The sequence below is a fragment of the Protomyctophum bolini genome, assembly GCF_963924005.1.
Source record: "Protomyctophum bolini genome assembly, chromosome: 15".
Taxonomy (NCBI): domain Eukaryota; kingdom Metazoa; phylum Chordata; class Actinopteri; order Myctophiformes; family Myctophidae; genus Protomyctophum; species Protomyctophum bolini.
Window position 1 is genome coordinate 21,583,752 of NC_137876.1, and position 144,179 is coordinate 21,727,930.

Below are 144,179 nucleotides of genomic sequence, written 5' to 3' on the forward strand. Positions count from 1 at the left end.
AGAGGCCATCTATAGTGGCAGCTTCGGCGCAGGGTCCCAGTCTCCCCAGACTCTTCTCCGGGTCTTCTCCTGTTCCGAGTGTACGTATGCCTTCACGTCTCAGCTCCTATTCCAAAAGCACATGAAGAGGAGCCACAACCTCTACTGCCCGATGACGGACAGACACAAGCTTGTCCACGCCGAACAGAAGAAACCCTACTACTGCAAACAGTGCGGCAAGAGCTTCAGGCTGTCAAGCCACCTGAAGAACCACCAGCGGCTTCACACCGGAGACAAACCGTTCCAGTGCATACACTGTGACAAGAGTTTCACCGAGACGGGTGGACTGCGGCGGCACCAGCGGGTCCACACTGGAGAACGACCCTTCCGGTGTACGCAGTGTGACAAGGGTTTCAACGATTTGGGGAACATGAAGAGACATCAACGCATCCACACTGGAGAAAAACCTTTCCACTGTCTACACTGTGACAAGAGCTGCAACAGCTCGTCTAACCTCAAGAAACACCAGCGCCTCCACACGGGAGAGAAGCCCTTTCACTGTCAACACTGTGACAAGTATTTCAATGAGTTGGCTCACATGAGGAGACACCAGCGTCTCTGTAGGAGCCATTAGGATGGTGACTTATTTTGTTGGCATATTATTTTTTGGTGGCGGGGCTTTGGATTGACAGCACTGGGTGTGTATTTAGAGGGTGACTCGGGTGCAGTAATCAGCCACAGGACTATAGGACACAGAGAATGGGAGCACACTATTTCTGTAACAGCAGCAGCCAGAAGCATGAAGACAAAATAACATTGCTATTATCACTGGTATGTTCATCTCATCTGTCAATAAACACAGAAACTGAGCTCTATGACTGGACATCCATCCGTCTATTATGTTTCTGTGTGCATTGCTGTGTACGATCGCTCCTACCACCTGTGAAGTAACGTGCAACAAAGATTGGAAGGTGAACGATTGCCGTTACAGTCTCCATACTGGAGAAAAGTCCTCTTTGTAGTTCTGAATGTTGAGAGTTAATAAGTAATGTCATCTCTTTTGCTTTCTTTACTGTTTGCACCACCTTTGTTGTGTCCAAAGGAGATTTGGTCTGTGGGGCTAAATCTTGTGAACCACTGGACCGATCAGCGCCAAATGTGTTCAACCCTGTCTGTTTGTCTGTCAGGGGATAAACCGTTCTCAAAGTTCTTGTGCAGTTTGTGCACGTTGTCAATAGGGTGTAACAATATAGTAACTGCATCGAAAAATAGATTTTAATTTAAAATATCAAAGTATATTGATATGCAAATACCGTATTGTATCATTTGACTTTGTGTCGTATCGTTTTGCAATGGAAATAATCTGTATCGGATCATTTTGTAATGATTTTGTAAATAATCAATTTAAGTGCATTGTATTTAGCAATTTTAATTGCTATTTTTTTAAATAAAAATAAAAATAATTAGATTTACTTTTCCATTCCATATAACTTGGTCTATCAATACATGTGTGTGTTCTCTGTGTTCATGTCAAGGCGTGGGTTTGTCAATGTGTTCAAATACATGTGTACAATATGTCCATCTATTTGCCAGAGAATCACTGTGTTTACTTATTTATATCCATAATAAATCGTTCCCTTAAAAAACCTGCACTATCCACAAGTTTCAAACATATTTAATGTATTTGCTAAATAGTTACTGTATCGATTTCAAATCATTGAATCATATTGTATCGCCATAATGAACCAATATCGTCCATGTATCGTATCGTCAACCATGTATATTGTGATACATCAATTAATCGCTGTTAAAATGTATCGTTACACCCCTAGTGTGTATACTACTGTATCATGTAACGATGATGTGCAGACGAACCAACACCAACTCCTGGAGTGCTGCCCTCCCCATCCTCTCTTTATACTGTGTCATGGAATCTCTGTGTGTCCGTCACACAAAAGTCACCCTGTGTCTGGGTATAACTCATCATCCGGAACGGTGTGTCTCACAGAGCTGTGCAGAGCCAAACTGTAATCCAGACAGAAAGAATGCAAAGAACCACGAATATCTCATCTGTACGTGGGAGATTGAATTAATCCGCTTCTACGATTGGCCTTAACCCAAACCATCGGGTTTGCGGACTGGCAAAGTAATACGTCAAAATAAGTATCCGATTGGTTAGCCGGCCTGTCTATATTAAACCAAATTGGTCAGTTGTCCCATATAATCCTTCCTCATTATGGACGCTAACGTGAACCTGGTTATGGTGTCAAATTGTCAATCCACTCTGTCGCCTGTTCAGCATCCATATATGCGATTGGTATCTCGGTACAACGTCAGCAAGGGCAAGGGTCGGTCGCAATGGGTGCCTGACGCCAAATCAAATGGGTTCAGATCTGCATCAGGTCTCCCGAGGAGGCGAGTCTGAAGCCGCCAGACGTAAAAACGGATGATGGTATATCTCGCTATTTGGTTGAGTGTTTGCGACCCGGGGGTAATCTGCTGATCTGTCTACAGTACTTGCCTTTGTGATCTGAGTTAATTGCAAACTGCTGGAAAGATCGATGCTTGCTGCCAGTACGTAAAACTCGAATTTTACTAGGGCAATAATTCTCACACATGTTGCCCTTTGGTTATTTAATACCCGTCAGTGTACAGTGCAGTACCCACTAGAGTACTGTATGACGCAAGTATACTATGATTTATATTAATGATGACATCAGGGATCTCCATATATGGGAATAAAAGGATACAGACACACAGATACAGTATGTTGTTTTTTCCAATTTAAATTTTGTATGAATGCATTATTGATTTGTATATTTCTGCTAAACACATGAAACTTTGTCAGCCAAAATGAAACAAGAACTATTTAAATACAACAAATATTACAAGAGCTTTCTCCAAATTCATTACAAAATGGAGGGGTTAGGGTTATGATGTCAAAAACATGGTGTATTTCAATTGGGCCTTTTGACTCAATGGCTTTCAGCTTTCAGGAAGAAACATGAAAATAAATGTGAGTATTATAACCACACCTTGTCTATTAAGCAATGTTAACTCCATAGACGCATACAAAACAGAAAAAGTACAAACATCACGGAACTCCATCTTTAAATACACCCATGGGGTCCTTATCAGTCCATCAGCCAATGCTGATCTGGGATGTTTTAATTGTGCAACTTCAATGACATAATTGACCCGAGTAGTGCCCTGGAAAGATGTTTTGAGTACACCAAAAGTCCTTGTGACTCCCTATAGATGAATGCATGGAGGGGTGCCTGGGCGCAAGCATAGCTGCAGTGTCACATTAAGCACAACTTGACACCGCAGCATTGATTGCCTACCGCCCGGCCTGCAGGGCACCCCTCTGTGGATTTGTCTATAATACACAGTAGGGAGTAAAGTGTAGTGAACTCCAATTGTACTGTCAACGAGTTAGACAGACCCTAAAGGGTCAATTTGGTTCGTATCAGCAATTTAGCTTGGGTCCCCCTGGGACCCTTCCACCTTGAGAACCACAGTGATTCAGAGGGGTGAGTCACTGGCTCTCCTTGGCCAGGTACTCCAGGTCAGGGGCATCCAACCTCTGCTCCTGGTTCCGGTTCTTTGTGAACTCCTTCAGCAACTCCATGAGCTCTCCTTGGTACACATCAGGAGTGGGCTGGGCCTCCGTGGCCCAGTAGTAGATGTCCCAGTCGTTGCTAGGCTCGTTGATCAACCTGTCATATTGCAGCAGCTGGGTCTCTGTCATTGTGTCCAAGTAGCGTTCTGCAAAAAGGCTGAGCAGAATGCAGTTCTCCAACATGCCCCTCTTGCGACTCTCATAGAGCAAGCGGCGTCTCTTGATGTCAATGGACTCTCCTTTCTTTTCCTCCCATGGGGGAAAAGAGACCTGACTCAGGTTGACCTTGGTTCCCCTGGGTGTCTCTCTGTGATGTGCATGATGACATAATTGCCCGGAAAACATCCTCTCAGTCACTGTTGGCCTCCATGGTGCCCAACATACCATTTTAAGAACCCTATTCGCTAAGAGAGCCGACAGCATCTTAAAAACCTCTCTTGTAAATGTAACCGTTTTGTTTTGCCGCACCGCATTTCTCCCCTTATTACATGTCTCTCCTTATTCGTATATTGGTGACATCATTGCTGATGTCACTGGATGAAGGCAATTTCATTTGCGGATATCTGCCGATCGGCAAACCACGCTAATAAAGAACACTGTTATTGTGCCCTCATATGATTGGACAATATACGGTGACAATATACAGTGACATCACAATATGTGTATATGTCCTGCCCTTTTCTGATTGGACAATATTCTGGTAGAGATGGTTTATTAGTTATTGGTCAAGGACATTTCCATCTACAGGAGATAACTAACTTAATTTAATTAATCTTTGACTGGAAAATTAAAGGAATTTTTTTCCTGCTGTTTTTCTCGGTAGCTCAGCCCCGTAGTCAACCCTGCTTGCGTGGAGATAACTGACTGCGTGCGTGAGTGGAGTCGTCGTGATTTTCGCAGGTTTTCTCCCAGCAACCATGTCTGTATCGATGATCATTAAGTGGTGCGGTCAAGAGTATTCCATCAGCTCTCTGTCGGAGGAGGACACCGTCATGGATCTCAAACAGTCCATTAAGAGCGTGACCGGAGTGCTGCCCGAGAGACAGAAGCTGTTGGGACTAAAGGTCCACGGGAAGCTAGCGGAGGACGAGGTGAAGCTGGGCTCCCTGAAGCTGAAGCCCAACACCAAGATCATGATGATGGGAACCAGAGAGGAGAGCCTGGGAGACATTTTGGCCCCACCGCCGGAGGACACGGACGCGGCGGTGGTGAACGACTTCGATATCGAGGAGGAGGTCATGGACATAGAGAAGAGAGAGGAGAACCTGGCTAAAATCACACGCAGAGTGAAGGACTACAAGGTGGATGAGAAGAACCCGCCCAGAGAGGGCAAGAGACTGCTGGTACTGGACGTGGACTACACGCTGTTCGATCACAAGTCGTGCGCAGAGACGGGCCAGGAACTGATGAGGCCGTTCCTCCACGAGTTTCTGACCTCGGCCTACGAGGACTATGACATCGTCATCTGGTCCGCAACGGGTATGAAGTGGATTGATGCCAAAATGAAGGAGCTGGGAGTGACGGCCAACCCCAACTACAAGATCGCGTTCATGCTGGACAGTGCGGCCATGATCACTGTACACACTCCAAAGAAAGGGGTATTGGACGTGAAACCTCTGGGGGTGATCTGGGGCAAGTACGGCGAGTTCTACAGCAGGAGGAACACCATCATGTTTGACGACATCAGACGCAACTTCCTCATGAACCCACAGAACGGCCTGAAGATCCGTCCCTTTATGAATGCTCATGTGAACAGAGAGAAGGACAGCGAGTTGTTTAACCTGGCCCAATACCTCAAAGAGATAGCCAAACTGGACGACTTCACTGGTCTCAACCACAAACACTGGGAGAAGTTCTTATCTAAGAAGCACCATCATTAAGGGAGGTTTATTTTCGAAGGCCTATGCCCGGCCAGCTTTGTGTGTTTGTGTTACCAAATTTGTGATGATTTGATTGGCTGAGCACAGAATGTGATGTATGATGATAAGAGCATCACGAGTGTGATTTTTGAGGGTCGCCAGCCCCTCCTATGTCCAGCTTTTAGTGCATGTTCACAAACTTTGTCCTAAACAAACAATTTTACGTCATAGCGTAAAAGCATATTTGTATTAGGCTGTAATTGTAGTTTCGGAAAACAAAAGTTGTCTTACCTACTGTAGGCCCAGATTAACGCTCAGTCTTTAGGGGCTGGAGACGAGAGAATTAAGGCTCATACAGTACATACTGTACTCCAGTTTTTGGTGATCGCTTATCACCGCGGTGTAGTTTTTAAAGGGTTGGAAAACTACACCATTACGTCAGTCGCGGTGATGATCAGCTATCACCGGACACAGACCCATCTCTCTGTTTTTACTATCAGACAAGTCACTCTGTAGCTATCACCCCGTTCACTGATTGGTCTAGAAGTTGGGTAAACCACAGGTAGGCGGGGTCAATCCTTAAGGACATCACCGCGAGTAAGATGGCCTCAACTCTTATCACCAAAAAAGTATGTATGAGCATTTAGGGGCTCTAGAAGTGAGGGGGTGGACTAAACGCCTGCCCATAAAGGCGATTTCAGCATTTCATCTGTGCCACAAATATTCAGATTTCAGACAAACAGCCTTCGGCCGTCTGCCCCGGTGGAGATAATAATGCTAGAAACATTATTTTTTTTAACTCGATTTTAGTTCTCAATTTTTGTCGCACGCATGCACCTTAACATACCTGGCCTACATTAGGTCAACACTATCCTTTCCCCCCCCCCCATAATTTAATTTCTGTAACACAACTTATTCCTCCTTTCTGACTGTTTAGTGGCTACCACTGAGAATGGGCCTTGGGGGGCACTCCTCAGCTGGGGAGGGAGTTATCTGTTTCTTTGGCATGGGGGCTCTATAGCTGTTCCTGAAACTGAGGCCAGTGTGGCGCCCTGGCGGGATCCTGCAGTGGCCTCTTTGGGACTGTGAACTCCTCCGGAGCCGGTTCTGCCAGGGCGAAGGACCGGCTGCTGAGGCACACTACTAGAGATGCACAGTGCCAGTGTAACGCCCAGGATTCGAACTCGGGTCGGGTTAAAGTCCAACATCAACTAGACCAAAGGGTCTAGTTTATGTTGGACTGGGGGATATATTAGACCTCAGGCTGAGGCTCTGAGACACTCTGCTACACCAGTGCCACACCATCCTTCTCTGTGCAGTGTCTGGCCCAATACATCAAAGAGATAGCCAAACTGGACGACTTCACTGGTCTCAACCACAAACACTGGGAGAAGTTCTTATCTAAGAAGGGAGGTTTATTTTTGAAGGCCTATGCCCAGCTTTGTGTGTTTGTGTTACTGTACCAAATTTGTGATGATTTGATTGGCTGAGCACGGAATGTGATGTATGATGATAAGAGCACAAGTGTGGTTTTTGTGTCTATATCTAGTCAGGGGGATCAGCAGATTTCTTCTGACAGGCGCCAGGGGGTGGTTATCTTACTCGTAATTATTTAATTTACCATTTGCCGGCATTAAACTAGAAGTTTCTGAGCTTTCCTTGCTAGCGTGGGTGAGGGTACAGCCTCTCATCGGAGGCTGCCAGCTGGCTGGCAAGTACTGGCTATACATGGTGAGCCATGGTGGTGGGCTTCCACTGAGGTGGAGTATGAAGAGTCTTCAGACTACAGAGGAAGATTGGGAGTGAGTCTGGGGAGTTCATTCTATAGTTGCCAGAGAGCCAGAAGGGAGAAAAGGGCTGCTCTCACATATACAAAGCAGAAGGGAGAAAGGGCTGCTCTCACATTATACAAAGCAGAAGGGAGAAAGTGCTGCTCTCACATATACAAAGCAGAAGGGAGAAAGGGCTGCTCTCACATATACAAAGCGGAATGGAGAAAGTGCTGCTCTCACATATACAAAGCAGAAGGGAGAAAGGGCTGCTCTCACATATACAAAGCAGAAGGGAGAAAGGGCTGCTCTCACATATACAAAGCAGAAGGGAGAAAGGGCTGCTCTCACATATACAAAGCAGAAGGGAGAAAGGGCTGCTCTCACATATACAAAGCAGAAGGGAGAAAGGGCTGCTCTCACATATACAAAGCAGAAGGGAGAAAAGGGCTGCTCTCACATATACAAAACACGTGTCTCGTGTCTGTGCCGTGTCTGTATATTGGCCACATGACATCACAAGTCGTCTTTTAGTGCTATAAACAAACATTAAGTCCATAGACTTGGCTGGCAAACGGTTTACGTAATAAGTACCCTATAGACAAACATTACAAGTCCATAGACTTGGCTGCCATATGTCATATTCTTCAAAGCCATGCATTGGAGGGGCTAGCACCCCTTAAAAGAAAACACTTACCCCCCCCAAAATAAATAAATAAAATATAATAAATAAACACACCCGTGTGAAGTGAGCCATTCTTATTATAATACATCACATTCCATGCTCAGCCAATGAGCGCACGCACGCACACGCACACACCCTTCAAGGGGAGCCTTCAGAGAGGCAGCTTAAACACCCCAGTACAATGTTACACCTTGCATGTGCTTTGTTACTAATTATGTTTCATGTATTGTTTGTTACGCCATGCAGTGATGGGTAAGTGCAGGAGGGAGCACGCACTGAGCGCTTTCCTGTTGCATGAGACTATGGCTTCCTGTCACATGATAGAGCTGAAGAGAAAAAAGAAGGTGTGAGGACTGTCTGCTTTTCTCGATCACCGACGGTAAAACAAGCGTCATCTATTCTACTCTATATGCAGAAACAATCGGGGGAACCCACTGGAATCTGTCTTAAGAGATTAACGTGACTGCAGAGGTCTCTCAACTCTCTCCGTTCTGATCGGGAGTCCAAAATTACTCAGTCCAGATGACCTCTGTTAACGGTAAAGTAACTTACCAAAAGTTTCCATTGATAGGGTGTTGTTGTGGTGGTGTGTATGTGCAATCGAATATGTATACCTTTGGGAGCATTCACATCTAGTTCTTGGTATATTGAATGACATTAGATGTTTTCAAGTTTTATTCCCTTTAGCCCAAGTGTGTCCTATGCGAACATAACCTGAGGGTATAGCATTAGACAGAAAATCAACTTACCAGTTACGAATATGTATATCAGACATTATCATACAGTGTACACCTCTAAATGTTTGACTTTCAGAGTTCCAGATTCGTCTGTTGGTGCTTCTGATATGGACCTTGAATTTTAAGGTATCTCTCTCTCTCTCTCTCTGTGTGTGTGCATAGCAAAACACGAATGACTCAGTCATAATTGCCAGCTGCAGCATGCTCTCGTTTATACGATACAATACGATATAACTTTATTGTCAGCTTGCACTGACATTTGTTTTGCGTCAATGACATCACCGTTCAAGATACAGACAAGACCATAGAACACAAAATGGTTGACATTACAGGACAAAAATCACAGAAACAATCAGGAACAAGAACATATCCACTAACCAGTGGATATGTTCTTGTTCCTAACGATTTTGGTTTAAAAGCAAGACAGACTGTCTAAAGAGTTCTTTAGTCTGTTTTTCTTAAATGTAGGGACTCTAAACCGCCTCATGGAGGGCAAAAGTTGATATGCATAATTCCTTGTGCACATTGCTGGCAATGGAAATCTGAAGCTAGCCCTGTGTTTCAGCAGTGGCTTATAGTCTTGGGCAATGTGTTAGTTACACATGGAGAGAATTCGTTATGCAACAAATAAAAAAGGTCACGTCTTCTTGAAAATATGACAGTCCTTGCTGGATAGGTGGTCAGTCTCCTGTGGTGGAACACGTGCCCCAAGTGGCCCCTCAAGTGCTTGAGAGCGGTTTTGGTTAAGATTACTCTATTATAATATGTTGTACCTACAAGTGTAACTATCACATGCCGTCATCTCCGATACATTTCTGGCTGGTGTTTTCTTTTCTTTCTTTTTCTTCTTCCCTACTTATCACTGTCTTTTTACTTTGTTGGGGTTAGGGGGTTGGGCGGGTGGGTTTGTGTTTGTCTTGTGAGTTTGTTTTTTTGTTTTCCAGAAAACTTGAAGGGTTTCTACTAGCCTACTGATATTTATCTTCCTGGGACATTCCTTCAATAAAAAACATGTTAGGATTAAGGATACAACTATTGTTGTCTATTGTAAAAGAAAATCGCAAAGAAGTACCACACAAAGTAGTCAATATCTAATTTGTTGAAACATCTGCTTGACGTTGCAGACCTCATCTCAGGAGAATGCCAACACTCTGGAGAATGCCACCACCCAGGCAAACACCACTGAGAATAATACCACCACTCAGGACTATTGTGATTACTCTATGGATTCTGACATGAACACTACGAATTGTGTGAAAGCCAAAGCATCCAACTGCAAATTTCGATCCTGGTTCATCCCCACCTTCTGTTACATAATCTGCTCCCTGGGACTCACAGGGAACATACTTGCTATCCTATATTGTATATATTCTCGTATATTCCACCACGAAAAGAGGAGGATGTATGCAGTGCATGGACTCAACATGTCCTTGGCAGACTTTCTCTTTTCCATGTGTCTCCCCTTTTGGGCAGTCAACTCCGTGTCAGACTGGCCATTTGGCCAGGAAGTGTGCAAAGCCATGTACACCATTTACACGGTAAGCTTCTATAGCAGCATACTGTGGATGTCCTTCATCAGCATGTATAAATCTATCCTCTTTAAATATGTCAAAATCAGTTTCAAAATCAATTTATACAAGTCCCCGGGCTGCAAGGCGTTACCCGTTGTCATATGGATCATGGCACTCGTCCTCTCTGCACCGGAGATAATGTACACCGGCGTCAACAACCAGACTTGCTCGCCTTACGCTGGCAGCTCTGAACCACTTCATGCAGCATTCAGCGTGCAGATGAGTCAGTTCGTCGTGGGTTTCGCCATACCGCTCCTGGTCATGGGCTTCTACTACTTTACCATTTCAAAAGCAGCTTACAGATATAGGTTCAACGTTCCTGTATTTAAACTCGGGCAAAAGTTAGCGTTGGCTGAGGTGGCAGTCTTTCTTCTCAGCCAGGCGCCCTACAACGTGGTCCTGCTTTTGGCCACGCTGGACATTGGCGGAATCGTGGACTACAAACAGAAAAGTAACCTATTTTGTGCCACCGACATCACCCAGTGCGTGGCCTTCTTGAGGTGCTGCCTGAACCCCGTCGTGTACATCTTCATTAGACAGACGTTCCGTAATGATCTACGGAGGTTACGGAGGGCCTGGGGGGGCTGCTGCGGTAAGAGACGGAGCTCAGCAGAGGCCAGGGTCTGGAACCGGAACCGGATGCAGTACAAAGACACCCGTGGCACGAGGCAGACCGCAGAAGAGGCCACTAGTCTGTACAAGGACACCTGCAGTATGACTCGTACTACCGTCTCGTACGGTGCGAGGCAGAACCCAGAGGAATCCTGGGTCTGCATGAATCAGGAGCAGCTCAAGGATACCCGTGTTACGAGACGGAACGCAGCAGGAGCCCGGGTCTGCATGAACCAGAAGCAGTTGGACATCTATGGTAGGAAACGGAGCTCGGTGGCCACACTGAGACCACCACTACTTTCTCTCCCTAAAACTAATAAAGGACCACTTCACCTATCTTCATATAATAATAGGTCCTCACTAATAATCATGATACAATGGTACAATTTTTTTCTACTCAGTCTGTGTCTCATATAGGGCTGTGTGGGCAGTTATAAGGCCGTTCAGAACCTCATTTACAGTTATTGTTCGGCTTTTTTCCTGAACATTATGACATGCCCGAATAGGGACACCAGTAGGTTTCACATGGTTAAATGCCCAAACCTACATTTTGTGGCTATATGTATGTATAGTTTTTTCTCCTTCTGCCAGTTTAGTGAAACGTCCACGCACTCTGATGCAAAACAACTGTTGTAAATTGTAATTGTAAATAAATACAATAAAATAAATGCAAAAAAAGAAAAAGGTCTCTGCCAGGTCAGGTAGCCTACCCAGGGCCAGCAAACTTTAGAAGGCAGTTATAGTAAATGGTGTATTTATATAGCGCTTGTATCCAAAGCGGCACTATAGTAAATTGCAACGGAATATTTAAAAAAAATGTGATTCAGTGATTCATTGTGATCACATGACTTCTGTGTATGGATGCGTGTGAATATTGGACAGAATTAGTTGGAGTTGCAGACAAGATTACATTTTTTTCTACATTTTTCCAATTGTCTTTTATTTGCCAGGGCCGGAATTTCTTCCTGACTGCCCTCTATCTGATGCTGATTGGAGGGAGATGAAAGAGGCATCATCTAATCCTCAGTGCTTTAATGATCAGATGATGTCATCACTGTTCAAATACAGGGCAGACCTGGATATTGCCAAGTAAGCAGATCTGTCTGTCTGTCTGTCTGTGTGCAAGAAAGGGTACATGTTAATGTGTGCGTAGATAAGTGTCTTCATCTCCTTTTGTGAGATTCCATATAAATGCACCTAAAAACAACAGAAAAAAACCCTTTTTGCAGATAATTCTGAAGACCTCCCCGTGTAATTCTCAGGTCCCTGCTGACGTTTGTCGTCAGCGAGACGGACACCCTGTCCTACGAGTTGTTGCTGAGCTACCTGAAGGCCTGCGTGGCGGGCGGCCATGACACCGAGGTGTCGGACGTGTACGAGATGATGTGCGCACGTTTTCCGTCGCTGGAAACGGCTGCCTCCTCCCTGTTCATCAAGTCCTTCAGCAAGACAGAGAGGTGGAGGGAGGCCCTCAACATCCTGCAGGATATTAACAAGGTTGACTGACTGATCATATTATTATATTATTTATCTCAGTCATTGGAGAAGAACTGTACTCCAGTGTTGTACTACAGTAGGTCTGGGCAATATAATCACAATTTCATATCCCAAATGTGATGTTTTCTTTAAATCGCGTAATGCAATTGTTATTTCCAATTTAATTCAAAGTGATGCATTTTACTTTTTAATACTGCCCCGAGTGTTTTAATTAACTTTATTAGAGATTTGAGCGGTGGCAATCTCATCCAAATAAAACTGGGGCTGGTCTCCATCTATTGTGGACTTGAATGAAAGAGTCACACAGGTGCAGGGTCTCAGTTAAGCTAAAAACATGTTACATAGCAGCAGCACCTGCTGATGATAGAGTGGAATTCTGCACAAACGTAATAATATACAGTATTATAGTGGGGGTCACTGTAAAAATCCATACCTTTGCATGGATATGAATGATGATATGAATGATATACACATACCATTTGATCTCTGAGCTATGTTTGCAACCGGTTTGTCACCGTTTGTGGCAACCATTTTGCTTCCCTCGCCAGGAAGGAAGCATTTGGTTGGAATCCGGTTGGGGAAGCAAAAATGGCACAATTGGGAGAGAAACCCAAAACACGTGCCTTGTCATATGCTGCTCCCAGTTTTAATGTCAACACCCAAACACAGGTCTCCCTCCCCTCGCCTCGCAACTACAGCCAAGTCATCAGTGGAGCCGTCATGCACGGCGATTCAGCCACGGCGTGGGCACTCTACGACGAGCTCACCGACAAGGGAAGCGGTCCACACCAGGACGCCTGGGAAGTGTTGTTCAGAGGAGGACAGAGGGAGGCGGGACAGGCAGGGAGTGAGCAACCAGGGAGCGGTCCTCAGTCGGAGCAGCAGGAGAGGCTTCTGGGCATTCTGCGCAACATGAGAGACAACCAGGTGTATCCACAGCAGAGACTGGTCGGCACCGTCAAAACCTGGTTTGAAAGGTACGACTGCCGAGAATGGATGCCCGAGCAGAACACATACGATTTACTCAACTACAGTGTTATAAATGGAACCGAATGAATGAACGAACGAACGAACGAACGAACGAACGAACGAACGAACGAACGAACGAACGAACAAATGAACAAACGAACGAACGAACGAACGAACGAACGAACGAACGAACGAAAGAAAGAACGGACTGACGAACGAACGAACAAATTATTTCCCATATGGGATTATATGACACATTATACAAAATAAAATGACATTAACAATCCTTCCTGTTCATATTACGTCTTATTTTAACAGTAAGGGTGTAATTAATTATCTTGTAGTAATGCTTGAATTAACTTAGGCTACCATGATTTCTCATAAACCCTCCCCACCATCTCCCACACTATTCTTTACCTGCGGTCTTTCTCATTTTCTCTCTCCAGTCTTCCTGGGCAGAAATGGAAAGGAAGGTGGCCCACCATCACCACTAAGTAAATATATATTCACTCTTCGTTTGTGTGTATTATCCCAAGCCCTAAAAGAATATATTGTTTGCAAAATAGTCTTTGGGATCATCAAGCTGTTCATTGTCATTCTGTGTGGATTTAGGGGTGTGTGCAGATGTTGTGGGTTTGTGCTAGAGTCCATTCAACTAACTACCGAGGAGTACCAACAACTGAAAGATGTAGTAATGACTAACATCCAAGGAAAAGATGTCTTCAAGAAAACTACAGCCAAGGTGCACACCCTAGACTGTATGCACACACAGATTTGGACTAATGGTGCAAAATGTGTGTGTGTGCGTGCGTGTGTGTGTGTGTGTGTGTGTGTGTGTGTGTGTGTGTGTGTGTGTGTGTGTGTGTGTGTGTGTGTGTGTGTGTGTGTGTGTGTGTGTGTGTGTGTGTGTGTGTGTGTGTGTGTGTGTAGAAATAGAAGTTAAGAACAAGAAATGAGGTCCGATATTCAAATATTGCAGTGAAATATAATAAAATGCGATCCAGCAGGCTTGAAAACATCGGAATCAGAAGCACAAAATACTGAAACAACTCTTCCACAACCGTTAGCCTGTAACTTGTCATGTCCATTTATACAAATTTACATATATTAAAGTATTAAAAAGCACATGTTGTATATGTATATTGTATATGTATATATATATATACACACAGTATAATGTAACGTTTAGCACGCTGAGCTGGAGTCGAACGCCAATCTTTTGCAGGGTCGTTACAGTATTTTAGAATTTCCATTTCTGCTAATTAGCATTAGCTAATTAACATCTATAGGCTTTGACAAAATTGGTTTCCATAGCCGTAGCACTTGGTATTTTCACTACAGCAAAAGCTGAAGGTGGGGAGGCGGATAAGATCGGGGAAATTTAGTCTGTGTCTACCATATTTGATTGATTGACTTCCCATTCGTATAAGAGGTACTTTCATTTAATGTATTAAATCTATTGTACCCATATTCTAATTAGGGGTTCTGATTTCTTCGGACACCTGAGATTTTTTTTTTAACGCGTTTTCACATCCTCCCATCATTCTCTCTTTCTCTCGCTCTCTTTCTCTCTAGGAGTTTACTAGGTTCAAGGAATTTGTGAAGCAGAAGCCGGCATTTCATGTGGTCGTAGATGGACTGAACGTGGCCAATAATATCACAACCAAAGGCAAGCAGTCGGAGACGGTGAGAAAACCAGACATGCAGACAGATATATACTGTACAGTACATGAAGTGTGATTGGAAGCTATAAGCCATAGATGCCATCCATTAGGTTCCACATACTGTATAGGCACATACACACTGTAGATTAGAGATATGCCGGGTACTAAATCATCTACAAAAGTGGTTTGATGTATATGGATATAGCATCACCGTGGTTTTAAAGGACTTGTAGTGATGGATGGTTGCGGTCCCATGGTAAAGCGGGTATGGGCTATTTGGGTCCTATATGCGACGCATTTTGCGTTGTCTCGCATCGGATGGTGCATGTGTTGTGATCCAGGACAAATCAAAATGGACACCCCCAAATGTTTGTCTTTTTGGGTCTTCTTTTAACAAGCTCAAGTCAAAAGTGTGCTAATTAAGTATTATTAACAAGTTCAAAATGGTGCTACCTATAGAGTAAAAAGTTATATTCAAAGAGTGATTATATAAGTCTGTCAACATGTGATGTATGCAATATTTTTGTTTTCATATATAACTTTGATTTTGTATATTTATCTCTTCTGTAATGTCCACGCCCACAATCTGGTGATGTCACCAATTAGTAATGCACAGCACCTGAGCTGTATTATTTGGAAGCTGTTTAAAAGCAAGTTCTTTGTCTGTAAAAAACCATAGCACTGACGAAGGTCTGAGGACCGAAAACGTTTTGCTTTTTAATCTCACCATGAGCACAGAGCACCATGAGCACAGCATCTTAAAATAAAAGAAAATATATTTTTCTAAGTCTCAAGTCTAAGGAGTTTTACTTCTTTGTTTATACGGTGAGCGAGTCTTTTCCTGTCCAAGTTCAAAATGGCAAATTTGCAGGCCTGTCTGTCACATTGATTCACACAGTACTGGTCAGCAGACTGTGGACCTGCGTCACATTGCACTGGAAACACTCAGAACACATACAGTAGAACAGCCAAAATTGTTTCAAATTGGCCTCATGCCTTCATGTTTGACTTGAACCGTAGGTCGGTACAATGAAAATCCTTGTTCTACTTCTCCCTCACACATATGGATACACATCTCTGGGGTGGTATATATGCATGCCTTGCACATTTTGGGAGCCCAGGGTAGGCAACCCAGCCTTGCATTTTACTGTATGCATTTGTTTTACCCTACCTGTGATCTCTCTCTCTCTCTCTCCATCCCAGGTGTTAGCGGTGGTGTCGGAGTTGGAGCGTCAGGGTCAGGTTGTGTTGGTTCTGGGCAGGGAACACATGCTTGAGCCATCCAGGTCCTGGGACCAACACCATATGAGCCTTATCCAGCAGAAGGCACACTGCTTCTTCACTGACAACGTGTAAGTCCCTCTGAGAATATAATATACAAACACATTATTATGATCATTGGTGATTCCTATTATGTAACACCCGGGAATCGAACGCGAGTCTCCCGCGTGAAAGTCCAATATCTTAACCACTAGACCAAAGGGACAATCCCCATGGACTGGGGGAGATATTAGACTTTTGAGGCCATCAGGCTGAGGCGCTCTGCTAAACATAGTCCGTAACATTAAATAAAAAGCGGCCAATACTCCTTTCCCGCCAGTGCAAATGTTTGAGATACAGTATACAACCACTGGTCCCCTCTGTTTTAAGAAAACATCCTCATTCCTCAAATGTTACCGATGTCAATGCAGTGTTATCACCAGTCAGCCGTCATAAAAGAGTGATTTTAACAGCCATTTTAACTCTTAACCTACAGTAAACTGAACCGAATTCTGATTTTAACCCTATAAGCATGTAGATATGCAGTATAATTCAGTAGATATATCCATCTTCTTGCTGACCTACCCATCTCTTTCTGCCAGTCTGTACTTTACATAACCTCAATCTGCATCTATTGATCCACCTGCCACTATATATATTTTTTAAGTGGTGCAACCACTTCTACTTTTATCAGTTCAGAGGACTCCTCCTTCCTCCTGTATGCCGCGTTGCATTCTGGGAAACACTGTCGGTTCCTGAGCAGCGCCCTGATGAGGGACCTGCATGTGAAGGCGTACCTGCCAGACGGAGGCTCCAGACGCCTGTTCTTCAAATGGCAGCGAGGACAACGGCTGGCGGTGGACGGACGCATCGCAGCCAACGGGAGTGTCTGTTTCCAGGTGAGAGGAGGAGGAGGAGGAGCGGGGAGGAGACAGGGAAAATGTAGCCAGTTTACAGTCTTTCAAATGGCTGTGGGGGCATATGATTATACCAACTATATTATTACTGTACGTCCACAATTTCTGCTTCCCTGCTGTGTGTGTGTGTGTGTGTGTGTGTGTGTGTGTGTGTGTTTCAGAGTATCCCTGGTTATGACACCATAGTACAGAGTGGAGACAACACTTGGCATATTCCTTTTGACGACTCGGACGAGGAGAGGACCGGCTGTGAAGTACCACAACGATGGCTGTGTCTCACCAAGACAAACCAAACTGTTCATGTGGGACGAACTGTTCATTCGTAACAGCCGGGCTCACCCATTTCTACACCCAACCCCATCTACAACAACTCTACTGCAAATCTCGTCGCCACAATAATAGCCGATCTACAAGCTCACGGAATTCCCAGAATAGGGGATGTGGAGGTGGTTGATTTAACTCTTACGCAACCAATTGGACCCACAATTAACTCATTAATCCACTCACATCAAACTCTCATACAGTATGGTGTCATCATTCAACTGTGGAGCTGCAAATTAAATTCTCTAATAAATGTAATGCAACAGAAGGACTCTTTCAAACGTATTATTATCTTTATCATCCGTTTATCATGTGTTTTGTAGAGTGGGTAGAGTAACCAAGATTATGTCCTGAAGTAAACAAAGGATGACTTTAAAAGTCATGACTCAAGTAGAAGTAAAGGTAGTCATCCAAATAATCCGGTAAGGGTAACTGCCTTCTAACCTATATTAAATGGTCTAATAATGGGTGGGTGGATCAGTCACTCGGTGGGACTTCGATGCCTCATGGCAAATGCACATATGGAGATCAACATACACGGACGTCAGACAGTACATACTGTATATACAGTAGTACCTCAAAGTACCCCTTGGAGGACCCTTATCTAAACAAGTCTTGGTGCTTTTTCTGGCTTTATTCCTCTGTATAGTGTATACCCTGCAAACTGTAAATAAAATGTAAATAATTGATCAATAGGGGTACTATACTATAATAACAGTCGGGTAACCTTATGACACTTTTAGGGCCTTTTTTCGTTTCACTGAGTGACAGGCTGCGTGCATTGTTGCTGCAGTCAAGATTCACCACATGTATAATTATTAACTAAAATGTGACGGAGTGACTTTGGACAGCGGATTTCACTTGCACATTCTTGGCCAGGAGGCAGGAGCTTAAAGGCGTGTACAGGCGCACTGTTAACTGTTGGGACAATGGACGGCAGTAAGTCGGAGAAGCTTCAACTGAAGCGCGAGGTGGGGGTGGTCGGAGCCGTGTCCCTCATCGCGGGGACGATGATCGGCTCGGGCATCTTCATGTCTCCCCAGTCCGTGCTGTCGAACATCGGCAGCCCCGGCGCCAGCCTGGTGATCTGGGCGTGCTGCGGCGCGCTGGCCATCATGGGCTCGCTCTGCTACGCGGAGCTGGGCACCGTCATCCGAGAGTCGGGCGGAGAATACGTCTACATCCTCAGGACGTCGGGCCCGGTCCTCGCCTTCATGCTGATCTTCACCTCCGTGGTGTTCGTGCGGCCCGCGAGCGTCGCCGGCATCGCGCTGAGCTTCGCCCAGTACGCGGTGGCCCCGTTCTACTCGGGCTGCGCCCCGCCGGTGCAGGTGGTGAAGTGCGTGGCCGCGGCTGCGATCGTCGTGCTGGCCGCGGTGAACTGCCTGAATGTGCGCTTCGCGATGTCGGTCCAGGTGTTTTTCATGACGGCCAAGGTCCTGGCCCTCGTGCTGATCGTCATAGGAGGCGTGGTGATGCTTATCAAGGGCCACGCGGACAGCTTTGACGACTCCTTCGCCGACACAAACTTGGGCATCAGTCCAATCGGGGTCGCTTTCTACCAGGGACTGTGGTCCTATGACGGATGGAACAATCTGAACTATGTGACGGAAGAGCTGAAACGCCCAGAGGTAAATAGAAAGACAGGTCACAGGAGGTTGTGTTATAGGTGATCTGATGCTCACCTATAACATCTAGCTATAGCCTACTACATACAGTAATACATCCATGCATTCACATAAGACTGGGCTGTGTGTGTTTTTGCTATAGGTCAATGGAGAACCCAAACGGAAGAAAATGATCAAAAACAAACGATCAGTGTAGTTCCCTAGCTTTGTATGAACATTAACCCATTCTGACCTGAGATCAGATTAAAAAAAATGTCTTCTACATCATGACAGTTTTCTGAAAAAGCTATGTTTCCATGTCAGTCGTTCAAAAATAGCAGACCTACAAGCTCGTATGCAATAGCATAACATAATGCTAACACCAAAACACCTAAAATGGGTTAAATTATAGACTTATGGCTTGCCACTAGACTGTGGTTTAACCAAATCTTGTTCTCCAAATCTAGTAGTCATAAACATCACACACACACACATCTGGAAATGGGAAGAACCGATTGAGACAAAGCTACATTTGTTTATGGTCTCCACCAGGCCGAAGGCATGGGGAGAGAGTATGTTTTGCACTATCTGTCCGTCCGTCCGTCCGTGTGGCTGTCCGTCCGTCCATCTGTGGACAGCTAATCTCTGGCGCCGTTGGCTTGATCGCAGCCACACTCTGCACACACACTCCCTGAATGCCACAGCTGAACCTCCGGTTTTCACATTGGCCTCTTATAGCGCCACCAGGAGGCCGCTTTGTGCACAACAATTCTTTGGACAGTACACCTACAGATTTTGTCCAAACTTCACGCAAATTGGTACACAGTCTCTCTAGAGCCAGTCAACGAAACAGGTCTTTCAGATTTTTCAGACTCCATCCTGATTGGCTAAGATTGGCTTCCAAAATTTGCAGGAGTGCTCAGTTTCAAACAAAATGCCGCAAATCATGAACACATCGTGTGATTTCCATGAAATTGTGCACGCACATTCCCACTAGGCCGAGGAAGAAATGCCACTGGAACATTTTCAACTCAGCCTCATGGTGGCGCTATAACTGGCTGATTAGTGTTTTTACCTAAAACCTTTTATGCACACTCCCTAGAGGCCAAGGAGACACCTTTGCATGCAATGTTTCACATCTGCTCTTTATAGCGGCACCAGGAGGCCGACATATTTAAAACACATTTTCTAATATTACTCCAAATTTCACACAAATCGGTACACATGCGCTCCATAGTCATGTTATCAAGACTGGTTTGTTTGATTGCTCATAATCCAACCTGATTGGCTACGATTGGCTTCTAAAGTTTTCAGGAGTATAACCCTCTTTGTACACATCGCCACAACTCCTCAACGCAATGCCACTTGACAGTTTTCAAATCAGCGCTACAACAGGCCAAGTCGCCACAGCCACACACACACACACAGACACACACACACACACACACACACACACACACACACACACACACACACACACACACACAAACACACACACACACACTTGATTTGTCTTGATTGGAGTTTTGAAATGCGTATACCGTATAGGCTGACATAACTGGATGCACTATTGCAATCTCAATGAGCAACACAGCTTGTAATTTATGTCCTCCTTTCTGCTAAATCATCTGTGGTATCTGGAACCACAATTCACATTATTATAGCATATATAACTGTTCATAGTATAGTGTGACATTACATTGCCTCGTGCCTCATAACATCTTTAGAGTAAACAAAGTATTAGGAGTCAATCGCATTTCATTGGACTTTGGATAATACATTTGTTTTCACAGCATTACAATCTGGCCTAACCATAAAAGACAAGACAAGAGGGAGGCTTGTGTTCAAGGGTCACTTGGACAGCTGCTCAAGGCTGAACCCTGTTTAATTCTATTTTTTTATCCCCTTGTGTTGCACCTTGAAGGAATCTACACTAAAGTCTCTTCACTGAGACTGAAGGGATTCTGAAGTATTTAACAACAGCCGCATGGTCTGCACGTCCTTGTACCCAAGTGTCAATACTGCAATAATTAACAGGCTCACTAGATACTCCTTGTCATCGTACACACTGGATCACAGGTGTGTAGAAATAGAATAGAACAGTTGCAGAATGGACCATGGCACACAGAAACTCAACCTTAAGAGAGAAGTGGGGATTATTGGAGCCGTGTCGTTCATTGCCGGCACCATGATGGGATCGGGAATCTTCATATCCCCCCAGACGGTGCTGTCGACCATCGGCAGCCCCGGGGCCAGCCTTGTGATCTGGGCCTGCTGTGGACTGATAGCCATAGGGGGTGCCCTCTGCTACGTCGAGCTAGGCACCGTCATCCCCGAATCCGGAGGGGATTACATCTACATACTGCGCACTTCAGGGAAAGTGGTCGCCTTCATGTTCGTGCTGAGCTTCATCATTGTCATGAGGCCCGCCAGTGCCACGGGAATAGCACTGAGCTTTGCCGAATACGTCGTGGCACCGTTTTATGGCGGGTGCCCTCCCTCTGAGCTGGTGGTGAAGTGTGTGGCTGCAGGAACCATCATGTTGCTGACCATCATCAACTGTCTGAACGTCCGTTTGGCAACGTTCATCCAGGTGTTTTGCATGGGCATCAAGCTGCTGTCACTGGCGGGGATTATACTGGGAGGCATAGTGATGCTTTTCAAAGGCCACACGGAGAACTTTGAGGATTCCTTTGAGGGAACGAATGTTGGTGTCAGTACTATTGGGATCGCCTTTTACCAGGGCCTGTGGTCCTATGATGGATGGAATACTCTGTTTTATGTTACAGAAGAGCTGAAAAATCCAGAGGTGGGAAATTCAGCATTTGCTATTTATTGCGAACGCAGTGATTGCGAATGCAGTGAGCACTTACTATGAGACCTAGCAGATCATGTCTGTGCGTGCGTCTGTCTGTCTGTCCGTGTGTCTGTCCCGCTATCCAAATATGGAGTGTGTTGCATCAGCAATCACTCAGCTCCATATATGGCCACAAAAGGGGCCAGGTCCACTCAGCTCCATATATGGGCACAAAAGGGGCCAGTGATTTGTTTGTTGTGGACCTGGGCCCTTTTGTGCCCATATATGGAGCTGAGTGCGTTCGCTTCCCGCGTTCGCGCGTCTTACTCGTAATGTAGTAGTAGTAGTAGTAGTAGATATACTAGATTCAATCACAATAACTCATACGATATATTAGTAGTTAATGACCAGCTTAAGACACTGAATACTTATGCTAGTTCTGAACTGTAAAATAAACTTGCATGGTGCGCCCAAATAAAGGGAGTAAAATAATGGAATACAAAACAACTGCTGCAGTCAGATGACAGAATGACACCGTCTGTCATGCTATGCGCAGTACTGTATATGTATCAATCTTTAACTAACAATACAACAAACAATTGTGTAAAAGTTAATATTTACTCACACCTTAGTGACAGATTGACACAAATTATCTTTGTTTCATCTTTCGCCAATGCCATATCTGATCTGCCAGCCACACACACACACAAGTCTGATTTCTTTGAGTGATTCGATCGCTCTTGCAAACCATCGGTGCCACTGGAAAACGAGTGCTTTCGGGCCACCATGGCTGACAATAAAGAACCCGAACGACTGAGAATGAAGCGGTCATTGGGGTTGCCTGGCGGTATCTCTCTGGTTGCAGGAACCATGATAGGATCTGGTATATTCATGTCTCCACAGTTTGTGCTGTCGAATGTAGGAAGCCCCGGAGCAAGCTTAGTGATCTGGGCTCTCTCTGGCCTTGTAGCTATGTTTGCAGCGCTCTCTTACGCAGAGATCGGGACAATCATCTCCGAATCCGGTGGGGATTTCATCTACATATTGCGGATCTACGGCCCGTGTCCTGCTTTCTTCTCGGCATTCACCTTCCTGCTGGTTGTGAGGCCGGCGGGCATTGCCGCGATATCACTAAGCTTTGCAGAATATGTCATAGCACCCTTTTACCCGGGCTGCCAGCCCCCTGAAATGATAGTGAAGTGCACCGCAGTCGGAGCAATACTGCTTGTATCCACAGTCAACGTTTTGAACGTGCGCGTCGCCATCAGAATCCAAGTGGTGTTCTTGGTGGCCAAAGTGTTTGGCTTGATCCTAATTGTGGTCGGAGGGATTGTCAGCCTCGCGCAGAGTTCGGACACGATAGCACAAAATTTGAACTTTGGAAATGCTTTCGACGGCACTCAGTTGGGTGTAAGCACATTAGGGATGGCTTTCTATCAGGGACTCTGGTCCTATGCTGGCTGGTACAACTTGAACTATGTGGTGGAAGAGTTGAAGAGACCAGAGGTAAGCCTATAAACCAGAAATAACCAGTGGTGTAAAGTAACCATTTACTCAAGTACTGTACTTGGGTACAGTTTGATTACTTCCAATTTATAACCACTTCAGCCCTACAGTATATACATAGCAGATCTACAAGCTCATAGCGCGCCACCGAGTGGTGCGCTACGAGCTTGTAGGTCTGCTATTTTTGAAAAATCGAAGAAGGACTGACATAGAAACATAGCTTTTTCAAACAGACATTTTTAGAATCTGATCTCAGGTCAGAATGGGAAACAAATGCGAGTACCGTACTACTTCTTCCATCACTGAGAATAGCCAGAGCATGATGCTGATCCAGACTTTGAATAGTCCTAGACCACGATTACTATAATGCTTTGACCGAGATTTTGTAAAAGAAAAAATATTTAAATCAAAATTTGTAAAACCACCGATTTCATCTATTTAGCACAGATACATGTAGATGTTTATAAGTTAGGAGTAAAGATCTGGTTTGCACACAGTACCTCCCAAGCACTCTAGGAACAAAGGTCAAAATGTCTTGATACGTGCTGCTATTCTTTGATTCTCTGATTATTATTTTTTTGTGTGTCATTTCCTTGTTGTTCTAATATATGTTAATTATTAAATGTTATTACTGCTACAGTACAATGTCTAGGGAAATCCAGAACAAAACAATTGTGCCCGTGTGTACGCAAGATGTAACAATAAATAAACCTTGAACTTTGAACTTCGGTTTTGATTAATGGTTTGTGAACTTGTGAACTCGCACACACAACAATAACATTTAACTTGTGGACACGCACACAACAAAAACATTTAACTAAAAAGATAAACAAACATTTAACTACTACACAATAGTGATTTATTCCATGTTATCCATCTAAAAAGGGGCGTGCTGCGTACTGAGCACAGTAAACTAACTACAGTTGTGACTTTCTTTTCTGCATGGATCAGGTGAACCTTCCCAGAGCCGTTCTAATAGCCGTGCCCATGGTGACGGTGTTATATCTCCTGGTGAATGTGAGCTACCTGACGGTGCTGACGCCCAAGGAGCTGATGTCGTCCAGTGCAGTAGCGGTTACCTGGGGGTAAGACACAACTCCCCTTTCTCCTGGACACCGCAGGAACATCTGTAAATGTACAAATAGAGCCTGTTTAATAAGCGTATACTTATACCTCCATCAGTTTTATAATACTACAAAAAGCCAGAATAGCAACCCAATTCTAGTCCATGGGATCCGTCTTTTCTTTTTTTTTTATAATATTTGTTTTATTTGGAAAGTGCAATACAATACATATAGCATTTTTACATATGACACAAGAGCAGTTCCCAAGATTTCTTCTTTTTTTTTTCCCCACCCCTCTTCCCTCCCTCATCCCCCCTCCATGTGGCACCATCTCCAATGTCTCTGTATAGTCCTTTTTCTACATATGACATCAAGTCCACACTCAAACAGGGACAGACAAGGCAATATCACTTCAGGTTGTACATTTCAGGAGGACAAAAGTAAAAGAGTGGGCGGAAAAAGACAAAGGAAACAAAAACAACAACAACCGAAAAAGAAAAAAAACGAAAGTATATACATTTATGCTGAGGGGGACAAAAACAATATAGCTTTGGTCTTCGACCACGAGAGGAGGAGAGGTGTCTTGTACATTTTATACAATCATACAGCAGGCAATGAACCAGTGAGATCACACGAAGTCCGCTCTCAGGGAGGCAATGTGCACTATCCAGTTGTTCCAAATTTCTACACTTCAGTTTTCAACCCTAAATATAATAACTATCTTCAATATAAATGTCCTTCAAACGTGTATTCACCTACAAGACCAAATATCAGTGTATCCATCTCCCAGACCACTTCAAATGGTACTTCCAGGCAAATTCCAGTTTTCAGACCCTAGAGGCAGACCAGCTGCATGTCCCAATGGCAGTTCTCCGTCAAATATAAAAAGTGTCCCCATGTGGAATACCCATTTACAGCATATAGTAGTGGCTACCACATCCTCTCTATCTACCTATGCAATAAGTTTAATAAATAGATTAAACACCCAAGGGGGTAATTATAGCTATAGGAATTAATACATAATAACATTGTCACTTTATGGATAATCTTTTCAATTTTTAGAGTAGTACTATAGCAGTCTTTGCTTTGTCTAAAACAATCTTCAGTTTGTGCTTTCTGCCCAGTAATAATATGTACTTTTATAATTGTTTTGTCCCATTTGTTGATGTTGCACATTATTTTTACTAACTTGGAGCTGCACTTTAACATGTATTAATGGAACTTATTTATTGCTAGATCAGTGGTTCTCAAAACATTTAAATTTCATAAATAATTCTGGGCGTGTTCCATTTGTACACTCAAGAGTTAGAGACCTGTAAGGGTCCATTTGGAACCCCTTCAAGGAACCCCGATGGTCCCTGGACCCCGCTTTGAGAACCGATGGCCCTTTGAGGGCCTCCTATATTCAACAATTAGTGTAGATTTTCGTCTTACACAAATATTAAAGTGCCATTGACAATGGAAAATTTACGTCATACAGTATGTGGACGAGCAAATCGGCCATTATCTCCCTACATAAACATTACATTCCCATTGACGATGAATGGACAATTTGACGTCATAGTGTCTGAGCAAATCGACATGTTACGTCATGATGATGTACGGGTGTGCTTTTTGAGGGGTGCTAGCCCCTCCTATAATACAGCTTTTGTCCACACACACGTCTCAATATTTACCATTGACAATGAAAGGACAAATATGACGTCAATTTGTGGCAACAGAAACATTAAATTCCATCAACAATGTATGTAGACGAGCAAATCGGCTAGCCAATCACATACATTCATTTCATGAGACGATGTATGATGATATATAATGATAAGAGCGCCCCTCACTTCACACGGGGGTGATCGTTAAATGACACACTGGTATCAGATCGGTACTCTGTATTGACTTGACGGTTATGGATAACCATCGAAATCAATATCGGCAAGGATAAAATGGTATCGGTATACAGCTCAACGTTTTCCCATCACTTGTTCTTTTTTTTAACAGGAACAAAGTTCTAGGGAGCTGGGGTTGGATCATGTCAGTGGCTGCAGCGCTATCTGCGTTTGGGTCTCTGAACGGGACATTCTTCAGTGGCGGTCGTGTGTGCTTTGTCGCAGCGAGGGAAGGACACATGGTCAGACTTAAACATTCATTCTCTGCTTCTGGCGACATTTTACCACTGGGGGGTATAGCAGCTTCTGACAAATGTTTTAAGTCATAGTAGGCCATTTAACATAGCAATGTATACATTTTATTAAATTGTATCGATCATTTCCCTCTATATCCGCAGTCAGAAAGTAGTAGTAGTAGTAGTATCCGCAGTAGTTCAAAAATGGCCTTGCATGTCTACCAAAACAAAACACTCAAATAATACAGTAAATTTTTATGTATTTTTTTTTCTTTGTTATTGTGGTAGGGCAGTAGGCCACAATATCGTTATTGTCAGTGTATACAGTATATGTTTCTAGAGTAACTTCTGACGTCAGGTGGGTCTATGGAGTTTTCCATTTTTATGTCATGCTGATGCCATAATATTCTAAGGGATTAAGTGCATAAATTAACTGCAACTACTATATAAAAAAATGTATAGTTCACTAACTTTACTTTTTGCCTTTCCTCAAAGCCAGGTATACTGGCCATGGCCAATGTCCATAGACTGACTCCTTCTCCAGCACTCATCTTTACCACGACGGTTTCCCTTCTAGTATTGATCCCTGGGGACTTCCAGAGTATTGTCAACTTCTTCAGGTAAGGATAGGAAATGGTTCTTCATGCTGCTTTCACGTGGAATCAGCCAAGCGGTATACGGCATGTCATTTTAGTGGACGGGAGCAGGACGGTAAACGGAACAGGACGGCACGGCAGCACCGGCAGCCAGAACCGGCGACGGTAACGGTACAGACGGCATCAATGTTAAAATATTTAATCTTTTTACCGTTGCGTGCCGTCCAGCAGGTTTTGCCGTTTACCTGATTCCATGTGAATGCAGCATTAGGCTTTGGATTATTTGACAAAATGGTGTATATTTATATATTTTACTTTGTATATCTTATGTCACAGTATGTTTTGTCTTTGTCTAACGGCCATTTGTATTGATATTTTCAGTTTCACTGCCTGGTTTTTCTATGCAATCACATTGTCTGGACTCCTGTATCTCAAGATCAAGAAACCAGAGCTCCCCAGACCATACAGGGTGAGTCCAACAAATGCAAAGAGCACGGGCTACAGTCATGAGTCTCATGACAGCATAAACTATCATTTACAACTGTGTGAAAAATTAAACACTTGTGGGTCATCAATATTACACAAAATGACATAAATAGCTGTGAAAGCAATTCACTTTTAATTATTTAATTTAATGTATGTTTAATGTGTGTACTTGTCTGTACTGCCTTCCAATCCTTTCAGCAGATTATTTTGCCAGGGAGCAAGTAAACACAATGAGCTCTGGACAAAGCCCAGAGTTTTCTTATCTAAATTAAGAAAACTAAATCGTTTTTGTGTAGTCGATTGTAAATTATATTATTATTGTATTATTGTACATTGGAGCCAAATGTGAACACACAACGCAGAGAAGTAAGGAAATAGTACAGATTGCAGATTGGTATAGCCTGTGTGTTATTATTTATCCTTTTCTCTTTGCAGGTGCCAATTGTACTCCCCATACTGGTGGTCATTGCGGCGGTTTTTCTCGTGCTGGCACCCATCATAGACGACCCCCAAATAGAATACCTGTATGTGACCTTATTCATTTTTAGTGGAGTACTGGTCTACGTGCCTTTCATCCATTATAAGCTGTGCCCTGGTGTGTTGGAGAAGCTCACAGTGTTTCTGCAGCTTTTATTAGAGGTTTCGCCAGCAGACAAAAACCTTTGATTTTCACTGATTGCCTCTGTTTCACTGAAACATTAATTGTTAGACCTCTCAATGCTGAATCAGCATGGTTAAGTAAAACTAGTAGACCTCATAACAAGTGATGTGAGTGGGTGACTTCATCATCATGTAATATAACAATAACTTTTGTATTTAAGTTTATTTATTTTTACCATTTTTGACTCTGTCTCGAAGCAATTTGGACTCGGGACTCCTCCCCCACCGAGTCCACTCGAGTCACTACAATAATGCAATGAAATAATATTGTATTATAGCCTACAAATGGGGAGCCCATTCACATGAACATTATAAGAGATTATGCATACGTTTTGAAGAGTTCATTGTAGTAGGCCAGGCATAACGTAGAACTGACCAGCCTGCAGTATCCGCAAGTTTGAGCTTTTCCAAAGTCAGTAAAATTTAATTGCAGTGTTTCAGATCAAGATTGTCTTCTATATACCTATCAAATAACAAAAAAATAACAATAATTCATGCCTAGCCTCGGTCTTGGTGTCGACTCAGACACGACCCCTCCCACACTCGGTCTTGACTGGCTTTAGGTGGACTCGACTACAACACTACCATTTAAGTAGGCCTATACTAATGTTTCTTGAAACCTGAATCATGGTTTACAGCTGAAATGCCAGACTGTCCATAAGACAAACAAATACAAAAGCTTGAACAAACAAATACCAATTTGAATAAATAAGTAAATTGTACCAAAAACCCACAACATATGCATGGCCCATTGACGTTTTGTTTTGACTGGCCTCACAAACAAGAAAACAATAATTAATTGTGATGGCTACAGTGCAGACAGAGCTAAATATTTCCACTTCATTTTGGTAGCTGTGAACCTAGTAAGTTTTCCTCCCCGTGGGCCGTGATGACCATGGTCGTTTCCTAAATAAATGTACGTTTTCTTGACTTCTAGACGAATGTGCATTAGTTGGCAAGTTAGCCGAGTCAGCTTCAAGAACACATGGCATACTCGGTCCCGGAAGTTATGTGGGAACGCCTACTGAGTGGCAAAGAACTACTTTCTGGCCTTGACAGCCCATACCATAGATATGTCTATGGCCCATACTGTACATCCAAACAGAAATCTGATTGCATTAAACGACGTAAACAATGTTAAACTCACTTTGCCACTCAATTTATGCATGCACATACCTTCTATTGTGCAGTTATTTTCTCAAAACAGACTTTCTCACAGTGCATTATCCCTTACATAGAGATCCTTCTATTGTTTTTTGAGTAGGCGGGCCGCCTACTGTAATTCTTTGGGAATCCTTGCAAAATACAGTACTTGCATAGCAACTGCATGGGTTCATAACCAAAGGTAACGGTTTACATTTTTGAAAGCCTGCTGGATAATATATTGATAATATATAAACCTACATTTCTCGTGGGATGACCTTTGTTTTTGGTCCAGCCATGATTTATTCTATGACGCACACTTACCATTAATTTGTGTATCTCTATCTTTTAACATCCCTTTTTTTCTTTATTTTGTAAGCTTGTCTGCTTGGTTGTCCGTTTTGTCCATGTCATGAACATTGATGTTGTAAAATCAATAAAAAATAAAATGAAAGTAGGACACTGGTTTCAGTTTTCAGTTGAAAAATGTTATATTTTCAAACATTTTCCAAAGAATAGTGGAATTAGCCGATCTACGAGCTTGTATAGATTGGCTTACTTCAACCATTATTAATGTTTTAGTATTAAGTTATTAAATTATGCAAGTTATTTGTCATCTGTGCTGCTGCGCAGCTTTTGTTTACGAAGCCGAAAAAAGCCAGACTTTGTAGATTTTGTCTTTCACAAACATTCAATTTCCATTCACAATGTGTCTGAACAAATCTCTATGTCTGTACACAAACATAGAGAATTTACATCATATGTGTCTGAGCAAAGTGGCTATTTTTGTCCTACATACAAACATTAAATTCCCATTGACAATGAATGGAGGATTTACGTCATATGTGTCTGAGCAAATCGACATGTTGTACTCATGATGATGTACGATGTAAGATTAATCTCATCATAATAATAGGTTCATAATAATTTCTAAAATTAATTAACTTATAATTATATCGGTCGGCCTCGAGGTGGCGCTATAACAGCCCACTTCACGTATTGGCTTATAACTCTTGAACCATAATTAGGTTCAATTAATTTTTTCCTGGATTCCTGACGCATATCTCACCGTATAGGCCACGCCCATTTCCATCAGGATAGATTTTCCGCCATTTAGAATTTTCTCCAAAACACACTTGTTGCTCCTCCTCCTACAGATTTTGTCCAAATATCACAGAAATTGGTACACATGATCTGTCTGGACATATCCGATTAAAACACCACAGGCAGACTTTTGGTAGTCACACGTCTAAATCAAGGAAGCGCAGGCACGACTGCAATTTAAATGTCTCTGATTTTTATCGGGTGCACGGTCTGGGAAGAACCTGTTAAACAAGAGAATACCAGCACTCACGGAACCTTATTGTTTCTATATTGTAATCTGAGCATCTGAGCAGTATAATTTTTCAGTGTTCCTTGTAGATATTGTTTTCCCTTCCTTGTCTGGTTAAATTTGGTAATGTGTAAAAAGGTCTGAGCGACTGAGTCACACTTGTTGTTCACCATTGATATATGAAATATTCAGACTGTACATGACCAAGACATCTCCCTTCAGGAAGGGTATGGGTATTTGTGACATGGGGTGCCGGAGCTAAAGGAAACCCTATTACTAAAGTATGACTTTCCCGGTGGATTGTGGAGGCCATCCAACTGGCTTATGCCAGTACAGGGTTTCAGCCTCCTGAAGGCCTGAGGACCCAGGATGTTGCCATACCCTGCATAGAGCAGGGTTAGCCCCTCTCGGAACCCTACATAAAGCTTTTATGAAATTTGATGTCGCTTTAGGTAGGGTCCCTGGTCATGCTAAGATTTTCCAATGCGATTGTTGGAACGCGGATATACACAAACTCATCGTTTAGTCGATCGGCGCGGTATTACCACGCTTTTTCTTGTGTTCGTTTACGAATGTGCGAACTATAAGTACCTTACATACCTCTGATAAAATCTCCTGTGTCGCGGAAGCCGTTAAGTATTTTTAATCCATGTTTGATTAAAAATGCGCTTTGATTTCTTCTTGTTTATTTACCGTTTATTGTACCGCCTCCCGATGTGCGGTTGGCTTTGCGGGCTAAGTCCCTGCCTCTGATCTGCTCCGTCATAGCTGTAGCACCACTAGCTAGCCAGATAGGCGGTACAATGAGGTGTCAATAAACAAGGTAGGAAGAAGCGACATTTTTAATCAATCATGGATTAAAAATACTTAACGGCTTCCGCGACACAGGAGATGTGTCGGTATGGTATGTAAGGTACTTATAGTTCGCACATTCGTAAGTCAATACATGAATAAACATGGTAAAAGCGCGCAGAAGTCCGTCTCATGGCGTGTTTACATTGTATTTGTGTGTGCGTAACTGGCGACAGCCCAGCGTGGAGCAGGACCCAATGGGTAAAGTAAACAAAGTGTCAGAAACTTTACTACATTCGGGTTCTGCTTGCGGGGCTAAGAGCAGGGTATGCTTTGCTGTGGGCCTCTGCTGGTAGAATCTATTCTAAAGCAGCAGCATCAAATATTTGCAAGAAAAACTAAATAGGTCAAAATGGGCATATTGTTTTACAGCCCAATAAATCGTCTTCCATTGGCCTTCATTGAGTGGAGTGATTGACAGCTGACATGACAAGCCTCTGTTACGGTTCTCAGGGCTGCTGAGTACCTCATTAACAAAACTGAACCTGAATAAAGAAATATTTTACTTGTTGCTTTTCTTTCCAGAATGTAACTGAGGGGAACCGGAAGCTGCGCTCGTTATATTAGGACCCCAGAGAACCTGGGCTAGAACAAACGTTCCGTCCTCACTGCATGTTACACTTTGTTAGTGCAATTCATTCACAGTATTAATTGTAAACCTTCATAAAACCAAATAATTAAATAATTAAACAGACTCTTAAAACACATTAAGTTGGGTCACACTCTCCTGGCGGTGCCACACCTCCGTCGATTTACTCAACATTGGGGCTAATCAATAATCAGCCCTGGCCCCGTGAGGTGTACTGGCTTTTGACCAATGACAGGTGTGCAGTATACTTCATATTAGGTTATTGCAGATGGCCTTTCAGAGGACAGTGTTACTTGGGGACATGAGGAGACAGGAAGTTCTACAAGCTAAACTAGTTTTGTGTTGATGAGAAAACGATGCAATGAAAACATACCTGAGATTCAAAACAGATAATTAAGTACATGATGAGTGATTCATAACCATGTCAGGATTTAAAGGAATGCAGTGTCACAATATAGTAGTTTGATTAGGGTGCCCAACCTTGATCAGAGCTGAGGAGGAGGTCTGTGGATCAAGGGTTTCCATGAATTATGCTTCTTGAGTGTTATTATGATTTAGTTGTTATTGTAATTTGACACTTTGAAACACTTTCTCTCAACTGACAAAAAATATAACTATTTACCATGCCATGTTCTTTTCCACTGTGGTCATACAGTTGACTTGACTCACACATAGCCTACCATGACAAAATGTGGTACCGATATCGCATACAATACCACAAATCTCCTGCAACATATTAATGAGCATGTCATCCTGAAACTATATATATTTAAAATTGTGAATATTTAAAAAAAAAATGTATACGGACATACGAACAACGTTCACTGGAGCTCACTGTGTTGTTGTGGAGCATTTGCTATAACAAAGTAGATAGACTAGACCCCATAGTGTCATGGCTGTAACTTGGTATAATCTGCAATGTGTTCTGTTGCTGCAGGGTGAACTATCACTATGGGTAGCAATGAGCATTATTATAGTATAATTGATGCCTTACAGGGGGGCTGTTGCGAGACCCTGTCGTCTTGGCATTTTATCCCCTCTATTGTTCACAAAGCTCTACTGTCAAAGCCATCAATTCTGGCAGCCATGGTCTTATTCAGAGGCCAGGTTTCTGCTCCATAGAGAAGGATGGAGAGGACTGGGGAGTTGTAGATCCTTAGTTTTGTAGATATGGAGTGAGTGGTGGTACGTGTCTCCACAGCGGCTTCCATAGTGTTTTCATGGCGCAAATTAGGAAATACTCCAGTAAAGTAAAAGCTCCTATTTGAGCAGCCTAGGCCTACTTTAGCCTGTCTCAACATATCAAGACAATAATAGTATAATACATACAACATTCTGTCAACACCAATTCATCCTGTAGTTGTTGCTTTACCAAAGGACGTACACAAGTCCTTCAATTCCTTAATGCTAAAGTAAGCAGCTAATTAGCCAATATAATAACACCTGCAGAAACTCACGTGTTTCATGGTAGGATGGAGATAATTCTTGTTTTTCTTTTTCTTTCACCACCCTTAAACACTGACAAGTTACTACTCTCTACTCATGTCGACGTCGAGTATATTTTGAGTCGTTTGACTTTTTTTTTACTTCCAAACAAAAGCAGAGCTATATAAACAAACACAAAACAGTGTGTGTTTGTGTAGCCTATAGCCTGGTGACGCAAGTTTGTGTGAGAGGGGGAGGGGCGAGGGCGCGGCAATTGGACGACCTAGCCTCCCGATCCTTGAGCCCTCTTGGTCATCTAGCACGGTAGCACCTGTCGCCTTTGCAGGTGTGCAATATACAGTATATACCGTAAGGCCACAGGCGATTTTAGTTATCGATCTACTGTGAACCCAGAGCCAGCTCTCAACGCCTCGCTGGCTATTTATCCCAGAATAGGAATGCTCAGGTTCAAGCTGGTTATTTTAATTCCAATATACATAAGGAAACTGATATTCTCTCAAGTTGTCCATGTCCAGGCCCATATATGCCCTTTGATAACATCAGGGATCTCCATATATGGGCATAAAAGGGACAATTGGTCAGTGTGATTTTTTTTAATTCCATATAAACTTTTTAAATTCAGTGTAAACTTTATTTTTACTATATAGTCATGGTCTAAACTGTGATGTCATGTGGGTCAAGACATCATCATACACTTGAGAAACACCTGCGCAGATTTGACAGAAAGTAGATCATGTCTAATGTTACTGTACATCACTCATAACCTCTATTTAGTATACCAAATTACATTTTATTATTTCAGAAATCGTAGCTACTAGTACTTGAGATGCATACTACTAAATTCAGGTGCCAATATCGCACAGACACTATAATACCATTTAGTAGGCTATACCATTTCTTTGTCAGTAGGTCTGAACTCTGAAGTGAAACCCTATTGCTTAGAAAATAGTCGTCTGGAAATAGCATACTGTGTAGTAGTACGTTAGTGTGTGGTTTCGGGACACAAACAGGCAATTTCTTAGTATTCAACAGTGGACACTATATGCAGTGTTTAAATGACAATTTAAACACTGGAATAAAAATTGTGAAATCTGAATCTTTATTAACATAATAATACAAATGTCTTTGTAGGTAAAAAAAAAAATTAAGACAAAAAAAACAGCAGCAAAACATAAACACTGCAAACAGGTTCGACCACATGGACCCTAGTATGCCCTATTCTGGGCATCATGACAGATGAACACGGGGCCGTGTCGGACTAACGACACCCTATTCTGATAGTACTCATTACTATAGACTTCTCTAAAGGTTGACCTCAAAGGCTGTGCAGGTAGAACACATCACACCCCCCTAAAAATTATAAAATATCCTGGTGACTTGACTTGACTTTTAAAGTAGGCAAAACCCCACTGGAAGCTAGTGTTGTGTGCATTTGTGCAAGCATCAGTAGCATTACAAAGTTATATAAAAATGTGCGAGGCAAATAACCCGAAAACCTACCAATCCCATACAGAATGGGAGGAAGATACATATTGTTTTATGTATTTTTCAGCAATTATTTCTTTGGTGGGTAAATCTTGTCAAGCTCTTCATTTTAAAAGTCAAAATAAGTGTGGGCACCCCTGACTTACACCCTATATACTTGTTGTACATCAAATAGCAAAAATGGCTATAAGCTCATGTTGGGGGTTTGTGGATGTGCCATTTCCGTCGAATGTTCACAAGAGATGCCCTGAATAGGGGGACGCTAGGGTACAAGTGGTTAACCCATTTAGACATGATACCAATTCTAAAAATGCCTTTTAAATCCTCCTGACCCAAGTTTTCTGAAAAAACAATGTCAGGGAATCCCTGGCCTACACTAGTGATTCTAAAAGGCCCCCTTTTTTCCACCAAAATAATGTAATGGTGGTTTACAGTATATCACATCTGCATCTTCCAACCTGAATAGTGCCACGTCCACTTTGGTTCCTACTTCAGAGCAAGAAGAAGTATTTTTTTTGGTTCCAGTTCCAAACCAACTTTTTAGGGATCTGAACCAATTCATTTCGTTCAAAATTAGACGGGAAACTAAATAGTGAAACCGGTTCAACCTCGGTGGCCAAAGTGGGACCCAGGGACTGTCACGGTTCCCTGAAGGGGTTCTAATGTAACTCTCTGCCTGTAAAGAAATGGAACCAAATGGACTTCAATTTGTATACTGTCAGAGTTAAGGTGGGGGGGGGGGGTCAAGAACATGGTTTAAGAACCACTGCCCTACACCACGGCCTCTGTTCAACTGGTCCCTTGATTATTATGAAAGCCATCGTGGAAGCCAGGTCAGGAAGCCTTGTCCTTCTCGCCCGTAACGAACAGGTGCACCGTCTTGTTGGAGTGCAGCATCTGCCCGGCCCTCTGGCCGCCGGTGATGGCAGCCAGCTTGTGGACGTCGTAGCGGGAGTAGAGGGCCGTGCAGGTCCAGCTGGCCTCCCCTCCCTGGCTGCCCCCGGCCGCCAGCATGTTGCACACCTCGCTGTAGAAGTGGGGGTAGGTGGGCAGTCCATAGAAGACCAGGTTCTGGATCCCCCTGATGGTGTATCTTGAGAGAGGACAGAGGTAGAAATCTGGTGTTATGATGATGGCAAAGGTTGATCATGGATTTTAGGATGAATGTAGTTGGGCATCAAAAATAGCAGATCTACAAGCTCGAAACGTTTTTTTGCTATGTTTGAATTTGAATACTGAAAAGTAACAGTTTGGTTTGCACCGGACAGGCGATATTTTAAAAGAAGAATGTCCACTATAATTAAATAGTTGTTTTCCGTTTCAGGTTCAAATCTACAGATGTCGTGCAAGCATGCAGGCTGACCTTAGTACAGCGTGATGTACAGTAAGCAATGCGGCTGCATCCATGGGTGTGTTAGATTTTATAGGTGTGCCAGTGAGCAAGCATTGACAATACCGTAGGCGTAGCATAGAGTACTCTATGTCTATCTATCTTTAACCTGTTACCTGTACACTGTCACCTGTAAGAGCAATATAACTAGAAAATGTTAGTATGTTTTTTTCTTCTTCCTCATTGAAGATCCAAATGCAAATAAGGCTGAAGAACACAACACAAACAACCAGTGAAATGGTTGAAGAACTGACCTCTTATAGAAGTGGAATCGTTCGGTGAAGAGCAAGAACTGCTTCTCTCCCTTCTGGAAGAAATGCCTGGCTCTGGACACCTCGGCTTTACTGGAGTACTCGCACGTGCTGGTGAAGTTCATGTCCAGTTTCTTCATGTAGTTGCGCAGCCGAACATAGTCAAAGTAGGAGGGGATGTAGATGAGGGTGTGGGACATGACCGAGTCCCTGTACTGGGGCAGAACTTTGTCCACAAAAAACTGGAACCTTCATGGGAGAGAGAGAGAGAGGGGGGGTAACCACAGAGAATCAATTTAAAGAAACAGCCAGTGGCCTTGTGGTTAGAGTGTCCTCCCTGGGCAGACACACTTGACCTGACACTGGGAGGTTGGGGTTCGATCCCTGGTCGGCTCATACCAAAGACTGTAAAAATGGGACCCAATGCCTCCCTGCTTGGCACTCGGCATCAATCAATCAAGGGTTGGATTGGGGGGTCAGATCAACTACCAATGATTCCCGAGCGCGGCACGGCTGCGGCTCACCGCTCCAAGCGATGGGTGAAATTCAGAACAAATTTCACCGCGGTAAGTAACGTTTGTGTGACAAATTGTAGGACTCACACTTGAAAGTTCTCCTATAAAGTTATCTTGATTCTGATTGGCCGAGTTGTGAAATGCTCGATAAACAAGCATGTACAACCAGTATTACCGGCTTGTTTACAATATTCATTGTATTGTTCCATGGATGTATTGTCGTAAGCCATTTTGTTTTCCTTTTCATCCTGCACATATGCACGGTTTTACAAAACACTTAAAATCATGACATTTATTCTATGTATAATTGTAATGTGTTGGGATTGGAGTAGAGGACTTGTCTTGTAGCATACTGTAGGTCCAGCAGATGTTCCAGGTAACTGACACACGACGGATAAATGTCACCAAGCTGATTTTATTTAGCAGCCAACTAAATCTGAACATCGACCATATGAAGCCAGGTATTATGGCGCTAACATAATAAATCAAAAAGGGAACATAACGTACAGTAGTGTGTCTACTCTGCGCCAACACACTACAAAGTGTGAGTTGAGTGAGAAAAATGGAAGTGATAGATATATTATTGTCCACACTGAAGATCAACCAAAAAGGAAGCAGTGCACCACCTTGTGGTACCAACTGGCATTGCATATGTCAACTGACTGTTACAATGTGTTAGCAGAAGACAAGTCAATGCTCCGGCTCCAGCAAGCCTTGCAGGCTGATGGCAACTAGAAAGGAAGCAGACGGGAGGCATCAGGCTGCGTTACCTGGCATCGTGGTCCACGCAGCTGTCAGAGGAGAACATCTGGAACACGTGAGGCAGCTGCACCAGAACCTGGCAGATGGAACCAGTACTGGGAACATTCTTAGTGACAATCTAGGAAAGAAAGCACATGACATGTTGGCCCCAGAGGTAACATCATCAAACCATGCATTTCATGTATCATTTTATTTTCATCAATTTGCGAATTTTAGCACTTTTCTCGCTCTACATACAGTAGGCCCTATATCGTTGCAGCCAGGCAGAAACCTCTTATCTCTGTATTTTAACGTAAATGAATGCCTTACTTGATCATACTACAGCATCACACAAAAGTATCAAACACACAGACGGGATGAGTGATACAAGTGGACTGTTTATTTTCTGACTGATGTGCCGTTGTGTAGAAGAAGGCCGGCTACAGGATGCATTGAGGGACATTAACGACAGCAGGTACAGGGGGAAAAAAATGCAAAGCAACAACAATGTATAGAACATGACAACCAAAATTGACGATTTGATCATTTGACGCTCCCAGTGTGAATACCTGACCTGTGTCAATGACACTTTCAGTATGTCATGGCTTTGACAATAAATCCCTTGAACCAGTTTCTTTTTCAAATATCGTCTATCATATTCCCAAAACCGTTACTTTTCCGGACCCACCGTGTGAAATGAGGGGCGCTCTTGTCATCGTACATCAATTTATGTTAGCGGACATTTGACATTGCTACATAAGGTACATACGGTGGTCCCTAATTGGCCAAGCGCTCCCACCAACACGTGATTGGTTAGAATATGCCATGGTGTCATATGCTCGCTTACATATGACACCCTTCAATGTCAATGGCGTTTAATGTTTAATTTACGTCATATTTAGTGGAATTTAGTAATTTCTCTGTTCATTGTCAATGGCAAATGTTGAGACGTGTGGGGACAAAAGCAGTTTATAGAAGGGGCTAGGCGCCCCTTAAAAATAGCAAAAGATACAAGCTCAAAACACGTTGCGTGTGGATCTGCAACTTTTGAGTCACGCTGTAGTACGATCAAGTAGAGCAGTGGTGTTCAACCTTTTTCATAGCAAAGCTCATTAGTCTGCATTTGACCACCATTAGATGAGATTTTGCCTCTCAGAACCAAAACTTTGAATATTTTGTTGTTGGATACAATTCTGTCCACCATTCCATGCTGTATTGATGTGGTGCAATTCTTCTACATTCTCCAATTGTGTACTGTAGACTTCTTGTGAGTTAAGTAATACAAATGTTTAACAATAATTTTTACTCTTGAGAGGGAGAAAATGAAACCAAATGGTTCCATTTTACGCCGTCAAGAGTTAAAGATCTGTAAAGGCTCATACATAGTCTGGATTTTCGGTGGTTAGGTGACCATGCACCGAACTACAACATGACGTCACGAGCCGCGGTGAAGAGCAAACCACCGCCACCGCTCCAGCCCTTCTCTCTGTTTTTACTCACCACCGCTCAACGTTATTTCAGCTCCGGTGGTCAGCTCACCAACGGAGCGGTGGTCACCTCACCACCGAAAATCCAGACTATGAATAGGCCTTAAGGGTCCATTTGGCTACGAACTCTCCATCATTTAGCTGGGGACCACCTGGAACCCACTCAAGGACCACTGGTTGAAAAACCATTGAAATAGGGCATTAATGTACAGCAAAAAAAAAAAAAAAAAAATCTGGAGACGAGAGGTTTCTGCCCGACAGCGCCGATATCCTAATACAGACTGTGGGGTGGGGTAGCAGTAGTTCCTACCTGTCCATGGTAGTTGGCACAGTGTTTGGACAGAAGGTTGTTGATCTGCGGGTCCTGGATGGAGCTGAACACCATGTTCTGTCTGTAGTGTCTGGCCCAGTTGTTGAGGTTCCACATCCTCACCCTGGTGAAGTCCACCCCATGGGAGGCCTGTGGCTGCAGGTTCAGGTGGTTCATCACGTGCTGTGTGGGCAGAGAAGGTGATCACACAACATCCACCCACCACAACACCAGCAGTGGCTCAGGAGGTAGGACTTCATTGGGAATGGGACGTCTCGCAAGACAAATTCTGGTTCATCTTGGCGTCAATGTGAGGCATGCGTTTTTAATTTTTTTTTAAACGTGACAGTGACGGTAAAAGCACTATGCAATGAATGCATAGTAGCTGCTGACCAGAATGTGAAACAAATCACCAAATGTCATGCATGTTAGTAGGTTAGAAAATCTGAAGAACAAGCTACTTTTGTGCACAGAACGCCTGAAATGTTCTTCCAGTGTAGAAGATGGTGGGTTTTTTTCTTCCTGCAATGTAGTTTATTCTATAAAAGGCATTATTTGTTCCAAAGTCTTATGTGTGTATAATGTGGGTAAGACATTCATACAGTATGAATTGTGGTTTAGACATTTCCACAGTGAGAAGGATAGGGCGCCCATCGTCACTGCCAAATAAACATCTGGACTAACTGTAGGCCTTACACTAAATACATTAGACGTGTGCCATGTTTCTCACCAACACATGCTCCCAGTTCTGCATGAGGAAGACGTCTGCCTGGTCTACTACCAGCAGCTCTATGGAGGACAGGAAGTCCACGTCTCTCTTGCTCTCTCCCTCGGCCCCCAGCACGGTGCGGAGGCCCAGCGGCGACGCGATGATGATGTCCGACGAGTAGAAGGGAGCGAAGAGACGGACGCTTCTCTTCAGGATGGACATGCCTGGTGGAGACAGACAACAAGACAGTAAGAGGGCTTCACATGGTAGATGAAGAGTGGAATAGAAGTCAAAAAGAAAGAAAAACGTATTTATTTAACCAGTAAAGTACTAGCATGATTACGATTACAAATAATTGCGATTAACAATTGAATTGTGATTTTGGCATTTAACTTTGGAACTTTGATATGAATTGAAATGAAATGAAATTTCAGATCGTCTTTAAGGCTTCGTAATACAACATTGCACAGGTTAGATCATATACAAAGAAAGTAATGACATATGGAATCATTTTATCCTTTAAAGAAATCGACAAGCTTGTAGATCTGCTATTCCCCGCTCCCTCAGATCCAGTGAAGCCAACCTCCTGAAGGTCCGCAAGGCCAAGTACCGCATCTGGGGGGACAGGGCCTTCTATGTTTCGGCCCCCAAACTCTGGAATGAACTCCCTAACCATCTCAGAGTTGCTCCCTCTCTCCACTCTTTCAAAACCTCACTCAAAACCCACCTCTTCAGGATAGCTTTCCCCAGCTGAGGTCTCGTTTATCCTTTTAACCCTGTATCTGTTATGTTTTGCTTTGTTTTTTCTTCTTAATAAAGTCTGTTCCTAGTGTTCCCATGTAAAGCGCTTTGGGTATTTAGAAAAGCGCTATATAAATTTGAGCTATTATTATTATTTTGGCTTTCTTTTTTTTATTTGACGATGATTATGATATAATAGTGTAACAGTTCAGTATATTGAACCTATTTTGAAGTGGTCGTCCACATTGCCGGAGAAGATGGCATGGTAGTCGTCTGGCCTGTGCAGGTTGGCCGGCTTGTCCCCTTCGTCATCTCCAAACTCATCCTTGAACCTCTTCTTGTTGCTGATGTCCATCTTCTTGCCCGGCGTCTCCAGTAAGCTAATCAACGTCTGCACCACCCGCAGCGCCCCGTCGCGGAACGGGACCAGAATCAGCACCTGTCACCAACACGAAGCATTAGAATTAGTCTCACGACACTCTCTTTGCCTATAATGACATGCCCAAAATCAGAGCACCTTCATTTTAGGTCGTACTCACACCTCTAATTCGGTAGACTCGATGTGAATGGGCGGAGAAGTTGCATATTTTATTTGCTGCATTTTCCTTCATGTCATCCGCAGGAATTGGAAACGTAGCAGGGACCTTTATCAATGTGTTCCATTCATAAACTACACAGTGAAATCTATGGTGCATGTTAAAAATATAGGATGTACAGTGACGGTACGTGCAAGGATGCAGCAGTGTGTTGTCGGGGAGACAGGGACTGGACTGTGTGTGTGTGGGCGCACACGCACGCACAGTCGCACCCACACACACACACACACACAGTTCTTTTGGGCACATTGCAGAGGCACAGTGGAGAAAGGAGTGCAAAATGAATTATCCAACATTTATCCTCATTCAAACACGTCTATCCACGGTAACGTGACATCTTTGCACTGCGTAAAATATGCCCTCTCCGTCTCCAACTGTGTCTACTCCTCATGCTCCTCACGTCATATTTCCTTCACGGCCAAGCTACACCAGGCAATTTTGCGCGCGTGCGTATGCGTTTACTGCGCGCGTCTACTGCACAGCGTACAGTGCGTTTGGATTGGACATTGGGGAGATGATTGTGTAGTTATACCTTGGGGCGGGTCAGCCCTTGGTCCCTGGGCTCGTCCTGTGGCGCGGCTCCGGGTTTAGCAGCCTGCCCCTTTTTCAGCTGGGCGTTGTGAGACAGGACGCGGGAGTTTGCCTTCAGCACGTGGTTGAGAGCATGCAGGCAGTAGGCACTGCGGACCTGAGGGCCCTGGACGAGGGGGGAGCACTCTGAGAAGTAGAGATCTTTATAGGAGCCCATGAGAGCCAGCAGCTCCAGCTGGAGAGGGCTGACCTCCTCTGACACCGACGCCGCTGCCTGGTTCAGAGACTTCCAGCGGCCATTCAGGACCTTGTGGAACACAGGGGGGCGTGCGTCCTTCCGCTGGCCGACGGAGCCGTACTTCTCCAGGGGACTGGAGCATAGAAGAGTGCCCAGTTTGGGCCACTGCGGGCAATGGGAAGGAAGACCGGTTTAAAGCTGCAACCTGGAACGTTACTTTGTTTACATTTTTATCCCACGATTTTGTAACCCATTTTTCACCCCTGTGTCAATTATCTAATGTGATCCTGGGCTCTACACACCCTCCGCCAACCTGGGGAGAGCAACGGACGTTAATGAGCACCAGTATGACTGAGTACCAGTAGGGGCGCTGTTATGCCAGAAACAGAGAGAGAGAGACAGTGCTGCACTGTTGCCTGCTAATATCTAATATATGAGAGAGAGAGAGAGAGAGAGAGAGAGAGAGAGAGAGAGAGAGAGGGGGGTTGCACCAGTCAGTTCACACGGGTGTGATTTTTTTATTTGCATTGGAATCTCCATAGGGGTATTTTAGATCGCTTCATATAAGAAATGTGTTTGAAACATAAACCGACCACCCCGGCCTTTCTGTCAAGGGAGGCTGTGCGTCGTTAATGATGTCCATTCATATTTGATTCAGCCAGTTTCTGGAGAAAATGGAATTAGTAGCCTTGAAAGTACATATGAAGGCAATGTCGCTGCTAATATACGTCACGCCCAGCTGTCAACACATTGTGTTCCTGAGATTCCACGTTGACGTAAGCTCAGCTGGTGGTGACTCAAATCGAAACATTAAATATCAATCAAATAAAAATAAAAATAAACTTAATTAACATTCAGTTTCTGTTATGCAGCCACCCGCCTACCCGGAAATGTAGGTTGTTTGGCTCGTTTCTAATGCTTATTTTGTTACTCTTTGGGTATATTTGTACATTTCCACCTTCAGTCGATGCTGATGGTGATCGGTTTATTTTTCAAACACAGTTCTTATATGAGGCGATCTAAAATCCCCCTATGGAGATTACAATGCAAATAAAAAGTACACGAACCTGGGGACTGATGCCCTCTACCGACAGTGACGTCAGGACTTCGGTGCTCTATACCAAAAATATTAATGGCAGGTATAAGATTACATTTTACCCATACAGTCCTTCCATCCCCTACAAATGAGCTTTTTAATGGTTTTGTGAGACAATTCTTAACATTACAGTTTCATGATGTTACAGGTGTTACAGAAATACTGTTTTTTGTAATAATACCTTACCTTGACCTGAGTCTTGGCTTTAGTGCCAGAGGTAATCTTCACCACATCATCTTCACCAAGTTCAGTATCCACATGCTGCAGCCAAGTGTCTATACACACACACACACACACACACACACACACACACACACACACACACACACACACACACACACACACACACACACACACACACACACACTAAATAACATGCATCTAGGCAAACAATCGTTTTATATCGCTGTTGTCGGGCAGAAACCTCCCATCTCCACATTCTAACTTTTTGTGTTTTTTGGGGGTAAATTAACACCCAACTATCATACTACTTTCACTATTTTGGAATTTGAATCCTGTAAGGTTTGGAATCCTGAAAGGTTTCTGTGGACACTTTCGAGACGATATTCTGTTCTAATAAATTGCATTCAAACTGTCAGAAGATGTGAACTTTTACCTGTACTGTGGTCTGGCTCAGCAGTGCACTGGTCTTCCTCCTGATCTCCCTCAGCAGTGACGTTGGTCTCCAGACAGAACTGAGCCTCGTTCTCCTTGTCGATGAACTCCTCGTCTCCTTCTGCCACCTCCTTCCCCACTCCCTCCTCCCCTCCAGCTTCGTCATCAAGTTCTTCCTCATCTTCACCTCCATCCCCCTCTCCTGGCGGCAAGCAGTGATTTCAACAGGAACATTAGTATTATTGCTGTTATGCATTATATATGTATTATGTCTAATTTAGGCTTTTAGCGACTTACAGTAAGCACATACGTCAATTCATCGCAGTACATAAACGGATTGTCGACGAGAAAAGAAAAGAAAAGAATGGTCTGCGTTTTCCAAGATGTCCTGGAAAATAACCTGCCTTCCTCAAGAAGTTCTTCGTCTTCGTCATCTGTGCTCTCCTCCTCCTCCTCCTCCTCACTGTGGTCATGGTTGGCGGGGTCGTCGAGAGTTGAAAGCAGCCTCTGATAGGCCGTCTTCTCATCGGGTTCGTCTTCCTCGTCCTCTCTGCCGTTGCCAGAACGCTCAGGGCTAGCTGGCTACAGCACAGAGGATGACATGACGTTGCTTTGTACACACCCTTTGCTGATAAGTACTGCATGTTATAAAGTATTTGACAATGATGATCTGGTAAAACATTCCATGCATATGATGTTAAATATACAGTTGGAAAATGCTATATAATTAAAGTTAAAAGTGTTACAAAATGGGCTATAACATGATGGACTAATGCATTTACACTTTTTGGCTCTATGTTTATTTCCATTCAAGTGATCTTTCCATTTAAAATTAGGTCTGTCACTGAGCAGTGCACATTTCTGATTATGGTGTACTGTACTGTACACATGTACATACAAGGAATGTGCTGTGACAGTGACACATGACATGGTGTAGTGACCCACCCCCAACCCATACAACACCCTATTAGTATTAAATTGTACTCTTCTGTGCTTTTAAACTATTAATAAAGTATTCAATCAAACCATTACACCAGCTCAGTGGCCTTGTGGTTAGAGTGTCCGATCCCCGGCCGGGTCATACCAAAGGACCCATTGCAGTGCCTCCCTGCTTGGCACTCAGCATCAAGGGTTGGATTTGGGGGTAAGTCCCTGCGACATACTAGTGGGGTGTCAAGCTGCCTCACGCTACAGAAACAGGAGATGGGCTCCTGCCCTATGGGCCTCATGGCTCGGCAAGGCTACTTACTTACTACTTAAGAAATATGGAACAAATATGGAAACTGGATCTACAAGATCAAAAGTGTATTTTATTTTCACAATTTGTCCAAAGAAAGTGGTTAATGGAGTAGGAGTAGCCGCAATTTGCAACTCTAGATCTTTTTATAATGGGATGAATCTAGAGTTGCAATACCCTCCATTGACTCCCCACTTATCTTTTTTGGTTTGCGATCTGCTTGTCTTAAACGACGTTAAACTCGCCAACATAGCAGCTGTAGTACAAGCTTGAATTATCCTCTTTCAATCTGCCGAGCTTGTTTTTCATAAAAATCCACCGTAGACATGTTATGAGCTACTTTCTGTCAAGACATCCTCTGCAAGTGATTATTTTTTTAAGTGCTGGAGTTTGGAAGCACTCGTCGTACGTCACTCAACGGCCCTGCGTTCCACCTGTTTCGAATTTGCACATAATGCAGGAGGCAGCAGCGCGACCTGTTAATAAAAACGAGTGCTTTCAAACTGCAACACTTGGAAAAAGAATCACTTGCAGAGGATGTCTTGACAGAAAGTAGCTCATAACATCTCTACGGTGGATTTTTATGAAAAACAAGCTCAGCAGATTGAAAGAGGATAATTCAAGCTTGTACTACAGCCGCAATGTTGGTGAGTTTAACGTCGTTTAAGACAAGCAGATCGCAAACCAAAAAAGATGAGTGGGGAGTCAATGGAGGGTATTGCAACTCTAGATTCATCCCATTATAAAAAAATCTAGAGTTGCAAATTGCGGCTAGAGTAGGAGTAGAGGTTGATCAGTAGAGTACTCACCAGGTCTATTATTTGAGTCCTTTCAGGCCTTTCTTTCACACTGTGAAAACATAAATGTCAGAATTCAGTTATGGTACATTGTTGCCTGGCAATAATGTACTCTATTGGACTCTCAGTCAATGCATGCATAATTTTAACCCACACTGATCAAAGCCTGACTGGTCCATAGTGTCGAGAACATCGAACACTATGGACCGGAGCTGATCGAAACCCTAGCCCTAGAATTGATTGATTGAAATATTTATTAACAGTTTGCAGAATTACAGTACATTTCAAGCACAAACTCAATACAAAGACTGTTAACTGTGAGTGGACGACCCAATTAAGCCTTACACTTGTTTACAACAGGGTCCACATTGTTCAATTCATCAAAACATTTAGAGACAAACAAATAGACACTTCTATGTAGTTAAAGAACAGAACAGGAATTCATCATATAGGAAGCAAAAAGGGAAAAAATACATATACAGTGAGGGGAAAAGGGGGGTAAAAGAAAATGAAAGACAGAGTGTAGGGCGCCTGCACACAACACCATGCGGCATGCGTTGATGCCATGTGTGCACATGTGCAGGCACCCATCACGACGTCCATACAAAAACATAGTACAACAGATAAAAGAAGGACAAAGTGCAGGGCGCCTGCACACAACACCATGCGTTGATGCCATGTGTGCATATGTGCAGGCACCCAACACCACGTCCATACAAAAACATAGTACAATACAGATAAAAATTCAGCTTTTACAGAGGCCAGTTTCGAATTGCAGCCATCCGTAGGTGCCCTTTGAGAGCAGTTTTGAAGGAGTCAAGGGATTAACATGTCTTAATGACTGTTGGTAGGGCGTTCCACATTTTGGTGGCATAGGATCGAAAATAATTTAGTCCCTTGTTTGTGCCGAATCTGGGTTGTACATGGTTTGTTGCACTCCCTCTGGTGTTGTATGTATTAACAGTTTGCAGAATGGGTACATTTCACATGAAAGCACAACTCAATACAATTAAGACTAACTGTCTGTGGACGACACACTGAAGATCACAGACATTCTAGGGCTAATCTAGCCCCGCAAGCAGAACCCAAATGTAGTAAAGTTTCTGACACTTTGATTAAAGCGACAATCAAATTTCATAAAAGCTTCATGTAGGGTTCCGAGAGGGGCTAGGGGCCTAGGGCTAATCGAAACCCTAGCCCCATATGTGCCCTCTCCCTACGCTCATTCTGTAGCTCTCGGAGCTACAGAATGAGCGTATACGGATCGAGAGGGCACATATTGGGCTAATCGAAACCCCTGGTTCGCACTGTTCTAGTAGAGGCTACTGTCTGGATGGCTAGCATTGACATTAATTGTGTATGCACCAATGTGAGACGTCCGATCAGATCGATTCTGACATTTGTGTATGCACAAACAAAATAATGTCGGAATCAGTCATTCTTAATCCAAGGCTACTTGGCTGGCTAGCACATCGAGCTACCAATAATAATAGTGTATTCTAGTCACAGGTCCACGTGCACTATACTTACACGTCATGGAACGGATGCTCTTCTCCAAATTCTTTCAGGTGCTTCTTCTGCTTTTTGGACAGACTTGTGAAAATGGATTTATTCTGTTTTCTCTTACCCATGATGTTGACATTTAGCTGCTGTTGATCAGCTCTGTCTGTGGATTGCACGTGTGTTTATGTGGCTGTCTTCTTCTGGCGTTGGCAGTAATATATCGCAGGCGTGTTGTATCATTGTTGCCATCTTCAGTGCAGATGTGGGATTGCAGCATCGACTACAGAAGAGAATGGCAAAAGATAGAAACTATCAAACTAATATAATAATAGCCTACAACTACAACTATTAACTGACAGTGACAACACGCTCCATATATATATGGCCGTGACGGCCGTCTCCATTATGAGGAAACTAGAATGATCACTGACCTCATCAAATATATGGATAGCCATATATGGAGAAGACACCTAGATCTGTATACTGTATATTATGGAGCCAGGGCAGGCCAGCAAACAACTCTACATCTGATCTGACCTCAAACCCTTAGATCTCCATATGGAGCTGAGTTGTCTCCGTCACTGCATATACTCAATATACGGAATAAAAATACCGTTAAAAAAAACAAAAAAAACAAACACCTCACAATAATAATTTAAAAAAAAAATCCCTCCATGAATGGCCATGGAGTTACGAACCTAAACTAATAGCATACTTTAATTTCACATGTCAGGGGAGTGCACCGTTCCTGGAGATACTGCAATACCAGGTCGATGCGTGGAGTGGACGGAGCAAGCCCCTATTCCATCTCCCAGTTCCAAAAATCAATTTAATATATGGTCCCCGGGTAGGGGACGTATCAGATATTAAACTGATAAGAACAGATACTACACTTGATCTTAGCCAAAAGGCCGAGAAGCGATACCGCAACGCCACTAGAGAGAGCCAGCTCATTCTGGAACATACCACAGAGTTTCATGGTGTGTTTGTCATAAAAATACAAACAAACTCAAAGCCACATAAAAACCTTTTAGACTCTAATGAAGTGTGCAACGTGTGCCTTAACTCTTAACGCACCAATAACTAAATATTTAACTCTATTATGATTCAACCTCCATTACTTCCTGGTTTACACTGATGACGTATTTCACCATGCTCCAATAAGAAATTGGAAAGAGCGGTGAAAAGGAAATTTCCTTTACAGTGATGAAAACACAGTCCTATTCACTAAATGTAATGGTGAAATACGTAATTATACCATATCATGTTGAATAATAACGGCGAATTGTTCGATTTACATACATAATGATATATACATGAGGCGTTTCGATCCCCCCCCCCCCAATAATATTGAGTTCCGGCGCTCTCTGGTGGTCAACACAAATACATACGACGATATCAGGAGTTTGGTCTTGGTCTTCTACTCGCTACTAAAATATAAATGCATTCTTCTAAGTGTTTGTAAAACGTGCGTGGAGTGTCAATTCACTCAATGTCAGTGGTTCCCAAAGTGGGGTCCTTGAGGGAGTTCCAGGGGGTCCCCAGCTAAATGAGTTAGGAACCAAATGGACCCTTATGGGTCTGTAACTCAGAGAGTGTATACATTTTGTTCCATTTGTACACTCTCAGAGTTAAATTAACTTTGATTTTACAAAATAAATTGGGGGTCCCAGAGATAGAAATTCCATTAAATGGGGGTCTGTAGACTATTAATGCATGTCAAACTGGGGGTCCTTGAAATTAAAAGGGTTGAGAATCACTGCTAGAGCCGTAAAAATATTCTCTTATGGCATATTTTCAAATCGGGGTCCGTGGGTTAATTAGTGTCAATTTGGGGGGCCTTTGACATTAAAAAGCTTGGGAACCACTGCTCTATGTCACACGGTGGCAGTAGTGTTTTCTTTATGAGTAATTGCTCTAAGTATTAAACGCAAAGAAGAAGAGAAACTTGAGGAGGAAGAAGAAGAAGAAGAAGAAGAAGAAGAAGAAGAGCTACACAACAAATAAACAGCAAGCTAAATCAGTCTGTGAGTCTTTCTTAACCGTCAGTAACAAAACTGCAGTTCCCTCATCCTGGTGCTTAAATGATTTTCAATAACGTGATATGCGACAGCGACACGGAACATTTATTGGTGTGACTTTAGGGGTGACACCCTACTGGGTGACAGTACTGACTGACACAGCCTGCTGGAGCGTTTCACCCGGACTGGAGATCCGTGCTGACTGACATGCGGCATCTGAAGGCTGCGAAGCCCGCAACAAGCAGCCCCTCGCCGGGCTCCACGGAGCCGTGATGCCGCTTGGCAGAAGCCTGTCTGACCTCCGCGCACGACTCAAAGGTATATGGATCGAGCCTGTTAATATAGCATGGCTCAGCCTCAGCCCCTCACTTAGTTGCCACTGGATAACAATAAATAGCCTAAATTACATTATTATTACAATATATAACCTATGTACATTACATTGTTATTACCATGCATTCATGCAGTGGCTCTCAATCATGTTCAAGGACTGCTAAATTGATATATATGTATTATTCTCATACATTTTGTGTTTTTAATGTTTGTAAACTACTGTACCTTATACAAAATGTGTATTTGTTTTGTCAAACTGAAGTAGAAAACACTGTAAGGTTAAAGTTTGCCCTGAAACATGTCATAATCATGACAGTACAAGCGTCATTAGCCCTAGAACGGCTCTTGTTGTTTCATACAGAACGTACAGTATTTCACATGAAAATTAAGTATAATTAAATGATCACAGGCATTCTAGGTCTAGAGCGTCATGTACAACCATGTCTGTCTAGGTCAAAGTAAGTCATGGCTAGGTTAAAGTAAGTCATGATCTATCATCTTTATAACACGTTTTCCTGGTGTACTGGGACCACAGGTCAAGGACCCCATTTGTAGTCTGCAATTACCGGTAAACACTACATGATCCTGAGCTGAACCCCTGCTTGTCCGGCAGCCAACAGGCTTTTGTTTAAAGTGGGACATTTGGTATATAGTCTTTTTTATTGGCCTAAAATATTGTCTATATACATACATTCATGAATCCACTTGCTGAATCCACTTGCTCAGTATTGAGCAATTTTTCTATAGGGGTTTCTTGTGACCCTACCATTAACTTTCTATAGGCCTATAAGGCAAAAATGTCAAACTTTCCTTTAAGTAGACAGTGAAAATAGGGGGTTTCCATGATTCTGAATCCATTCCAAGCATTAGTTTTGCACAAAAAAACGTCTTTGGGCTAAAAACGTAGCGTCTATGGCCGTTTTCTTTTAGCCATAACGGCTACGGCATAGCCAACATATGATGAGGTCACTTAATGGGATGAGGGCAGCACATTTTGGGCACATTTGGGCAAGTGGCTATGGCTGTTTTTTGTGCAAAACTAAAGCTTGGAATGGATTCAGAATCATGAAAACCCCCTAGTTTGACATGTCACATGCTACTTAAAGCATAAGGAAAGTTGGACATTTTTGCCTTAGAATGTTAATGGTAGGGTCACAAGAAACCCCTATAAAAAATGCTCAATACTGACAGCTGACGGTCAGCAAGGGGATTCATGAATGTATGTATATAGACAATATTTTAGGCCATAAAAAAAGACTACCGTATACCAAATTTCCCACTCCACAACCCAGACAATCTGCCAGACTATGCAGCTTCCCCATTAAGAAGAGTGGAAGTAAAAGTCTCAAAAACAAGCTGTACTGATATTTACGGATATGATACTGATGATACATTCCAGACACAAGGAGGAACAGAAAAAAGAAAATCAATGTGAAAATACAGTATATCTGATGTGAAATATATTTATGTATACATTGTATGTCTCTCACCCCGGTCACCTGATGACTTTATATGCAGCTGGGTAGCCTAAAATCCAAATTAATTCGTTGATTTATAATTTGTGGTAATAATCAAAATCTACCTAAATGTTCCAAATAAATGTAATTGAGTAAAGAACACAATGTTAACCTCTGAAATGTTAGTGAGTAGAGGTCTAGTACAATTCTTCAGTTTAGTTCCAACAGTGTGACTCCCAAAGTGAATTTGAAAGTACAAAAGCCGGATCTCAATACTCAGATTTCTCGGTTCCCCCAGCATGGTGGTGTTACGGTGAAATTGGTGACTGACCTGCTACAATATGTGACCCACTTACGGACTTCGCATAACGTCCTTGTATCAACAGATCACGTATTGCACGACCTCAATGTGCTACGGTATGGTATGTGTTAGTACTCCACAAGATGGTCCCATACTTAAAGGTCACCAATTTCACTCCATTGCCATGGAGGGCAGAGGAGGCGAGGTTGCAGTAATTTGTAACACTTTATTTTTATCGATGCAGCAATGAATAAACATATGTGTACATTTTGCTGTATGTAAATATCCCCCCTCCCCCCCCAATCAAGGTCAGAACAAGACAAATGAAACAAACAAAGACAGACAGTACAAGACAGTAAAAGTAATTAGTAAACTAGTATTGAAAGTACTAATGAAGTAATTTGAGTATTTGGATGTGTAACTCTTTAGTTACCACAAAGTAAAAGACATGTCCCGTTCATCCAGTCATGTAAGCCAGAGGATCTTGAAGCACCAGACCACACCCTGAGCTAATTAGTTAAGCAGCCAAGGCAGCGGATTAGGAGCTGTCCAGGGTGCTGTTACACTTTCAAACACTGATTCCTTAGCCTGACCGGTTGACAGCGTCTAGTATAACTCTACACACGGAGAGCTTCGAGATACGCCTTGCGTCAAGGCTTATCGAATGTCTTGGCTGGATATTCTATCAGTGTGTTTGGGTTGTTTCTTATTAGTCGAATAATCGATAAGCTCGCTTTCCCTCTGCGTTTTGCCGCGTTGTAAAGCTTGTAGATGGGGTATTTCGACTATCTTTATGTATTTATTATTTTACGATTATCGGTTAATTGATCTGTTACTTGGATTATCCACTGCTTATCGTCTATACAGGACAACTCACTTAATCCATGTATCTATTCTCGCTTGAAGAGGGTGTTGACTGTAGCCCAGGCAAATGGAGAGAAAAGGAGTGGTAGACACAGAGAGTACAGTAATGGCCATTAGGATCATAGACAATCATGCATGAAGGAGTGTCTACATGTTTCCTGAATGGACAGTCCTTCGCCACAAGGTTACTGTATTATAGTTTTTTTTTTTACTTATGTTTTTACTTGTGTTTATCCATTGAATTTAGTTTTTAAAGCTGCTTTGATACTTGGTACTATCATTTAATTTTGTGAACATTGTGACATGTTTAATAATTTGTCACTTGTCAGGGGCGAGATTCACAAATGCCAGAAAAGGTATTGTGTAATAATAAAATAAACCATACAAAAAAGGTGTTCACAATTAAAACTGCCACAGTTAAAGATATATTTCATACACAATTTGTGTATGGGATAAAGACTAAAACTAACGACATTTTGTCCGACTTTAATTAGTTTTAGTTTGTAAACACACAATACAGTTTCAGTTAGTTATCATCTTTTTTTTCTGTGTTTGTTCTCAATTCCAGTTTGAGTTATTTATTTATAATAATAACCAATAACCTTGCTTCCCGTTTGTAGGATATGAGAGGACAGAGGATGCGGCCGCATCCACGGATGACTCGCCGTCACAGAGCGAAGACGACGTCAGGCTCATCCTCTTCAGCCAGCCTCAATGCACCAAGTTCTGCACTAATACAGTTAGGTAAGTAATAAAGAACAGCTGTTACAATGATTGTCCCTGATTGGCCTGGTCATGTTGTTGTTATTTCTGATAATCATCTCCTGTATCCCATTAAGACCTGAGACTTACCGGTATTCTACAAATGCCTTCTAAATCAGTAGTTCTCAAACGTTTTCGTGACAAGGTTCCCAAACAAATCTATTTGGCACACCACGACCGGCACAGACGGTTTTAATGGGATATGGGTTGAAGTCCAGACTGATTTTGTGGGGAACATTTCAGGATTTCAGGCTCCAAAATAGGGACTTCTAGTTTGAAAGTGGAAACTGTGCTATTGGACATCGCTATCCATTTACGTTGTATTTCACTGTATTAAAGAGAGAGTGGGGAAATAAAAAGAAATAATACCCCAAATCAAGTATTTTCTTAAAGCAAATTACTTTTTATAATAAATTGATCAAAACTATTGATTCATTGCACCCCTAGTGACATGATGTGTGTGTGGTTCTGTGGTGTCCTCCTCCTCCACGCCTACGTAGCACTGCAAAGTACAACGTCCTCACCTTCCTGCCTCGATTCCTGTTCGCTCAGTTCCGGAGAGCCGCCAACTCCTTCTTCCTGTTCATCGCTCTGTTGCAGGTAAGACTGGTAGTATTATACTAACAATATAATATACCACTCGGTTCATATTGTGTAGCATGCACGCATGTGTGCGTGCGTGTGTGCGTGCGGCTACTGCCTTCCTCCCCCCTGTGAGTGAGCTGCTCAGTTGACTGAACATACCAGTGTTTTTTTATTGATTGATTGAATACTTTATTAGTGTGTAATGTAATCAGCACGAGGTACAGTCAGACATTATTAAGGCTAAAAGCATAACAGGAAAAAGTCCTGGGTACTTTTAAGTACAATGGCGAAAAAGGAAAAAACATCTGAATTTACATTTACCTCCCCTTGTGATCTCCTGATAGATGTTTTTTCCAGGCCAATTTGGAAAATAACCAGTGATATATGTATTACCTTTTTGGGAGAGGGCATGTTAAATGGTCATCATTTCATTTCATTTCATGCCTGAAATAGTTGGGACTCCCATAAAAGCTACCATGGCCCCTTGCCATATCGATCATCAAAAGACAATGTACTGTGGTGGACACTAGATAGAGATGTCTCACCTCAGAATAGACACTGGTGGTTGGTCCTAGAATGGACACTGGTGGTTGGTTATGGGTGCATAGGGGAAGTGATATAAGGAAGTACCGTTACCTGTGTGTTTTGTTCAACATTCACAGAAGGGACCAGTCTGGAGGAGGCTACTGAGGTCATCACTGACTACATTCTTTTTTGTGAAGACATGATTATTCCAAAAAAGACAGTTAAAGTATTCTCAAACAATAAACCCTGGATCACAAAGAAGCTAAAACACACACTCAATCAGAAAAAAATTGCATTTACCTCTGGTAACAGGATTGAGGCTAAATTGATTCAGGCAAGGTTAAATAAAGAGATTAAAGAGGCCAAAAGGGAATACAAGGAGAAAATGGAAAGGCTCTTTGAGGAGGGCAAAGCCAGAGATGCCTGGAAAGGTGTCAAGACACTCGCTGGCCTGCAAAACAACAGACCCTCATCCCATCTAAGAGCAGAGGAATGTGTGGAGTTTGCAGAGAACCTGAACAGCTTCTACTGCAGGTTTGATACACAAACCTTCACTCAGGAGAGGGAGGAGCTGACCACCAAACTCCTGTGTAACGCAGCGACCGACACCAACCTAGAGCTCAACCCAAGGGAGGTGGAAAGGGTGTTCAAGAGAACAAACCCCCATAAGGCTCCGGGCCCTGACAACATTAGTGGGCGCCTACTGAAGGTCTGTCATGAACAACTGGCCGAGGTCTTCTGCAATCTCTTTAACCGCTCCCTGTCTGAACACTCCATACCAACCATATGGAAGTCCTCCACCATCTGCCCAGTCCCTAAGAAAACTAACCCCACCTGCAATAATGACTACCGCCCTGTAGCTTTAACATCTCTGGTGATGAAGAGCTTTGAGAGGCTCATTCTACCCCAGCTACAGAGGGAGGTTAGTGGGTTCACAGACCCACTCCAGTTTGCATACAAGCAGCAGAGAGGCACGGATGATGCAGTGATAACTTTGCTGCATCACACCTACGCACAGCTGGAGAAGCCCAAGTCCTTTGTCAGGATGGTATTTGTGGACTTCTCGAGTGCATTTAACACAGTGCAGCCTCACCTGATAGGACAGAAACTCCTCCGGATGAATGTCAACTCCCACCTCATACTGCTCATTCTGTCTTTCCTCACAGACAGACACCAGACCGTCAGATTCAATGGCAACTACAGCTCTAACAGGACTGTGTCCACCGGGGCACCACAAGGATCTGTCATCTCACCAGTCCTGTTTACCCTGTACACAGATGACTGCAGCAGCCCAGACCCTGACATGCTATTCATCAAATATTCAGATGACACGGTTATTGTCGATACCACCAACACCAATAACCGCATCATTGGGGTAATGGACTATTTTGCTGAGTGGTGCAATAACAACTTCCTGGACCTAAACCCCAGCAAAACTAAGGAGTTGCTGGTGGACTTTAGGCAGGGCCCGCCCACTCCACCTCCGGCCCTAGAGATAAATGGCCAGGCAATAGAACGTGTCGAAGAGTATAAATACCTCGGCACCACCATCGACCATAAGCTCACATTCAAGACCAACGCAGAGAACATTCACTCCAAGTGTCAACAAAGGCTGTTCTTCCTCAGGAAGATGAGGAAGCTTCAGGTCCGACCATCGATCCTGCAGGCCTTCTACAAGTCCTTTGTAGAATCCATAATGACCTTTAACATCACATCATGGTTTGGTGTGATGCGTGCCATCAACCGGAACCCTCTCGACAGGGTGGTTAGGATCAGCGGCAAGATCATTGGGAGGAACCAGGAGTCACTCAGCAGCATCCATAAAAAACGGACAATAAAGAAGGCCTCTCAAATAGTTGAGGACAACACACACACCCTCCATAACCACTACGAACTAATGCCCTCAGGCCGGCGATACAGAGCATCAAAACTCACAAAAAGGGGCTCAGCTAGCTTTGTGCCCACCTCCATCAGACTCTTGAACACCTAGGCTGAACCCCCCCCCCCCCCCCCCTCGTTGGAATCCCTAACAACAACCCCCCCCCCCTTCCACCTGATGGACTATAGTGAACGCATAGGTTGCATACAGTAAATATTTAGATTTTTAATTATTAGTACTTATAGAACAGATTTTTAATATATTATGCTTTTAAGTAGTTCCTCTTAAAAAGCCGTTTTTATGATCTTTTATATAGTATCTGTGTTTGTGTATATTGTGATCTCTGTTGTTGTCTTTACCACTGCACAAAAGAAGTTTCCGAAAGGAAAAATAAAGTTCTTTGAAGTTGAAGTTGAAGTTCTTATGTCCATGGTGTGTGTTTTGGTTTTCGTGTCTCCCGTTTGGCAGCAAATCCCAGACGTGTCTCCGACGGGGCGATGGACCACCCTGGTTCCTCTGGTGCTCATCCTCCTGGTGGCGGCTCTCAAGGAGATCATTGAAGACCTGGTGAGTGACTGTGACACAGTTAGAGGCGGAGCAACTTCCTAACATTTAAGACACAAGAACTCAACTCAGAGCTCAAAATGAGAAGGTTTTCGGCAATTGGGATAATGAATGGGGTCATTATTGAGAAATAAACCCCGGCCGGGTGATTAGACCCCGATGCAATAAAAAAAAAAATACCCAGAAGTAACACAACAAATAATTGAATTGCTTACAGTAATGAAAGTAGTCCAGTCATTTATGCCAGGTGCGTCCAGTGCTACACAACAGGAAGTGTTGATAAAATAGAATCAATATTCTGTTCTACCAGACAGACTACCACCACAGTATAGGCGAGATGTCAGCTGTGGTAGCCTATACAGCAAGAGACAATTGTGTTTTCACCTCAGTGAATATGTAATCCATGATCACATGCCACAGTGCACTTTGATTCCACAGAGTTTCCACAGTTTGTTTGATTCGTTTTGAGTGAGTGTGCTCTGCTCTCGACTCACTTGACTAACGCGGATATATGTTCCCCCATATATGACTGGTGCACATATATTGTGCTGCAGTAATCTGATCCCTGGTCAGTCAGTCTATCATAGCAGCACTTCATTCACACCCACAGCCAGCATACACAGTTGACTGAGTTACGTAGCCACGTACTGTATGATGTCTAGTTGCAGCAGTAATTGGACTATACGTCATCTGTTTGTTTTGTGTACAGAAGCGGCACAAAGCCGACAGAGTGGTGAACCAGAAAGAAGCCAAAGGTCAGGCACGCTTTATTATTTTTACATTTACGATGTCCAGAAAGCTTACCTGTCTCTAGTGTCTCCTTATCGTTGCTGTCGGGGCAGGAACCTTGCATCTCTACATCATGGGTCATCAACAGGGGCCCCCAGATTTACGCCCCCACTAGGGGGACGTCAAAATCTCTGTGTGAAAGGAACTTTGACAGCACTGATGATAGTGCTGTCAGACAAGTCTACGAAGCTATCTATGAAATCTTCAAAAAAGTTTAACCTGCAACACAATCTTATACAATACTCGACCCCGCTCTGTGGTGAATATTGAACCAATGAAAAGGTTGTCTTTACCATTTCCCGAACGGGAACTGTTTTGTCGACATGCAAGGTGTCCACCTGACGGGGAGGAAATTGTACCCACTGAACACGGCAGGCACTCACTGCATTCTAAAGGCATGATTATTATTATTTATTTATTTTAAACACTTTTTTTGATGCCGCAATGAATAAACATGTGTACTTTTTGTTGTATCCGACATGTAAATATCCCCCCCTCCCCCCCAATCAAGGTCAGAACAAGACAAATACAACAAAGACAGACAGTACAAGACAGTAAAAGTAATCAGTAAACTAGTATTGAAAGTACTAATGAATATAGTAAGAAGAAAATAATAATAATAAATAAAAATAAACAGCATTTTCCATCAGGGTATGGTATCTAGTTTACATACATTGTATCCTTCATTCAGTTTAGATAGTAAATTGCTCTATATCCAACTGTCTACTTACTGAGGGCCTCGAACCAGAGGTCGCCCAATGTCAGATTTGGTGTGTGAGGTAACAGATTGTACAGGGGAATATGGGTTTAAGTGAAAGGTATACTTTCCACAAACTCTCTGAAAGGTGTCCAAGTCATAATGTATCTATCTTTAGAACCACTACGGTTGTACCTTAGTTTCTCTAGGGGAATCATGGAGAGAACCTCTTTGACCCACTGTTTGAACGAGGGAGGTTTCCCCCGACTTCCATTGTCGAAGTATCAATCTATGAGCCAAAAGCGTTGTGAATGCCACAGCGTTTGGCATGATTTCTTTTTTAAAGATCAAAGACCATCCTATTTTGATGAAGTCATTGATTGATAAAATGATTAAATGTTAAAATGTCCTTTCCTCCTCCAGTTCTGCGCAGTGGGACATGGGAGAGTGTTGACTGGGCCAAGGTAGGTCTTGGAAATCTAATACTGTTCTTAATTGGGGTTCAACAAGCTCCACATATACTACAAGCTCATTATTCTACAATCTATAAGCTTGCAAAAAGTCATGATTTTGTAGATCTGCTATTTAAAAAACAAACAAAACTCTGTGTGTGAGGTCCAGGACCTAGTTTACAAAAATCACACCCTTGGAAGTGAGGGGCGCTCTTATCATAGTGCATCATCAACATGTGTGTTTGCTCAGACACATAATTATGACGTTAATTCTCTTCTCTTATGCTCGTCCACATATGAAGTAAATTCTCCATTCATTGTCAATGGGTTTGTCTAAGACGGAAATCTACACTAATAGCTGAATATAGGAGGAGAGGCCCTCAAAAATAGCCGATCAAGTAGCATGCTTGCATCATGCTATTATTTTGAAGCATGTAGCTTTCCTTACATGCTTGTAAGTGAAACACTTTTTTTTTCCATTTGTACACAGTTTTGGAAGGTCAATGAAATGTCTGTGTGTGTGTTGTCTCCCCCTGCTGGTGTGCTGTGTGCTCTGCAGGTGACTGTGGGGGATGTAGTGAGAGCAGCCGATGGGGACCCACTTCCTGCCGACCTCGTGCTGCTGTCGTCCAGGTCAGGGACCACTCCCCAGTCCCCACGCACCCACTTGTTGTTATACTCTACAGTATATAGGCTCCACGCATCGCTGTGGTCCCAGGTTTTCACTTCAGAAGGTGGCATACCTTTTCCCGGCCAAAGCCAGTCAAACAAGGCTATGGGGGAAACGAACGCCTGGGGACTACAGTCACGCACAGAGCCTGTTGATGTGGTCACTAACGAGCGCTGTGTTGTTGTTGTCACCGACAGCGAGCCACATGCCATGTGCTACATCGAGACCTCCAACCTGGATGGAGAGACCAACCTGAAGATACGACAGGCAAGACACCGTTCGACATTCCTTTTAGTTCATCTGTCTTCAGTGCTATGAACTATAAGTATCTTTACTGAAGTACAATTTTGAGGTAGCTTTTCGTACTTTATACTTCGTACTCCATGACATCTCAAACACAAATTGTGTACTTTATATTCTGCTATAATAATTGCTACGTTTTATTTTCAAGTTACTTTGTGGATTTAGATTATTAGAAAACACTAATTATCAATTTAAGCCCTAATTTATGCCTCAAAGTTTAGCAAACTGTTCCACAAACCACACATTAGGACTACGTACACACACCACACACAATGTTTCAGCCGGGAGGTTTTATTGAGCTTCATTCGGTGCGTAACGACGGTGGCCTCGGCCCCCCCCACAGGGTCTCCAGGTGACCGCCCGGCTGAAGGACGCCGCCAGCCTGACGCAGCTCAGTGGTCAGCTGGAGTGTGAGAGCCCCAACCGTCACCTCTACGACTTTGTGGGACGTGTCCGGCTGGACGGACACAGGTGATCATTTTTATCACTCTATTACTGCGGGTGGTTCTCAAGGTATCGCCCCGCGCCGACCGCTCGGTGCTGCCGTTCTTCTAATTCTTCATTTTGTTTTTTTACTGAGTTAGAAATAAGTTTAGGGTTAGGCATAGTTTTACAATTTACAAAAATGTAATGAATGTTATTTTCAATCTGCACTAATATAAACTGATATTCTCTCAAGTTTTCCTCATGGTGTATACTGTATCTTGTTAAGGGGGACAGATTCAATGGGTTAATGGCGGAAAAAAGAAAGACTTTAAAAAAAAGCTGTCTAAAATGAACACATTCCCTTGGGGTAACAAGACAACTCACCCCTTTTTCATCTTTTTGGTGAGTTGTCCGGACAACTCACCAAAAAGTGCAGACAACTCACCAAAAAGTGATATTCCTTCTTGGCACCCCGTCCCACCCCCCACCCCACCCTATAGTCCCGTGCCGGTGGGCTCGGAGCAGATCCTGCTGCGCGGCGCCACGCTCCGGAACACCCAGTGGGTGCACGGCCTGGCGGTGTACACGGGCCACGACACCAAGCTCATGCAGAACTCGCGGCGGCCGCCGCTCAAGCTGTCCAGCGTGGAGCGCCTGACCAACTGGCTCATCCTCTTCCTGGTGGGCTGCCTGCTGGCCATCTCGCTGGCCTGCTCCGTGGGGCAGAGCCTGTGGAAGAGGCGCGTGGGAGACGCCGCCTGGTACATGGACCTCAACTGTGAGTGCGACTGTTCGTCGACTGTGCAAAACGACGCGCTGTTGTGCTGCCACAGCCGCCGTTTGTTTTTAAACCCATTCTGACCTGAGATCAGATTCTAAGAATGTCTTCTGCATCCTGACGGTTTTCTGAAAAAGCCATGTTTCTATATGTCGGTCGTCAGTCATTTTTCAAAAATAGCAGACCTACAAGCTCGTGGCGCGCTATGAGCTTGTAGTAGTACTGTACCAAATGTCATGCGTGCTTTCAGTGAGGATCAGTGAAAGATGAATATATGCACACGTAATGTACACAGTGGTACTGTATTACAAGTACAGGTCATGTTTATCTTTAGCTGTGATGTGTAATGTGTGTTTTTGTATGTTCTCTGCCATTGCTGTGTCACCACCAGCTCCAGGTAAAAACAAATGGGGGAACCCTGACCCTAACCCTAAAAAGGCCCTCCTTGCTTTAGACGAGTTTTCATTCCCCAGACATTCTGAACCCGTTTGCACCAACTAGTCTTTACAGCTTACACCCTAGTCCCTAACCGATAATGGCTCTTTACGACTACAAGAACTAACGTGAACCGTGCCGTGAACCGTATTTCATGATTTCTATACTGTACGCTATAATAGCCACATTAGCCAGGTTTCAGAAAAGCTTATTTCGGGCCCTGTTCAGGAGGTGGTACTAACCCTGAGTTCTAGGAATCTAGAACTTGCTTGTAGATCAACTATTTTAGCTTTTTTTAAATGAGTACGTTTTTTTCTGACATACCACCGTCTTCTAGGGTTGGTGCAGTTTAACCCATTAAGACCTGAGGCCAAATGCCTACTTAAATCAGTAGTGGCCTTCATTGTTTTGGACTGTTACACGCATTAACAGCAAAGTGGGACATAGAGATCACACCAAGGACCGTGCTGAACTACAGTGCATTTATTAGTGGCACACTGTAACACAAACTCATACTGAATTGGCTCATGTAACTCTTTCGGTCTTAATTGAACAGGGGTGAAGATGTTCACACTCGCAGTTAATGTTATTCAATGCACGGGAGAAGACCAGAATGAACTTGACCACAATAAATATTACATCAAAACATCGCTGTTTCTGTGTAGGGCAGGCCGAGCTTGCAACATGGCTACCCAGATGTTCCTGACTAGGCCTAAGACTGACACCCAGAAGTAGTGAGAAGAAGACTTTAAGGCTAGTTGGTGCAACTGGTGTATTGGAAACTATTAGGTCGATTTTGAAACACCAGGATATGACTGATGTAGCTTAAGACCAGACGTAAACCCAGTTTGTGAAAACCCAAGCCACCTCCGATCACTGATGTGTCCTTTCTAGCAAATAGAGAATATATTGCTCAGAGTCTGTGTGTGTGTGTGTGTGTGTGTGTGTGTGTGTGTGTGTGTGTGTGTGTGTGTGTGTGTGTGTGTGTGTGTGTGTGTGTGTGTGTGTGTGTGTGTGTGTGTGTGTGTGTGTGTGTGTGTGTGTGTGTGTGTGTGTGTGTGTGTGTGTGTGTGTGTGTGTGTGAGAGAGTTACATGTTTAACCCATTCTGACCTGAGATCAGATTCATACGAGGTTTCCACGGGACACACACTGGTCTGATTAACCCATTCTGACCTGAGATCAGATTCTAAAAATGTCAGTCGTTCTTCGATTTTTCAAAAATAGCAGACCTACAAGCTCGTAGCGCGCCACTCGGTGGCGCGCTATGAGCTTGTAGATCTGCTATTTTTCAATAGCTAAAGCATAACATGATGCCAACACCAAAACGGGTTCCCGGTCAGAATGGGTTAATAGAGTTTACTTGTTATAGATGCTGATATAGATGCTGATAGAATCCCTTTCAGTGAGTGTCACTTTAGACAAATAAACATTTCCTTGCTCTTGGTAGCAGCGTAGCACGGTGGCATTCCACTTTGGTGGAATTGCTCCCGGTCTCCCGTGTGGGAAGGGACTCTAAATCCAAACATCTTAACCACTAGCCTAAGAGCGAATCCCCTTGGCTCTGGGAAATATTAAGCTTTTGGTCTTCAGGAATTATTCTATTCTGACATTGTTGTAACCGGTGGGCGGTTTGTTCATGTTTGATCATGAGATGGATGGAAGCGTTGTGATTGGTTTGTGTTGATCACGTGACAGTCAGATGGAAGCATTGTGATTGGTTTCTGTTGATCATGTGACAGATGGAAGCGCCGCCAACTTTGGCCTGAACTTTCTGACCTTCATCATTCTGTTCAACAACCTGATCCCCATCAGTCTCCTGGTCACCCTCGAGGTCATCAAGTTCATCCAAGCCTACTTCATCAACTGGGTACACGCACACACGCACACGCACACACACACACACACACACACACACACACACACACCTGCCACTATCACAGTAGATGTGATTTGTGCGCAATATTAGAGCCATGTAAAATACAAATATAATATTCTTTGTACCAGTCTGAAGTCTGTTCTTAAAAGAGCATTTACTATGTTTTTTTATACATCTGCCTCATTTCAGAGCCCAATAAGACATGAATTGCTGATGAATGTTTGTGCTTTGTGTCTTCAGGATGTAGACATGCACCACGAGCCCACTGACACGTCCGCCATGGCAAGAACATCCAGCCTCAATGAGGAACTTGGACAGGTACTTTTTCCCCACTGTTTCCCACAGGGGGACCCAGGTTTGGGTCGTATACAAGCAGTAGTTCTGCCATTTCCCCCAAATGTTCCCCGCACAAAGATTTTGCAGGGCCCCCCACCTGGAGTAACTCTGAGGACCCCCCTAGGTCCTGTAGTCCAGCCTGTTCGAGTCTAGCGGTCAGCAGTCAGAGACATTCGCTGCTCTTCTTTCAGGTCAAACACATCTTCTCTGACAAGACGGGGACGCTGACGTGTAACGTGATGCAGTTTAAGAAGTGCACCATCGCTGGGATCACATACGGGTGAGACATGCGTCCTCCATACAGACACGAGCTGTGTTCTTTCCCCCCACCCACTCTCCTGGTTGGTTTAATAGAGCTTCTGTCTGAATAGGTTCTAATAGACGGACTCTACGCAATAGTTAATTAACCACTTACAACCCTACAGTATATATATACACACCGTATGTATTCTTTGTTAAATGGAATTGCACCACCTGCTGTAGGAAGAACCTACAGATTTCTGAACGGCTTCCGTCACACAGTTAAACAAACCTGATGCACCCATATGATGGACCCATATATAGACACTGTTACTCTGACATGACCATAAACGAACCTGTCTGCGTCCATATATAGACATGTAACTATGACTCAGACATGGCCATGAACAAACCCGCTATGCCCATGTACTGTGTGGACATACCCGACCCTCACATCTACTGTACAAGCTACGGCGCACTGCCGCATCCGGCCAATGTGTCTCATAGTCATGTACAGTTAGTGTCAGAGTATACCTGTTGTACCCGTCTGTCTGTGTCCCTTCCGTGCCCATATATGGAGATCTATGTATCTCGTCTACTACCTGTGTTCCCATTATGCCCATATATGGAGATACCTGATGTCATTAGCATACTATTGGCATGCCCATATATGGGCATATCGGTCAGATCTGGGGGTTCCGAACAGCCCGCGTACTGTTATATATGAAGGACTCGGCGGCAGGCACCGCATTCACCTCCAGCCCTCGCTCGTGTGCGCGCCAAGTTTGACCGCCATTGAAGACATACGACATGGCAATACGCTACCCTATGGCCGTAGGCCTCAGCAAAGGCCACCCCGTCACCAGGAATGTGACCGCGCCAAAGCACAGCCGCAGGCGCGGTCGTCTCGCAAAACATTCCAAGTTTGTGCGCGACATGATCCGCGAAGTCTGTGGATTTGCTCCGTACGAGCGGCGAGCCATGGAGCTGCTCAAGGTGTCCAAGGACAAGAGAGCCTTGAAGTTCATCAAGAAGAGGATTGGCACTCACGTCCGCGCCAAGAGAAAGCGCGAAGAGCTCGGCAACGTCCTGGCCGCAATGAGAAAGGCTGCTGCCAAAAAGGACTGATCTCTGGCTCATTTGAAATCATTTAAAATGTTTCATTAAAATGTTTGTTAAAAGTTATTAAAAAAAAATCAGATCAGTCTGAAGCGAGTGGTGCAACAGCACCCCCTATTGGTACTCTAAACATAGTCATATTTGGTACTCCAAACATAGTCCCATAGGGACAAAGATGTTCCTTGGAGTGGTTGCACCACTAAAAAAAAAAAGGTCCGTCGGTATATGCACATCCGTCCAGATGTGGACATAGTGGTCGGATCTGGGGCTTTTTAGTCCAGTAAATAAAGTTAAAAAATCCTCTCAGGTTGGACAAAATTGGATTATTTTGTTTCTCAACTGATTCTGACAGGACAGTAGGTCTACTAGCCAGGATAAAAAATCTACCCTAATCTGCTCACTGCTAATACCCTAAATTGATAACCTATTATAAGGCAATATTTTCTAAATTTAATAATGCGTAAGTGTGTATGTGTAAGTAATGTGACGTGTCAAACTAGGGTGTTTTCATGATTCTGAATCCATTCCAAGCATTAGTTTTGCATGAAAAACACTCCTTGGACTAAATTTGGCCATAGCCACTTACCCAAATCTCCCCAAAATGTGCTGACCTCATCATTTGTGATGATGGCTATAGCCGTTTTTAGCCCAAGGAGTGTTTTCTGTGCTAAACTAATGCTTGGAATGGATTCAGAATCATGAAAACACCCTAGTTTGACACGTCACATGATACTTAAAGCATAATGAAATTTAGAAAATATTGCGTTATAGGTCGTCAATGGTGGTCAATGGAGGCAAATTTAGGGTATTAGCAGTGAGCAGATTGGGGTAGATTCTTTTATCCTGACTAGTAGACCTACTGTCCTGTCAGAATCGGGTGATAAACAAAGTAATCAAGCAATTTTGTCCAACCTCTGCCATTTAATTTTTGGACTAAGCAGATATGGGCATATCAGGTTTGACAATGGTTAGTCGTAGTCCCACGGCTATATAATAATAATAATAATAATAATAAACTATATTTATAATAAAGCACAACGACAGTTAATAAAAATGTAATGTAAACTGGATAAAACAAAATAATACATCAATAAATCCAAGGGGGGTGAGTTTTCAGCTGCTTGTGACTTAAAAGAACACAGTGAGCTAACTTGTCTTAGAGCCTAGAACTATATGGGCGTATACTGGTCTGTTTATGGTTATGTCTGAGTCGGAGTGACATGGACCCCCCTGTAGACAATTTAAATATCGGATGTGTACTGATTGAGAACGCAGTGAGCACTAACTACGAGTAAGACGCGCAAACGCCGGAAGCGAACGCAGCTGAGACCCTGCAGATCATGTCTGTCTGTGTGTCTGTCCCGCTGTTACTGTATATGTGGACCTGGCGTCTTTTGTGCCCATATATGGAGCTGAGTGGACCTGGCCCCTTTTTTGCCCATATATGGAGCTGAGTGATTGCTGATGCAACACACTCCATATTTGGATAGCCGCACAGATAGACACACACACAGACAGACAGACAGACAGACATGATCTGCTAGGTCTCATAGTAAGTGCTCACTGCGTTCGCAATGAGACTGTCTCTGTGTGTGTGTCTGTCTGTCTGTCTGTCTGTCCCGCTTTTGTGCCCATATATGGAGCTGAGTGATTTGTTTGTGATTGATGCAACACACTCCATATTTGGACGTATAGCTGCTTTGGGGACTCCTTATATGGTTATGGCTAAGTTAAAAACTTAACTTAAAAATAACTTAACTTAAAAAAATAATAACTTAAAAATAAATCTTAAAAAAACCCAAATATGTACGAGCTGCGTTCGCTTCCCGCGTTTGCGCGTCTTACTTGTATTATATAGATATCTCTTGATTTTTGTTCTCTTTGGCATAGTTTTACCGTTTGATTTTTCTCCTTGCTCACCCTGTCCTCCCTCCACGTTTTCATCTTATGGAAATTGCACAAACTTTACCCCACTTCTTTACACCTGCAAACCTCATAATTGTGTGTAGAACTGTAGATCTGATATGCCTGCCGAGTACGATGACACGGACGCTAGGAGTTCACACATGGTTCAACGTGTCTTGCTCTGAACTCTTTGTTTGTCATTATGATCAATATTAACATGCAATCACGTGTTTTCTTTAAGGCACAACATGGAGTCAGCTGATGAAGGGCATTTCAATGATCCTACCTTACTCTCTAATCTTCAAGAAAACCATGTGAGTTATGCAACCATGCATACAAATATACAAACGTGACTATAATTATCTACCATGACATGAGTACTAGTTATACTGTATTTACATAATATTATACCATAAACCCCATCGGTTAAAATCATTGTTTTATTAGTTATGGATGCAATCCATCGACATCACTGACTGACGGACTCTCAATCCTTAGAACTCTCACCTATTGCCTAAAACGGGGAGTCCAAGTTTAAAGTCGTTTAAACGGTGAATGTAGAAATGAACGTTATAGAGCACCGAATCCGACGTAATTTTACACATGCTACCTGGGTCGCACACATGCGACTTTTATATATCACGTCAAATAAGAACTGCATCCCAAATATAAACAAATGATCCTGGTGGTTTGAATCGACTCGTATATGAATATGAAGGATCAACTGACGGCAATAAAAAAAGCTAATGGAATTTATTAAGTTTTCGCCAGAAACGGACTGTATCAAAATATGAGTGACTGACGTAAACGATACAGAGTCACCTCTCCGACAATATTATCGCTGAGAGCGTTTGTTTATTTATGGACCACAAATCTTTATGAGACGATTTTAAGATGACCCAACTACGTGGCACTACTATGAAGTAATAACACTACAGAACCTATACAGTATGTCAGAGAAATATATGAAGAAATGTGGAGAAAAAAAAGAGGCAGACATCTTCATAATGGTAATAATAATACATTTTATTTGTAAAAGCACATGCATTCATCAATTACATTAATAGGATTAAAATGTCTATATATGGCCTGGCCCTGGCAGAAGATAGTCTTAGAGGATCTTGTAAAGTGCATGTTTGTGTAGTAAAGGTTGTAGTAAAAGTTGGTAGCAGAGTTGAGGGATCTCCATGTTCTTGTATGCTCACTATGCTGCTTACTTGCTTGGTGGATATCATCACTGAGCACATTCCTGTGCTCTGCGTTCTTTCCATTTTGAAGACGGCAAACGTCTCTTTGTCCCGTTCAACTTAGCTGGAACTTATTCTCCGTCATTGGCAGTTTCTTTGACTATGCATCCACCTCCTGGTACCACAGCACCTCAAAGGCCCTTAAAACAAGGCTCCAGACCTCCCAAAACAAACTGGTCAGGCTCCTACTTGGCCTCACCCCCCGAACCCACCTCACCCCTGCCCACTTTGACAGGCTGGGATGGCTTAGGGTCGACGACAGAGTACAGCATCTTGCAATGGGTCTGGTCCACAAGATTAGATACACCACCAAGATACCCATGTACCTGTCTAAATACTTCCTTAATGTAAACGAAGTCCACACCCACAACACCAGAGGGAGTGCAACAAACCATGTACAACCCAGATTCGGCACAAACAAGGGACTAAATTCTTTTCGCTCCTATGCGACCAAAATGTGGAACGCCCTACCAACAGTCATTAAGACATGTGAATCCCTTGGCTCCTTCAAAACTGCTCTCAAAGGGCACCTACGGATGGCTGCAATTCGAAACTGGCCTCTGTAAAAGCTGAATTTGTATCTGGATTGTACTATGTTTTTGTATGGACGTGGTGTTGGGTGCCTGCACATATGCACACATGGCATCAACGCATGGTGTTGTGTGCAGGCGCCCTACACTCTGTCCTTGTACTATGGATTGTACTATGTTTTTGTATGGACGTGGTGTTGGGTGCCTGCACATATGCACACATGGCATCAACGCATGGTGTTGTGTGCAGGCGCCCTACACTCTGTCTTTCGTTTTCTTTTCTTTTATCCCCCTGTTCCCCTCACTGTATATATACTTTTTTTCCCTTTTCGCTTCCTATATGATGAATTCCTGTTCTGTTCTTTAACTACATAGAAGTGTCTATTTGTTTGTCTCTAAATGTTTTGATGAATTGAACAATGTGGACCCTGTTGTAAACAAGTGTAAGGCTTAATTGGGTCGTCCACTCACAGTTAACAGTCTTTGTATTGAGTTTGTGCTTGAAATGTACTGTAATTCTGCAAACTGTTAATAAAGATTTCAATCAATCAATCAAAGTTGGCAACCTTTTTGTGTGCTCTCGCTCGATTGCTTTGCATGTTGTTTTGTTAGTTTCTTTAAAGTGTATGTTTTTGTGTGTGTGTTTTATTGTCCTGTTGCTTGTTTGATAGTCATGACCACCAGTATAGAAGTTAGTTAGTTAGAAATTGTTTTGGTTTAAATCAGGTATACATCAAGTTCTGCCATCACACCGTTCCGGTGATTCTTTCTATCTCATCCAGATCATCTGTGCCCATTTTCTCAATTTTATGGTTGAAATGCTCCTCGATCCTCTTCAGGAAGTCCATGTCTCTGCCGCCAGTTTCCACCATGTTGATTGCGAGCCCTCGCTTGCCGAATCTGCCCGTGCGTCCGATCCTGTGCAGGTACGTCTCGTAGTCGGGAATCCACTCGGGATGACTGTACTTGTCTTGTCTTGTCTCTTTGACTGGCAGGTCAAAGTTGATCACCACGGAGACCTGCTCGACGTCGATGCCTCGCGCCAGGACATTGGTGGTGACTAGGACTTTCTCCTTGCCGTCCCGGAAGCGCTCCATGACCCGGGCTCTATCCTCCCACGACATCTCTCCACTGAGAAGCTCCACCTGGTGGCCCTGCTCCTTCAGTGCCCCCGTCAGCCAGGATCCCGTCTTCTTGGTGTGGCAGAAGATCATGGCCTGGGCGATGGTGATGGCGCCGTAGATGTTGCAGATGGCCTCCAGCTTGTCCTCCTGGCTCTTGCAGTCCACGTAGTACTGCTTGACGCTCTTCAGCATCACCTCCTCGTGCTTCAGCTTGATGACGTTGGCGTCGGGCGCAATGTGCTGGGCGAAGCCCCACACGCCCTCGTCGAACGAGGCCGAGAACAGCAGCATCTGGCAGGCCCGGGGCAGCATCTTCCGGAGGCGGATGCTCTGGTCCCCGTGGCCCTGCGTGGCGATCATGACGTCGGCCTCGTCCAGGACAAACACCTTGATCTTCTTGGGGTCGAAGAACTTTAATTTGTGGCACCAGTCCAGCATGGTGCCCGGGGTACCGATGAGGACCTGCTCCCGCAGCACGGTGCCCCTGGGCAGCCTGTTGCCCCTGATGGCGTAGGCCAGCTTCACCTCCGGGTAGTGCTTTCCCATCTGCTCGATCACCTTGCCGGTCTGCAGCGCCAGCTCTAAGGTGGGCGACAGGCACATGCACTGGGGGTACTGCTGCTCGGGCTCCACGCGGCTGAGCATAGCCAGGACGAAGGCGGCCGTCTTGCCCGTCCCCGTCTGCGACTGGGCGATCAGGTTCTGCGGAGGCTGCGTCAGCATCATGGGCAGAGCGGTCTCCTGGATCTTGGACGGATGGTTGAAGCCCATGGCGTACACGCCCCTGAGCAGCTGAGGCTTGAGCTGGAGCTCCTCGAAGGACTTGACCGAGTACAGCGGAGACATGGGGTCACTTTTGAGGACCTCCAGTTGGCTGGTGCAGTTGACCAGGTTGCTGCGGACGGCCTTGTTCAAGTAGGACTGGGCCGCCTTGTCGCCCTTGTCCTGTGGCGCGGTACTGTCGTCCTGTATCTCTGTCTTCACCGGCGCCTCTACCTTCACTGGCGCCTCTGTCTTCACTGGCGCCTCTGTCTTCACTGGCGCCTCTGTCTTCACTGGCGCCTCTGTCTTCACTGGCGCCTCTGTCTTCACTGGCGCCTCTGTCTTCACTGGCGCCTCTGTCTTCACTGGCGCCGTCGCTCCGGTTGCGGGAACCACGGCTTTTTCTTTTCCTGGCGTGGTGTCCTCCTTGATCTGCATGCCGCCCAGCAGCTGAGCGGCAGCCTCCTCCTTCTCCATTGTCAACGCCCAAGACATTGTTGTGTTGTTGTGTTGGCTTCACTTGGACAGTTCCGTTACAGTGAAGTGGTAAATAACTGACGTTAGGCTAGCACTGGGCTGTAACAGACAGTGTTTCTCAGAGGGGATGATGATGGTGATGATGATGATGCTGCTGGTCAACTCAACACGCTCTGTGAGAATGCTGTTATGTTGCACGTGCTGCTGCTTATGAAGGGGGGAGGCTGTGATGTCACACAAGGCCTCTACACAAATGAGTTACCATGGCAACCATTAATAACCATGCACTCTATATGTGTACACAAATGAGTTACCATGGCAACCATTAATAACCATGCACTCTATGTACACAAATGAGTTACCATGGCAACCATTAATAACCATGCACTCTATGTACACAAATGAGTTACCATGGCAACTATTAACTGTTTAAGCGCCAGTGGGTGCCTATTATAAAGTAAGAAAGAATTTGTAATTCTAATATGCATGTAATGTGCATGTCATCACCTGTACAACAGATTAGAGGAATTTTCAAAATATGGATGAAAAAGAAAAAGAATTTTTTTTTTTAATTTTCTTTTTTTAAATATTGGCCTCGTTACGTCCTTGGCACCCATTACAAAGACGGCAATATTTCGGGATCACGTCCATGGCTACCAAGGAGTTTTAATAACCATGCACTATATGTGTACACAAATGAGTTACCATGGCAACCATTAATAACCATGCACTTTGCCCTCTATGTACACAAATGAGTTACCATGACAACCATGTATGTACACATGTGAGTTACCATGACAACCATGTAAACAAATGATTTACCTTCGCAACCATGTAAACAAATGACTTACCAGGGCAACCAATACAAATGCTATGAAAAGTATTATTATTTAGACCCCATCAACCAGGGTTTTACCCTAGTAACCATATGTTTACCTTAGCAACCGCCTGTTAGACCCTAGCAACCATGGTTTTACCATAGCAACCACTTGTTTTACCCTAGCAACCGCCTATGAGACCCTAGCAACAGACTATTTTACCCTAGCAACCACCTATTTTACCTTAGCAACCGCCTGTTCGACCCTAGCAACCATGTTTTTACCATAGCAACCGCTTATTAGACCCTAGCCATGGAGTGTTTTGCCCTAAAAACCACCTGTTGTACCCTAACAACAGTATTCTAGCCATAGCTATCATTGTTTTGCCATATCAACCAGCTATTAGACCCTAGCAATTGACTATTTTACCCTAGCAAACACATAAAATCACACTTTTCTGAAGTGATTGGCGTAGTGAGGGCAGTATTTATATCAGCCAGATGACGTCTTACGTTGTAATTTACTGCCCTAAACAAATATTGTGCGTGTGTGTCCAGGCCACAGCACCAGTCATCCAGGAGTTTTTGACCATGATGGCAGTATGTCACACTGCCGTTCCTGAAAAGACAGAAGATTCCATCATCTACCAGGCCTCCTCACCAGGTACTAGTTCCATCATCTACCAGGCCTCCTCACCAGGTACTAGTTCCATCATCTACCAGGCCTCCTCACCAGGTACTAGTTCCATCATCTACCAGGCCTCCTCACCAGGTACTAGTTCCATCATGGGGGTCGGCGGCCAAATGCATATCATTTTGGTGGTCCTTCACATGAAAATGTTTGAGAACCACTGGCATAGAAACATGGGGGTTTTCAGAAAACTGTCAGGATTTAGAAGACATTTGTAGAATCGTCCTCGTGGTCTAAATGCGTTAAACACTGTTCCTGAGCACCCAGACGAAGCATTCGCTTACCCCAACAGCCCACAATCCCACTCGTATTGTGTGTGCACGGTAAAGAATGCCATACTAAGGTGTGAACGTTGCGTGGCCGCCGTGTTGAAGGTTAGTGCGGCGGCGCTTACTGACAATTCACACAACTCAGTGATGCTCCTCATGGTCATCCTTGCATTTGAGTCATTTTATCAACGCTGTCGGTTGGAAACCCTGTTTGTCCAAAACTTTAGTTGTATTTTTTAGCCACTAGCCCGACAGCCCATAGCGCGGCACGGGCTTGTAGATCTGCTATTTTTCAATAGCTAAAGTATAACATAATCCTTAAAATATGGCGGTACAAGGTTTACATGTCTACAGTACAATGATGACTGTATTGTGTTTGTTCCAGATGAAGGAGCGCTGGTGAGAGCTGCAAGCAGCCTGGGTTTTGTATTCGCTGGTCGAACCCCAGACTCTGTCATCATCCAGGCTGTGAGTTACAACTCAAACAAAACCTTCATAAGCCCACTTTGGCAGAGGTTTGGGTGGGGTAGTTGCAAAATGAAGTTGACATGTATTACTGAAAAATAATGCCGTACCTGGTTTGGTACTTTGGTTTGGTTTGGAGTTAAATTGACTCGGCTGAATCCGATTTTGCAGTATTATTAAGGTTTGGTTCAACACGCTCAGAACGTCACAGCTTCGAAGTGGATCAATCTGCTGACTTGAATGATGACATCATTCGTTCATTATTGTTATTTTCTTTTCTTCTTCTTTTGTACAGTTTGGAGTGGAACAGAGGTTTGAGTTGCTGACTGTTCTTGAGTTTACAAGGTAACACATTTATTTATTTATTATTATTATTATTATTATTATTATTAGGGATGTTAACAGTTAACCGGCTTGTTAGCCACTCGTTAAAAAATATATAAATATAAATATAATATAATATGTTTATCACCTTCACAGTTAATTTCCTCGTTTATTATGTCATTACATTAAACAGACTCGGGGAGGCGCAAGAGAATAGTCTAAGAGAGGACACTAGAATGAGAAAAATATTATTTCCGCTGTTACGCTATGCGAGCTTTGGAGCGAGGGAGATAGGCCATTACGCACAGACGAGAACGCAAGCAGTAGCACAAATCCGACTGCTCCTTGTTGGACATTACGTTACGTCCTCGGACACTGGGTCAGAAAATGAAGTGAAGAGCTACTTGCGAGAGAGTTCAGCTCCCTTGGAATTAAAAGTAAACAGCCTCAGTTTCCCCACACTGGCTACCTTAGCCAGGCAATATCTCTGAGTACCAGGGACTTCGGTTCCCTCCGAGAGAGTTTTCTCTCCACCCGGGCAGCAGGGTTAAACTTAACAGTACACTTAACAGAACTGTGCACTCGCGACTGACTCCAGAACACGTCCACATGTTGATCTTCCTTAATAAAAAGTGGCCAGTGGTAGGTTGCTTCGATCTTGACATTTTCTTTTGTTTTATAACCCATAAGTCTGCTATTTTTTTTTAATCGTGAAAATGTGGCACAAATCTTTGAATATATATTCTTTCAGAGCGTTTTTAACTAAAATCTTTGCTTCTGGGAGGTCCCTGGAACAACATATTTTCAGATGGCGGTCCGCAGCCAATTACATATATCTTTGTGGGGATCCTTGACAAGAAAATGTTTGACGACGACTGACATAGAAACATGGGTTTTTCAGAAAACTGTCAGGATTTAGAAGACATTTGTAGAATCGTCCTCAGGTCTAAAGAAGAGCTTGTTGACTAAAGGCCTTTTTAGGTGATAAGGTGACCACCGAAAACTACAAGCGACTCACTGCTGCTCACCCAAACACACCTCTCTGTTTTTACTAACGACCGTTTCGGTGGTCACCGTATCACCTTAAGACGACGCCTTGATTTGATTAAGCCTAAAACAATTTATTTGTATTGCTGAATGCTGCTGTTTTTGTTTGAGCATAAATACATGTCTACCATTCGCCTACCATGTTAATTCAGTGTAGGCCAACAGTACGTGCATATTTAATTTTGGGTTGGAAAAAGAAATATATATCCGTTAATTACCCCGGATAATTCTATCGGCTAACGGGAAATTATCCTTAACTGGCATCCCTAATTATTATTATGCCTTTATTTCTGTCCTTTTGGCTGCCAGTATGTATTCAGCATCTGTTTTGAATCTAGAGTTTTATTGTATCTTGTCTTGGCTGTCTGCCTGTATAACACGTATCGGTAAATATAATTTTCTGAGCCCTCTTGTCCTGTTGTCTTAGTGCCAGGAAAAGGATGTCCGTGATAATGCGAACTCCATCTGGGAAAATTCGACTCTACTGCAAGGGAGCAGTAAGTACTACAACATTGTACTTCTTTTAGGGTTCCTTCAACATTCTACTGTTCACACATGGGAATTTGTCTTTGGCTCCACTGTAGCAGCAGTGTTCATATTGACAGCAAATCTTTATGTAGTTTTAGTCATTTAAATTCAATTTAGTCATATTTATTTATTTAGTCATCTGAAATGTTGACCACATTAACATAATATTTGAGTTAACTGGAATGTACAGTTGCTTTAGGTTTACTAAAATGTATTTCAGCGGGCTGTGATAGGACATGATGCCCTGATCTGATTTATTCTTCACTTGCGTGCCAAAGTTATCTAATCTACATCTACATCTAGATCAGCTGACTTGTCTTTCGTCAAGGTCATCTATCTATGAATCTCCATTTTGTGTTTGTGTGTGTGTGTGTGTGTGTGTGTGTGTGTGTGTGTGTGTGTGTGTGTGTGTGTGTGTGTGTGTGTGTGCGTGTGCGCGCGCGTGCGTGCAAGGACTCTGTGATCTACGAGAGACTGGGAGCCAGCTCCAAGTACAGTGACGTGACGCTCGTGCACCTGGAGCAGTTTGCTACGGAAGGTAAACGCGGTGCTCGTACAGTCACACAGCTTTCAGTCGGTGACCACGTTTAACCCATTCTGACCTGAGATCAGATTCATACGAGGTTTTCCACTGGACACACACTGGTCTGATCAACCCATTCTGACCTGAGATCAGATTCTAAAAATGTCAGTCGTTCTTCGATTTTTCAATAGCTAAAGCATAACATGATGCTAGCACCAAAATGGGTTCCCGTTCAGAATGGGTTAAACGCTGACACACATACCTGTTTCAGCCCCCCCACCCCCATGGTTATCTGCCAGCTACGTATATATTCGTATCCCCCCCCCCCCCCCCCCCTTACACCATATATGAAGTGGTTTAGCCGAAAATCAGAACAACATATTTTCAGATGGGTTTTTCAGAAAACTGTCAGGATTTTAGAAGGCATTTGTAGAATCGTCCTCATGTTTTTGGGGGTTGGGGGGCTTCTCTGATGGTAATGGGGAGTGCATTCCACAGTGTTGAGCCAGCAAAAAAAAAAAACCCTATCACCCCCAGGTACGTTATGTGTTAGTCACTCCTTACTGTACACATTCGCCTTTTTTTTCCTAACCGTGTATGTGATGATTGTTTTTGCATATAAGTGTACATTTATATGTCTTTAAATGTTTTTTGATGAATTGAAAATGATGGACCCTTATGGAAACAAGTCTTGGTGCTTTTTCTGGTTTCATCCTCTTAGCAGATTTTGTATTGACCTGTACCTTCCTTGAGCTGTACCCATTCTACAAACTGTTGATAAAATGTTCAATCAATCAATCAATCACTAGCGACCACGCTGGCATCCACACGAACTCCCCAATTATTAGAATAATAAACTTAAGCTTTTGTGTGACGCTGTACTAGTGTGGTCAATTAGAGCATTAAAATGTACGGGGACGACAACACAAAGCTAGAATATGGTGATAAGACGTTACAAGGCCCGACGGCAACGTTTTCCATTTCTGCACTCTTCACATTATTCTCCTCGTCTGTGTCTCTGCGTTGGTTCCAGGCCTGCGGACGCTGTGCTACGCCATGGCCGACGTATCCGAGGAGAGCTACTCCTCGTGGTGCGAGGTGCACCGGAGAGCGGCCACCTCGCTCAGCGACCGCGCTCTGAAGATGGAAGAGAGCTACGAGCTCATCGAGAAGGTCAGTCAGATAACGTTTTGTAAAAGAGAAAATACATATTTAGCCCCGTGTTTGAATGCCCCCTTGTAAAAAAAATTGCTAAAATCGCTAAAATGAAAGAAAGCAGCAAATGAAAAAAATATCATCTTTTACTTTCTCTAATGACAACCTAAAACATGAACCTTGGTTGAAAATAACTAAAGTTGTCCTTCAAGTCAAAGTACATACCGGTATTACCAGCTCAGTGGCCTTGTGGTTAGAGTGTCCGCCCTGAGACTGGGAGGTCGGGGTTCAATCCCCGGCTGGGTCATACCGAAGACTCTAAAAATGGGACCCAGTGCCTCCCTGCTTGACACTCAGCATCAAGGGTTGGATTGGGGGTAAGTCCCTGCGACATACTAGCGTCATGTCCAGGGGGTGTACTTGTACATCATGTCCAGGGGGTGTACTTGTACATCATGTCCAGGGGGTGTACTTGTACATGATCGCTACAGAAACAGGAGATAGGCTCCTGCCCTATGGGCCTCATGGCTCGGCAAGGCTACTTACTTACATACCGGTATGTATTGGCATCAACATATACTTAAAGTAACAAAAACAAAATGACTCATTACACAGCCTATTTCATATCATGGTAATTGGATTGTAATTTGTTATCATTAACCACCTCAGTCTCCTCTCACTATCTCAACTGCTTGAATTACTCCTGTTGTTGGATATGATTATGAAGAGAACACACTGCAGTTAAAAGAAAAACCACTAGGTGGCAGCAGGGCTCTTTACATCCTAAAAAAAGCCACCAGGATTAGAATTGCCTTCATTTGACAGTGTGATTTCAGAAGTGTTTCTCGAATGTTTTCATGTCAAGGGACCCCCAAATTAATAATGTATACAAGTATGTGTATAAGTCAGGCTTTAGGTGATACTTTTTTCTTTTCTTTTCCCACACAGAACTTGCAGCTGCTGGGGGCCACGGCCATTGAGGACAAACTCCAGGACCAAGTCCCAGAGACCATCGACACCTTGCTTAAAGCACACATCAAGATCTGGATCCTCACCGGGGACAAGCAGGAGACTGCCATCAACATAGGTCAGGAGGACACGCACACATGCACTCGCACGCACGAACACACACGTCTGTGTTACTATGCTTGTGAGGACATCCGTGTTTTACGACTGTGATGTATGAGCCTAATCCTTAAAGCTGAAAGTAAGGCGTGTAACTAATCAGGCATGGCATTTACATGACATCACTTACCCTAACTTTTTAAATAATGACATATATCACTTAATGCCAGGCTCCTTTATTTGAGTATCCTGTCATGCTCTGTGTTCCTGGATTGATTCTCAGGTTATTCCTGCAGTCTGCTGAAGAAGAGCATGGGACTGCTGGTCATCAATGAAGATACTGTCCATGTACGTTGTGTGTGTGTGTGTGTGTGTGTGTGTGTGTGTGTGTGTGTGTGTGTGTGTGTGTGTGTGTGTCTCCTTGGAAAGCCTGCACAGGTTTTGCAAGGACGCACTGTGATTGTCCAGTAGCCAGAACATGATTTACTATTCTCTGACGTGCGACGCGGCAACTCGCTCACTCGGTGGTGAGTCGCGTGGCTCAAGTTCGCTTTAGAGGGCGGGCCTCCGTCACGGTCTAGTCCATATAGAGTAACATATTTAGGTCTTGTCCACAGTTGTTGCAGGCGAGAGGCCGACAGGCGAGAGGCACTTCCACGTTGGCCACAGAAGTGGGACATGGTTATAAGCACACATGTAGGATTTAGAATGTCGCGTGTCTGCATGGATTAAAGTTCAGACGTGGCCTGACACAAAAAGGTTTCAGTCATGATGAGATTCTATTTGACGTCATTGTTCCATGCGTGTGTGTCATATAGGCGACGCGGGAGGCCCTGACTCATAACTGCAGCGTGTTGGGGGCGCGGCTCCACAGGGACAACGAGCTGGCCCTGGTGATTGACGGGCAGACGTTGAAGTACGCCCTCAGCTCCGACGCCAGACAGCACTTTTTGGACCTGGCCCTCTCCTGCAAGGCTGTCATCTGCTGCAGGTACACACTCGCACACCTCGGGCACGGCCCCTTCTACTTCGGCACGCCGCCGGTCCCCTGACGTTGTCCTCCCGTCCTGCCTGCACGCAGGGTGTCTCCCCTGCAGAAGTCCGAGGTGGTGGCGCTGGTCAAGCAGCAGGTGAAGGTGATCACGCTGGCCATCGGCGACGGCGCCAACGACGTGAGCATGATCCAGACGGCCCACGTGGGCGTGGGCATCTCCGGCCAAGAGGGACTGCAGGCCGCCAACTCCTCGGACTACTCCATCGCTCAGGTGAACAGCGCCAGATAGGCCGCGCCCCTCTGCACCCCCCTCAAAATAATCATATATTTGAACTTGGGACACCCACCCCCCACCCTGACTAGCACTTGGAATTGTAGGCATTATTGCATCTAGTTTGACTCGGTCCTAAAACATATTGTGAAAATTATTAGCCGGCTAGTTTTTCAATGTTTGCCTCTTTCTTACATAATATTTGACACATTGGCCAATTTGGCGTTTAAAAAGGTCTTAAAAGTAATTACATTGTAACTTTAGAAATGTGCAGAGATATCCTGTATACACTTATATTCTGTGTGTTTGTTTGTTTACCGTTAAATGAGAAAACAATGTTGCGTATTAAGCTAATCATCTGTGCCCAAACATGGCTTTGGAACCACTGCACTAGATTGTGCTGTGGTTGAGAGATAATTATTTTTTGTGGAGGTGGGTCGTCCAGGTTCATCAGTGCCAGCTTCTTGGTCTGTTAACGGCAGTTTGTACGAGCGTCGCTGCTTTGTGCCAAACCTGTAAAACTCATCAGTTCTGCTATACTGATATAACTTTCGCCTCCCTCGAAGCAGAGGACATTTGTTTCATCTTGTTCTGTCTTTATTCGTTTGTAACCGCTGTGTTACTGTTTGTCTTGTTTTGAATCCATTGTGATCGCTCAAGTTCAAGTATCTGCGGAACCTGCTGCTGGTGCACGGAGCATGGAACTACAACCGCGTCTCCAAGTGCATCCTGTACTGCTTCTACAAGAACATAGTGCTCTACATCATAGAGGTACTACTAGAACTAGGGATCACGCTTTCTTTTTGCTCCCGATCCAATTCCGATCCAATTTGATTTTGAGCATCCGCCGATACAGATTTTTCCCGATCCGATAATCTTATTTTATTCTATAGAACACATTCATGCCATATCACAATAATACAATATCCCAAATCAGACAATATCCAGTCTAATATCATGATACTAGGCATGTCCCGATGACGGGGGTTTTTTTTGTTCCCGATCCGATTCCGATCATTTGAAAATGATGTGATCGGCCCCCGATTTCCAATCACCCGATCCGATCGGGACAACCCTAACCTAGTACCTTGTCTACATCATAGAGGTACTACTACTGTAGAACATAGTACTTGTACTGCTGTGGTCGCCAGAGCTGCTCGAGTTAGATCGTCACAGCTGGCCCAGAGCACAACATTATAGTCCAGCAATTTAGTCATTTTCATATTCATATAATGTTTTTTGTGTTTGCAGATCTGGTTTGCCATTGTAAACGGTTTCTCTGGACAGATCTTGTTCGAACGCTGGTGTATCGGACTCTACAATGTGGTAAGTCATCTATTATTATTTTTGACTCTTAACTATTAGAGTAAAATACTCAAATGCTGTTCAAGAAAACAAATACACTTAGGTTAGGAGGTTAGAGGGTTGGGTTGTGTAGTAAACTTTGATGAAGGCCATAATGCTTGGCTGAAATGTACCGAAAACAGAAAAACACTTTTAGGAGCAATGCTGTTTTGCAGACTTATATATATATATTTTTTTTTACTGTTATTCTTTGTCCAGCACCAGCAACGAACTGGATGTGTACAACCCACTTCTGAACTTGTGTAGTTAACTTGTCATGATGTAACTCCATACATTGGTGAGATATCTTCAGTAGTTGCTCCGTTGATTGGAAATGGATAGTGCTAAACTGTCTACTTACATTGAACAGTGAAACATGTCTCAAAGTCACTCGTTTAGCACATAAATGGATGCAAACAAATTGGATTCTGCACATTAAAAAAAACATGACATGCATATTTATTCATACAAATGACAACTTTTCCTGAAGATCCCGATCGTAATTCAAATAGCAAAATCAGGCCAAAGCGATTTTTTTTATTTTTAAGCTGTGTCAAATGTTATGTATTGTCAGTATCATGTTGTGTTTTACTTGTGTGCTACGGGTTTCATTTTGGATTTCTAATCAAGCAACTACTAGTGAAGATATCTCACTCAATAGTATTTGGAGTTTCGCCACAACCCACGCACGACTCTACCAGAGTGTGTCATCTTGCCTTACATGAAGATGTACATTTGATGCGTGCCAGATGTTCACAGCCATGCGTCCTCTGGCTCTGTTGTGTTTTGCGTGCCAGATGTTCACACACAGCCATGCGTCCTCTGGCTCTGTTGTGTTTTGCGTGCCAGATGTTCACACACAGCCATGCCTCCTCTGGCTCTGTGTGTTTTGTGTGCCAGATGTTCACAGCCATGCGTCCTCTGCGGCTCTGTTGTGTTTTGTCTGCCAGCTTTTCACAGCCCTGCCTCCTTTGGCCCTGGGGATATTTGAGCGCTGCTGCAAAAAGGAGACCATGTTGAAGTACCCTGAGCTCTACAAGACGTCTCAGACCGCCCAGGGATTCAACGCTAAGGTACAACAAACTCCAACCATGTTCGTCTACCTGGGACCAACAACAATACTAAAGCCAAAGTACAGTAACTATACAAACAAATATGTACCGGTACTTAGCTCAATCTGTGCCGGGACCGTTTAGTTACGTTTTAAGCAGTAAAAAAAACCCTGTGCCAAGATGTAAAATTACGTCCATTGGCTGGCCCAGACAACGAGGCGGGACTCCCCCCCCCCCCCCCCCCCTTACTCTTTGTTGGTTTTTATTTTGACTGAACGGGGGGTGGCTCCCGATCATAGACTGTAACGGTAGCCACGCCCCTCAGAACATACGCGACTTTATGGTATTTTTTTAAATAAATGGAAGTCCCGATTTCCTTAGTGGCTTCACGAAATATCTGTCTGACTGCCCCCCTGGTTCCTTCTGTGCAGGTGTTTGGGGCCCACTGTCTGAATGGCCTGCTCCACTCCATAGTTCTCTTCTGGCTCCCCCTGTTGGCCTTCAAGCACGGTACACTCAGCACTACCACATGGGTTTCACCACTTCTTGAGCAAGCTTTTCGATCGGCTATTAAAAGAAAAACATTGCAGATGTACATGCTTACAGCGTGGCACGAAGTCACACGCTGTGAGCTTAATGTAGAGCTTCTTGCTATCTTTGAATAGCCATCGTACAAGTAAGACGCGTGAACGCGGGAAGCGAACGCAGCTGTTGTGGCAGTCTACCACACACGCATACTGTACATTGACCTTTTTCCTTTTTTTTTACGTTTTTTGTTGTTCTCGTTTAAGTTCTTTTTTAATGTTTCTTTATTTATTTTTATATATATACAAAATTATACAATACAAAAATCGTTTTTCTTTGTCAGGGCTGGTACGGCTGACTTTAACATCGATTTGTAATTTCTTCAACTGGTTGGCTGTATGGCTACCAAAACATCTTAATTCTACATATTGTGCTAATTGTTTATGAAACACAGCACATATTAGGCCTTGTCCTGACAACACTTTTTCAGTCATGAGATTTAATTTTGCTTTAGTCCATGCAGACAGACAGACAGACAGTGTAGGAGAGGCAGACAGTATGGCAGCTGACAGTAAGACAGCTGAGAGGGAGACAGACAGTAGGACAGCTGAGAGGGAGACCGTATAGGAGAGACAGACAGTAGGACAGCTGAGAGGGGGACAGTGTAGGAGAGACAGGGTAACCACCCTCTAATAAGTGTACACTTTTTGTCTTTATTTTTTGTTTTTGCTGTGTATTCGTAATGTAACATTACACATGTAGCGTAGCATTATGGTCTATGTAAAAGCACTCGAAACGAAATGCCATGTTTGGATCAAACTGAACCGAGACAATTGTTTCTATGTTGCAGACACCGTGTCATGGAATGGAAGGACATCAGACTACCTCCTGCTAGGGAACATGATTTATACAGTAAGTACACTATGTTATACAAAAACCTCATTCTGTGGGTAAATAATGATGTTGCAGGCTTTGCGGAATTGTGGTACGGTTACAGCATAAACATTGCACGTTACGATCACTATCGTTAACAGCATACGTTAACTAGAAAGTTGCAATTCTGGTGACGTGAGCCGCGAGGAAGCCCGCTTGGAAACTAATTCAGTCTTCTCATCTTCTTCTGTTTTTCTGTCTTGTGATTGTCACTTTACGTTTACATTAGGTGACATAACAGTTCTCGGAGCTAGAACAATAATGTGTTGCCTAGGCCGATAATACACCCTGACACACAAAGTTATTATTATTACTTTTTAATAATTATTCATTATTAAAATTATGACGTCATGACCGGGGCCTCCCGATCCTTAAGGCCGCCCCCCCCCCTGGCTGTGGGACACCGACGTAATTAAGCGTACACTATAGGCCTATGGAGTAGACGTGATCATTTCCGTCTACAGCCCAAAATGGTGGCGGCTCCGGGGGGTTCATGTGGGCGTGCCTCTTTTTTCCTCCCTGCAGTGTGTGGTGGTCACTGTGTGTCTGAAAGCTGGCCTGGAGATGTCGTCATGGACCGTGGTGAGTTGGGACGACCGCCTGCTCAAGTAGTCATTGTCGGTGTTACAAACACCTTGAAATTTGGGAAACGTGAAGTGTGTGTGTGTGTGTGTGTGCGTGTGTGTGTGTGTGTGTGTGTGTGTGTGTGTGTGCGTGCGTGTGCCTGTGCGTGTGCGCGCCTCCACAGTTCAGCCACGTCTCTCTGTGGGGCAGTGTGGGCCTCTGGCTGATCTTCTTCTGGCTCTACTCCAACCTGTGGCCGACCGTCCCTATCGCCCCCGACATGCCTGGAGAGGTACTGCACACACAGTCACACACTGACTGTGTACACCACATAATAATAGCTGATTCATACAGCGCTTTTCTTTCTTTCTTTTTTTTTTACGATATTTTTGGGGCTTTTTCTGTCTTTATTGGATAGATAAATATTGACGATAAAAGGCTAAGCATGCGTTGGGGGGGGGGGACATCATACTAGGAAAGGACATCCGGAAGAGGTGGGTTTTGAGTGTGGTTTTGAAGGAGAGGGGGGCATATTTCATAATGGTTGGGTAGTGCATTCCAGGGGGAGGGGGCAGCAACAAAGAAAGCTCCCAGACAAGAAAAAATCACACCTGTGTGAACCGAGTGGTGCAACTCCCCTCTCTCCCCCCCTCCTCTCTCTCTCTCTTTCTGCTCCGTCAGATTAGCTTTATTATGGATATCAATCCGCGTCACTGAGAACTATTTTTTCATTATTATTTTGGCTCGGCCTTTCCTTCTTTAGCGAACCTAGACAGTCAGAAGTTGGATTTGCGTCCAGCAGGTGGCAGCCATGTCACATACTTCTGTCGTTCCAATTTCACGCGTGCGCACACCACTCGTGCTCATTCAGGTACACAAACAGGTACACGGACAGGTACACGGACATTGCTGGTTGTAGGAGTGGTTGCACCACTCAAAAATAAACAAAATTATTTTATTTTTTTCAAACGCTTTCAAGATAAAAAAAGTCTTTAGCAGATGTGACACGCTGTGAGCACGCTTTGGTCTTGTACAGTACATCCGCATTGAGGCTGCATTAACCCATTCTGACCTGAGATCAGATTCATACGAGGTTTCCACTGGACACACACTGGTCTGATTAACCCATTCTGACCTGAGATCAGATTCTAAAAATGTCAGTCGTTCTTCGATTTTTCAAAAATAGCAGACCTACAAGCTCGTAGCGCGCCACTCGGTGGCGCGCTATGAGCTTGTAGATCTGCAATTTTTCAATAGCTAAAGCATGACATGATGCTAACACCGAAATGGGTTCCCGTTCAGAATGGGTTAACACATGTTGCTAGTGGGAACCCCCTGGAGGGGTCCCTGCCTGGGCCCCACTTTAAATTTGAGAGCCACTGGCCAAACGTTGAGAACCCCTGATGTACAGTATAGATGAATGTATTATTGTGTGGTTTTGTGTTCCAGGCCGGCGTGATGTACACCTGTGGCGTGTTCTGGATGACTCTGCTGCTCATCCCCATCACATCTCTGCTACTGGACGTGCTCTTCTCTGTGTGAGCTAAATACTCTCCCATGTACTCTCAATACGCTCTAAAATACTTTGAATTAATCTGCAGTTAGAGGGAGCGGAGATCTTCTCCAGAGGTGTAAAGGGGCTGTCTTCTGCAGTTGCGTGCGTGTGGAACTGTTGCTGCTGGCTCATTGGAGTGGAACATCTCCTTTAATGACCAGTCAAGCATTCTTTGCGTCGCCATTTAATCCCTACCCTTCCCATTTCCTACCCGTGGAAACATACAACATGAAATGAATGCAAAACATATGACTAAGACATAAGCGATGCACATGTAAAAAAAAAAAAAAGCCTACACATGTTCACAAACATTCACAGAAGATGGACGTCTTAACCACTTTAAATATAGGGAAATGATTGTAGATCTGCTATCTTCTCAAGGTGGCTGGATGGTTTTATTTTATTATATCTTTTTTGTCCCTTCCAGGGTGAGGAGGGCCGTGTGGAAGACCCTTCTGGATGAGGTACAGGAACTGGAGGCCAGCTCTCAGGACCCAGGAACTGTGGTGCTCAGCAAAAGGTGACTTTTCAGGCAGGAGTTATGCCAGCTATTCATTTCAATGGAAGTTGCTCAGTGGCGTTTGAAGGATCCGCGGCTCTACTTCCACATTTTCTCGATTTGGACACCAAACATTTGGTGTTCAAAATGCCGGAAGTGCTAACTCGCGCCTGAATCATTTCATGAACGAGCGCGCTGTGTTAAACCCCCAGCTGCGCGCTCTTTTTCTCGTGCTACATGCACGAGCAATACCGCCCGGCCTACAGTTCCAATACCGCCCGGCCTACAGTTCCAATACCGCCCGGCCTACAGTTACAATACCACCCGGCCTACAGTTACAATACCGCCCGGCCTACAGTTCAATACCGCCCGGCCTACAGTTACAATACCACCCGGCCTACAGTTACAATACCGCCCGGCCTACAGTTACAATACCGCCCGGCCTACAGTTCAATACCGCCCGGCCTACAGTTACAATACCACCCGGCCTACAGTTACAATACCACCCGGCCTACAGTTTTAATACCGCCCGGCCTACAGTTCCAATACCGTCCGGCCTACAGTTCCAATACCGCCCGGCCTACAGTTTTAATACCGCCCGGCCTACAGTTTTAATACCGCCCGGCCTACAGTTCCAAAACCGCCCGGCCTACAGTTTTAATACCGCACGGCCTACAGTTTTAATACCGCCCGGCCTACAGTTCAATACCGCCCGGCCTACAGTTACAATACCGCCCGACCTACAGTTACAATACCGCCCGGCCTACAGTTACAATACCACCCGGCCTACAGTTACAATACCGCCCGGCCTACAGTTCCAGCTTTGGCCAGTATTTCTCGTGCCGTCACATTTAGGACTTTGTCCTTTTGTTTTGTATGTACAGTATGTACTGTATTTATTGCTTTTGACATGGTGTCCAGTAAAGTAACCATAGAATGTCAAAAGTCCAAAATACAACATACAATTACAATACGCACAAATACAGACAATAACATAAATTATAGTAAATAAAAGATTAATCAATTTACATTTAGGACAGTTTAACTCTGTTTTGTCTGGTGTGTCCGTGTGGTGTTGACAGCCTGACAGAACGAGCACTGCGTCTGAAGAATGCTTTCAGAAGAACGTCCGACACGTCCTGTCACACGGAGAACATCCAACAAAATATGCTGCGTGAGTGGCACACACACACACACACACACACACACACACACACACACACACACACACACGCACACAGCCGTGATGGTCATTCATGGTTGTTTTCACCTATCGGAATCATCAAAGCACTTCATTCCCACTGCTGTGAATACTGTGTGACTGCCTTTACCCACAATGCCATTCTTTCCCCCGTCGCCTGACAGGCATGCAAGGGTCTCTGTCATTCCCAGTCTGAAGGTCAGTTTGTTTCACAGGAGATGGTGGCGTCGTTAGGTAGACGTAAGGCTGCAGCATACTCCAACCGACGTTCAAACCTTTGTTTCGGATTGACTAGGAAGTAAGAACAAAATTAAGAACGTTGGCAGTGCCTGTCAGAACTTTGTCGATCTTGTAACAATGTTCTGACAGAATACTTGCGTTGTCCCGGTGTTTTGGTGAAGGTACCTCCAGATTCCTTGCGTTGGCTGATCTGAGCGTGCAGTCGGGCTTGTAGGGTCAGCCAGACCCTGGCTTCAGTGGCTTGTCAGCCAGAAGACGTCTTACGTTGTCCTTTACTGCGCTATAAAACAAACACTAAAGTCCTTAGAGTTAGCTGGCAAATAATGAATTACACCATAACTGCCTTAAACAAATATAACGCCTATAACGCAATTTCAGAAAGCCATGCATTGGAGGGGTTAGCTCCACTTTATTGTGCCTCTGTACCTGCCATCTGGCACAAGCCAATTCCTCCCCAACCCTCCCAATGAAGACAACATGACATGTCTTCTGCAACGGACGCCAGTCAAAGGTACTGTAGCACTCGCCTCGTCTGTGTCATTGCGACAAACACAACCTGGAAGGCAGTTAATTAATGGAGAGAGATAGTGCACACTTTATACATTGTGTCTGTCGGCAGAAATGGCGAGATCTCCGAAACGACTTATATCAAAGCACATCGAGTGATGAAAATAAACAGTGGAGTGGAGATCCAGACAGAATGACGGGTATCAACTTAGCTGAGTCGACTCGTGAGGCGGTATAAAACACTGTTGTCCTTGAGGGAACCGAAATTCGTTCTTGTTCGGTTGGGGTATTGTTGCAGCCTTAACCCTTATCTTCCCTCATGTGTGTGAAGATTAGTTGCATAGTGACATAGGTAGACAGACCCCCTGTATGTGTGTGTGTGTGTGTGTGTGTGTGTGTCTGTCTAGGTTTAATGCCGTTGTGTGCTATGGGAGTCCATGGATTCAGCTGCTGTTGGTACTGTATTTGTCAAAGTAGTGGTTCTACAGTAGCTATTCTACCACCTTGTTAAACTGTAACTATGGCGTCCCTATTTATGGAATGTCATTATAGGTGACTATTTCCGTCATGCGACACTGGCGTGTGATGAAGTAAGTTCACTGATTCACAACTGTGGTTGCGTGGATCCAAACTAGTTTTTCTGTCCTATACCAACTTGTTATTTTAACCGGTTCTTAACTCTGGTCCTGCTGATCCAGACTACCACGTTTCTGTCCTGCCACCTTATCCCATTTAGACCTGGAACACCTATACGTTGTTATACCTTTTAGGATTAGGCGTTTTTAGAACTCTAAATATTTTCCTAATCGTGTGGAATCGTGTTCCCTCTGGACTACTAGATTTCTCTTCTACCGCCTTGTTAGTAAGTTGTGCCAATCTATGCAGGTTTCTTGATGAAATTGATTTCTTCTTCTTTTTTTTAAAAAGATAATTCAGTGACCATCTAGTTTCTAGTGTCATTGGCTGGTTCCATTGTAATGGAAGTCCCACTCTTTACACGTGGGTTGTAGAATGATTTGTAACGCGCAGTCTTGTTTTGTCGCGCAGACGGATACGCCTTCTCTCAGGATGAAAATGGAGCCGTTTCGCAGTCGGATGTGATCCGCTCCTACGACACGACCAAACCCACGTGAAGATCCATCCACGGTCCCTCACCACGCCACCAAAGTCACGTGAAGACCCATGGTCCCTCGCCACGCTCACCGAAACCATGTGACGATCCATGGTCCCTCATCACCACGCCACCAAACCCATGTGAAGACCCATGATTCCTGGGTTTCATGTCCCCCTTTAAGTGGTGAATTAGCCGTTCTTTTTGACAGAGTAGCCCGACTAATAGTTTTACATGAAAGAGACAACATTCTGCACTGTGTTCTAAATTCTCTCTCACTCGTTCCATGACCCCTTCCTGGGGTCAGCCCTGTGTTCCCTCAGTTTAGGGTTAGGTTTAGGGCAGTGGTTCTCAAAGTGGGGTCCGGGGACCCCCAGGGGTCATTGAGGAGTTATGGGTCTGTAACTGAGGGAGTGTGTGCACATGGAACCAAAGTGAACCCTCACCCTTTTGGTTACATTTGTTTCACTCAGTTAGGATTTCATGGCATAGATTGGGGTCCCAGAGATAGACAATTGTATCGAATTGGGATACTTGGCCTCATGCATATCACACTGAGGGTCCTTGAAATGAAAAACGTTTGAGAATCACTGAAGAGTTATTAGGTTGAGTTGGGCCCAAGGTTATGATAGGGGTTCAGGTTGAGTTAAGGGAACATAGGTACGCTCTCCCACCCTGCTTCCCATGGGTTTAAGTGCATTCATTTCGAGCTGAGAGAAAGAAGGAGAAAAAAAAGGCCACTGTGTTTTCTGCCCACCACTGCTACGCAGGTTGCGCGTAACGCAGCAAGAAGGGACAAAGTACATTTACAACAGGTGTTTTGTCTTTGCACTAATTTTTTACTATTGAACATTAGTAGAACTGTATTTTAATGTCTGAGGAAGTGTTTAAAGGACCACATAATGACCATCTGGCATGTTTATCCTCTTCTTGACCATTGGCTCTTTTCGACTGCAAGAACTAAGAGCCGTGCCAGGCTGTGTTCCAGGTTTATTTCCTTCTCGGTTACAGTTGAGGTTCCCACAACCTAAATTGGGCCCCGTTCAGGACGAAACCCTGAGTTTTGGGAAGCCATAAGACAGAAGTGAGAACTTGTAGAGCTTGTGAGCTTGTAAATCGGCTATTTTCAGCTTTTTTTTTATGACTCTGTAAAAACAAATCAGAACTTCACAACAGCTTTAAGTTTCATATTATGGAAGGTTCTGGGGGTTTGTACCCGTCGTAGTCGAAAAGAGCCACACGACTCACGGTATATACTTGACATTACTGCCGACCATTTTTACAAAGCACACCGTAGTTTGTTTGATTTTCGAGGATGGTATGAAAATCAACTGGTAGAGATTTACTTTACCGTTGCATTGAATGCATTTTAACCACATGAATCCCACCGTCCCCATTCTGGTATGAGCATTTGGGCGAAAATAGCGGTCCTATTAGATCTCACAATGTGTTGCATTGTGAGCTGCTATTTTCGGTGAAGATATTTGTTGTAGAGGGAAATACAAGTGGACCTAATATAGAGCCCTGGAGGACTACAGTCAACTAAGTATTACCGTTGCTGTCGGGCAGAAAGCTCTTATCCACATATTCTAACTTTTGTTTCTTTTTTTTGTAAATTAACGTCCTACTTGATCATAAAACTGTCCAATGAACCGTCCAATTCGTAAATTAACGCCCTGCTTGATCATAAAACCGTCCAATGATGTTGACTTACAAATATCAGTCCAAGTGCATCATTTATTTGGACCCCTCCCAGAAACAGCCTTTCTGTCCTGACCCCTTATATCCATAATTATTACTATGGATTAGATGGTTATTCGTCTCAACTGCTCATATTCAGGTTAAAGCTCAGTCAGAACTAGAGAGGAAAATGTAATGTAAAGGTGTAGGTTTGCATACCTGAAGTCTGAGAATACAGCCTGTAACGGGACATTTTGTACAATATTTGGCCAAAGCTCTGAATATATAGACAATGACGTATTGACGGTGGCATGGTTCTTTGGAAGGTCGACTACGGTATGAGACTGTTTCTCAGCCGACCTTACCATGACCACACGTATGGCATGACCAGTGGTGGACTCATACCCGGTACATGATTCAAAGCATAGATAATTGAAAATTATTCTGTCAAATTGTAGTACTGTAGTACTGAAGTCATTCTATTCAAAAGTACAATAAGTACACATTCTTTTTAATATCAATGCAATACATATTTAGACATTTTCCAAAATAATTGAGATTTGTTTTCACAATAATAAATAGAGAATATTTAAGAGTGAGACTACAAGCTTAACAACACACTCAAGTAAAGTACAGATGCTCAAACCATTTAAATGCACTCCTACTGTGTCCACCACCACTGCACATGCAGTACAGTATCAAACATATCACACTTCCTGCCACTATATGCTTCCTACTTGAAATTGAGACCCTGTGATGCTGCTTATTAATTAAGAATGTGTTTTGAACATTAACAGTTGAAATGGGTAGTAGTCTAGTATTTTACGAATGTCTTGACTCTACGCAGCAGTTGTCATTGCAGTACTAACGACTTTAACAAAGCTCACATTACAGGATAAATGGCATTTTAATACTAAAATCCCTTTGCATTCCATCGTCCAACTGACTATAACTCTGTCAGTGGCGTCCTGGGTTCTGTTTTTAATGATGACGAAGTTTTACAAATGTACATTTCTAATGCTGCATTATTAATTGTTGCATGGTTTGCCGTCCAATTGTGTCTTTCACGGCCATGCATATTTCACTGTCAATAAAGTACCAGGAAGGTTTCTTTCATTTATGTGTTCAAACCAGTGATAACATTGTACAACTATAATTATAGTAATTATCATAATTCATTGCCCCGCAAAGCAATTTCATAATTGGTGTAATGAGGGCTGTCTCTTGTATAGGCCAAACATTTGTGGCCAAAACTGAATACCGAATAGCCAAATTTGATTAAAATGATGTTTTTTGTTATTGTTTTCATGGCCGTACCTTGTAGAGCTACATGATAATAATGGCAAAAGACATGATTACATTTTGATCACGTCATCACAACAAAACCGTAGGTTAACGAAGGTAACCCTGGTTCTTTGACTATTCAGTTTTGGCTCTAAAATCAACTGAACCGATTACCGAATGTTAGGCTGAATAGTCTCGGTGGCTGAATATTGGGTGTATGTGTCACAGCCTCAGGTAGTCTAATATTCGGTGTATGTCTGTCCATGTGTCACAGCCTCAGGTAGTCTTGTAGGAAGGTGAATATTGGGTGTATGTCCATGTGTCACAGCCTCAGGTAGTCTTAGTAGGAAGGTGACGGTGGGGTAGCACATTCATTAACTGAAAAAAGAAACGCGTATCCTGCCCATTAAAGTAGTTCTGTTTAATTTGTTTTTGCATATAGCATTTTAATGCATTTACTTTTTTTGGCAACGCAGGAATCACAGGGTTGCAAATGCATTTTCTAAAACAATATTCCTATTCAAGGCAATACAAATTAATGTATCGTTTATTTTTAGATTATGCTTAATAACAAGTGTGGGTTCACCTAAGAAATTCCCCCATAAAATGGTTTGCTGATATAAAAAGGTTTGAGAATATCTGCAAAATTCTGCACTAGTCTAATTAAATCACAATGAACACAGATCTTGATCTGACAATGTTGGTGGTCGGCCTACCTCTTTACACACACACTGTCCCCCTCTGGTATTATAGCCTATTCTAGATTTGTTTTTATTGAGATTTCAAGTAAATTACATATAACAGAACCATTCTCAAGAAATGAAAATTGGAATCATTAATATAATGAAATAGATAATACAAAACTAAACTAAAAACGCTGTGCATAGGACTTTTATTGTGGGTGTCAGATACCCGGATTCATTTATGGTGACCTCCTCCAACTCCTCCGGTGACATTCAACTAGGCCAGATCACAGCTGCCCATATGGGGATGATCTTTACATCAATTCCAGGACGTCTTCACCAGTTGAAATAATAGCTTATTCTGAGCCCGATCTGACTATGATATGAAGTTGATCATCTGGCCTCAATCGGACTCTCTCTGATTCATCATCGCAGAATGTTATGTTGGTTGAAATCAGGTGATGTTCTGGGCCAGATCTGACTAGTCTCTTGGTATGACTTGATCTGGCCCCAATTAAGTCACTAAATACTAATTTGTCCAGGTCCTGACTGTGCTTGCTGTGGGACGTGATTTACGTCAATGTCATTCGTGTCTGGCAAGCAGGTTTCTTCATGCAGGTTTCTTCATGCTGCATGGCTGGCTGCAGATGTACTGGAGGCTCTGATCTGTCCTATACCTCTCTGGATTTGGGTTTGGGTTGATTGGCTGAGATTGTTCTTTGTACTGGTGCATCCTTGATTCCTTGTAGGTTGGCAGCTGGTTGGCTGGCTTCAAGTCCTCTGGCTGGGCCCGGATGTTATCTGACATGACGTCCACCTCCTCCATGTCCTAAAACCTGTGTAGGTAGTGAGACTCTTTAGGCAAATCAATGGTACAGTACAGTACAGTACAGTACAGTACAGTACAGTACAGTACAGTACAGTACAGTACAGTACAGTACAGTGATAGAAAGTCTTGTCTGATTCTGATCAATCTATTTATTTTCTTCTCTCTGTGTCAAGTCAGGAGAATGAGAATCCTTCTGAAAGGCAAAAACCATGTATAAACGTATTGCCTCCCACTCTGATTGGCTCAGCATCCCGAGAGGCAGTCTGACTCCAGCAGTGTGTGAAGCGTGTCGCTCGGTGTGGTGGTGGTCGCATTCCCCTGGTGCTCCGTCAGTCGCTGGACACCTGCTCCGGTCACTCGGGTGAGACTCCAGGCCCATCATTCTCACCAGCAGGTCTCGGTATTGTCGCTCCGCGATCTTCTCCTCGAAGAACTCGGAGAAGGTCTTTTTGTAGCGCAGACTCATCCCGTACTTCTTGGCCATCTCCACCAGTTGTGGAAAGTGGACGAGGAACTCGGGGACGTCGACCACGCCCTCCAGCTTGAAGTGATACTGACACCCAAACGGGGGATACACCCCCTTGCGGTTGAAACGAACGCTGTACAGCTCGTTGCCGAACTCCAGACCATCGGACGACTCCAGGCGCTTCACGAGCTCGGAGGCGTCTGGAGTGGTTCCCATGAAGAACCCTCCGGGTCGGAGGGACTCGCAGGCGTTCCGCAGCATCGCGTCGGCCTGGCGGTACGACTCGAAGGAATAGTGGCACACAAACTGACAGCTGCACACGTCGTACAGCCTGCCGCGCAGGTTCTCACGGTCCGACAGAACGTCCTTGGTGCAGTCGGCGGGGATGAACTGTGCCTTGAAGATCTTGCCGTTCCTCCTCTTCATCTCGTTGTAGCGACTCTCGCATTGTTGCACCGAGACCTCTGCGATGTCCGCGCACACCAGGTGTCCGATGTGTCCCTTCTGCCATTTGAGCAGATCGCCGCCTTTCCCACAGCCCAGGTCCAGCACGGAGATGCTCCTCTGGGTCTGGCCGGTGGTGGCCTCTCTCACCTTGCCCAGGGTGTCACTGATTAGGACGCTCTTGATCCAGTTGTTGAAGTTTCTCATGTGAACGATCCTGCTTCTGCGACGAACGGCCAGTCCATCCTCCCGTATGCTGTTGTAATGACTGGCCACCTTCAGACTGTGGCCTGTGGTTGCCGGCTCTGACTCCACGCTGCTGTTCATGACACGGGGTGGATTATGGGTGTACAGTGTTTGTTGTTGTTGTTGTTGTTGTTGTTTTAGATTGGGGAGTTAGTCAATCTATCCCTCTTGTCTGTCAGTTACTTGTCTCTGTGTACCTTTGTGCATGCATCTCTGGCTCAGTTTAAATTGTGTCCTGTTTGCTTCCGTCACTGCCTTTTGTATGAGGCCGTGCCAACTCTAATATATACAATTGAGTATTTGCGTCACTTTGTGATTGATTGACTGAGCTTTGCATGTTGTTTGTGCCAGCCTATAACTTAGGTAGTGGATCTGTGGAGATAATGGGAAGAAAGAGGGGCTGGGACAGAGAAGGAGGGGGTAGAGGTAGGCCTACTGTAAGGATAGATACTGATAGAGGGGAGTGAGAGAGAGAGAGAGAGAGAGAGAGAGAGAGGGGAGGGGGGGGGAAGAGAGGGAGAGAAGATAGAGGTGTGAGGGCCACGATAGCAGCCCAGACCTCTAGTTTGTCAACAAATGAACACGGTATAAATGTCGTAGGACCGTGGCGTAACGTCAACAGCTTACGTCGTCACCCATGACGTCACCGCTACCTACGCGAGGTCACGTTGAGGCTTATTTGTGACTTGTTGTGACCATGCTTGTGTGGACACGCCCACCAACATAGCCAACGTGCTGAAGCAAGTTAAGCAACTCGAGCAAGCAGCTGACATCACATCAGCGTCTCATAACCAGGTTACGCTGGTCCAGGTATGTATGGTTATACTTATAATGTAATGTCATCTCTAGGAACGTTTTACATGATGGAAAACATTAGCTATAGTGGGGCTAATTTCGCATTTCGGCTTAGCAATAGCAACAATTGCTAAGACTGTACGTGTCACACAGTCTTAGCAATTGTTGCTATTGCACAGTCTGTGTGTGTTTGTTTGTTTGATTGATTGAATTGATTGAAATATTTATTAACAGTTTGCAGAAGTACAGTACACTGTACATTTCAAGCACAAACTTAATACAAAGACTTAACTGTGAGTGGACGACCCAATTAAGCATTACACTTTGTGTGTGTGTGTGTGTGTGTGTGTGTGTGTGTGCGCGCGCACAAAAAATAACTTTTGTGTATGTTTGTTCGTTAAGTCTGTAGAGTAGACTTAATTGTACAAAAACCGTTTGAATTGAATCTGTAGCTTGTTTATATATAGACCTATTCAATTCATATGACAGAGACACTTGACACTATATTCTCAAAGTTTTTCTAAAGGATCCCCAAATTGATATGTATTTGTGTTGTTATGAATGTAGAAAAATACATACATTCTTGATGTTTTGAAAATGGCATGCAGCTCACAACGTGTAAATTTGTATTTGTATGTATTTGGAATAGGCCTAATAAGCAAACAAATAAATCCAAATAAACGCAAATCCTTTCTGATACTGCAGATGGATACAAAATTAGTATTGGTTCAATGAAAAGAGCATTAAACTTTAAACAATGAGTGAACAAATAAGTAAATACAAGTAAAATAAACACAAATTTAACTATTAACTTACAGACTAAGCCCATAGCTATTAAACAATGTTAAAAATGAGCTGATCTATTCATACAAGCAGTAGGTATTATACACAAATATATATTATATTTATTACAACAATAATGTGTATAACTTTGGGGAATACCAGTAAGACGCGCAAACGCGGGAAGCGAACGCAGCTCGTACATATTGGGTTTTGGACGTATAGCTGCTTTGGGGACTCCTTATATGGTTATGGTGAGTCATGGTGACGTAACAGCGGGACAGACACTTGCATCAATCACAAACAAATCACTCAGCTCCATATATGGGCACAAAAGCGGGACAGACACACAGACAGACAGACACACAGACATGATCTGCTAGGTCTCATAGTAAGTGCTCACTGCTTTCGCAAAAATAGAAAAAGGTGTTGTTTTGAGTAATATAGTCTCGCTGTTGCTTAGGTAGGCTACTGTAGTAGGAACCTTTGTAACAGGTACTGCGTGCCACAGGTGCGTTAATGGTTTGCTCCTCTGTTCGCAATTTGGGATGAAAAGGCTATGTAGATACAGCCAGTAATGTATGTTCTCGCACGCTGCACGCACACACACACACGCACACACGCACGCACGCACGCACGCGCACATACACACCTCTGCTCTCTTCCTAACCCCTGAGTTTAACCACAGCCATTGGTTGTCCACTGTAAAATAAAGCATTGTCCCAGCCAGCCTGCAGGTGCTTCTCTATATATGTCATGAACTGGCTCACATCATGACAAAAAGGGAGACGACACACAGGATTAAACTTAACATTATTTTATTTATAACTAAATAAGGCTTAAAAAGGTGCAACATGTATGAGGTGTGAATGGTCAGTGACATCAGTAGTGTAAAGTGTGTATGGCTGTGTGAACATGGACTGTATGTGTAAGTGCAGAAAGCAACCAAACTGAAACTATACTTCAAACAAGCATAACCAAACAAGTGTGACCTGTGCAAGGGAGAGAGAGAGAATGGCCTCAGCCAGCCTGCTGTTATACCCAAAGGGATAATTGGGACCAGGTGTGTCAATCCCCAAGACACACCTCAGCAGGCTGGCACTCTCCTCCTACACAGGGACAGAGAAGAACAATTAGGAACCAACCAAACCAACCCCACAGGATGGGTCATCACAATATACATAACGTCTCCTCAATAGGAACAGTGAGTTATAGCTTTATGACCTTCCATATCTGCCTTGTTTCCCAGACGCAACCTGCTGATTCTGAAGCCACCTGTCGGAAACAACGATAAGAACAATAAGATGACTGCTGCTCAGGTAAGGAGGATGTGCTGCTAATAAACCGCCACACGCATATGTGTTTGTACCCTTTGACATGTTTTATATTCTTATTATTGTGTTTTATGATTTTGCATGTCCTCAAAGATAGAGTTCTGTGTCTGAGAATATTGCTCTATGCTGCTCATGTGTGGGCCTACTATGCTATATCTCTAATTGTCCACTGGAGTGCAGTGTTGTTAACGACATAAAATAATTATGATAATAATACTTATATGTCCCCATTTTAATGGTGTCCAAAGATGACTGAACTGTTACCACACCATTAACATGTTTATTTTATCAAATATTAAAAACAATGATAGCAATTCTATACCTTGGCTTAAGCAAATATGTCTCCTCGCCGGCCATACTGTTAGATGGTGTGGATGACTTCACAGCTGAAGTCATACACAACAACACTGGCAGTTTGTTTGCGGAGGCAGGGCTGCAGCTTTAAGCCATTTTGTGCGGGAACCCCATTTGGTGTTATTATGTTGTGATTTAGCTATTGAAAAATAGCAGATCTACAAGCTCATAGCGTGCCACCGAGTGGCGCGCTGCGAGCTTGTAGGTCTGCTATTTTTGAAAAATCGTGAAAATGTGGCACAAATCTTTGAATATATACTCTTTCAGAGCGTACGTTTTTAACGCAAATCTTTCCTTCTGGGAGGTGGTCCCTGAAACAACACATTTTCAGATGGGCGGGGGGGGGTCAGTGGCCAATTTCATATCTTTTTCAGGGTTCTTGACATGAAATATTTTTCAGAAAAGAATACGTTTAAAAAAAGACTTTTCCTTTTTAAATTCGACGTCAGGTCAAAATGGGTTAAGCACTTCTACAAACAAAGGTATGGCTGGCCTATATTTCTGTATACCGATTCCACAACACGGCGCTGAGATCAACAGATCAAAAGGCAGCTTTTATCCCATTTTGATCGGGAACCCGTTTTGGTGTTATTGCTATCTGCTATTGAAAAATAGCAGATCTACAAGCTCATAGCGCGCCACCGAGTGGCGCGCTACGAGCTTGTAGGTCTGCTATTTTTGAAAAATCGAAGACACTTTTAGAATCTGATCTCGGGTCAGAATGGGTTAATAATGAAACTGTCAGGATGTAATAGACATTTTTAGACTCTGATCTCAGGTCATAATGGGTTATAAAGGCTCTACATTTCAGGGTGTGATGTGCCGTAAGTCAGAGGATCTCTGCGCAAACAAGCTCTTTATGGCGGAGAGTGTGTCAAACAAACATACGCGCCGTCGGTACAACTGGTCACTCAGTGTACATACTCTTGAGTGATCATTTGAAATATTCAAGCGCTTTAGTTAGTGCTGTGGATTACATGCTACTGAGGTATGCCGAAGCAATTCAAGTCTGAGGGTCTACTGATGGAACCTTTTGATTCCATTATTACCGGTAACCGATTATGTGCATGTGTAGCAGAGTGTGGCTCTGCCTGATGGCCTCAAAAGTCTAATATCTCCCCCGGTCCATATAGGGATATCCCTTTGGTCTAGTGGTTAAGATGTTGGACTTTCACGTGGGAGACCCGAGTTCGAATCCCGGGCGTTACACGTGGTAGAGTATAAGTGGTATAGCCTACATCTGCAGTGGTTGGAAGAGCATGGCCTCTATACTCTAAATGTCCATTGAGACATTTTCGACCCTGGTGTTGGTTACGACAAGGGTTCACAAACTGTTCAGGCCGTGACCCCCGGCCCCCCCCCTCATGAATCTCATGCATTCCCTCTTGGATGAGTGGTAGATCTTTGGTTTGAATCTGGGGTACCGAGGGGACATAAGAGTTTACGGATTGCAGCTTTAACATTTGTAGAAATAGAAAACGCACTGTTTGTACAGTAGTATACCATCTGTTACACGAGGACCTTTCAGCACCTTTCAGCACCTTTGGCTTCAGCTTGAGGTGTGTGTGTGTCTGTGTGTGAGACTTGATGAGTCCCATGCAACTCCCCAGCTGCACCGGCAGTCTGTCAAGCGGCCTCGGTGTTAATCTCCTTTGATTTCTCTTTCAGTAATTTTTGCCTTTATCGTTTTTCTTGAACGTTGAAAGTTGACGAGTGATCGTTTCGGGTGTCTGGCCACAGCCGGGCCCGCAATCTCTCAACATGCCTTATCTCAGAGAGGCAGATAAAGTGTCGTTCCAGTTAATGGTTTCAGTGATTGCACAGACACAGCGGATGGTCGTCATGTAGGCCTACTGTAAAAGTGCCATAGAGTCGTATCATGGAAAAGAAAAGCAGGGGAATGAAAACATCAAAGTATGGTAGAGCTATACAGTAGATTTGATTCACAGTTCTATACATAATAGTCATAATAGTCCTTGTATCTTGATTAAATTATTGAGGAGGCCTAGGATTTCACTAAACACATGTAATTAGTACAGCTCGCCTCTGTCTGTTCACCATGTTCGGTTTAACTGTCACCATCACCGGTCCTAGACGGTGTACTTCTAACCGTTTAGAAATGTTGGGATATCCTGTTTGTATTGTCTTGACATTCTGTTCTGGGGCACCTTCATCATTTTTGTGAATTTATGACAGCTTTTTAGTCTCGACAGCGTTTCACAGAGAGGTTTCCTTCTGATGTTGAATTTAATTAATGTAGGCCTTTGTGCATTTCACTTTGTATGAAAATGTTACAAATCTTTTCAATGGTCATTGCACACAATGGTCAGGTGATCACTTGACCTGTGCATTGCATTGCATTGTTATACTTTAGCTATTGAAAAATAGCAGATCTACAAGCTCATAGTGCGGCACTCTATGAGCTTGTAGATCTTTGAATATATATTCTTTCAGAGCTAACGCTTTTGAGCCAAATCTTTGCTTCTGGGGGGGTCCCCTGGAACAACATATTTTCAGATGAGGGTCGGCAGCCATTTTTGGGCTCTTTGACATTAAATAGTTTGAGAACCACTGATATAGAAACATAGGTTTTTCAGAAAACTGTTTAGATTTAGAAGACATTTGTAGAATTGTGTTCTCAGGTCTAAATGGGTTAAGATGGCGTCCGGTGTTGTGCCTAACTAGTCCAAAGCGGAGCACTGTGCTTGAAAAGCATGGGGGTACCAAGAATAAATATGCAAAAAGCGAGCTACAGTGTGGCAAACCTTTATTTTGTTTCTAAGCCCATGCAATGCTCACGTGCAACTTTGTATGCCACCACCCTGTAATGACGCGACATGGAGTAGAACTCGGTGATCATGAGTGGATATTTTCCAGGATGCAGTACTCTTGCAACCAATCGCAGTACGCTGAATCGCGGTGATGCTGCTGACCCAATCGCATCAGCGCAGATGACATTTCACAGCACATCCAACACTGCCCAGCCAAATTTGCAGTCAAATGAGCAACAACATCTGCTACGATACGTTAGCGCGGTCGCGTTTCGCTAAAGGCGATGCAACAAAAAAGGGCGACCGCAGATGTAAATGCCCTCTTTTCTTTGCGCCGGATCTAAAATGGGTCCCATCGCAATAATGACTATTGTGAGGAGTAATATAGGAAAATAACCATTCACGGAATCGGTATCTATTTCCATATGACTTGACAATGTTAATGGCCTGTAATCTCGTACAGATGGTACGAACAAGGAATGGCGGTTAGGAAAGTGTTCCGTTGAGGGAGACCATGAAAACACATTGGTACTATAATGAATATTGTGGTCTGCTGTCCTTGACAAAATGGAGCGACGAAGCAACTGCCATCAACTGTCGTTTTTGGTGCCATTGAGAGGCCTATCGCTGTCTAAGCAACGCCGTCCATTACGTTCAGCTTCGTGCAAGACAGTACGTGATCTCTGTGTTTTCCGAAGCATAATGCTCCACGCAATTTGTCATCGTCTTTTGCACGATGCCCCATTCACCAAATTGTTGAAAAAGCTATGCGTTCCATGACGCGTGAACATAAACATAAACATTAGCTTTTTAAAGAACTGCCCCCTGTGTAGTGCAAGAAGAACCACCCGAATTTCCATCCCACACTGAAGACCCCCCCCCCCCTGGATGCAGGCTTGATGGACATCTTCGGGCCGCACTGCGTGAAAAGCCAAAACAAAGGGCTTTATTTGCAGTGCTGAGCTCCCGGGTCTTCCCATAGTGCCAGAGTGGGCCTGCTCGTCAGCCATGTGTGACCGGGGCACTTACTGGCTCTCACTAATGACCCCTAATTGGGAAAGTGGGCTCCGTTTCAGGGTCACTGACAGACAGACTGGCATGCGTGGAATGTTTGAGCCGGGTGGCACCCCACCCACCCGCCCATTGTCTGCACCGCCATATCAATTAGCTGCTCGGGGGAGAGAGAGCAAATGGACACCTTCGCCGCGCCGGGTCTCTGTGCCTCTCTGAAAGTCACGCGGAAACGGATCCCCGACCCCCGACGTTTCAAACTTGTTCTCGACTGCCGTTTTCTTACGCGACCGCATGTTCAAAGTGAGATATCCCAGCAGACATTTCACCACATAAACCCTAGTGCATCGTCCCTATTCTGGGGCACACATTCGTCACAAGTAGCAGCATTGTATTTGTGTGTGAGCTTTTATAGATCGGCTATTTTCTTTGGTGTACACGAGGGGAAAAGGAGGGGGACAGTATAGGCCACGGAGAGACAACGGACAACAAAGTATATAGTGTATAGCAGGGTGCCCACACCTTTTTGACTTGAGAGCTACTTTCAAAATGATCTATACCCACCGAAACAATTATTATACCCCTGCTGAAAATAGTTTAAATATGTACTGTACCTGAGGGGGCTTTGGGATAGCGGCGCTGCATGGCGTTACATACAGTATAAGACAAATGCACTTGGAGTGGGATATAGAGGGGGAATAATGGACTGGGTAGGGTTTTTTAGTTTTTCCTTTTGTATTTAATTTGTAATGCTACTTACGTTTGTGCACAGCAACACTCTTGAAAACAAAAGATTGCATTGTGGGTTTGAGCTGACGGGCCCTTTTGATGTCAATCAATCAAGTCACCTTAATTCAAGTGGCAATTTTTATATATATATATATATATATATTTATTTTTTTAATATTGAAGTTAAATATTGTTTCAAGCAATATTTAACTTCAATATTAAAAAAAAATATATATATATATATATATATAACTTTAGGGTCATGTCATAAGGTCTACCTGCACAGCCTTTGTGATCTACTGGTAGATCGCGATTGACCTTTTGGGCACCCCCCTGGTGTATAATGTTGTCTTAACTACTCGCCGGTCAGTATTCGACCAGACAACTGACTGTCCAATGCGCCACACACGGCTTTCCTGTTTGACTCGATGGCGCTTTTTTAAGAGATATGTGGGAGAAATATTCAGCACCGGAAAACCGGAAATAATCTCACACCTTTGTCTGAAGTCTTTACGTTCGTCTTCAAAGCCTTCTCTGTCATGGGAAAATGTACTCTCACCTGACCTGCACTTCATTCAGCGCACCTACACATACCGTCAATCGTTGAGTTCCAGACAACACAGGGGTTTGTCCTTTTTTTCTTTTTTTTTGTGTCGCATGGCACCAGTACGGACAGACATGCATTGTTGCCGAGGGAGTGGTGAGCCGTTGCTATCTGTTAAGTGTCGCTTTCTGTGCTGTAAATGAGGTTTCCCCAACGCTACGTGGGATGAAAGTTCAACGGCTGAAACAGAAACTGTGCAAGGAGTGCCTTTCACACCAACAATCCATCCATCCTGCTTCCCCTTCAGCAGCATCACACCGTCAATTAATCAAGCGTTTGATGTGGTTTGGCCTCGTGTACAGTAGCCGGCTTCCACACCCTCGAGGCCTGCGTGACTGCGCCGTCCCCTGTAGCTCGCTTTGCCAATGAAACTCTCTGACTCAGAAGAACATGTCCGAAAGTAAACTGCATCCTAAATCAATTGACGACAATTTAGGCTTATTTAGTCTTATCCAGAGCGAAATTAGAGTAAATGGCGTGAACCCTTGTCAATAGAATAGAATCAGGAAGAGTTCGACCACCGTTGATCTTATTTTGTACTAAGGCTACTTTTTTTAAACATATTGGAAAAATCTTGAACATTTGTGGATATATATATATATACTATATTTCTTTTCATATGGTAGTCCGCTCCACACCCACATTTGACTGTCTGTCACACATGAACATGTTTGAGAACCAGTACTGTTCTTCTATCATTCTAGACTATCTAAAAGGCAAGAAGTGCACAATAAACAGGCTCCCGTGTGATCTTCGCGGCATCCATTCAGCCCACTTTCCGAGCAGGCTATACTGTCTGCCACCTGCAGAGCCTTGCGGTGCACCTCAGATGTGGCTTTGGTTAATACCTACGCCATGGTCCTCTCATTTCAGACTCAGCTGTGCCCTTCCATTGGTAGGTGCTGCGAGAAATAAAAGGCTTGGCCTTTGAAACGTACAATCTCACGATTTGGGGGACAATCTAAATATTCCGTGCATGTCTCCTCGCCCGCAATTCACAGCGCAGATGTTCATATTGTAATTACTGTATGAGTAAAGACCACCATAGTGCAAGCTTGTTCTTCTTTTGTGGGCTTAGTGGGAATTTCGCTAAAGCCGTTTTCCTTTTGGAATGCCGAGCGAGCATGAGCTTACATGTAACAGGAACACGTATCGGTCTGAACTCCCGTCGATAACATTTGGGTTATATTTAAGTTGGAACGGTCGTCCCATGTAAAGAACTGGCGGTATATCTTAACTTAACGCCTTGATACGTTGATAGTTGAGGCGGCCCACGGAATCTATGATGATTTTTGACTTAGCGCGGCTTAATGCGAGTGGCTGAAAGACATGGGTGTGAGACACGCGCACCCAGGCATGTGTGTCAACATCGATGGCCTGAGTGTGAACCCTTGGGTACACCTTGTGTTGAGGCGGAGAAAAGAGAAAGGTAGGGGGGAGAGATAGAGAGAGAGAGAGAGAAACGGTGAGAAAGAGGGAGAGATAAACAGAGAGAGAGACAGAAAGAGAGAGAGAGACAGGCCAACAGAGAGAGAGAGAGGGAGAGAGGCGGGTGGGGCCTTGCTAAGTGACTCAGTCAGGGCAGGAGTCTGCTGAGTGACAAATCAAATGCTCATTGACAGACCCACTCTTTACCTTCCACTGCAGGGGTGGTCTGTGTCTTCTGCAGGCACACACATGCACACACCAACACGCACATGCGCGCACTACTCCCTCATGCGCGCGCACACGCCGCACACACACACACACACACACACACACACACACACACACACACACACACACACACACACACACACAATGGCCGATTGCCCCCTCTGTATTAAAACGGATTAATCTCTTCACGAAAAACAATAGTATTTGAGTTTGGTAAACAGTCCTGATCTCACACACACACACACATGCGAGCGCGAGCGCGCACACACACACACAACAACGACGGCGGCGATGAAACAATACACAACAGGCAGCAATGAATTAATACAGGAACGTGCTGTTTATTTTATTTCATTATGAGATCATGAATGCACTCGCGACAGCGCTGCCCTGCATGTGACCTGCCCATTGCAACACCGAGAGCATGCCAGGCTTTGACCTCATCCCCACACGTACACACACACACACACACACACACACACACACACACACACAGGTGTGTGTGTGTGTGTGTGTGTGTGTGTGACACTTGATGGATGTTCTCTGAGGTGAACCCAGAGAGTCTGGCTCAGGTCAGCCTGTTTGTGCTGATCCTTGAAGGGAGCGGCCACGTCCTCCACTGCTAAATTGATGGTAGTTCCGCTGCTCTCGGAGGGGGGGGGAGGTGGGGGAGGAGGGGAGGAGGGGGGTGAAACATGGCGCTCCGCCGCCGTCGAGACGGGTGGACCGGAGGAGGGACGTCTTTATGACGACTTCAGAGAGGTCTATTCCACCGATTACTGATGTTTTGGACCGATATTTGTTCAATGGGATTTTTTTTTAATGCGTTTCTGAACACGTGATTTGATTAAAGTTTCTATTTGAGAATGTGAGCAATAAATACAAATAAACACGGATACTGTAAATACAAATGTATTATTGGTTCAATGAAAAGAGCATTAAACTTTAATTATACACTGAACGAACAAATAAGTACCCACTTTAAGCCAAATAGCCCATAGCTATATTCAACAATGTTCAAAATGAGCTGATCTATTCTATACAAGCTCAGGCCTTGAGAAGCTTGTAGACAGACTATCTTTGGAAACGTTTGAAACGTTGGACTTGGAACACATCAGGACACATCGGCTGCATATTGTGCATAACTGCCGATACTGATAAAAAATATAGATCTGCCAAAGCGATATATCTGTCAGGCTTTAATGTTGCGTTGCAGTCACTGACAGAGATATACAGACAGTGATTCTCTCTCTCTCTCTCTCTCTCTCTCTCTCTCTCTCTCTCTCTCTCTCGTGCTCTTTCTCTCTCTCTCTCTCTCTCTCTCTCTCTGGAACAAAGAGAAACCACTTTCAGTTGTCACTCAGCGTGCTAGTTTACCTTGATAACTTTGGCATGCTGTCAAACTTTAATCTATAATGGGCATGTTTGCAAAGCAAAGAATCCCTAAGAACGATCTATTTGCTCATTTCTTAGGGCTTGTTTAAATAAATGCATTACATAAACTCTTTCTGTATTTGTTTGTAAACACCAGGGTATGACGCGCTGAGCAAATTGACTTGTGTGGTCACGGGTGGTGGGGGATTGGGGGAGGTTGGGGGAGCTGGGGGGGGGGTGTGTGGGGGGTTTACGTAGCTCAGTTTAATAATGCCACCCAACAGCCAGGGAATTTTATGCATACTGTCATGTGTGGATTTAACTTAGCGTTAGATTTCCCCTATATTGAAAATGAACTCATAAACATTATGGTCCACTGCAGGCGAGGGGGTTTCACGGAAAACCAACTTTTGGGCAAACATTTGTTATAGAAAGGAAGTCACTCTAATGACCACATAAACCATATACTTAAGAGTTGACTGAAGTCTCCCAAAGCTATACTATCTGTGCGGAAGATCTACAAGTTCACGATGGATGCGTTTTTTTCCTGAATAGAATTCAGAATAGAATTGAATTGAATTGAATTGTTCATGTGGTTGAAATGCCATTCTTTACCTAATTGAAATGAAGAAGTCGGAAGTGTTTTATTTTGAAATCATTGCTATGTTGGCGTGCGAAGTATTTTCAAGACGACGTCTCTCAAATCGGACCCATCCGTTTTGTCTGCTTCAGTTTTGACCACTCGTCTTCTCGTGTCCGGAACTGGAGGTCAATAGGTCGCCAACAGTCAGCCCAGTGGATTTCAAAGTGAGGATTCACCACTGTGAAATCATTATGACATTTAGATTATGTAAATTTAAATTCAAACACAATTGTATTTCGTTTTCATATCGGGATCACTTTAGGAGCCAATCACAGTGTAACCGATAAACAATGTGTAACCGATAAACATTTAGCTAAATGTGGCGCGTTTCGCCATTATCGCCGTCTCACGACCCGCCCGTCTTGTCTGTCTGCACGCGCCACCGCGTCCGTCCATGCACCTCCTCCAGGAGAGACGAGATGGCGGGGGGATTTAGAACAGAAGGCCTTGGAGGGACGCAGGGCCGTACGTACGGGCGCCGTACGAATGACATGCAGACGCACGGCAGACTGTGTCTCATCACCAGTAAAGCCTGGGGTCTCCCACAGGGGCCCGCGCGCGTCAGTAAAGCCTGGGGTCCTCCCACAGGGGCCCGGGCGCATCGGTAAAGTGAGAGAGCCGATGCTGAGACGAAGGCCTGGTCAAGGCCTAAGCTATACAGAAGCCCTGACATCTGGCTTTGTTTCTCCTCCCAACCTGCTACGGCAGGCTGGCTGGCTTCATTATTGTGTCTTAATGCGATCATCCCTCCTCTTGAATCCGAGTCAAAATGATATCCCTATACGTGTTTTATTGCCAATGAAGACTTACTTGGCGGAGTGGCCGCCGTCAGACAAGTTGTCTTCGGTTAAGTTAAATCAATTTACAGTCTATGGTGGAGCTTCTAACCACCTTAAACCCTATACTTACTTAGTCACCCGCAGTCCCCCGGGCCCCCCCCTCCCTTTTTACCCTCTAAACTAATAAGCATCAGAAAATAGCCCATCTTCAACCTCACAACGCGTCACAGGCTGCAGCTATTTTTGCTTGAACGTCTGCCCTAGAAAAGGGACGCTTGACACTATCCAGCAAAATGTTCTACGAAATTGCGACGGCACAATAAACCGATAGGCTCAGTGGTTTTGAGGGGAACGTACAGTATATAGCTACGCGGCAGGTGGCAGGGAAAGCTCTGACAGAACCCCTGATTTGTGCAGAATTGTGTTGCTTAAAGGATATGGCCGCCAGATGCCCCATTTGGATGGGGGGAAAAACTAGGTTTTCAATCTGATCCGTCAAAATCAGAAAGAAGCCAAATAAGACTTCTCAGTGTTGTGAGAAATGTGAGAAACTTTGGCCTGAGGGTGAAACTTTTTTTCTTTCAGTATAGTACATATTGTCCGACACATTTTTGTCCAACATATTCTAATAAAATGATATTTTAATGTGGATTTAATTTGCTATTCAATCAATGGAGCATTGACGTCTGTGTGCAGGGACTGTAGCAGCAGTACTGTGACACGGCTATAGATGGCAGTGGTTTGCCACTGCAATTGTTTTTTAGGGGCCTGCTCAGCTCAATTTCTATGCAGCAGTTTAATATTGTTTGTTTAGGGGTGTGATTTTTTTTCCTCCCCTACTAGAACTGATTCTGAAAAGTGTAAATTTTAATTTATTATTCATCAGTTTTGTTTGCACACTCCTAAACCGCTTGAGATCAATATTGAGAATTCATCATTGTGACTCCTCCCCATTGAGAAGGAACAGTTGAATATGACTCGAAATTATTTATAAATGATACATTTTCAGCAAGATTTCGTGGGTGGGGGGGTTCATCCATAATTATTCCGATAAATTTTACACACACACACACACACACACACACACACACACACACACACACACACACACACACTATTTTAATGAATTGTATTATGTAATTCTCAATAATTTGATCCAGAGTCAAATTGTCCTTCATCATCAGCCTATCTATTTTCCTTTCTTTCATTCATTCATTCATTCTTCATTTTGATTTCTAATTCTTGGATATATAAATGCTGTAAATTAGAAACCATTTGTGAAGAAACCACTAAAAATAAACAAATAGGAGGCTCCAAACTCATGATCTCACGCTCTTATTTGCTGAGTTGTACGAGATTTGTTGACAAGTTCTACTTGAACAAACTGTGTTTAGACAACAGTAAATTTCCTTGGTCTTTTGCTCCGACTGGGCCAAGGTCGGTTTTATATTCGACTGAAATCATAAAACTACACTCGAGATAAACAGAATGTTTACCCTCCCCATGTGAGCTGAGGCTGATATGTAAATGCAGCCTTATTCTTTCATCAAATTTGCATTCAACCTCTTAACCAAACACTACAGGGCTCCAATTCAAACAGCACTAATGATGGTTGGCCCTTTATGACCGATTGCCGTATCGGCGAAAAAGAGGAAGAGCAATTTAGCCCCGGGAATGAAAGGAGTAAAGCATAGTAGCTATCTGTGAGCGGCTGACAATAATTGGATCAACTTTGCCGAGAAATGGATGTGTTTTGATGCTCGAGTGGCTGACTGGCAATCGCCTGCCTTTTATCTTCCGCCACCAGGCCTTTCCACAGCCCTCTATACCAGGAAGGACTAATCAAACAACTTTTTTTTTAATAAGACTAGTGTCTAATTTATGCTCCGTTGTACACTGGTATCGCGGGGGGAAAAAGCAGATTTACAAGCTCACAAACGGGTCCATTTGCTGCGCGTTGTGAGCTTACAAATCGGCTATTCCCCGACGGCAATCGGGGCCACGGCTCACAGCGCAGGAGAAGAAGGGGAATAAGGGGAAGGTGTAGGGAGGAATTTCAATGAACACTCCTCCTGACATGATGTTTTTATGCAGCGGGGAAGAATCCCGGAGACTTTGTAAGAGATTCAGCCGTTACCCGACGGCACCTATCGGGAGAGACATGTCAGAAGGTCAGAAAAGTGTCCTCTCCAGCAGGGACAGGAGAGAGGAGAGAGAGGGGAAGTCCCCGATCAACTCGGAGGCAGATTTGCTGCATGCTTTGAGCCGAGACGTCAGGTTGGATTGCAGAGGATACGAGGGCTTTTCGGATGGATCCTGCATGGGCATAAAGTATAGGCCTACCCGTGCTCGTTCACACTTTTACTATACTGTGTGGTATTTTCTTTCCATACAAGGAATCGTTAGAACAGGTTCATCCATGAGTATTCAAATACAAATGTCTCATAATTTGTGCTATACGGCAATGGAAATGGAAAAGATAATCCAATATATACTGTATCAAATCCGCAATTGTGTGTGTGTGTGTGTGTGTGTGTGTGGCACTGGGGGGGAGGGGGGTCAAGGTCTTGTCAAATGGAAGCCTGGCCTGTTTTCACTCCTCGTTGCGGGTTCAAATTGATGCCTAGCGGCCCACCGCAAGCCCACCAGCTGCCGCCTGTCCGCGCGGCTATAGAGAAGTTAACAAGCTCAAAACAAAACAAGTGACAAAATGCAACAAAAGGGGCAGGGGGGGGTGGTGGTGGTGGTGGTGGTGGTGGGGACGGGGTATAGGGTTGGAGTGGGGTGGGGTGGGGGGAGGGGGGTTCTATCTAATGGGGACTGTCTTTAAGGACGATCACCCTGTGTGTCGGTCCCGTACCACCAAAGGAGGGGTATAGCGAGCAAAAGGAGGGACCTTGATTTGAGTCCACTCCTCGCTAGGTAACTGAGGGCCTGATGTGTGGAATGTGTGTCTCTCTCTCTCTCTCTCTCTCTCTCTCTCGCTCTCCCAACGCCGATGACATCCCACCATGCAAGCCCCTCTCTCTGGTGTGTTGGTATATAGGTCAAACTATTTGTCTCTTTTTTTTTTCTCCTCTCCTCCCCAATGACTAAATGATGTATTTTTCGCCTTTTTTTTCTTCTTTTTTCTTGCAATCAAAATAAATACGTTTAAAAAGAGATGCGGCTGCCCTTGGTTATAATAGGACCGGAGAGAAGAACACAACCGGCCCCGGCCCGATGCTGTGAGTGTTTCTGTCAAATTGCTATCTAATTGTTGCAGGGGCTGCAGGCGGAGGAGCTTCATATCTGCGTCTCTCCTGCAGCCCTGCCGCGCTGGGCCCTGCCATTCACAAAGCCCGGGGATGCCACACACATTCTGTTTGTTCTACATGAGCAAACAGATTGTAAACTGGCTGATAATTTTTGTACTGACAATGTCATTTACGGCTGTCAGCCTTTTGTCTGGCCCCCTGTTTGCTTTATTCAAATATGAACCGAGTGGACCTCCCCTCTCTCTCTCCGCTGCTCACTTCTGCATTAAAATCACATCAATTCACTTCCATTTTGTCTTATCTGAAATTCATTGGAGGCAATCACTTGGTTGAATGCCCCGGCGTTGCCATGGAGACCAAAGGTCCTGTGTGGACTTCAGAAGGATTAGGAACTTGTAAGATTTAAGTCTTGAAGTACACAGTTGCTTTGTTGCATCTCCCTTTGATTTCGACGGAGGAATTTGCCTTTTCTAACTTTGGGCTGGAGGTGAAATAAATCTGTATAATGCATTAGCATCCTCCGGCCGGGTGCAGGATTGATAAATATTCATCCATCCCCCCCCCCCCCGTGCATTGATCTATCTCTGAGTTTGCCAATCTCTTTTAAAAGGCACTCCTATAGATGCCTGGCTGACCCTGATCTGCATTCATATGGCACGAAGATCCCACCGACCGCACACTGCTCTGGAAATTGACGTTTTATTCCTGCGCCGCTCCGCTTCATTTGTCAAGCGGCCATCTTTGTGCCGAAACTATGACAGTCAAAGTGGCATGCGGTGTCTCTGTGCCCCGGTGGCACCTCATTGCCCGGCTTGGGGTGTGTGTGTATGTGTGTGTGTGTGTGTGTGTGTGGGTGGGGGGGTAATAAATCCAGCTCAGCGAAACGGGCAGAGTCGCTCTTCCTGGGCACCCGGCCTCCCGGGGAGTCCCGCTCTGCCCCTGAAGCATGTCCCCACCCCTTTGTTTCGCCGAGGTCAGGGCACCAAGTGCTGAGTTATTCACATCAAACTGTCTGGCTGGAAGCGCCTGCAGATGTTACTGTTTTTTTTGTGTTTGGTTTTGTCTCCTTTCTCCTCGTCTCCCTCCTCTCTCCTCTCCCCATGCTCCTTGTCAGCGCTGGCTGCCAAGGGCGCTTCTTGGCGTGTGAGTTTTTTTTTAAAAGCTGGGAAAAACGTGGCCCATGAAAGAGGAGTTGATGCCTTGGCTCCTGCGCCTCGTGAATTGGGAGGTTTCTTTTTTATTTTCTTTGCCTTTTAAAGCCAAAAGTACAAAGTCAACAGTCTGAAGTAAATGGATTCATTTTTAGTTGTGCCAGGCAGTTTTGTGCACAACAGAGGGACGCTTCTCTTTGTCTGTTTCACCATCAATGCTAACATCTATTACCCTTCATTGTCGGCAATGACAGGCGGTTTTCAGAACTTAATGCATTCCAAATATTTTCCCCACTTCCTTACAAAGAATGAGGACAAAGGAAATCTTTTGAATAGTTTAAACATTTTAAAACGAACAAAAGAATTGTCTACATCAAAACTCTGAATAAAGTTCCTAAAATATGCTGTAAATGTATTGACTAATTTGCATCTCATTAACATGTCCCTTATTGAATTATGCCGTCCCGACAGAGGGTGGTTTGGTTGTTGGTGAGGCAACCAGAAGAATAGCAGCGATACTTTGCATTTCTGTAACGTGAAATCCACTACAGCTACCGTCAACCACGTATCAACGAATGTAAAGGAGGAGTCTGCACTATTTGTACAATAAATCTTCGCTCAGCGTAATCTTTCTCGTTTTCAATAGGTTCTAAAAAAATACATAATTTATTTCTCTATATGAGCAGGTAGTTTATATGCCGTATGCTTTCTCTGTTCCAAAAGAACATTTTGCAAAAGATGTGACGTTATTTCCACGGCGTCTCAATAGATTGTTACTTTTAAAGGACATTTTAAATTGAACATAATTCAGGTTTTGTAAAGTGTCGATAAGACATTTTAAATTGGACATAATTCAGGTTTTGTAAAGTGTCGATAAGACATTTTAAATTGGACATAATTCAGGTTTTGTAAAGTGTCGGTAAGACATTTTAAATTGGACATAATTCAGGTTTTGTAAAGTGTCGATAAGACATTTTAAATTGGACATAATTCATGTTTTGTAAAGTGTCGATACCTTTTAGTGCGCTGCATACATTCTGTGAAATTTGAGAGGTAAACAAAAGTTGTCTCCGCTGACAACGGGTGTCACCTGGAGCATCTAAACAATCGATGCCCATTTGCAACTTGGTATTTACCTGGTGTTGACATCAATGCCAGCCCTTTAATTTAAGGTCACTTTGTCAGATATTGCATGACATTACCCATGGCATTTTTAGAGGAGCAACTAGATATTGAATATAAAGTCAAGGCATCTATTTTAAGCTGAAACGTTGGGCCAGTTGATGTATTATTATATTTGTAGACGCAAACAAAGGGAAAACACATAGAAGGTGCTACTACTAATGGTACAAACGGTGCAACTAAAATCTGCCTGCCTGTGATTGGATACAATATACATTTCCTGTGTCCAAATCCAATCCAGTCCACAAGATTACATCACTTGTTTTGCCATTAAGACTACATTATTCAGCCTTGAACATGGCAGATCTCACAAAGACTTGTCTCTGGAAAGATTCTGACAGAGTCTTGTCGCTGCCTGTTGAGATTCTACTCCATCTATGGACGAGGGATTATACTCAAATACCAGCTCCAGTTTGAACAAAAGAACCTGATGATGGCAAATTAGACGTAGGGCTTTTTCTGTTGGGGAAAAAAGAGGGGAATCTTCTGAAGTCTAACAAACCTGGTGGTCTCTGATTATTTTTAATGATATATGTAGCTGCAGTTTACATAATTACAGCAGGTACGATCAAAGGCGGTAGCAATGGACAGGGGGAATGTGCATTCTGCTTAATGCATAGCAGAATATAAACATGCTTTTTTTTACTGACTTATAGCCCTTGTACGAGCTGCTACAAGGTTTAGCTTGTTAGCACTGTCACCAAACACACTATCACAAAAGGGGGGGGGGGGGGGGGGGGGAGCGACGTAGGTTACATTGTGGTCAAGGACATTTCTCAGTAGTTCGTTGACAGTCTTCATTGTGCCAAGAGGCAATGGAAATCAATGGAGCTGACCTGTCCAAGCCAGTGTACCTATAGGCTGACTGAGGTCACTGTCAGGAAAGACCCAGACCTGCAGTGTGGACAGAAAAGTATTTGAAAAGCTCCTCGGGGACCTTGTAACCAAAGTGATATAATTATGGTCGTGTACGTTCCACTTCACACGCGGTGCACGCCGCTGAGAATCTAGACTATATAGAAACCTCTATATAAATGGAGGACATGAGCGTGGATCAAAGATGCACATCTGACACAATATTGTTGGGTCTCATCGGTTTTCATCTCCTCTTTGTTGCAGGTCCCGCGGTTGCAGCCCGGGCCGGGGCGCACAATTGTCCGTCCGTCCTATTGATCTCATTGTGGCCAACCTAAAAGACACTTCATGTACCCTGAAAGACTGCACAGCACAAAGTGGTGACATTGATAGGACCACACCGAGGTAGGTCTTTTTGTGCCCCCATTGCCTGCATGTGTGGGAGAGTTTAGGTCTGGTCTCCGGATTGGATGGGGGGGTTGGGGACGGTTTGCACTGAGTTGACCCACACATGCAGGGAGAACACACACAGGCCTGACTAAACTCCAAACTGAAACTTTTTTTGGCTTTGTCTTTTCAAACTTGAATTGTTCCATTTGGGGCTGATGTTGGGCCATAATAATCTGATCTGCGTCGGGACTCCAGGCCAGTTTATCCACTAAATGTTGTCTCGACACGCCTGGTTTTGAAATTTCTTACCCTCAAATAGTATGATTATTTTGTTGTCGTTGGAAGAATGAGTTCTATCTCTCTAATTTATTATTTGATTGTGTACGTTGTATAAATACGGCCCTGACTGATGCTGTGCCAAGTCCAACTCCTGGGGTGTCACTGATGTTTGTACATTTTGTTAGGACTAAAAGGGTTAAAGCTCTCTTTGTATACGCTCTCCGTCTCTGAAAGGGAAAGTCAGCCTCGGCGGTGCTACAGTGGCTGTCGGCAGCGTTGGGGCAGCCTGCATGTAGACACACGAGGATCCTGCCCGCGCATCTGCTCTTTATTTTGCTAAGTAAGGAGTATCTAAACATTGCTGAATCTGAAAATGGCTTTGTTGTCTTAGGCCCAGGTGGAAGGGATGTCAGACTCCTTCGCGAGCACTCGCATGCGCGCCCGGCGCGCAAGCACACACACACACGCGCGCGCGCACACGCACGCACACACGCACACACTGATTCCTACCTTCCCTCCCTGCATTCCATGCGTAACATATCACTGTCATTAGCGGGTACTTGCTTTTATTGTTTTTGTAAAGGAGTCCATTTTGATAGGATTAGCCATCGCTGGGAGCCTTGTTATACCAGACTTAGGTTTACCAAATGCAGGGGCTGTATTGTGCTGTTTTGAAAGAGCCACGGCCACCCAGGTTTCTAGGAGCTGTGTAGAGAGGATGACTTTGCAGCCAAGGCATGACGAATGCACCCCCGCCACACACACACCACCACCACCAGCAGCACCACATCACAAGAGACCAGCAACATCCGTGAGGCAAGTGGGTAATTGATTTGGTGCTTTGTTAATAGCTCATGGCTAATTGGGCATGCCATGAGTGGAAAAGACATCGGCTAAGTATGGAATGGGTCCACACAAGTCGAAACTATCTAAGAGGGCTCAACAAACATCCTGATCATAGTGATATTATTCCCAACAAAGGGTCATGTTACGCTTTGCTTTCGCCCCGTGTGAAATGGGATTGGAGGAGGAGATCACTCCTGTGACATGGCTGCGAAGCAGCACAGCACCGACATGTCTGACCTGTGACTCCTTCATCTTCCTCCCCGTGTCAGAATTGGCCTCTTGCTGCCGTCGAACGCGACCGACGGTAATGGAAACCCCCCGCGTGCAGCCTCTGAGGAACGGCGGAGTCAAGTCAGACCATTTCTCCACCAAATCCTCTCCTGCAAGGCGGAGGAGATCGAAAGACACTCGAGTAGTCGTCGTCGTCACGGCGTAGAGGAAAAAAAAGCACGTTATAATAATCTCCCATGATTCGTCCTGCAGCGCAATGAATGCAAGGTTCCCCAAATTACTTATTAGTTATTCCACCCCATTACACTGATGCCATGGTTAGGGTTCAAATTATACCACAGTCAGCCTCTTGTTCTTTTTTAAATGTTTAAATGCACGTTTTCCGTGCTGCCCGTCGGCGGTCCCCTGGCATTTCTACTGTAGCGCCTCATGGGGGGTGTCTCTAATTAGATCATGAGGCTGATCTGTTGTCCTGATTAGCATTGAATGGACTTTGATCAGCATGTACCATCAGATTACTGTGATAGCCCACCTTTTTGGATTAAGACGAGGTCCGTGCTCATTGTGCTCTCTCGCCAGGGTAGAAAGAAAGGGGGTGTGGGGCTGGCCCCCGGGGGGATTAGGGCTGATGCCTCCTTTGTATGCGGTTGAAATACCACTTTATCAGGGAGGGCTGTGTCGAGCCGCAGGGTGCAGCGCCGGGGGTAAGGGGAGAAAGCAACCCTGCGTGCGTGTCCTGCGCACGGCACAGTCTTTTAGTGTGTATAGTACTCTCTCTCTCTCTCTCTCTCTCTCTCTCTCTCTCTCTCTTCCAGGCCAACCCCAGCCTTCTTTGTGGGGGTTCCGTCCGTATACAGGGTGCCGGTATACGACGGACGGGCGACACACCCCCAGTTCCGACCGGTTTACCCAGGGAAATAATCGCTAATTTCAGAATAATCATGCCACCACCCACCTGACCAAGACTAATTAAATGGCGGCATGCCATTGAGGCGCCGCACCAGCTTTACGCTGAGGCTCTGCTGTCGATGGTGTTTGGCCAGGGCCGATCAGAGTGATTGATCCCCAGGGCATCGGACACATCATGGAGCTGTGTGTGTGTGTGTGTGTGTGTGTGTGTGTGTGTGAGCCACAGAGAGAGTCGGGAGAAGAGGGGAGAGGTATAGAACCCATAATTAGCCCTGAATATTGCTCCCTACCCCTGCTGTGATGATCCAATGAGGTTTTAGGAATCGAGGAATTCCGGATTACACTCTCGATGCCATTCGGACGCGTTGTATTGCATTGTGGAGAGCGTGGGGATTGTGTGTGGATGAAATGTGACCTGGCCTGATCCTTCATAGAAATCTAAATTTCATATGTAGAGATGAGGCTATTCACAGCCACCGAGTGCACTTGCATTTCTTAGTCATGACGTGACGCTCCGGTGTTATTAGCAGCTTTACAAAGAAAAAGAGCATCCCATCACCAATAAATGGGTCACTACTCTTGACATGTCTCACAGCATGGGACTTTTTTTCATGAGCCAAAACGTGCATGAATCCAGGGGGATTTAAGGACTCGATTCATTCCGGCAAATGGGCAACGCGTCATTTTATCTCCGGTTATTTTGCCAGCAAAGTTAATTCTGTCAAACTGAAAAGGAAGCTTTGAATGAGGTAGGCCTAATGGAAAATTTCAATCCATCTTTTCTCGCCGAGTAGCCTTCCCTCTGTTAGATGCAGCTTAGCGCCACAAAAGAGGCTGATGCCGTGTTTCATGCTTTGTTTGGTGTTTTGGAGAGAAGATATATGCCTCTGGGATCGGATTATGACGAGGGAGAAAAAGTTCAGTTTGGAGGGGGAAAAAAAGAACAGATCAAAGAAAGTGATACAAGTAAATGTGAGTAATGATGTTATGTGAGCTGCAGCTTGTAGCGTTTCTCTTTAATTAGCGTGCAAATTAGAGCACACAGTCTCCACCATTTCACCACGACGAGTTTCACAACTCTTGTGAAACTCATTTTAAGTTCTGTGGCAGTTGAGAAAACGGAGATCCAGTTTGAGGATTCTGCGCCAATGTAAAATTATAATCTCATTGAGTTGAGTGGAATCAGTTCAATCAAATCAAATACAACTTCATTTATGTAGCACTTTTTGGAGGTGATTGCAATATATGCCTGCCCTCAACAACAACAACAAAATAATACAAAAAAATAATCTATCAATGAAAGGCTAACACGAAATAATGAAAATATGAATAATGGGGGGAGGGTAACAATAATAGCAATTTATCCTAGTATTTCCCCCCCTCGCCATAATATGTCGTGAACATTTTGGCCAGCTACTTAAGCTAGGCTAAGATCAGACCTTTTCATTTGGTATCTAGGAAACATATCTGTTGGCATTTCACTGCAGAGCCTCAATAGGGTGGCTGTAATTAGACCACGATGCTGATCCATTGTCCCGATTATAGCCCTGAATGGACTCTGATCAACATGCATTATCAGAGTACTTTAATAGCTGCTGTTTATCCTTTTTAGACATTTTTCAAGCACCTTTCGTTGAGAACGGCGAGCGTTTCCAAGACTGAAGCTTAGACAATGACACACATCTAACAAATCTGGCGTCCATATTGTTTGGTATGGATACAGATTTTTTTGGGGAATTAAACCTTTCCAGAAGGACGGCTCCATCCATTTTAAACATGCAACACGCGCTGTTAAATAATTTCCCCAAACACATTGTTTTTTGCCATAAGCATCACAACGCATGCACAACACACCAGACCACACATGCAGACATGAGTGAGCGGCTCATATCGAGGCTCCCATCTGCTGTCGGATCAATATTTTGTGCAAGCCTCATAGCCTAGTGTGTTTACCCTAGGCATCTGTGTCTAGCATACCAACCCAGCCCCAGTGTTTGAGCATGTGACTGTGTAATAATGGCAGATAGGGGGAACTAATGGCCACTGCAATATCTGTGGCCTGACCCAGTGTGCCTCTGCCTAATTGATCTATAGATTAACATCAGACACATCAGTCAGGGGTTAACCTTTTCTGTTAGCCGCACTGTCTTTGCTGTGGATTACCAGGCAATTGGCCCGACTGGGCTGACGGGAGACAGACAAGAGAGACAGGCAATCAACTGTCTTGATTTCAATGTGCCTCGTGGGGGAGATAACAAAAGGACAAACCATACGCGCTATAGTCAGTGCGTCGCATAGAAATAAACATGTTTTTCTGTAAGTAGAATGTCAGTGATTATTACATTTTCAATGTATGAATGATGTTCTGCCCAAATTTTCCATATTCAAGTATTCAATTAAATCCAATGGACTTTATTAATCCCATTAGAACCTGCAGGACAACAACAACAACATAAACAAACAAGTACTTGTGTGCTGAACAATCTTAAACATTCTCAGTAACAAAGTCGAAAAAAAGTTTTAAAAAAAATGAATAAAAATGGAAAAAGCCTATACGAAGCAATTTTATAGAAGTCTTATCGCAGAGGGAACGGACAATTTAGAGCTTAGAACTTCATTCAGCAATCGTGCAGAATAAAGCAAGCTCAAGAAAAACTCTGTCTCGTGCTAATTACCTCCCTCCAGCCATCCATCTCCAACAGCCTAGACTCATGCAGACACAGCCAGTCCATCCATGCCCGGCCCCTCTGCTTCCCTGGCTCTATATGTACACTTGGTCCGCCTATGTAAACTTTGACATGTGGGTGTCAATCTCTCTCATATTTACCATGGGCTTTATCGGACCATGATTAGTTTTCCGAGCAAATTTGGGAGGCAAAAAAGAACAACACACAACTAGCGGTAGCCTATGTAAGCTAACAGCACGTGCCACCGTGGTGCACTGCATATTTACATGGGTCCAGCTTGTTTTGTTAAGGCTTTCTCTGTGGGTTCATGTCAGCCGAGTGCTTGTGAGGAAACAGGGGTTTATCAACAAGGCAAGGAGGGTTGTGTACGTTCACACAGCGCTGTGTGCTGTCCGTCCCGGCCTGCGTTTCGTTGTTTGTTAGCCACCCCTCCACTTGTACTGTAAATACTTAAAGTGTGGCGGATGTCGGCAGAAGGACTTTACTGTTTGTAAAAGCCCCCCGACGATATCATCAGTAAGTTTGTCCACACACTCGCTCGTACAAATAGAAGAGTAGGGAAGCCCCGAGTCACTTCATAACGTGTCTCCTAAAAGACAAGACAGATGGGATTGTTTTTAATTCATTGCATTAAGCAGACAATGTGTTTTCAGGACATTGTAAGATTGAACTTGATGGGATTATATTTGTGGACACTGGTCAATGACATACGAGGGCCCTAAGTGTTTGCCTCAAACAAATGGTCCCCACTAAACGTGTACTCAAGCCAGAGTAAATTTGATTGTGGTGAATGGAGAGAGAGGAGGGGTTACTCTGGCTTTCCTGTCAACACTGGGTAAGGATTGGAAGAGAAACATTTGCTATGACACAGTCAAAGCAAAGATGATGATGCCAGTCAAATGTTGGCCGACGACGCGACACAGGCTGTTTGACGTGAACCTTGAAGAGGCCTTATTGAACCGTGGGCACACTGACCTTAGCAATGTGAGCTTTCGTTAGTGCTACTTTCTTAAGGCTGTTGAGGAGTTGCATTAAAGCCGATTTCATTATATCCATTAGGACTGGAGAATTGATGTCTGCAAATAAGCTACTAGTCAATTATATTACGAGCACAGTCATTTTAAAGAAGACATTTCATCAGAATGAAATAATAGTCTATATATCACTCCTATAAATCCTAAAGTCAGTTATGAATACTCCTCCCTGTGGTGAACCTAATCCAGGGTAAACTCTGTTCACACCTCACACCCACGTTGTATAAAAGTTATTAATGTTGAATTTTCACTTCCTCGCTCCCATGTCGCCGGCGGCAGCTGAGTCCGCGGGCCGCACAGTGTCCCAGAAACCCGCGGGGGACCGCCAGCTCGGTCTCTGCTTAATAAACGCGGTGTGTGTGTGTCTGTGTGTGTGTGTGTGTGGGGGGGAGCGCGGCTCCCGTATTGACCACCCGGGAAGAGATTAAATGCTGGTGACATTTCCGAGGTTGGAATTTGCAATTTCCACAAATATGAGAGGTGCATCCTCGAGCGCACCATGACAGCACATAAAATCAATATAAATAACCTGAATCCCTAATACCTTGATCCCTGTTAGTGGAGGGGATGAATTACAACTAAGACACTGGGAAGTGAAGACCCCCGCCCCGCCGGCCCCCCCCTCCCAGGCTGGAGTACTGATTCCTATCGACTGTCTCCAGGCCAAACACAGACGCAATAACAATTAGGTGGTGGTGGTGGTAGGTGGGCCACCACCACCACCACCACCACCAGCCCAATTCTCTCCCACCCACACACCACCACAGTATATGTGCAAACCCAAACACACATGCACGAACGCACGTTCACACACAGACACACACACAGGCGGTTACATACGAATGCATATACAGTGCACATTAACTGTATCGGAAGGTTGCATCCACAAGCCATCTACGGTATTAAGTTTGGTTGGGGTGATTTGGGGTGTTCTTTCCGCACATATTTTGTATGGAGCGAACTGTTGAGAATGAATGCAGAAAGCAGGACACACACACACACACAAATCAATTTGAAAAACGTAAACACTCCCGTTGTCTGATATGATACACAGAGAGACAGCGGAACAGATATTAATGTTGTCTGATATGATATTCAGAGAGACAGTGGAACAGATGCCATTGATACAGTATACCAGAACAACGTAAACATTCCTGTTGTTCTGATATTAATACAGAGGAGCCGGTGGAACAGATATCATTGGGAGAACACATTGACCACACCCGCCGTGACTCATCACAGCGAGCAGGATTAGTTCGGGGCTTACCCCAGACTTAGCCGAGGGGATACACTGCAAAGAAAACAGCTCTGCTCTTTTATATCCTGCTGCTGCCTGTTGCAAGAGACCCAAATTGTGTCTGTGTGTGTGTGTGTGGGGTTTCGAAGGTGTGCTGCAGCGTACAACAGTCTACCAGTGGTGGAAAAGGAACTCGCATTTTTTTTTACTTAAGTAAAAGTATCGATACTGCCATGCAGAAATGCTCTGTTACAAGTAAAAGGCCGGAGTTCAGAATTTGCTTGAGTAAAAGTACAAAAGTGTTGGCATCAAAATGTACGTAAAGCACCAAAAGTAAAGTAGTTGATCTTGTAGGTTGTCTATTTGTCTATTATTTTTTTCAAATGCCCGGAATTTAGATAGCGCTGAAGTGCTTAATAATAATAATCAAAATCTACAAAGTAACAAGTAACCAACGTTTTCAAATAATTGTAGTGGAGTAAAAGTATAATGTTAAAAGTACAAATGCCTCAAAATAGTACTTGAAGAGGGAAGTCTGGAGCTCTCTGGTGTGGAGCTGTTGCCCCCCACAACCCGACTATGGATAAGCGGTTGAAGATGGATGAATGGATGGTACTTAAATACAGTACTTGAGTAAATGTACTCTGTTACTTTCCACCACTGTTGCTGCAGAGTACAACCGTACAGTAGCTATACTGGGCAGGGTATAGTATATTATAACCAGCCCACGCTGGCAACTTGACTGTTTTTCTTTTCTTGTTTTGTGTTGGGTTATTCTTTTCTTTTTTCTTGTCTTTTATTCACTAAGCCTTCACAGAAGGGCAGGTGAGGCGAGGCAGGTGGCTCCTTTACGGCTCCGAGAGCAATTGGCTCCCCTTCAAAGCGGTCGTCCGTAAATGTCACACCACTCCGAGTGTACATGAAGCGCTCATAAACAAAGGGGGGGGGGGGGGGGGGAAGACTCCTGCGAGGCACGCAGGCCGGAAGAGTTTCCCCTCCAGCGGCGTTAGCGCATTAGCGCTTTGTTGTCGCACCCGACCGACGGACGGACCGACAGACCACGCGTATACGTTGCATCTCCCTCCTCAGCCACGCACCGTGTCCGTCCACATTAAGCCTCGGGTAGACTACTAGTGTTGTGTTGCGTCGCGTGCCAGTGTCGCGTTCGGTATACACACAGCAGATCTACAAGCTCACGTCGTGTCACGAATGTGACGCGTCGTGGGCTTGTATATCACCAACATAACACCAACATGCAACGGACTAAGTGTAAATCAGACTTTAGCTGTCGTTTGCACAGGTTCGGCTTATAGCCAGCGCTCGGCAATATTTATATCTTATTGTACCGATACTGTGATATTGTGATGTATGCGACGATAGACATCATCTTGGTTTTGGGGATATGGTAAATGTTGTGATATGGTAAAAAACCATATAATGCTAAACCCCCTTATCCATAAACTTCTTTGCCTTTTGTACTATTTTGAAAAAGGTTTTGGAATATAGTTCAACTAGCCAATCTACTGTATACATCGACACCTTGTGAGCTTGTACATTGGCTATTTTAACTATTCAAAAAGGTTTTTCAAAATAGTAGAAAATAAGTTTAGGGATAAGGGGTTTAAAGCTTGGATGAAAATAGAGCCCATAAGTCCAATAACAAAACAATGATTAAATAACAAAACCCTTTTGGACGTTGGGGGGGGGGGGGACAGTTCAGCCTTTTAACTGGCTTGTTAATTTCCTACAGTTTGTGCTGTTGCCTCATTACCTTTCTATGGTGGTGATAACAGCACACCTGCTCCCTCCACTTCCTGCGTGTGACCATGGCGATGCTAGCCCCTCCCACACACACACACACACACACACACACACACACACACACACACACACGCACACAGTGCTCTGTGCCTTCAGGGGACAGACAGGTGGGAGTATAATCACTGATCTGGGAGGAACGTGTGAGTTCGTATACAGTATCCACTAGCAGTGTCATACAGCTAATAGTTTATAGCACCACCGTGCTTAAGATTAGATAAGATGAAGATAAACTTGTATTGATCCCCGTGGGGGGGGAACTTTCAGGCAGCAGCAGCAACACCACCTACGTGTGAAACACAGGATAGGTATAGGCGAAGACTAGAGAGATAATTATAATTACAATTTACTACAGGCAGGTGTTCAGGCATTCAGCAGACACTCTTAATCCAGAGCGATTTACAGTAAGCGGGGTCAACACAAGGCAATACAAGAAATGCATAGAAATATAGTCATGGGATCATATTAAGTAAACCAAGAACCGATCATCTGTCAAACAGTAGAATATCAGTACATTGAGACCATGAACACTATAGGATGTTATAGATCGATAATGACCTGTCGTCTTAGCCTGCGAAAGCCTGCGAGGTCGTCGAGGCTATTGGGGCAAGTGCTACGGGCCATAAGGTGGAGTCTGAATAATCAAATACATGGGTTGAGACTGACACGAGACATCTGCACTTGGCCTGACTGAGTTAACATAATGAATATTGTTTTCGTGACCCAAGGAATCCAGAGAAAAGGTTAAATTTAGATTTTACGATTCATGGTTCAAGAGTTTACAGGGAAAAACGTAAAGTGGGCTGTTATAGAGCCCACTTCAAGTAAGTCCGACTGATGTAATTATTTTTCAATACATTTTTGTAATTATATTATGAACCTCCAAGTTTTGTAAATATAGCGCTTGCAGTCAAGAATGAAAAAAATACTTAAATGTGAGACTTCAATTTTTCAATTGTAAGTAAAAGTACACAGCGTTACACAACAGTACAATTTGTTAAATTGAAAAAAGGGCTTTGAGATGCCCTACATAATGGAATGATTAATGTCTGTGAAATTTGTATCAACCGGGCAAGCCAGTGAGAAGCATGCGGGGTCTATGACATACAGACAGACATTCCCATATTTATACATGTAAGATTAATGTACATGTATCACCAGGAGCCATGACCACTAATAGGACCACAACCCCAAAACTGTCCCCAGAAATAGTTTTGTCTTATTCTTTAGCCTAAATGTTTTACTGTACCTCCGTGCTGTCTACATTATTCAATCAGGCAAAAGTGAATATATGCATGGGAATGGGAAATGGTGCATTTATATAGCGTTTTTTTTTGTCCAATGTGCATGGCGGAGGAAAACCAACCTATTCATTGGTAGCAGTTAGGGGTTCAATGTTGTTGATATTTCGACACTAACCCAGGCAGGGGGAGCCAGGGATCGAACCGGGGGGGAACCAGCGGCTGCTCTAGTGCCACCTGAGCCACTTGAAAATACTGTACCTGCATGACAGTACATACTGTATATCTACAGTAAGTACAAGCTGTCACACGGTGAGCTTATTTTAATTATTGGTAAGGATGCTTAGCCTTCAAGAGGGTCAGTCGTGGGATTTAGTTTTTTGTATAATCCCAGTTATCATCTCCAAGATTCTGTGAACCAGGATGTGGGTGAACGGGTCGTGGTGTTCACACGCCCCACAGTTCAACGCTTCTCGATAATATTGGAATGTTAATGTGCTTTGAAAGCTCGCTCGCTGTGAGTCACCGTGACTCAGACACTAAATGATTCATAACCCCCTTTTTCATGCAGTGAAACATGATTTGCTTTTAAGATAGAGATACCTTTATTTGACCTTTTTTTGATTGATTGATTGAATACTTTAACGGTTCACAGAAACAAAATCACAGAGGTACAGTTTTATACAAAGGCTTCTGAAAGGATAACCCAGAGAAAGCGCTATGGCTTCTTTCCATTATGGCCCTGATCCTCTTCTGGTGTCATCACATCAGCCCAGCAATTTAAGGCAAAAATACAGGACCGGTACAGTAGAGAGACTAACTACATGAACGGTAGCACCTTTTTATATATTGATTATTTATTAGTGCAAAATTGTAAACGGCACGTGGTACACAGTCAGACGTTAAGGCTGTAAAAGGATAACACAAACAAATCCCTATAGGAGGACTTGTTTCCATTGTGGTCCTATGTATTCAATTCATAAACATAGCATACAACATTTGCACAATAATACATTGTATGTCACGGCAAAACATGTGTACAAAGGAGAAAATGGAAAAACGGAGGTGGTAAATGATACCTCCTTTTGATGGGAATTTACATTTCCCAATGGTGTTTTTTCAGGCCAAGCACACTGCACGTGCACACACACACTCACACACACACACACACACTCACTCACACACACACACACACACACAGACACACCCCGAGTATTTCCTGCTGTGTGTGTGCGCGCGCGCGCGCGTGCGTTCGTCGGGCCACATATTTAGGTGAAGCTGTTAGTTTTTCCAGCGTCTCTCAGAGACAGACGTGGAAGACGCAGCACTGATGGATGTGAGCAGGTTAAAGCCGTGCTGTCAGGAGGCATTATGCGCCGTGTCGCGGAGGCGAGGACAGTTGGAATCCCCGAACACTGATATCTTAATCTGCATCTTTCAGGACCACGACCAGCCACCTGAAGTGGACACCGGAGAGCCCAGGCTATAGAGGAGGGGTCAGAGGTCAGCCCAGGTGACCTGTGACGTTTTAGATATAGCAGGTAGACTAGGTCAGCGGTTCTCAACCCCCTCCACCCACCGCCCCCCCCTTCTTACATCGGACAAAAGCTGAGACCAACCAACCGCCCACGCGCGCACACACACACACACACACACACACACACACTTCCGTGCACACACAGACACACGCACACACACACACATTTGTCCGCACACGCACACCCTCACACTGTTTACTACTTAAGCCCTATATCGTTGCTCCTTTCTCCATATTTCTTATTTATTTTTTGTGTTTCTTCGTCCCACAAGAGCATCAAAAGTATCAAATGAGCTGGTAGATGCTGCTATTTTTTTTAAAGTTGATTCATGGAAAGTAACAGTTTTGGACATATGAGGTTTCTACCCGTCGGAGATGATATACTTCTCGTACGACAAATGGCGGAAATAGCCAATCTATACAAGCTCACGAGCGTGCTACAATTTAGAAAAAAAGTTTTCTTTGTGACTAAGTTGGATTGATATCACATTGGACTGGTTATGGTTTTGTGCAAAAATTGTGTACTACTTAAAAACAGACAAGCCCCCGCATGCATGTGATCGTTGCCACCCCCTTCCTAAAAAGGAGGCCCAGGGTAGCGTCGCGTCCCCCCCCCCCTCCAAACACTGGCCTATAGTGGGTGAAACAAACAAGTCTGGACTCACTCTCCACTCCCTGCTGGCCAACGCCCTTTTAACCCCCCCCCCCCCCCATCGGAAGGTGCAGGAGGATCCTTTTTCCTTTTTTTTTAAAGCTTTGGCACCAGTTGAATCAGCCAGCCACCATCATCATTACACACTGAGAGGCTGGTGCGCCGCTCCGCACCGCACCGTAATGTGTGTGCAGAGTTACTCCATCTGTTTGGAAAGGTCCTCAGCAGAAGTGTGTCAACTGTTGACACTCCCCGTTTAATATTGTTTGAATTTTTCATCAAGATTCCCGAGCCCTTGCTACAACAAGAGCCCTCTTTTATTTCCCCCCGCCGGCTTGTTTGTACATTCTTTGTGTGTGTTTGTGCGCGTGCGCGTGTGTTTAAACACACACACACACACACACACACACACGTGTGCACTGCACAAGTACATATAAACAGACCGAATGGTCTTTGATTGAGCATACAAAACGGACTCTCGTCTATTCTGTGTGTGTAAGCAGTCTCTTTGCCTTGAGGTTTCAAAACGGCGCAAATTGGTTAATGTTGGGTCTTATTGTCCATATAGTGGCTGTTCAGGAGCTCTGTGGTAGTCTAGGTTCTGAACCGTTTCAGGCCGTGACCCCCTCAGAAATAATCTGAACTCCACTCTGACAATCACTTGTGCTTGTAGGAGTTGAGGCATTACATTTAGTTTGTTTATCGGTTCCACAGATAAATATATTATTATATTATATTATTAGACAATTTGGCCAATGTTTGACCAGTTCTTATTGTATAGTTTAGTTTGTCGATTTGCAATGGTCGTTTTTCAGTTCAGTTTTTTACGTTTAAAAATATCTTAAATTGGGGCCTCCCACAAATCATGTGGGGACCCCCCTGGGGGTCCGGACCCACGGGTTTAGAACCACTAGTCTAGTGGAGGTCTGTGGTGGTCTAGTGGAGGGCTGTGGAGGTCTAGTGGAGGTCTGTGGTGGTCTAGTGGAGGTCTGTGGTGGTCTAGTGGAGGTCTGTGGTGGTTTCGTACCTTTCAGGTCGAGACCCAAATGAGTGATTAGACGTTTGCCCCGGGACCCAAACTATAGTGAAAATAGCAGATCTACAATCTGACAACGGGTTGCTTTGCGCCGCGCTGTGAGCCTGTAGATCAGCTATTTTTTACTACTACTACTTAATTCTTATATATATATTTTTTTATTTATTTATTAATTTCTTTGTAGATTTGTTTGTTTATTTGTTTGTTGCTTCAACAAACAAATTAGGGATGGGAAAAACCTTTTGAAATATGTATTTTTACTTGTTGTGACTCATAAGAAATTGGTCTGTGACCTATTGTCCAGGTCTGGTGGAATCTGTTGGTGGTCTGGTAGTTAGTCTATAGGTCTGCTGTTAGTCTATAGTAGTCTGCCGTTAGTCTAATGGAGGCCTGCTAGTAGTCTGTGTAGGTCAATGGAGGCGTGTTGTAGTCTCCTGGAGGTATGTTGGAGGTCTAATGGTGGTCTGGTGGAGGTCTGTGGCGGTCTGGTGGCCTTGTCTCTACAGCCAGTCCGAGGGCACCTTTTGTGCAGGGGACCCTGACGCAGCCTTGAATGCAGGTCACTGCAGGTTACTGACAAAGCTCTGTGAAAGGGGGGGGTGTTTTTGTGTGCACGTCTGAAAGGGGGGGGGGGGGGTGATGCTCACGGTTAAAAATAGCCTCCCCTCCTGTCAATACAGCGCCATTAAAAACAGCTGGGCCGGGCCGCTGCCTCCATTCAGCCACGTGAAAGTTGATTCTCCCTTTGTTGCCGCTATCTTGTCGCAACTCCCCCTTTACTGCCGCCCTTTGTTGGCTGCTTTGTGCGAGCGCCATCACGGAGGCAGAGTCGGCCTCATAAAAAGAGTTCATTTTGGATTCACTGGCCTGCGATGAACACTGAGAACTTTCCTGTTTTGTGTCTTCATCCATAAATCGACGCTCACTCACCGGGCGCTGTCACTCCGTCTGAAAAGATTCTTTATTGGACATTTCCTCTTTCTGCTCTCGGACACATGTCGGGGATGCGCCCCGCACTAATCTAAATGATGTGTACACTAATCTAAGTGATGTGATGAAGGTGACCAAACCACACTAGACTAAATGACTTGTTGTACACTAATCTAAATGATTTGTACACTAATCTAAGTGATGTGATGAAGGTGACCAAACCACACTAGACTAAATGACTTGTTGTACACTAATCTAAATGATCTGATATAACCGTACTAATCTAAATGATTTGAGACTGTCAGAATATCTGCAATTTGGTTGTAGGTAGTTTAGAGACAGAGGGTTTAAAGGTTCACACCATTGTCACCCACGTGTCATTGTCCATTGTCAATAGTTTACATGAACCCCGACCATGTTCCACCCAAAATTGGTCTGTTATTAATTTATTAGATAGTGTTTTTTAAGAAATAAAAGTCAGTGGTAGCTAAAACTCACTGAATCATTAAAAGCCCTCTTCAAGGTACAATAAATTGGGTTTGAAATGTAGCAAAACAGCATACTTCTCGCAGTGTTTGTCGACAAAGTTTCGACATGAAGTAATAGAATAGAGTGGATGATGTTTAATGAATGTCGGAGATCGATAGATAACGTGTTCTATGACGCTTCTATGATGTCTATAATGTATTACATTCTTCTAACACTGTATGATTGTAGATATAACAATAATCATAACGCATTATGAAGCAAGCAAAAGTCCACGCGCTAAAACCCACTTTAACCCTTTAAGACGAGGAAAGCATCTGTGTCATTTTAGATTGTAGCTTTGTCGCTATTCAAAAATAGCACATATACAGGCTCATCACCTCATGCTCTTGATCATGATATATTTTTTTTAATCGTGAATATGTGTGGTACAGTATAATATGTGGTACAGTATAATTTTAACCCATTCTGACCTGAGATCAGATTCTAAAAATGTCTTCTACATCCTGACAGTTTTCTGAAAAAGCTAAGTTTCTACGTCAGTCGTTCTTCGATTTTCCAAAAATGCCAGACCTACAAGCTCGTAGCGTGCCACTCGGTGGCGCGCTATGAGCTTGTAGATCTGCTGTTTTTCAATAGCTATAAGCAAACACTTTTAACTGAAATCTTTGCCTTTTTATAGCGGTCCCTGGAACAAAATATCTTGAAGAGGGAGGGTCTGTTGCACATCATGTCGGTGGTCCTTGACCTGGAAAGGTTTGAGCACCCCTGATAGCAACGTATAGGCTTTTTCAGAAAACGGTTAAACATTTATTCAGACAGGGACCACAGCATGGAGCATCATGAAGGATCAAAGCTGAAGCTCACAGACAGACCCATCTTAAAAAAAAACCTGTATCAAGCCAGAATGACTGATCTGTCTCTGCACAGCACAGTGATGACTCTGACGATGACTCTATGACGCATGAATGCATTGCATCTGGCGTACGACTCTGAACAATTGATACTGATAATTGCTTTATATTATATAACTGCTTTGTATTTGTCACCGCACACTTTCTGTTTTTTTTAAAGTGTCATCATTCATAATCACTGGTCTTTTGACCAGGATCATGGTGTATTCTAGTTTCCATATACTGTACATTATAATAATTCACAATGCGTTATAGTGATTGTAACAATATTCATGCAAGCCCGCCTATATATAACTCCAGCAGCGTCATGTCAATGTCACGTTACTAAACCTAAAGCACCCCATTGGCCATTACTAGTGACTTATAATCACTTCACAATGCATCATAAGTATGTTATGTTATGTGCACAACACTGCAGAGCTCAAGAACCTTGATGTTGGATAGGAAATCGGGGCGGGCAGCGATCCAGGAATCCCGAGTTGGTGTTGGCTAGACCTCACTCTCGCAGCAACTATAAGAACTAAGTATGTTTATAATGCATTATAGCCATGCGCTTCGTAGAAAGTCTCACACTAAAGTACACTGCATTTGCTTTCCCACCGGGGAAATGTCTGCTAATGGCAAATACATGTACAACCGCGGCGCTTGCCACGAACGTGATGCCGTGAGTGACACGGTTGTTTGACCAAAGTAAATGAAAGGCTTTCTGTTTTGGGTTGTAAATAAGTCCATGAATCACATCACATTCTCTTCCTCTTACTATACCGAGGGCAGTGGATTAATATTAATCCACGTCAATCTGTCAAGGTGGGCCGCGACGACGATCTTGAGAACCCGTGAAAGTGTTTTCACAGCGCTGTCATAAGTTATGACACATGGGAGCGTGTATCGGCTCCTCTCTGAGCCTTGCAGGTCAAAGCAAACACACGCCGGGCTGCGATCCCACCCACGGCGCAGCCGAGCCGTCGATGGATCTGCACTTGACTCAGCTCTGGGCGTTGGAAGGGGTTTGGTTTGGTGCAGGGGGTTCTCAAGCCTTTTTCTTTTTTAAGTCATTTTGACCTGAGATCAGATTTCTAAAAATGTCTGTTTGAAAATGACAGTTTTCTGAAAAAGCTATGTTTCCATGTCAGTCGTTCCATGTCAGTTCCATGTCAGTCGTTTTCGAAAATAGCAGACCTACAAGCTCGTAGCGCGCCACTCGGTGGCGCGCTATGAGCTTGTAGATCTGCAATTTTTCAATGGCTAAAGCATAGCATAATGCATAACACCAAAAGGGGATCCCGCCCAAAGTCAGTTAAGCTCTGGACCACTAGCATTATTTCGAACCATTCTTAAAGGTATATGGTAAGGGATATGTTTTGGTTAAAACAAAGGGTTTCATGTTAAAAGGTCAAATCTGATGGCGTGCGAGTGTTTGTTCGATAGCGGGTCTCCCTGTCTCTCCAGCAGAAAAATACATTTTCAGGCAGGTGGCAAGATTGCAGCCAATCAGGAGAAAGTAGCCATTTATCAACTTGGTTTTTATAGTGTTCCAGTTCCAATTGTGTCTGCTCATTTAGTTGTGTCGCCCCTTACAATTCCACTTGTTTAATCTGTATCCTGACTGAGTTCTCTATCCTGATTGGATATAATTGGTATGCTGAAAATCCATGTTCTGTTTAAGCTGGATAGACACGGAGGCTTCTGTTACTGAACAAACACTCTATACTCTATAGCAATGAGTATACTGTCACAATATAGAGCTTTTTAACACTTATTTTATCCAAAGAAAAGCACTTACCCTATACCTTTTAAGGACCACCCACCTCTCCAGAACAATATACATTTAGCATAAGAAGGCATTCATTTCTATTAAATATTTGTAATGAATATTTTACAATTAATGATCTTAAAAGCGGGATTCGGTGTCGCACATCCAAAACATCCACTCTACAAGCTCACAATAGACCTTGAGGAAAGGACAGGCGGCCATCTTGAGAGGTTTTCTCTTTCGCCATTGCTTTCAATGGGGTAACGCCACGTTCTCTTTCTGGATATGCCGCAGACACTGCGCAAAGTGCGCATGACAAAGTATCAAGGCCTTAGCAGTCATTAGTGTGGGGGGGGGAAAGCTTGAAATAACATTTCAAATTACATTTGACGACATTTTCACATGGAGCACGTCACGTGTTGTTATTATTGGACTACTGGTTGATAACCCACCTGTTCAGACGCTATTTTAGCCCGTAGCTCTTGCCGTATAGCACTAGCCCGAACAAGCAAAACGTATGTAATTTAGGTTGCATTTTATGTAGACATAGCACTCCATAGTGCCTCCATAGTGCCCCGGGCGTCGCGAGACACGGCCAAAGCCTTTCCGGGGGTCCCCTCCCCAGCCAAAAACGTTGAGAACCCCTGCCATAGTGTATACTCATCTCGTTGTGCAGATTATTGTTAGGCGGATGTTGGGTTCTTAGCTTGCTTGTGATTCTTGATGGCTATTTCTATGCATTTGATTGAGCGTTGAGCGTCTGATAAATGCCAAAATTGTAATTGTAAATTGTAATCCTGTGACACCTTCAGGAAGAACAGGAGAGAGAGAGAGAGAGAGAGAGACCGAGAGACCGAGAGAGAGACGAGAGGACAGAAAGAGAGGGAGAGAGAGGAGGAGAGAAACAGAGAGAGGTAGAGGTTGAGGACGGAAGGAGTAAAGAGAATGAACAAGACTGGTGTAAAATGACAGGCCTGTTGTCTCTCTCTCTCTCTCTCTCTCTCTCTCTCTCATCTCTCCTCTCCTATCTTCTTAATCTCTCTCTTCTACCCTCTCTCTCTATCTCTCTCTTTCATCCCTCCATCCCTTGGGTCTTCTCACTTCGTTGAAGACTGGTGCTGATGCCAAAAGAACACAAGAGTGAACATGCACCCTCAGTTTGACACGCACGCACGCGCGCGCGCACACACACACACACACACACACACACACGCACACAGAAAACACAAGCGCGCGAACAGACAGACACACGCGATCAGGAAAATCTTCCAACCGCCTTCTCCTCTTATCAGTATTGTCATCTCTCTATCACCCCAAAGCCTTGCCCACCAATTGTCTCTGGCTCAGACTGACTCCAGGAAACCATCCCCTGAGGAAAAATGTATATATATATATCTTTGTCTATATATTGTTTTTTTTAAACCATACCTCCACACCCCTCTCCCCCTCGTTCTCTCTCTTAAAATCTCCCCCCCCCCCCTCACATCTCCGCACCCCTCTCTCTCTCTCCCCCACACACGCCTCCCTCCATCCATTCTTTTGTTCCGTTTCTCTTTGGCTGCTTTGGTCCATAACTCTGCTGCTGAAGGAAGGGATTGACTCCAGTCTATTAATACAACAGGTGAGCCAGCCCAGCTGCTACCTGTGTGCGTGTGCGTGTGTGCGCGTGTGTGTGTGTGTGTGTGTGTGTGCGTGTGTGCATACACACACATACACACGCATGCAACAACAGCTGCTGGCTGGGGCACACATGCCCACAAATGCATGTAGGTAGGCTATAGGCCTGTCGCAGTTATTACATAATCGCCTAATCGTACTGTTTCGAGATGATCTCAATTATTGTTTGCATAATCGTCCTGACCATGTTGAAACATTTTCAGATTTTTCAAAAATAATGGAATTAGCCGATCTACAAGCTCAAAGCGCATCACACATTTTGAGCTATAATAGAGGGGTGAAGTGAATGGGAAATCGAGTGGCAAAGTGACTTAGCAAAGTGAGTTTAATGTCGTTTAACGTAGTTTAATGCAATCAGATTTCTGTTTGGATGTATGGGCTGTCAAGGCCAGAAAAGTAGTTTTTTGCCACTCGTAACCCAACAGGAGTGTGGTCCCTGCATATTGTAACCCAACAGGAGTGTGGTCCCTGCATATTGTAACCCAACAGGAGTGTGGTCCCTGCACATTGTAACCCAACAGGAGTGTGGTCCCTGCACATTGTAACCCAACAGGAGTGTGGTCCCTGCACATTGTAACCCAACAGGAGTGTGGTCCCTGCATATTGTAACCCAACAGGAGTGTGGTCCCCTCCCTGCACATTGTAACCCAACAGGAGTGTGGTTCCCCGCGCATGGTTTTCTCATTGGCATCGTATCCGAGACATTATTACTTCCACATTTCCCTTTTGTTTACTTCCTGGCTTGCAAATCACCCAGTGTAATTTTCACGGTGGCGCCTCTCGGTGCAGGTCCCTTAACAGCCGTCCTCCGGGTGTCCTCCCCCCCCCCCCCCCCCCCTCTCTCTCTCCTATACACACTTTATGATTTGACTCATATGTTGGAGCTCAGTGGATCCATATTGACTTAAGTAATTGAACGGAAGAAGGCATCGGGAGGCTGCACTCATAAAAGGGAGGCAGACAGTTCGCTGAATGGAGCGAGATATTGGATTCAACGAGAGGCATCATCTGCCAGCTGTGTAAGGTGTGTGTGTGTGTGTGTGTGTGTGTGTGTGTGTGTGTGTGTGTGTGTGTGTGTGTGTGTGTGTGTGTGTGTGTGTGTGTGTGTGTGTGTGTGTGTGTGTGTGTGTGTGTGTGTGTGTGTGTGTGTGTGCGTGCGTGCGTGGGATGCAATGTGCCGCTGGCTGCGCGCCCGTCATTTGCTGCACTTCAGGCATGACGAAGGCTGCCTAAAGGTCTCCACCTCTCTCTCTCTCTCTCCACCCCACCCCTCTCTCCATTACCTGGGCTAGCACACCTTTTGTCTTATCGCTCCATGTGGAAAATGAATGCTCACGCTAATGGGTTTTTGGTTATGTGCAACAGGGAGGGTGTGTGCGGTAGGAGTGGTGGTAGGAGAACAGCTCTTTGGCAGGTCACTGGGAGGGTGCAGGGGCCGGGGTGGGAGGTTAGGCTGGGGGTTCATCGGTGACTCTTTCTGTCTGCATGTATATGTGCGCGTGGGTAGTCCGTGTAGGTTTAAGGTTACACCTGCTTACCTAGGGTCGCCAACCGTCCCTTCGGAATACGGAGTCGACGCGTCTGTTGAACTGATACGGGGACACACTTTGTTCCATATCTGGGGGAATCAATCAATGACACACAGTACGTCCTACAAGTTCAAACGGCTCACATTCATAATGCATACTTTAATACCGGTTGTTAACCACTTAAACACGCTAGACTGGGGGTTTAAGTCTAGATGGTTTAACTCCGAGTTTAACTCCCAAGAGTTGTCTCTGTACTTGATCTGCATTTATCCGTCTACGGCTACACCACATCTCTTCTGCCAAGAATAACAATCTAAAAGCTCACACAGTCGTCGTGAGCTTCTAGATCGGTTATGTCTGCCTATAATGTTCCCCCCTCAGAGTATTGAGAGTGGTTGATATGCTATACAAACAGTGTACATTTCATTTATATTTATATTTATTTTCATTTTATGTTTTTCCGGGTGTCCCTTATTTTTCTTGGAAGTACTTCTACCTATTGTTACACATCACGCTTGTTCAGACCATATGATAGAAGATAATTTCACTTTGTGCTCTGTCTACTACAGCTGTTCTTTTTGTGAAAATAGCAGATCTGCTATTTTCAGATCTGTTGTGAGCTTGTAGATCACAGTCAGTGGTGGAAAGTAACAGAGTACATTTAGTTAAGAACACGCTTAAGTTAATTTGTACTTTGTACTTCACTTGAGTATTTCCAGTTTCCAGTACCTTTACTTCTACTACCACTACTACATCTCAGAGGCAAATATTATACTTTTACTCCATGACATTTATTTGAAAACACTAGTTACTTTACTGTAGATTTTGATTATTGTGGTATACATTAACCACTTCAGCTCCATATACATTTGAAAATAGCCGATCTACAAGCTTGTAGATCTGCGATTACTCAAATAGATGTATCAACCACATAGCAGTATTGATAATTCTACTTGAGTAAAACATGTGAATACCTTTTACTGGTCACAGTGTTGAAAGTATGCCTGTACAGTACGTGTGTGTGTGTGTGTGTGTGTGTGTGTGTGTGTGTGTGTGTACTATGTACAGTAGTGGCAGTTCATTTTTTGAGCCACGCACCCCCCACAAAGGACCCTTGGTGGCCCCCGAGCCGCACTTTGAGAACGGCTGCTGCGACACACCAAACGCAGAACGCTTTTTATCTCGGTCACAAACAAAAAACAAACCGCGTTCACCATGTCTGAGGTATCGGTGCCTTTTTTATTTCGCTGAGTCCATCATATATCCGTCAGTCTTTCCCAAAAATGGAGTCTATAACGTCAGGCATAATTATGTCAGTTAGCTCCATATATGGGCGTTCCAGGTATGTCTTGGACTCACAGTGGTAACCATGACGGCTCCCAAATATTTGGTGGGTAACCATGGCGACTCATCCAACAAGAGTATGATGTGAAAGCCTTCTTTACTGTGTGCGCGTGCGTGCGCGTGCGTGCGTGTGCGTGTGCGTGTGCATGTGCACTACCGCAGGAGCTGATTTGTTTCATTCAACGGTAGCATAGATAGTAGCCACCCCAGTCACGGACCGTTTCACCTATAGAACAACGGCTCCGCAGCCACAAGACTGTTTAAATGGCTACTATCAAACAACTGTGCAGAGACGTTAACTACCACCTGCACCGAAGGCTTTTCTCTATACCGTACCTGTGCTCAATAGCAGCCAGTTGTATACGTTTACTGTTATTATTTCTATTAATGCTGCTACAATGTCTGAGTAAACACCTGGGACTGGGTGCTCCATAGCATAAACCCATCCTGACTGGCAGTTGACAATACTCTTCTGTCCGCGAGTTGTTTCTGTGGATCGGAGTCCCAACTGTCCATGCAGGTGCACTTAACGGTTAGACCGTTAGATTTGTATTATGGTGTATATTTTGTGTAAGACGGTGAAAGGGACAGTGCCCTCAATACCGTCATAGCTGCAGTCTAACTACTTCTCCAAAGTGAGTCACACCCACAGCCACACAACGCTGTCCCAGATTTGGAACAAAAGTACTCGTTCTACTATACTCTGCCCCGGACAGTACACACCATCAAATAATGTGGATCACTTGGTTTCTTTCTAAATTGGCCTTGCCTCTATCAGGAGGCTATAGATATTTGTTGTGTTATTGTGTTAATTTTGTTATGATATCTTGATGAATTGAATACGTAGGAGTCGGACCACAATGGAAACAAGTCTCCATGACTTTTTTTTGGTACAGTATTATCCTTTTAGCCTTAATGTACCATGTGCTGTTTACATTGCTGACTAATAAAGTATTCAATCAATCAATCAATCAATCAGTCAGTCAATATCAACTTGTTTTGTGGTACAGTATTGGCATCACTGTGGATTTAGTTAAGACTTTGCAAACGTTGCAGTATACAGTATAGGTGACAACCCATAAACCTAGACAGGCGATTATTCTGGTAAAAAAAAGGAAAAAAAACACTTCCTTAAGGGTGACGAGGCTCACCTGCTGCGTTTGTGGGAGTGTTTTATTATTATTTATTTTTTTACATACTTTATTTAGATCTTTTTGTCAAATACAAAGACACAACACAACAGTACAAGACACCGAATGACACAAAAGTAAGCTTTGGGGACATTGTTGATTGATTGAATATACTTTATTAACAGTTTGCAAAAAGTACACAGTTACAGTTATACAATAATGCTAAAAGGATGACACAAAAAGCCCTGGTGGCTTGATTCCATCGTGTTCCTTTTGTGTGTATTCAATTCAGCAAGGGGATAAAAAGGACAGAACAGGTGTGTGCATTTTAAAATGACCTGAAGAGGGTCCATTGCTGATCGAACATAAAGTTGAAGTGAAGGCACCTACTACATTGTAGGGTTTTTGGGGGGCCTATAGCAGCACCCATTGTCAATGTGCGTGTAATTAGGTTTATCCCAGAAAAGCTCACCAAAAAACATCCGCAGACCTGCAGGTATAGCTCCCATTTGCAGAGATTTATTTTCCGGCACTAAGGCCCTTTCCTCAGACTCGAGGAAGAGATTTAGTGCTTTGAAACGTCACATAACTCTTTGCAAATGCGGAGCTATATACCTGGCTGGCATGCTGACCGTCTCTATACACTCTTATGAAGTGGAACTCAAGGTGGAGTCTTTGAGGGCGTTCCAGGGGGTCCACACTCAGAAGTGGAACTCAAGGTGGAGTCTTTGAGGGCGTTCCAGGGGGTCCACACTCACAGCAAAATATAGCATATCCTCATGCCTGAAGAAAGAACATGGTCATCAGTGACCAAAACCTTGCTTCTTCTAATAAATCTGCTCATGCACCGTGCAGTACGGCAGTCATGTGCGGGCAAATTCCTTTTTATTATTGATGTGCACTTGTTTGCCTATATATACGCACCTGCTTTTAAAGTTTGTATTCAGGTGTGCGAATGTTTTTATGAATGGCTCATATAGCATCAAAATCAGTTTAACCACTATAATGCGTTCTCTGTTTTAAAATAGCCCATCTACATGCTCTCAAGTTGTCACATGATTGCATGGAATACTGTATTTTTATTTTTTATCCCACGATTTTGCAACCCTTTTTTTTCACCCAGTATTATTATTTTATTATAATGTAGTCCTGGGCGCTGCACTGTACCTCTGCCAACCTGGAGAGAGCCACGGACTGACCTCATGTTTCCTTCTATGCATGAGGAGTCCAAGCCGCTTCTTTTCCATCTGACAGGGGGTATAGTTTCCCCGGTTGGATGTATAGCGCGTATAGAAGGAACACGTTATTCCAACCAGTTAGTTCCTCTCTCCCCTCCATCAGACGCCCTGGGCTGGCCAGGGGGAGGCAATATACAGTATTTTTTTTAAATCTTGTATAGGGGGGGGGGGGGGGGGGGGGTCCCTGCCCCTGCCCTGGCACAAAATATTTTCACACAGATGGGGGTCGGTCCGCCGTCCGCGGGCCAAATACATAGCAGTTTGAGAAGCACTGCTCTTATGTCACCCGTACACAAGATGTAAGAAACCTTGAACCCTGAATGATGCCTCTCTGTGAATACAAACACCTTTTTATTAGCGCTGTCCTGGGAGGCAGCCGTCTGGCTGGCTGACGGACAGAGATAGCGACGGGCGGGCGGCCACGCACTTACTTAACGGAGACTGCATGGTGGGGGGGGGGGGGGGGGGGGGGGGTGGGGGGGGGGGGGGGGGGTCGGGGAGGGTGGGGGTACTGGGGGGGAGGGAGGGGGACGGAGTCGTCCCTGCGCTGACCCCTGACCACCTCCTACCACCGCGCCATTAACCTTTTATCACTCTTCATAAAAACAACAAGGTCCACTTTGAAGTACTGTCTCTCCGCTGCATACAGGGGTCTATATCACGGTGAAGTACTGTCTTCTCTGCAGGGATAAAATGGTGAATGGTGCATTTATATAGAGCGCTTTTATCCAAAGCGCTTTACATAGAGTGTGCATTACATTCACCACACACACACACACACACTCAGGAAACCATGCAAGGTACCAACCTCCACACATAGGGAGCAATTAGGGGTTCAGAGTCTTGCCACACTATACCCCTGAGCCACTGCCAGCAGGGTTTCTATCATGACGACGATGAAGGACGAGATACAATTCTATTGATTTCATTTCATAATAATCATTGAAAAGTAGTTTAGTACCCTTTTCTTAAAAAAAAAGGGAAAAAAAGACCTGAACCAAGTTGAATATGTCACACGAGTGTGTTTATATTATTGTGCAAGTGCAACACAGGGACACACTTGAATACACAGTATCAGTGTTAATATAACTCTGAGAGTTAATGAACTATAACCACTTAAACCCTATATATAGACCTACTTACTTGACCAGGGGGGATCCCCAGGGCTCTGTACTCTGTACTGCAAAATATACACGCTCACGAATGTTACAACGCACTGTGAGCTTTATAGATAGATGGGCTATTTGTGCTGGACGTTCGCCCACAGAACGAGGAACAAAAGTGTGATTAAATGAACACTCGGTATGTTACTGTGATTTACTTGAGTTACAGTACAAAAGTATTGGCATCGGAATGTACTTAAATGACCAAAAGTATTTAGACATCAATTTTCCAGATGTCTGAAAAACTAAAAATCTACAAAGTGACTATAGTAACTAAAGTTTTTCATATAATTGTATTGGAGTAAATTTACAATATTTGCCGGGATGTAGTGGAGTAGAAGTAAATTGGAGATACTCAAGTACAAATACCTCGAAATTGTACTTAAAAGGTACAGTACTTAAGTAAATGTACTTACTTTCCACCACTGACACTGTGTGTTACTGAGGCTATACTGTAAGTGACTCCTACACATGAAGGAAGCAGGTGCCACCGGCCTCCTCTCCATAAAGGCCGCTGGTTACTCAGCATGAATTCCATTTTCCATGGCATGGAATACGCGACTTCAGTCTATTGGTGCTGCATGCGTGCGTGGGGCCTGTCAAAAGACAAGGGGTCAATGCAAGGTGCGTCGCTGCTTTAACAGAACGACTTATACTTCAGATTCGAGGCAATTGTGCCCGCGGGACGAGATCAAAAGGGCTTTTTACTTTTCAAAAGCATGCGGCTCTTATGTTCAGTGCAGCTTTCATCTCTCTATTATAAATACACCTCATTACTGGAAAACGTCTCTTTGATTGAGCTGCAGGTTTGGTCTGAGAGAGAGAGAGAGAGAGAGAGAGAGGGGCGGGTACGGTCCGACAATGGGTTCCCGGACAACTTTCTGCCTGCCAAGGACACACAATGGCTGAGGTAACCCAACCAAAAGACGCTTGTCTCAAATCCCCTCTCGAGATGGCTGGGCTATAGGGGGAGGCCAGCCCCCCCCCCGCCTTCAGCTGATCCACAACACAGGCCTGTGATGTGAATTACAGTAACACCTCCTGTCTAGAAAGTGAGGATTTAGTAACTCCTCTGATCACACTCCGCTCACGGAGGGTAAATCCTCGCAGGCAGGAGGCCCCGGCAGCGGAGCTATAGTGCAGATCAGATCGAGAGCGTTAAAAAAAAATGAAACCAAATGTTTGGTTTCATTTTATACGCTCTCAAAGAGTTAAAGATCTATATATAAGAGTCCGTTTGGTTACCAACTCTCCTCTTCATTCAGCTGGGGACCACCTGGAATACCCCCTCGAGGACCACCGGTGGTCCCCGGACCACTGGTTGAAGGGGAAAGACCAGTGCTCTAGACCGGTGTGCTGTGAGACAAGTCCAGGTGTGCCCTTTGGATTTTGTTTACAACCACAAAATCCACACATTTTTGTATTCACTTCATCAGTACTTACTGTGTACTTTATTTTACCAATACAGAGAGAAATGATATATACCCTGAAACTATATATTAACCACTTTTATTATAGGAAAATGCTAACTTGTTTGCATACCTTGAACAGGACCGTAAGACCGTGAAGTGAGATGTGGAAACATGTTTTAAATGAATTAAGAATACTTTTTTTTAATACTTGTAACACATACTTTTGGGGGTGAGACATTTTTATTTTGTTTTGTAATCGCATCAAGATAATACATGATAATACATTAATCAATTAGGCTATTTGCGAACGCAGTGAGCACTTACTATGAGACCTAGCAGATCATGTCTGTCTGTGTGTCCGTGTGTGTGGTGTCCGTGTGTCCCCCCTTTGTGCCCATATATGGAGCTGAGTGATTTGTTTGTGATTGATGCAACACACTCCATATTTGGACGTATAGCTGCTTTGGGGACTCCTTATATGGTTATGGCTGAGTCATGGTGACGATCTGCGTTCGCTTCCCGCGTTTGCGCGTCTTACTCGTAGTATTAATCATACAATTCTCACAAGGTTTCAAGTTTTTTGTTTTCCTTTTCTTTCTTTTTTTCTTTTTTCACTTGTCTGTCTGTCTGTCTACGTGCCCCCCCCCCCCCTCTCAATGTGATGGTCCATTTCTCCATCTGTTCTATTCCTTTCTGTTTGTTTGTATGTCTCTCTCTCTCTCTCACACACCCCCCCCCCCCCCCCCCCCCCCCCTCCCCTCCTTTACAACTTAATTTCCTGTCCAGTTTATTATTTGGAGTGTTTGTTTTGAACCATTTTTTATCATCATCTCCCCCCTGGTGATAATAACAGCTTTTACAGGCTCAGGTTAATTGCAGACGGCACAAATCCAAAACACCCGCCTATAGCAAGCAGACAATCTAAATATTTGAATGATATAAAACATTGACCTGGGCTGCCTGCATGGGCTCAACGACACTAACGACAGGGCCTACATAGAACATTCCAGATGAAATGGACGTCTGCACCTGACGTAGTATGTGTTTGTGTTTTTTTTGTTTCCCCCCCCCCCCCCCCCCCCCCCCCCCCCCCCCCCCCTCTATCCTGGCATTTTTTTTCTCACCTTTCAGCGACTGGCCAATAACAAGCGAGGCTTTTGTTCGCGTTATCGTGCGCTGTTCATTTGTCTCGCAGCCCCCGGAAAGCCCGCGTTAAGATAACGCCGTCCTATCATCTGATTGTCTTATCAAAGTTATAACGCCACGCACACATGCAGGCTGGCCTGCACTAAAAGGCTAAGTGCTTCACACATGTTCGTATGTGTGTGTGTGTGTGTGTGTGTGTGTGTGTGTGTGTGTGTGTGTGTGTGTGTGTGTGTAACATTTGTAACTGAGGATTTCTACTGTTTCCATACAGCAGTCGTTATAGGGCTGGGCGATATGGACAGATCTACAAGCTCACACAGCACGTTGCGATGTGGCGTGTTGTGAGCTTGTGGATTGGCTACTTTTTCTTTTGACATTTTCTACTTTTCTACGTAAAAGTGCGTGAAACCAGGAAATGACAACTCTTTAGCCATCTGGGTTCTGGGATATCCCAAATCCTATATAGAGCATATCTAATCTCACGTCATAATATTGATATATCAACATTATCGTCCAAGCCCAGAAATTATCGTCAACAAAGAAAGAAATTATGCAATTCCTTGACCCCCCCTGTCACTGAACATTATTTTAGGTTACTCCTTCACTCTTCATGTGACCACCGCGCTCTGACTGTTGGTGCGCTACCCGTTGAAAACATATCTAAATAACGGCAGTGGGTCGCACACACACACACACACACACACACACAAAGACTTCAGTTCAAAATATTTATTGCATTTTTGAACGGGGCCAAACGCTTCGGCTTCACACTGATGAAGGCTGGATAGCCGAAGCGTTTGCAATAAATATTTTGAACTGAAGTCTTGGTGTGTGTGTGTGTGTGTGTGTGTGTGTGTGTGTGTGTGTGTGTGTGTGTGTGTGTGTGTGTGTGTGTGTGTGTGTGTGTGTGTGTGTGTGTGTGTGTGTGTGTGTGTGTGTGTGTGTGTGTGTGTGTGTGTGTGTGTGTGTGTGTGTGTGTGTGTGCGCGCGACCCACTGCCGTTATTTAGATGGGTTACTCCTTCAACCGCCGTGCGGCATATGAGATCATCCTCGTACCCCTCTCTCTCTCTCTAGGTCTCTCTTATTGCCCCTTATATGGGACTCCTGGAGTGTGAGAGAGTGTGCAACCTCTCTACACACTGTTTGACACCAGGGTCACTGGAATTGCCCCACTTGAGCTAAAAAAGAACATTCGGTTTGGTTTGGAAAGTGAAAACCTCCGACCGCCATTAATGTGTTTGCTCTCCCACTATGGTCGCCACCGCGGCGAAGTGCCACCACCTCAAAGAACCGCTTCCACACTCCTCACTTTTATTTGTTTGTTTCTTTGGAGTGTGTGTGCGTTGGTGTGTGTGTGTGTGTGTGTGTGTGTGTGTGTGTGTGTGTGTGTGTGTGTGTGTGTGTGTGTGTGTGTGTGCACGTGTAGCGTGCGTGCCTGTGTGTGTGTGTGTGTGTGAGGCTGTGAAGCAAGCGCGGCCGAGGCAGGCAGGCAGGCAGGCAGACTTCGGGGTTGGAGGGGGGTAGTAAGTAAGGGGGTAACGCCACCAGGAAGACGCACAGAGGGCGAGCAAATGAGCTAAACACTGACAGAGAGCGAGAGAGAGGGAGAG

At 44.1% G+C, this 144,179-nt stretch overlaps 9 protein-coding genes across 10 annotated transcripts; 5 read left to right on the forward strand and 4 right to left on the reverse strand.

Annotated features, from left to right (window-relative positions):
* Positions 1–3,517: 3,517 nt before the first annotated feature.
* Positions 3,518–3,946, reverse strand: LOC308329773 (succinate dehydrogenase assembly factor 2, mitochondrial-like; the record flags this gene model as incomplete). Its single annotated transcript, XM_080784271.1, has 1 exon — positions 3,518–3,946. One exon carries the CDS (start codon positions 3,944–3,946, stop codon positions 3,518–3,520), a length of 429 nt encoding a protein of 142 aa, XP_080640397.1.
* A 572-nt stretch (positions 3,947–4,518) lies between these two features.
* On the forward strand, positions 4,519–5,481 carry LOC308329927 (ubiquitin-like domain-containing CTD phosphatase 1; the record flags this gene model as incomplete). Its single annotated transcript, XM_080784472.1, has 1 exon — positions 4,519–5,481. One exon carries the CDS (start codon positions 4,519–4,521, stop codon positions 5,479–5,481), a length of 963 nt encoding a protein of 320 aa, XP_080640598.1.
* A 4,849-nt stretch (positions 5,482–10,330) lies between these two features.
* Positions 10,331–17,684, forward strand: LOC308329774 (mitochondrial ribonuclease P catalytic subunit-like; the record flags this gene model as incomplete). The annotated part of the gene is made up of 10 exons (XM_080784272.1): positions 10,331–11,090; positions 11,785–11,923; positions 12,097–12,331; positions 13,001–13,308; positions 13,747–13,794; positions 13,913–14,042; positions 14,876–14,986; positions 16,168–16,316; positions 16,919–17,123; positions 17,303–17,684. 10 exons carry the CDS (start codon positions 10,331–10,333, stop codon positions 17,465–17,467), a joined length of 2,250 nt encoding a protein of 749 aa, XP_080640398.1. The 3' UTR covers positions 17,468–17,684.
* Positions 17,685–18,391: 707 nt separating this feature from the next.
* On the forward strand, positions 18,392–28,303 carry LOC308329775 (b(0,+)-type amino acid transporter 1; the record flags this gene model as incomplete). The annotated part of the gene is made up of 6 exons (XM_080784273.1): positions 18,392–19,093; positions 24,324–24,457; positions 26,432–26,561; positions 27,051–27,175; positions 27,533–27,620; positions 28,073–28,303. 6 exons carry the CDS (start codon positions 18,392–18,394, stop codon positions 28,301–28,303), a joined length of 1,410 nt encoding a protein of 469 aa, XP_080640399.1.
* A 7,260-nt stretch (positions 28,304–35,563) lies between these two features.
* On the reverse strand, positions 35,564–48,083 carry utp25 (UTP25 small subunit processor component). The gene is made up of 12 exons (XM_080784468.1): positions 47,930–48,083; positions 46,412–46,451; positions 44,770–44,947; positions 44,367–44,567; positions 43,937–44,025; positions 42,418–42,819; positions 41,512–41,728; positions 40,570–40,772; positions 39,840–40,022; positions 38,072–38,181; positions 36,790–37,035; positions 35,564–36,238 (listed from the first exon to the last, which is right to left on the reverse strand). The coding sequence occupies exons 1-12, from the start codon at positions 48,028–48,030 to the stop codon at positions 35,980–35,982; spliced, it is 2,229 nt and encodes a 742-aa protein (XP_080640594.1). The 5' UTR covers positions 48,031–48,083; the 3' UTR covers positions 35,564–35,979.
* A 1,799-nt stretch (positions 48,084–49,882) lies between these two features.
* On the forward strand, positions 49,883–91,837 carry LOC308329921 (phospholipid-transporting ATPase IA-like). 2 transcript variants are annotated; one of them, XM_080784463.1, is made up of 35 exons: positions 49,883–50,241; positions 53,499–53,622; positions 54,141–54,240; positions 57,098–57,196; positions 57,903–57,948; positions 59,103–59,143; positions 59,691–59,764; positions 59,999–60,068; positions 60,448–60,575; positions 61,031–61,308; positions 63,485–63,612; positions 63,862–63,939; positions 64,149–64,237; positions 67,463–67,535; positions 72,737–72,842; positions 73,524–73,606; positions 73,899–73,948; positions 75,402–75,471; positions 75,956–76,040; positions 77,059–77,198; positions 78,129–78,267; positions 78,529–78,593; positions 79,064–79,236; positions 79,327–79,510; positions 80,171–80,281; positions 80,762–80,836; positions 81,805–81,927; positions 82,338–82,416; positions 83,282–83,343; positions 83,890–83,946; positions 84,113–84,220; positions 85,378–85,466; positions 85,911–86,003; positions 87,065–87,156; positions 88,978–91,837. In XM_080784463.1, the coding sequence occupies exons 1-35, from the start codon at positions 50,196–50,198 to the stop codon at positions 89,061–89,063; spliced, it is 3,444 nt and encodes a 1,147-aa protein (XP_080640589.1). In that variant the 5' UTR covers positions 49,883–50,195; the 3' UTR covers positions 89,064–91,837. The 2 variants fall into 2 exon arrangements, 1 of the variants encoding a protein (XP_080640589.1); XR_013965425.1 differs by lacking the exon at positions 88,978–91,837 and having other exon boundaries at positions 84,118–84,220.
* Positions 64,993–65,325, forward strand: LOC308329929 (large ribosomal subunit protein eL36-like; the record flags this gene model as incomplete). Its single annotated transcript, XM_080784474.1, has 1 exon — positions 64,993–65,325. The coding sequence occupies exon 1, from the start codon at positions 65,008–65,010 to the stop codon at positions 65,323–65,325; it is 318 nt and encodes a 105-aa protein (XP_080640600.1). The 5' UTR covers positions 64,993–65,007.
* On the reverse strand, positions 69,745–71,061 carry LOC308329148 (ATP-dependent RNA helicase DDX19A-like; the record flags this gene model as incomplete). Its single annotated transcript, XM_080783353.1, has 1 exon — positions 69,745–71,061. The coding sequence occupies exon 1, from the start codon at positions 70,966–70,968 to the stop codon at positions 69,745–69,747; it is 1,224 nt and encodes a 407-aa protein (XP_080639479.1). The 5' UTR covers positions 70,969–71,061.
* Positions 91,838–93,662: 1,825 nt separating the features above from the next.
* On the reverse strand, positions 93,663–94,754 carry LOC308329776 (mRNA cap guanine-N(7) methyltransferase-like; the record flags this gene model as incomplete). The annotated part of the gene is made up of 1 exon (XM_080784274.1): positions 93,663–94,754. One exon carries the CDS (start codon positions 94,752–94,754, stop codon positions 93,663–93,665), a length of 1,092 nt encoding a protein of 363 aa, XP_080640400.1.
* Between the last annotated feature and the right edge of the window lie 49,425 nt (positions 94,755–144,179).

Bases quoted from the DNA above. Each gene is read 5' to 3' on its own strand.
- utp25 (XM_080784468.1), bottom strand. From the start codon at position 48,030: ATGGGTAAGAGAAAACAGAATAAATCCATTTTCACAAGTCTGTCCAAA. The intron at 42,820-43,936 runs GTAAGGTATTAT...CATTGCCCGCAG, and splicing joins AAGCCAAGACTCAGGTCAAG to TGGCCCAAACTGGGCACTCT. The intron at 38,182-39,839 runs GTAGGAACTACT...TTTCTTTCCTAG, and splicing joins GTGCCAACTACCATGGACAG to ATTGTCACTAAGAATGTTCC.
- LOC308329921 (XM_080784463.1), top strand. From the start codon at position 50,196: ATGCCGCTTGGCAGAAGCCTGTCTGACCTCCGCGCACGACTCAAAG. The intron at 76,041-77,058 runs GTAAACGCGGTG...CGTTGGTTCCAG, and splicing joins GGAGCAGTTTGCTACGGAAG to GCCTGCGGACGCTGTGCTAC. The intron at 81,928-82,337 runs GTACAACAAACT...CCTTCTGTGCAG, and splicing joins CCCAGGGATTCAACGCTAAG to GTGTTTGGGGCCCACTGTCT.